Genomic DNA, 130,545 nt, shown 5'->3' with positions numbered 1-130,545 from the left:
TGGGGCACCACAGCAACAGTTCAGCAGGGACATGGAAACATCAGCCATGGGCTTGGAATGCTCATTTTAAGGATATGGTAGACTCATCCTTGGACACGAACAAGGGAAAGAGCCAGCCTGAGGGGAGGTCAGAGAAGCACATGGGGTGACCTGCATGTTCTGCTGCATCTCCCTATCCCCAACGTCCACATCCAGGGCTGCTGTCCTGCCACAGCCCAGGCCTGGCCCCTCTATTAGTCCTGTTAGTCACGATGGCTTCCAGCAGGAGATGATCTAGAGTAGCCCTGCACCCATTTAAATAAACTGAACAGGAAGTCCTGAGCACAAAATGCAGTTTTGCAAGTGGGCTGTGTGAGCTTGGGCAACTCTGTGCTCCAGTTTCCTCACCCAGCAAACAGGGAAAGCAATGACACCTGTTTCTCAGGCTTTGTGAAGATTAAATGGCATGCCCAGCACAGAGCCTGCTTCAGGACCAGCACCCCAGGAGTGGCAACTCTCTCAGCAATTGTGAGGGGCTTGCTTATTCTGGCTGAAGGTCCCTATAGGGGAAGAGTGGGGCAAGATGAAGAAGAGAAAGTTTGCTGGAGGTTTGGGGGAGTCCAAGGCATGTGTCCTTGGGGATAGCTCTGGGCTGGGTCTGCCCCCCACTGTTTCTCTAGGGACCTCCTATCCCTCAGAGCAGCACCGAGAGGGTCAGTCCTGATACAGGGAGGGGTCCCAAGACTCTGGAGTTGGTAGCTGAGGGTGGACTCCCTGCCTTCAAGTCCTGCCCCCATTCCTGTGCAGTCGCTGTGCCCAGGCCAGGTGGAGACAGCGCAGCGTGGAAGGTGACAGATGGCCACAAATGAGGGGTGAATAAAACTGCTAAATCATCCTCTGGGAAATTGAGCATCTTACCTTCCATCTGTGAGAGTCTCTTCCCTCTGGAAGGAGTGGTGTGAAGTGTGGGGGGCATTTGTTGCAGGTGCAGATGGACTCAGACATGTTATGCTAGGGCGTGTGCATACACAGGCACACACACATGTGTGCTCCCATATGCTCACACACATACACACCTCTGGGCTAACACCCCCTTGACCTACATTCTTTTCATTACATGCACACTCGCATTTGTCCATTCATCCACAGGCTCTTTCATACACTTCTTTCATAGTTTTTAACATCCAGAAACATCAACCTACACCTATCCACATCCAGGGCATTAGGCACCCCAGCAGGTAGGTTTGTGCACCTGTACTTTCTCACACGTGACACCCTGAGATGCAAAAGCTCCTTTGAATTGGCTTCTCACACACCTGAATCACAGTGGGGTGAGCTGTCTCCTTGTTCACAGGTATTTCCTGGGGTCTACTTCCCATCCTATTGAAGACAGGCCCAGTCATGTGACCAGCTCCAGCTCATGCAATAGAGGTGGGGTGGCTGTGTGTCACTTCCGAGCAGGAGCTGTAAGAGCCAGCCAGAGGCTCCTTTATGCTTTCTTGTCCCTCTGCCCTGGGGGCCATCAGTGTTCCAGGAAGGGGCTGCCGGTTTACTCAGGTTCCTGGGGTACAGTTTACAGGGAGCAGAGCCATAGGTGACCTGTAAATTAATTGGTAGATCCTGAGAAATATCTGTTGGTGTGAGTTACTGAGATCTGGTGGTCATTTGTTACTGCAGCATGGCACAGCTTTGGCTGATGAAACAACACTAGACACACACACACACACACACACACACACACACACACACACTTTCCCCTGGGCTCACATACTTTTCCCCGCCCACTCCAGGTTGGTCTGATGTGTGGAACATCAAACTTCTGATTAGGAAGGGAGCAGGGTGGGGACAGGATGATACTGGAATAGATGTGTGGCTCTGTGATGGGAGTGCATTTGAATGATCTCATTAGAAGGGGCTTTTATGCCATCAAAGGATGCAAATGGAGGCTGAGTTGGCAAGGAGTCAGGAGTTGGGAAAGTTGGCTTTGAATCTCAGGTGGCCATCCCTTCTCTGCCCTTCTCTGGGGACAGGAATTACTTTGAATCCAGCAAGGGATGATGGTCGAGTCCAAATAACATTAAACTGCCCACCAGCAGCCTTCCCCTGTTATACATGCCCAGCACTGAGCACATCCATGGTGTATGTCTACTCCTGGAGTCCTCACTTCAGCCCTCTGTGAGGGTGATTCTGAGATCTCATGTTTCCTTGGATTAAAGTCCCATTGGCAGACATCTGTGGAGACTCTCAGCCTTCAGAAGCCCGTGCTGGTGGGGGGTGTGAATGATGTCATGAGAACCCTTCCCCATGGACACATCTGACTGGAACCCCTGGCAGAAGGAAGCAAGTGTGACCTGGGGGTGGAGGCCTGGCTTAATAATCTAACTCCTATCTTTCCTGGTGGTGAAACCTTGAGTAAAGGACTTCTCTTGACCAGACCTCAGTTTTCTCATCTGTAAAGAGAATATAATCATTGCTCTAATTATAATTGAGTTGTGATTGTGAGGCTGATGTGAGAAGATGCTTAGAGAAGCCCCCGGTACTCAGGTAATGGTGGAGAACGGGTAGAATTAGTCAGATCCTAATGAAGATTGAGTAAGGTCCTTAGGAGTTGAAAACTTCTACATTGGGTTTTGGTTGTGTATGCACCCTAGAATAGTAACCCCATGAGGGCAGGGCTAATGTCTGAGTTCTCTCAGAGTCCCCGCCATGGGTAGTGGGTGAGTGGAGAAACCAGGGCACTTGGAGCTGAGTGAATCCTGGTGGCTGAACCGGAAGGAGTCTCTGGGGACCAAAGACAGGAAGAGCTGTAGCTCCTTTCCCTGGAAACCTTCCACCTCTCAAGCTCCATTACTCACCCACGCCTGGAACCCAGGCTCCAGCATCTCAGGATCCTGAACCTGCTGAGGAACAGGCATAACATGTACCTCCCATCGGACTTCTGTATGCAGGCAGGGTGAGCAGTAAAACACTTCCCCACTGTGTGTCTTTAGGCAAGTGACTTAATCTCCCTGAGCCTCATTTCCACTTCTGCAAAAAGGAAATATGATACTTCATAGGACTGATTTATTTTCCATTCCTTCTTTCTCTTCTTTCCTTCCTTTTCCTCCCCTGCGAGCTTCATCTCTTCTCTCAAAACACAATGCTTGATTCAAAGGAACTAGTAATGCTCTCTTGGGGGGATCAGGCATCTGGCAGCCACATATTTGTCTCTGAGATTACTTCATAGGCAGCTGTGGGCCTCCTCCCTCCAGAGCAGGACTGCTTTCACTGGAGTGTTATTATTTCAACACTTGTGCTATTTCTCCTGTTGGGTCGGACGAGCAGGAGTGTTGCAGCCTCCGCCTGCTGCCTGGGGTCTGCAGCCCAGGAGCTGGAGGAGGATGAGAAGGGCTGGCCTGGGGCTCATAAAAGCACACTCTGAGGGAAAACAGTTGTCACAAGGCTTGTGATGTTCTTCTCTGCATGGGGCTCACTTTCATGTCCACACCAGCTCCCTGAGGTTGTTGTGCTGGCAGGAGGAACACAGGAATGTCAGGGACAGCTGGGAACACAGCTAAGCCCATCAGCTTCCTGCCTGTGGCTGGGCCCGAATTCCAGACTCTGTGTGCAGCGTGGGATTGCACCATTTCTTATTCTCTCTTGCCTCCTGTATCTCCCTGAAGTGTTTAAGATACAGCTGTGAAAAGGTTCAGAAACACTCCTTCATTCATCCACTCATCCACTCACTCACTCACACATGATTTCACTCTCTTCTCAACCTGGTAACCAGAGGGACTTTGTTAAATGCAAACCAGAAGTGACCTCCCTCAGAGTGGAAATCAAAGTCCCTGAATTACCTGGCTCTGGATCTCCATTCCCTGGGAAGCCCACCCCCTCATTTCAGCCACTCTGGCCTCTTGGTTGTTCCTGGACTCGTGCCTTAGGGGTTTGTATGTACCATTCACTCTGCTGGAAACTCTCTTCCCTCATATGGGTCCCTCCTGCTCTTACCTACTGCAAGTCTTGGCTCAAAGAACTTTGTTATCTCAGAGGACTTTCTCTGATCATCCTGCTTCATTTTGTATTCTCAGTTCCCTGCCCTCCTTTATTTTTCTCCACAGCACTTGTTGCCACTTAAAACTCTATACATTTTACATATCTCTTTTGTTCATTGTCTGTCTTCTCTGAGAATGTGAGCTAGGTCAGGGCAGACATTTTCATTTCTTTTGTTCACCTACTAGCAGTGAGATCCTGGGAAAGTGATATGATCTCTATGCCTCAGTTTCCTTCTCTAACAAAATGCAGATGGCAGTGTCCAAAACCTCACAGTGCCATGTGAGACTGCAATAAAGATATGTAAGGGGCAAAGCTCTGCACAGATGAGGGTGATACAAACACATGGACCGCCCTAGCTGGATTGGCTCAGTGGATATAGTGTCAGCCTGCAGACCAAAGGGTCCCAGGTTTGATTTCAGTTGGGGGCATATATCTTGGTTGCAGGTTCCTCCCTGGCCAGGGCCCTAGTCAGGGCGTGTGCAGGAGGCAACCAATCAATGTGTTTCTCTCACTCACATCGATGTTTCTCTCTGTCTTTCTCTTCCACTCTCTGTAAAAGATCAATGGGAAAATATCATTGGGTGAGGATTAAAACAAACAAACAAGCCAACTCATGGACTAAGGGTAGGAGACATTACTGGGACATGGTGAGAGTGGCTATTGCTTCAGGAGAGTGCTGCCAGACAGGAGCTGAGCCTTCACAGAGGAACGTGGCCACCATGCAGTGACCCAGCAGGGAGGAACCAGGGGGAAATCACCCTCCTGGGGGATGGGTAGCATGCTCTTGGACCCGAGCATCTCACCCTCCTCCTGTCCTCCTGTATCCTGCCTGGCCCTCCTATTGGCTGAGCCCAACTGTTCCTCAGAGGAGAGGGGACCCTGAGGGGGTAGTCCTTATAGACCAGACCTCTGAGCCACAGAGCAGGGTAGAGAAGGCTGGAGAGTGTATCTGGAGGAGGAGACAGACCATGTCCAGTGGAGGGAGGTGTTGTGATTATTAATCTCACATAGGACTGGCTAAGTGATTTTCAGGGCTCAGTGCAGAATGGAAATGCTAATCCCCTTATTAAGAATTTCAAGACTGTGACAGAAGTGAATTAAGCCATGTCACATGCTTATAGGAAATAAATATGACAAAAATAAATGTCACATCCGAGATTAGAATATAAAAGACTGTGACTTCTGTTTTGATCTCTCTCTCTCTCTCTCTCTCTCTCTCTCTCTCTCTCTCTCTCTCTCTCTCTCTCTCATCACTCACTCTGGGGCAAGCCTGCCTCCATGTCATGGGCAGCCCTATGGAGAGGCCACTTCTGGATTCCTGACTCTCAGAGACTATGAAATAATAGTTATTTGCTGTTTTATACTGCTCAATTTTGGGATACTTTGTTATGGTAACAGATAACGAATACACTTTCTCACTTCACTATCCATGTTTCCTGGGTTCATCTCCAAAATAAACAATGTAAGCCTAAATCTTTGTTTCAGGTACAGCTTCTGAGGAAATTCAAACTCAGATCTTTACCCAAGAGCACCTACCTGGTTAGTGGAGGAACAAGGATTCAAACCTGGAGCACATGAAGTGACTGCTCAAGAGCCCAGTGCTGTGTGCATCAGTCCCTCTTGGCTTCAGCCTGAAAGTTCCCTTGTTATAGGGACTGGACCTTGACCTTGCTTAGTCCCCATGGTGGCCTCAGCACCAGCTCAGGGCCTTCCACATACCAGATGCTGAGTATGATTTGCTTCCCCTCTACTCCCTGCCCATCCTGTATTACGGATGTTAGACTTCATCAAGCATAACTCTCCTATATTGGAATGAGATTTAAGAGCATGAACTCTGGATTTAATCTGTCTGCATGCAAATCCTGTGTCTAGAACTCACTCGCAGGGTGACTTTGGGAAAGTTATTTAACCACGTTGTGACTCGTTTCTTCCTCTGTCAAGTGGGGATGGTAACAGTTACTACCCCAGAGCATTGTGGGAGGATTAAACACCAATCACTTGGGAAGTTATATATGAGTGTGTTTCTTTGTGTTTCTAATACCACTTCATGCACATCCCACTCTCCCTCATGGATAGTGAAATGAGAAAGTGTATACATACCCCTTGGAAGGGCATGCAGTTCAGGTAGCCATTGCTCGGCCATGATTTGAGAGATGGCTTTGAGCCATGAGAGGGATGATTGTTTTTCAATTCTCAGGGCTCCACAGGACCAATGACCAGACATGTGTAACTTAGAATGAGCCCTCACCTCTCCCTGAAACACAGAGATCAAATGTCTTTGGGAGTGGAAAGAGGTTAAGGATTTGGGGGATGAGAGATGAGGAGCACACAGGGTGAATGTCATTGTTTTTTGGGGAATGGGGTGTGTGTGTGGCAAGAACAAATTCTGGCTGCCTTCCCAACACATGCTCAGCAAATACCCATCAAAAGATGAATTGGAAAAATGCCAAGATGCACACTGCTGCCTTGAAAACAGGGTGCATTTTACATGAGTGTTACCTCCTGGGGATGCTCATACAGCAGCGCTCCGCAACACACACACATTTCTTGCTCACTTATTTTCTCCCAACTCCTGGCTGCTGTTGATATCTCTACCAGGGACCCTGAAGACACCATCATTCATATTCATCTCCCACATTGGGTTAGAAATATTGGTCCATTTATGCCCTGATTATGCTAATTAACTATTTTTTTTCAAGGAGAGACAATTACTACCTTCAGTTTGACAGTTTCTAACTCCATTAGCGATCACAGCTGCCAGAATCACGGTGCTGATTAGTTACCTTGAATTGTTCAGAGATAAACCATTATCATCAGATGCACCCCCAGCCTTTCCCGTAGTGATGGGGTCACTGGACTCCGTGATTTCCACAGTGGGTTGGAGTCTAGGGAGCCGAGGCCACAGCCCCCGAGGTGATCAGCTCTTCGCGTGGCTTAGGCAAAGGCAATGGCAGTTGGAGCTGGAAGCCACAGGGGTGGAGACCCAGAGGCCATGGCTGCTGCTTTCCAGATCAGAGGATCCCAGTGTCGCTTTCCATGGTCCTGAAACACCGCACCCTTGGTTTTTGGTTCTAGAAACTCATCCCACAGCTAGATATTTTTTTCTTTTTAAAAAGGTATCTTGATAAACATGCCTGTCGTTTTTATACTGTCGCAGAATAGTTAGGCTCGTGACTTATTAAACATTCGCGGGAGAGATTTCATATACCTTTGACAGTTTCATAATGCTTCTGACAATTACACACTTTATTTTTGTCTCTGAGAAGGGGGCTCTGAGACCTTAACTGTCTTCCCTGAGGTTCTGCTTTTGAGCAGTGAGTGCACTTGGGGAAGGGGAAGGATAAGGCCTCCAGGAATGCTGCTGGCACCCTTAGGTTGCCAAGGGCAAGGGGCTGACTAATGCCACCAAAGGGACAGGAATGCAGGAGAAGGGAATGGGCTGCCCCTTCTCTGTCATCCTAGTTGTAATCACACCTTCATTTATAACCACTCCTCTATGCCAGGTTTCCAGACTAAAAGCATTTTGCATGCATTTTCTCCCACCCCACCCCCGCCGACATCCACCAGAATCCTGAGTAGGAATAATTAGCTGCATTTTACAGATGACCACACTGATCCTTTACCAAAGCTTGTGCGTGGTGGATGCAGGATTTGAACTTAGGAGTCTATTTAAGTTCCCCTTCCACTGTCACACTCCACGACCCTATCGTTAAGTGGGCTTATAATCCTTACCTCATGACTGTTGTGAGGGTAAAAGATGATGACATCTGTGAAACCCTTGGTACCAGAACCCAATTTCCTTTCTTCTCCTCCCTCCCCCTTAATCCCTCTACATACCATGCCTGCCAGAGCACATCTGCCTCCCCATGCCCTCAGCTGTTCTCCCTGGGATTGATTGTCCAGGTCTGCAGTGCAGACAGGTGACCCGTGGGCCTCCCTCTCATGCTATGGGCACCTTGAACCCCTCTGCCTAACAGCAGTGGTGGCTAGACAGTGTGAGAACTCCTGTGCCGGAGATTGGAGAAGCATGCACACGTTTACACGCACAGTGGACCTGCACATCCTTGCCTGGACACTTCATGTGGGTTTGAACCTTGAATACACATTCACAGGTGTGAACATGCACCTGTGGCTCGGTGTATAGATAAACACCTGTCCCTGCGCTGCCTGAGCCACCACGCATCATGCTGGATGAGACAGAAAATCATGAAGAGTGAGGGGAAGAGATAGATGGAGGAGAGACTTGCAGTGAGGGGAGGAACAGTGGAGGGAGATCACACAGAATTACCTCCAGTCCTTGTGCCTGAGGATCGCCTGCAGATACCTGGAACAGAGCCTCGTGCAGAGAAAGCTCTCAGCCAGCGACAGCTGTTCTGGCCTGGGTGGTGAGTGTCTCTCAAGGCCACAGGCCACTGTCACAAAGGTCCAACCCACTCATGGAGCAAAGAAACCAAAACCTGCTCAAGGTCACATCACATGCAGATGGCTCCTCGGCCAGGTTCAGCTCCCCCTGAACTCTGAATCTGAGGCAAGGATTTGCGTGAGGTGGTTTGTGTGGAAGGAGATTCAGGGCATGGGATTTGTGGAGCAGGAGGGGTGAGCTCCAGGAGGAGGAGAAGCTAATGGAAGGGTGTGTGATGCAGGCTGGCGCTGACGCTACAGGGGCTCCAACCTGCCAGCACTTTCTGAGGGTATACAGAAACTCCCACCCCCCGAACTGCCCATCAGCTCCAGTCCTTCATTTGTCAAGGGTTTCCTGGAACAGGTGCTGACTCCCCTGCACTTCTGAGCTGCACATGCATGAAGTCCCAGTGAGTTCCATGAGCACCCTCTGCATTCAGGCAAAGGCTCCGACATGTGCTTGAGCAAAGTGCGCAGGAGCCTGCACAGACAGTCTTGCTGAAATCAGAGGTGTCAACAGCAGGTGAGTTGGAATCAGAGCTGTCAGATGCATTCTAGGCACCAAAACACATCTGCCTCGCATAGAGGCTTCCTTTAAGGAACTCCTTGATAATTCATCTCTGTGTTCCCTGCCCCTGGCAGGATTTCTCACCCTGAAAATAATACCAGGTAACACTTATTAAGCCTTTGCTATGTGCCAAGTCCTGTTCTTATCATTTTTTCATATATGAACTCATATAAACTCCTAACCACCTTGCAAGGTGTGGTTGTTTTCGTGGTACAAATGATACACAGGTAGTAAGTAGTAAAGATTGGATGAAAACCTGGGTCACACGTTTGAGTCTCTACCCCAAATCCTGACCTTTCTGGAGGAATCCTGGAACATTTCTACCTCCAAGGCACGTGTCCAGCAGCGGGCTGAGATCACTTCTTGGGAGGGCTTTTGGCAAAGTGTGTCACTAGCACTGGGATGCAGGAAAGGAAGGAGGTCCCCTGGTCCTCACAGCCTGCAGGCCTCTCTGGGATCTTTGCTGTGCCTTTGGCTGATCACCCAGCAGAGCTCCATCTCACGTCCTGGAAGTATTGACACAAGAGCCGCCAAGAAATAGCTGCCCAGATCAAGTGTCCTCTGCAGTTTGATTTCCAGCAGCTGTGGCAGGAGCGTTGCTAGATCATTGATAACTGGGAAGCTGGCCAGGCACAAGTGCCCACTGATTGCTTCTCAATGCATTGTTCCCTGCAGGCACAAGGCCCGCTCCTGGTGGGCAGGGGTCAAGGATCACCGAGGGAGGCAGATGCTATCAGGGAAGTAGCATGGCATTCTGAGGGCACCTGGCTTCCCTCCCTAACTGGGTAACCTGAGGTCCATCGCCCTCCCTCAGACCCTTCTGGAGAGCAAAGGAATTGGCTAAGCCAGGTTTTCTGACACCGGGTCATTGAGAACTAGTTTTAATCACACCAGTGAGAGGAGATACCTGCACCAGGATTGTCGATCCACTACCTCCGAGTCCCTGCTGTATCCCAGTGCTGTGCATGCAGGGACGTGTTCAGAAAACATGCAGTGAATGGCTTCACACCAGATTCCCGAGGATCAGTAGGAACAGCTGTCGCTGGCTGAGAGCTTTCTCTGCACGAGGCTCTGTTCCAGGTATCTGCAGGCGATCCTCACAGACCTGGGTGGTGAGTGTCTTTATTTTACAGATGAAGAAACAGGCTACGAGACGTTAGGCTACTCGTTCCAATCACACAACTCCGAGGGGCAGAGCCAGGTTTCCAGCCTGGGTCTGACGGATCCCTAAGCCAGGCCTCAGAGCCTCTGCCACACTAAATCACAGCTGCTGCTCACGCAGCATTCCTCTCCGCAAGCCCGAAGGAAGGATGTGTATAGGCATCCTCTCATTTTGCCTCTGCAACAATCCATTTTATGGGCGAAGAAACAGAGGCTCAGAACACATGAAGCTAATTGCACAAGACCACACAGCCCAGAAGCGGGGGAGTTGGCTTTATAACCCACATCTAGCTGCCCTAAAGCCTGCATGATTTTGACCATGATAGTGCCCCACCCAGACCCCCGGAAGAATCCACCCTCCAAATAACGTAGACACAAAGGGTGACAAACCCTCCTAGGTTTTTTTGCAAGGCCCTCCCTGCAGCCCCCGTGGTCTGTGCTCCCGTTGCTCACACCTCCCTCTGCCTCTGCTGGCAAGAGATTAAAAAATGGGGTCATCATTGCCAGCAGGAGAGGAATGAGTGTAGAATGACAGTCCCGGGGCCGGTGGTTCTGTGAGCAGGAGGGAGTGGAAATGGGTTAGAGTCCAAGGCCGTGCTGACCCACTTTGGGGCTCGTTTCCTCTCTCTCAGCCTTCCTCTGGCCCCTCCTCCCCTGCCCAGCAAGACTGGGTAAACGGCTTACCCGCTCCCATAGGGGAGCCGGGACCCTGGGACAGTCCTTCCTTCTTCACCTCTGCTGGGGAAAGCACGTGTCTGGTGCCATCAGCGCCAAGGAACCTGCCTGAGAGATTCTGGCATGCCCATCTGAACAGGAACAAGAGGACAGCTCAGCGGGCCCCGAGAAATCATTTGGGGAGCTGTTACTGAAGGCAGTTTCTATCTAAACATTCACAAAAAGGACATACCTCAAAAGCAGCTGTGAAAACTCTGCCATTGATTAAGCACCCACTATGTGTCAGGAACTTGACATTCCTTGTAAAGAATTCTTGCAGTGGAGGAAGGACCAAAGTTATATTCAGTTTTCCCATTATAGATGGGGAACGGGGAAGTTCTGAGAGGTTCAGAAACTTTCCCAGGATCACACAGGTCTACTAGGATTTTGCTTCCAGTGCCCCAGGTTTTACCTCTGTCGTATACTGGGGGTCATTAGGTCCCTATTCCAGAGCAGTGGGTCCCAGTCACAAAGAAACTTATTTAAAAATCTAGAATATCCTGGGATATACTGAACTGGCAAGCCATGAATGGGCCTAGAAACATGGATTTTTAAAGAAGGTTTTGGTGGGATTGGGAGCCCCATTTTAAGCAAGGGCCCCATCTGAATGTGGAAGGCAAGGTCTAGCTAGAGGTCTTAGTGACTTAGTGACCAGTGTTCAGCTGTCCTTTCATGGGTTAAATCCCAGATTGTGCAATCTTAAGATTCAGTCTCAGGCCCTTAACCCCTTCTGAGTACACATCATTATCATCATTTTATTTATTTGCTGATGGGTTTAGCGGTATATATACTCCACGGGGCAGGAAGCATGCATTTAGTATGTTACTTGGCTCATAGTCGGGGCTAAATAAAATTCTGTTAGTGAGGTTTTACATGATTAATGAGCAATCTCAAACCTGTGCTTCAGCTGGATATCTTTGCCCCCGGTCCTGGCTAACTGCCATTTTTGGATCCTTTGCTAATGGAAGACAAAAGGCTCTGACATATTCATAGTGAAAAGATGATTTTAACAAAATGTAAAAAGAAATCTGGGAAGGAGTGGTTCTGGTGAGAGTGCCCAAGCCCATCACAATAGACACAGTGGCTGAGACAAAGACCTTCGTCTAAATTGGAGCAATGAGAACCAGTGCAGGCAGAGAGGCTGGGCAAAGAGGGCCACTAGGCCAGGGTCAGAGGCCCCTTCTTCCCCCAGTGAGTCCTTGGGCTCCACCTTGCAGATGGGACAAACCTACCAAGCCCTAGGCTTCCGCTGAGCTGATCACTGGGGATCCCGATGCTTGATCCCCGTGGCTGCTTTCCTCCTCGCAGCCACCTGGTGTCTGCAGGACTACCAGCCTCAGCTCACTCCCGGGACCCTCATGGTTGCTGCCAACATCAGACCTTGCTATGCTCCTTGGCTCACTCAGGAATGATCATATTTGAGATGAGATGAACAAGAAGACAATGAAAACATTTCGAGGGGAGAAAGCAAGCAGCTCTGGATGGAAAATCATTCCGTGTGTGCATGTGTGCATGAGGTGTATGTGTATGAGCATGTATATATGTGGTGTGTATATGTGTTGTGTAAATAGGGGGGAAGCCTTGGAAGGTCCTCTCCCAGCAGCTATCATGAGGCAGGTGGGGGGATAGGATCTGACTCTGGGGAATGGGAGAGAAAGAAATTGAGGGAGAGAAGGTTGTTGGCTTCAAACCTCACACAGCCAGACACTCAGGTGAACCCCAGCAGTTGCCAGGCAACCATTCCCTCTCCTCAGCCTGATTGCCCCTGGGTGACCATCTTTTCCTTCCTCCTCAAGTCACACCAAGGACCCGGTGAGCTCTAATTCTGACCCCACCATCACTCCCTCACACTTAAGCCCATTTATTGAGCAATCATCTGCCCCAGGAATGGAGTGCTGGCAAAATCAGAACTGAGGAAGGTGTGTCCCAGTTTTCAGTGTGGCTAAGCCCTGACAAACCTACCAAGCCCCAAAGACAGATAAGAAAGAAAGAAGGGGGTAGAAAATTCCTCCAGTGCCACTCTGTGCTGGGCACTCTTGGAGTGCTTAAACCCACTGCCCCATTTGCCCCATTTAATTTTCACAGGGAGAGATTGCAATCATCAAACCCTTTCTACACACATGGAGTCTGAAGTTCAGAGAAGTGAAGGAGCCTGCCCACCGGGCTAAGACCTGAAGTTGTCTGACTCCCAGGCTCCATGTGCACCTCATCCTGCCTTAGTGTCTCATCTGTCCAATAAGAGGATCAAAGTAGATAAGAGATGATGACTGGGTTTATCTTGCATGCCAGCTCTGACTCATTATTAGAACTGCCTGGCCTCTGTGCTAAGAATCCTGAGGCTAAGTCTGGACTCTGTGGGAAGGAGTGTGGTCATTGATTAGCAATGTCTGCCCTGGTGCATGTGCTCTTTATGGGCTGACTTTCTAAGAGTCACGCCAGCTCTGACATTTTGGTGTTGAGATGTGTTAACCCTCATCTCCAATTGGCCTTGGGCAAGTCTCTGAGGAACAGCTTCCACCAGAATCTTTGTGAAGGACAAAACCAGCTGCTCAGCCTCCCTCTGCTCAACCTCTGCCTGCACCCTCAGCCAAGAGCAGCTGTTACCTAGCAACAGGAGGTGGGTGGGGCATGGAGGGGTCTGCAGAATCCTGGAATCTGGGAATGCATCTGCCTATCTCACATCCTAGGCATGGGCCTTGGAGACCCTGAGCCAGTCCCATGAGGGTCCCCAAAGCTAGGGCCCAGTTCCAGGTAATGGAGGGAGATTTTATGATCCTACATAGCTGAATTCAAGTCCTGGCCTTGTTTGATATTCTGTAGATTTGGAACCTCAAATCTACAGAATATCAGATACGGCCTCACTTGCCTGAGATCCGTTTCTCCATGTGTAATACTGGGGTAAATCTTCCCCACCTGGCCAAGGCCTTGGGAGGATTATGAAAATAATGAACCTGAGGAGAGTCTTAACCCTAGAGAACCTCCTCCATCTGAGGGTTCATCTAGAATACCAGAGATGGCTCAGACATTAATTCCCTACCCCCAGTATAGATGGCAAGCTTGGGACCAAGGCCAATTCCTAGCCACCTAATAAAGATACTAAGAATCCAACGTGTGTAGGACCTCAAGCTAAGCACTCTGCATAGATTATTAGCTTAGGAAATCCTCACAACAACCCTGGGAGGCAGGAACTAGCTTTAACTCCACTTCACAGAGAAGAAACTGGGGCCTAGAGAGGTCAGGTGAGTAAACCAGGGTCACATGGACAGGAAGTGGCAGAGCCAGGATTTGGATGCAGGCTGTGTGACTCCAGAGCCTGTGCTCTTAAACCTTGACCTAATAAGGCCTCCTCTAGATCTCCCTTTGTCTTAGTACAGCCCCGAGGCCACTCTACTCTACACAAGGACATCAGAGGAGGACTTCTGAGGGCTTGTGTCTCCCTCCTCTTCTCCTTCCCCAGGCTGGAGAGGAGGCAGAAACCAGGCCATTCAGGGTCTTATCGGCCATAGAGTGAAGTTTAGTGTTTACCCCTGAAACAATAGGCTGCCACTGATGGTTAAAGCTGGGGGATGTGAAGGAGGAAGAGAAGTATTAGGTCACATTTGCATTTCAAGACCCTTCAATCTGTTGTGCAGAAAATGGACCAACAAAAACAGCCATCAAGATTAAAAGACATTCTATTGAGGAGAAATATTAGCAAATGATACATCCAATAAGGGGTTAATATCCAAAATATATAAAGAACTCATATAAGTTTATATGGGAAAAAATAAACAATCCTATTTAAAAAATAGATGGAGGACCAGAATAAACATTTTTCCCCCCCAAGAGAACATGTAGATGGACAAAAGATACATGAAAATATGTTCAGTGTCACTAAACATCAGTGAAATGCAAATTAAAACCACAATGAGATACCTCTCACCTGACAGAATGGCTATCATGAATAAATCAACAAATAAGTGTTCACAAGGATGTAGAGAAAAGGAACCCTTGTACACTATTGGTGGGATTGTAAATTGGTGCAGCCATTCTGGAAAAACAGTATGGAGATTCCTGAAAAAAATTAAAAATAGAGCTGCAATTTCACTTCTGGATATTTATCCAAAGAAATAAAAAAACAAAACAAAACACCATTAATTCGAAAAGATATATGCACCCCATGTACATTGAAGCATTACTAACAATAATGGAAGCAACCTAGATGTTCATTAATAGATGAATGAAGATGTGGTACATATATACTATGGAATAATACTCAGTCACAAAAAAGAACAAAATCTTGCCATTTGTGATAATATGGATATTGTGCTAAGTGAAAGTAAGTCAGATAAAGACAAATACTGTACTATCTAACTTATGTGGAATCTAAAACACCAAAATGAATAAACAAACAAAACTATGTGATGGTATTAAGGAGGTGGAACCTTTGGGAGGGAAAAGAGAAAAAGAAGGAGAGAGAGATGAGTGGGAAAATCACACAGATAAATAATTAGTTCTGGACACACTTGATGAAATGCACTAAACTACAGGGGAAATAATAAAAAACGAAAATGGACCAAAGGGTGCCAGAGTGGCTGCAGGGAGTCCAGGGAGGAGGGTCTGCACTGGTCTGGGCACAGAATGGTTAGAGCTTGGACTGGAGGCAGGAGCTGTGAGGTGCAGAGAACTGGTGGATTGGAGCCCACTTGAAAGAACAGATAGGCATTGTGAATGGGTGGAACAGACAGGCATTGTGAATGGCTGGGGCTGCGAAGGGAGGTGGTGTGAAGGAGTTTGGGGGAAGAATTGACTGATGTCAGACAAAACCATGGACCTTGACCAGAAGAGTATCTTTAAACATGAATTCCTAGGCCCAGCCCAGGCCTGTGTACTTTAGATCTCTAAGGTTGGGGTCTAGATCTTTATTTTTAAAATGTGCTTCCAGGTTATTCCAATAATCAACCCATCCGCCATAGGCAAAGGCCTAGAGTTTCGGGCACCCTGAGTCAAACCCCAATTTTACAGAAGAAGAAACAGGCCCTGGGCGGGAACATCCTTTCTCAGGATTACACAGGACGAGCACTGTGGAAATAGCTAGCATGAGATGGCCGATGCACTGTTCCCATTCGCAGTTTCCCTTCAACGGAGTGAAGAGCCCCGAGCAGGTTGCAAGGCGGTGGGAAGCACAGGCTTTGCCATTGAGGTGACCTTGGTTCAGATCCTGACTTCACTGTTCCCAGCATTCATCATGAGGCAGAGCTGGGGGGTGGGGAGGAGTCTGGGGAAAGGGCGAGAAGGTTGCTGGCTCCAAACCTCACACAGCCAGCCAGACACTCAGATGGACCCCAGCAGTTGCCAAGCAACCACCCCTCCTCCCCTCTCAGACTGATACCTGCCTGTGGATGATTGATTACCTTCATTAGCCTCAGGGTCCTAACCTGCACATGGATACAAAACATGTGCCTCAAAAGACAGCTGTGGTGTTTGCAAATGCTATAATGTGCCCAAGGCAAATGGGAAGCTCTGATTTTAGAGTTCAATCCCACTCCACCAAGGTCAGCCTTAAATATAGGCAGAGGCAGAAGTCATTTCTGTTTGTGTGTGTTGGTGTACACGTTTGTGCGTGTGCATATGTGTGTATACACGTGTGCATGTGTGAGTTGTGTGTAGGTGTGTGATGAGATGTTTTGAGTGTTGCTTCTCCTGGCCCAGACCATGTCCTTCCCCATCATGACCTGTCACAATGTCATGTAAAGCCCACCCCTAAAGCCACATTTCGCTAGGCACGATTTTCTTGGGCGCCTTCTTGAGCACAGGATTTTGCTTTGGAGGCGTTAGAGGCTGAGGGGAGGGGAGGAGACCTGGCCAGATCCCACCGGCATCAGAGGCTGAATGAGGACCCCAGCCCCAGTGTGCTGCACACTCATGGGTCTGGTGGCCCCTGGGTGGCAGTGGGGGCTGTGGTCGGAGCGGGAACATGCACTCCCCGTGGAGGCTGGGGAGGAGGCTGGGTGATGCGCTCGCCATAATCAAGGCGCAATCAGTGCTAATCAGTGTGTTCTTGAAATAGACCCAACTGGATGGGGGAAGCGAGCAGCCGCCTGGGTTTGTATAGCGGCAATCAGAGGGAGGCAATTTTAGATCCACGGGAACAACAGCTCTTTGTCCTCACCCAGGGACTGTGGGAGCTCTGCAGAGCCCACTGCAGCTTGGAGATAAAAACACCCCACCGGGACTGCAGCTGCCCAGGCCAGGAAGGGGGACATTCAGGCCGTGGGTCCAGCTGCCAAGTGAAGTCCAAGTTCTTTAGCTCCTTGGCTGGGCACCTACTATGTGCTGGGCACCTATTACAGCCCTTCTTTTGTGAGAAGGGGCTCCATTGTGCAGGAGAGGGGATGGAGGCTTGGAGAGATGGGGGCTTTGACCTCAGCCACTGGGTTGATTAGTGGCTGAGCTCTGATGGGCGTCTAGTCTGACTGACTCTAAGGCTTGTACCTATTCCTTTTATGGGACCTTAGGAGACATTATCCTAGAGTAAGGCAGTACCCTAATAGAACACCCAGGTCTTGCGAACAGCTCAAGGCCTGAAGATTATTGGCCTCGATTTGCAGATGATGTAAATTGAAGCTTAGAGAGATGAAGGGACTTCAAGGTCGCCCAGATGGTGTAAGCATTCAAACCTACATCTGTGAGATGCCAGAGCCTCCAGTTGAAATCACTAATCTCTGAGCTTCTTCAAAGGCCCAGCCTCTGCCATTGCCTCCAGGAAGCCCTCCCTGCCAACTCCAGGGCTGCCGTCCCCTTCCCCTTTGAATGATGCTTGGCTATCATGGAGCTGGCCCTGGCAGGTGATACGCCTAAGTGACAGACTTGGTGAGTTTTTCAGAGACCCAGTGCCATTCCTTCTAATGTTGGTACCACTGACCCCCTGATTTCCTCTGGAGTGGAAGCTCTCAGGCAGAAGGAAAGCTCCTTGAGAGCCGTCAGGAGTATGGTGGGAAGTGGCTCAGGTCCACCCATCCAAGAGCACTAACAGTTGTGAAATGCTTTATTGTAAGAGGAAAGCTCATTGGAGGAGAGGGGCAGACATCCCAGGCAGAGCCACAGAAGAGGTCCAGGGGATAGTGGAAGGTCCAGGCCAGTGGCTGGGATGGAGAAAAGTGGGTGGATTGAGAGGTTCCCTGGAGGAAGAACCCAGGAGACTCACTGATGGATAGGATGTGGGAGTGAGGAGGATTTCTCACTTGATCACCTGGTTCCACACCTCAGTCATTCTTGACTCCCCCCACACCTACCTCGGATTCACCAGGAAGTCCTGTCACTCTACCTTCCAGATATGTCCAAAATCTGATCACATCTGCCCTTTTCATTCTTTCTGGTCCAGCTCCCATCATCTTTGCCTGGATTTCGGCAGCCTCCTCACTGGTCTCCCTGCTTCCACCCACAGCACCCAGACGGGTCTTATTAAAACAGAAGTTGGACAATGTCCCTCTTCTGCTCAAAAGCCTCCCAGGGCCCCTCATCTCACATTTACCAGCCCTCCCCACCCCCAGGCCCTTTGTGACCTGCCTATCACATATTTTCACTTCACTTACAGTCTCCCCTTGCTCACTTTACTTCAGCCACCTGGACTCCTGGTTGTTCTGGAATCACTGAAGATAAACTTTTACCCCAGGGCCTTTGCACACGCCATTTTCCTCTGCCTGGAATGCTTTTCTCCAGACAGCCACAGGCTCCCTCCCACGCCTTCTCAAAGAGGCTTTCCTGTTTGAAACTTCAACCCATCCCCTATTCCACGGCCCTTTCTATACCTTTGTCCCTTTATTTTTAGCCAGATCATTTATTATCTTCTATTATACTATATATTTTTACTTTTTAAAATGTTCATTGTCTTGTCCACCACCAGAATACAGGCTCCATGAGGGCCGAGTCATAGTGAGTGCTCAATCAATATTTGCTGAATGAAGAAGTGGTTGGATGAGGGTGTCATTTATTGAAATACGGAGGAACAGATTGGCGGGATTGAAAGTTAGAAGAACTGGGAAAAATTGAGTTTGAGATCCCCAACACACACACACACACACACACACACACACACACACACACACACACACAATATATCCAGAAGGCAGTGAGAGACACAAGTGCACACCTTAGTTTCTCCTCCTGTAAATGGGACTAATCATCCTAGCTCCTGGATGGGCATGTGTGAGGAGGGGGTTTTGATGAAATAAAAGGGGTGGCAGTAATCAGTAGAAACTCAGCCCTCAACCAAGTGTGCCTGCCTTGCATGTTTGCTTCCTTCTCTCTTTCTCAAACAGCTGCGACAAGCTCCCTGAGACAAGCTCGAAGTTGCTGGAAGGCCCATTATTGCTGGGAAGAATACATGGCCCAGATGAGGAGTGCTGCTCCATTTGCTTCTCCCTCATCCTGAGCTCAGTTCCTGGGCCCCAGATCCCCCAGGGAGGCTGAAGCCAGAGCCCTGCAGGGATGTTTGCCACGGCAACACCTCTTTCCCTTCTCCCTCCCGCCATTCCTTCCAACCATCTGAGAAGCATTTCTCACTCCCTGTAAGCCTTCATTTGTAACCAACCTCTCCGTGGTAAGGAGAGGATTTTAAAAATAGCTTTATTGATTTTATTTTTTGGAATATAAAAGCAATAGATGTTCTTTCGTAAAGAAAAATTAGATGGTGTAGAAAAAAGGGGAAAAATTTTTGAAATCAGCCCAAACCTTACTACTCGGAGATAATCACCATCTACATTTCAGCATTTGGCCTTCTCATCTTTGTTTTAGATTTTTGTGTCCAAATGGGTTGAGGGCAAGACTCCAAGGCAGATGGAGGAAGCTGGGGACTGGGGGGAGGCAGGCCAGGTACCAAGGAAGGGTCTGGTGGACGGGACCTGTGCCATTATTGGTACATGGTCAGAGCAAAACCCACTGCCTTTCCCACATGCCTGGTCAGACCCTGAGAGGCTGCCCTGTGCTTCTTATACCTTATCACCATTGTGCATTCACCTAACCACACCAGCTGGAGCCTTTAGTGAGAACATTTGCAATGATCACCTTTCCTGTTTATTTGGAGCTCTATAACTCAAATGCCAGATAGCCACTATCTCATTTAACCTTCAGAATAACCAAGAGAGTTCCTGTGATTAGCTCTATTTACAGGAAACAGGCTCAGGGAGGCCAAGTGATTTTGTTCAAGGCATACAGAGTTCAGGACAAAAATGCAGGTCTCCCAGCGCTGGCTGAGGCCCTGAGGCCTCTCGTCCTGAGGAGAGTGAAATGTAACAAGAACGACATTCTACGTACCAGACACTGTGGCACGGTGTTGCCTCCTTTAACCATCTCAATGTCCCTGCCGGAAAGGGCTTATTCGGTCCATCCGCACAGATGAGGAAACTGGTCAGAGAGGGGAAGTCACTTGCCTGAGGCCACACAGCCAGTAACCAACCTTTCAGTAGTGGATGGAGGATTTAAAAAGTTTACTGATTTTATTTTTTGAAATATAGAAGTGACTGTGTTTGTTCAGAACTAATGGTAGGTGTGTCTGCCTGTTGGGGTAGTGCTACAAATAGGAGCTAGGGATGGGGCTGGGTGAGAAGAGTGAAGTGTGTGTGTGTGTGTGTGTGTGTGTGTGTGAAAAGCCACCTCTTTGTCCCTCACCTGGGCACCTAGAGTGGGGCTTCTGGACCCTCTAGTTTCAACTACCCTTGTTAGCTCCAGCCCTGACCTCTCTGGTCCCAACCCCGGACCTTAGGGCAAGGGCTTAGGTTTAACAACAGTGCCACCTGGTGGCTGATTTGCTGCCACCAGAGCCTGGGGGTTCATCCTTCCCTGGTAGAGACCGGAGCTAACATGCCTGGTACAGAGGAAGAAAACCAAGGACTTTGGGTTTGACAGACCAAGCTCTGAATTCCAGCTTAGTCTGTGACAGGCAAATTCCTGCACTGTTCCCACATCTGTAAAATGAGGACAAATCACAGTTGCAGCGGTTGTTTTGAGGCTAATACTTGACCCTCTCCCAGGTGCATGGTAGATACTCAACAAACGATACTGTAGGGGACCAAGAAATGATACTTGCCTTTGCTCTACTGTTTCCTCTGATCCCTCCGTCCACCATCTGACTAGGGGCTCCCTCAGATCAGGCTCAGCCCAACTGCTGGGCTTCTCCCAAGTCACCCTTCTCTGATGGGGCTCATGTTCCTGCTTAGACCCTTTGCAGTTGGAAGTGACTGCATTTGGAAAGAGACTCAGGAGGAAGGCAGAGAAAATTCCTGGGGGAATAAGAAAAGCCAAATGTTGGCTTGGTTTGACACACACAAGTGGCGGCTCTCCAAAGGAGCCAAGCCTGCTCCATTCTCATAGGCGAAGGTCATGAAGTCATTGGCCCAGGCCCAGCTTGCCTGCTGCCTCTTATGCTTTGCAATTCTGGCTGGGCACTCCCCCTCTTCATTCACATTCACATCAGCTCCCCTGTCTGTACCCCGCCCCCCCACCTCTGAAAGCATTTCCCAGCATCCTCCTCACCTCCTCTTTCCTCAAGGCTGCATTCTGCAGGGTGCTCTTCAGTCATGCTTCCCACAAAGTGACCCCAAGGACCCCCTAGAACTCCGGATGGCTCCAGTGCCCTAATGACCAAGGGTCCTAATCCCTAATTCTTGAGAGCCCTCTGGCTCTGAAGTGCTTCCCATGACCCTTCATTTTCCCCAAAGATCCCCATAGCTCTCATCCTCATCCTCCAGTGAGCTCAACCCCTTACAACTCCCAAGGACCCCAGCACCCACTGAGGCTCCACATAATTCTACTATAATAGATCCCTAGGACCTCCCCACCTCTCAGATCTCTAGGGGTCCCAATGGTTCCTTCCACCCTCAATGCCTCTCACTGGCCCCAAACATCTCCTTATTCATCTCAGCGAACTCTTGCAACACATGTCTCGGGAACTATGAAGGCTTTCAAAGTTCATTTGTGTCAACAAAGGTGTTTTGAGGCTTTTGAAAACTTTCCCTATGGGGCCTCCGCCCCCGCCAATTGCTCTATAGCCTTGAGTGAGCCAATAACAATGCTGATGGTCATGGTGGCATGTAGTGGCTCCCAAAAGTAAGCTGTGGCAAGTGCATGGCCTTGGAGCCAGAGACCCGTGGGGCTGGTCCGCAGCTCGGCCGGTAGCCCGAGAGTATCAGACTCAGGGTATGAGACTCTGCTTCTCTGAGCCTGTTTCCTCATCGGTAGAATGTGGACACAGCGTGGCTGAGGGCATGGTACCATATGACAGGGCCCAGCATGATTTCCAAGACCCAGTCTTCAATACTTATTTCTCCCCTTTCCTGGGGCTCTCCACGCTGGGGCAAGCTGGGCACTTGTTCATTGAAGCTGCTGCTCCATGGAGCACCTCCTCTCGGCAAAGACCTGCACCAGGTGCCATCCCTGATCAGCATGGCATTACATGATTCTCGTGCTCTATTAAAAGGATTGGGAGGGGCCACCCCAGCCTCCCAGCAGGTAAAGGTGTGTTAGTAGACAGAGGATGGGACACACACACACACACACACACACACACACACACACTTTTATTTCCACCCTTTTCCTCCAAAGTCATTTTTCTGCCTCTACCTTTGCTCAGGCTACTTCCTCATCTCAAGTGTAACACCCTCCCCCACCCGCCACCCCCTTCCCCACCACACACACACTTCCCCAACTGGAGAACTAGAACTCTCCTGGTCCCTCAGGTGCAGCTCAAGTCCCACATCCTTGATTAGGTGGTTGGGTAAGCTCTATGTAGACTCAGCAAACCAGGTCCCACCCAGCTCCTCTGCCTCCAGGTATACCTGATATCTCCTTGGGCAATTTATTTAGTCCTAAACTTTAGTTTCTTTATATGAAAAATAAGATTAATAATACTTACCTCTTAGATTTGCTGTGAGGCTCCTATGAGGTAATGCACACATGATACCTGGAACATAGTAGGTATTCAATAAAGTTTAAAAATATATTTTAAAATGTTCTTATTGATTTTAGAGAGAGAGGAAGGGAGGGGGAGAGAGAAAAATATCAATGATGAGGATTACTGATTGGTTGCCTCCTGCATGCTCAGGTTATAGACTCCTTCCCAGTGGGGAAGGAGTCTCTAACCTGAGCATGTGCCCTGAACAGGAATTGAACCATGACCTCCTGGTTCATAAGGCCATGCTCAATCACTGAGACATACTGGCTGGGCCAATAAACAGTTCTTATTGTTACCCCTGGCATCCCCTGAGCTCTGGGTTCCTGCTTATAGTTTCTTATGGGGGTGGTTTGACACTTCAGCTAGCCTGGAAGTTCTGAGAGCAGTGCATGCATTACCTTTCCAAGTATGCTCCACAAAGTGGGCCTTGTTCAAGAGAGACAGAGAAGGCCAGGACTGGCAACCAAGACTGACTTTGCTCCCTTGTGGGTAATGAGGTGTCCAGGCCAAGGGCTTATTTGATTTTCAACTGCATGAGACGGAGCAGGGGGCAGAGGACTTCCAGGGGGATCCTGAACCAGCTATGTTCCCTATCTGGGTCTCATTTTCTTGCCATTCTACCTATGACTAACCCGAGGCCAGAGAAGGGGGTAAACTTGTACTGTGCCACACTATAGAGCTCAAAAACTGAGGCTGGCAAGGGCAGAGTCTAGAGCCAAATCTAGGCTGCATGCTCCAAATCCTCACCTTGTTCTCCCCCACCGTGCCTGCCTCCCACGTGTAGGTCTGCCTATGAGGACAGGTGCATAAGCTTTGTGGCAGCTATTACTGTTGCTATTGTGAAGGGGCTTTGCAGCACAAGACACAGTAAGGCATAGTGATTAAGACTGGGTTTTGAGGTCAGACAGACCTGACTTCTCTTTCTGGTCCTGCTGTTTACTAGCTGTGTGACTCTGGACAAGGCTTAACATCTCTGTGCCTCAATTACCCATATCTGTAATGTGGGAAAAATCTATATATACAAAAGCCTAAGCAACCTTTATGCCAGAGTGACCAGAAAACTGGAATGACTGGAACAATTGGAATGACCAGTAACCAGTCGCTATGATGCGCACTGACCACCAGGGGGCACTCAATGCAGGAGCTGCTCCCTGGTGGTCAGTACACTCCCACAGCCAGCCAACCTCTCCCATTTGGCAAACCTTCCACGGTCCATCCCCTGTCCAGCAGGCCCCATCCGGCAGCTGGCAGGCCCCCAGGCCCCAGCCCGCAGTCCCCAGGCCCTGGCTGGCAGCTGTCAGGTCCTGGCCAGCCCAGCCCTGATTGGAATTGGGCAAGCCAGTCCCAATAGGCCCCAATTGCTGGCCAGGCCTAGGGACCCCATCCATGCAGGAATTTCATGCACCAGCCTTCTAGTAGTAAATAAACAGAGTGGGGGAAGTGCCTCCTTATGGGGTTGTTGTAAGGATTAAACAGATAGTCTATAAAGCACTTAGCACACAGTGGAAATTCAATGCACGGCAAACACGTGGAAGGAAGTGTGATCTGAAACACCCCCGTTTCCAGTTTAGAGTCCTGAGTTGAGACTGCAACCTCCAAATATGGAACCAAGACACTTTTGCAGGAATAGCATGGAGGCAATAAACGGGAAGAAAATCCAGTGAGTATCACTTTGCTTATAGTTTGTTCATTCCTTTAATTTTTAAAAATGAGTAAGCAGACAACTGTGTGCCCTTTGAATACCCGATAAAAATGTCCATTATGCAAAACAGTACAACCTTTTTCATTTTTAATAATACTGTAAATATCTCAGAAAGGATGTATTGTTTCTAATGAATATCAAAAAAGTCTTCACAATGATGTTTCCCTCGCCCCCACATTTCCCCCCCCCCACAAAGTTACCCAAATACTAGTAGGAAATTACAAAAACAAGAACACAGGCCCTCCCTCTGCCCTGCCCGGTTAGTAGTGTTAAGTGGGTGACATGTAAGTGGTGATGTATGTACAGTGCAGTGCGTGCCAGAAGGCTGCGTCCGTGGGACCGTGGGCGGAGAACCATAGCAGCAGCAGCAGCGGGGAGACGCCCTCCCCAGGGCCTGTTGGGAGAAGAGCAGACAACAGCGGACACGACGAGCAGGGGGCCCAGCTGAGCCCTGATCTTCCTGGGTACATTTCCTGGGTCCACTAGACCAAAGAGCTCAAGGAGGGGCCAGGCAGGCCTGGCTGTGTGTGCAAAAGGGGAACCAGAACCAGGTGCCCCATTGCCTGGGCAGCACTGGACATCCCTCTCAGCAAACGTGGGCTCAAACGGGGGCAGTGCCCAGAGCAGAGAAGCTGGGAGCTTGGGGACTTTTGGATGAGTCAAATGCACAGCTTCGTTACAGGAAGCGTATGCCTCGGTGTGGACAAAGCTTGCATTTCCACCAAATGAACTTTGGAACCTAAAGGAAAAGAATAAAGAATGCACCTTCTACCCTAGTGGTTTTGCTCAGTGGTCAGAGTGTCTGCCCACGGACTGCAGGGCTGTGGGTTTGATTCCTGGTCAAGGGCACCTACCTCAGTTACAGGTTCAATCCCTGGCCCAGGTTGGGCACATGCAGGAGAAAACCAGTCAATCAATTTATCTCTCTCACAGGGATGTCTCTCTCCTCTCTCTCCTCTCTCTCTCTCTCTCTCTCTCTCTCTCTCTCTCTCTCTCTCTCTCTCTCTCTCTCTCTCTCTCTCCTTTCCTCTCTCTCTAAAGATCAATGGAAAAAATATCCTTAGGTAAGGATTTAAAAAAAAAAAAAAGAAGAATGCACTTCCCCTTTTCCCTTTTCCTCAAATAACTCAGAATCCAAGGTAGAGGCTTGATGTAAAATCCAATTAAAGAAAAAAAGAGAGCGACCATCCAGAGAGCTAGGGAAGGAGCCAGTCTGCCCCCAGAGCCCAGGCTGCCCTTAGTAAGCACTCAGGCTTCTCCGCACCCTGGAGAGGCCGGAGGAAGGCTCCCCTGAGAAGGGCGGGGAAGAAGCTTCCTCAAGGTTCCAAGGTTCTGCTGGTGACAGGAGGGAGCAGGAGGGAACTGAGGTATCAGGATGGCAGAGGAGAGAGGAGGCCTGCCTGGGACAGCCAGAGGGAGAAGCTGTGGCAGGGGCATGGGGAAGGGACTGGAGGATGAAACCAGCTCCAGGCCCCCCATAGCTCCTTCTCCTGAGAGGCTGGGGGGATGTCCGACAATGCAGGTCCTTCCTGGCTGGGACATTGGCCAGATGTGCAGCTGCAAGGAGAATGGAGGCTGCTTCCTAAGCCTGAAAACCAGCGCCCAGGCAACCCCAGCGAGCGCCTCTGAGGATGGAGGGGCAGCGCTGAGGGTGAGAGCAGGCAGAGCAGGATGAGTTCCACATGGGTCAGAACACGGCTGGTCTCCAGAACACGGACCACTCACAGATGAAATCCAACTAGAGTTTTGGGGAAAACACATACCACCACCACCACTACCACCACCACACTGTTTCCATGATAAACTTGATTTACAATAAGCAGGTGGAGGGTGAATACAAGGATGACTACCTGAGAGTCTTCAGGAGAATCCAACATGAATGGCAGATCTGCAAGCCAGCAGGCATGCAGCAAGAATCCCCAAGAAATGCTGCCAGGCCGGGAAGAACCTCGAGATCACCTGACCCAGCCCTCCCTTTCAGGAGACAGGGAGACAGGCCCAGGGAGCAGAAGGGAGTGCCCAAGTCACCTAGGAGGATCAGGGGAGATGTGCACCTGCACTCCAGGCGTCCGTCCCGAGTCTGGTGGGCCTTTTTCTCCTCTGACACAGCCTTGCTGTCTGCAAACCCAAAGAGGTTGGGGATGGGGAAGGGAGGGTTTGAAGGAAAAATCCCCCACTCCTGGAGGTGGCGAGGAGGGGGGTGGCAAAGATCAGGGACGAACATGGGGCGTGGACTGGCTGGTTAGAAGGCTGACGGAGTTGGACAGGCATCGCTCCCACCCCACCTGCCCACAGCCTGAGTATAAAAATTTGACCATATGATACATTTCTTCTTAACCCCTAGAAAACACTGGTTAAAATTGTCCTAGCACAAGATTCTGCTAGTCCCTGTACAGTATTAACTCTTTGTCACGTTACTTACATGATAATTAGGGGCGAGGAGGGGGATGTGACTTTAAAACAGTATACACACAACCACCTTAAAATTAACTTGTTAATAAGTCCTGTGCAAAACGAGCAAGCCTCTATCATTAGGTGAAGTACGTTTTCAGGTATTCTCTTATACACCCGGGGAAGGAGACGGAAGCAGAGGCATCCGAGGTGGCAGGCGGACACTCAGAAGTGCGTCTCCTTCTCTGTGATGGCTGCAATGGTCCCATCGCCCTTGAGTTTGGCGTCACAGTCATTAACCATCACCGTCCGTGGGCCTGCCCCAAGCTTGCCTCTCATTTTCAGGTCAGCACTGGGGATCACCAACTTCCGGAATTTCTAGGTGGTTGGAGTGGAGGAGAAGAGCTGTGTGAGAGTGGCTGCCAGGGTCCTGGGGCCCGCCTTGGCCTCTCCCAGCCTCAGAGTGAACCCGGGGTAGGGGCCAGGGAGGTTGGAGTCATCAGATTGAGGTCCAGGCCTCAATTCTGCCACTTAGAGCTCCTTCCTGGATGGTGAATTGAGTTCCCTGGGTCTCAGTATCCACTTCTGAAAAATGGGACAATGGAGATACCCACTCCTGGCATTTGGTGAGGAGGAAGGGGTGCTGAAGTATACTGTAGGTGACTCGGATGAGAGAGCTAAGACAGGAGTTAAGGGCGTGGGCTTGGGAACCAGGCACCTGGGTTTGAACCCCAGAAATACCATTTACCTGGGGCACAAAACAACCTCTCTGTGCTCAGTTTCCTCATATGTCTAAGGGGGATACTACCGGCCTATGCCTTCTGGGATTATCCCAAGGCTCAGATTAGTTGGTTTAGCCACACATTAGCACAGGATATCTACTAGATTCACTACAATTTTCTGAGGTAAGGACTGTTGACCCCAATCTTCCTTCCAGATCCTTCCTGCCAGTTGGCAGAGCCTTCTGGGAATGGAGGGGGTAGATGAACTGACACAAGTTCTCCCAGTAGGAAAGGGCTGAAAACCTCTGAAGATTTCTGTCTTTCACAAGCCCCATCTCTGTGCAGCAGATCCGGGAGCTTAGGGAGACAGAGGGAGCTCAGCAAGTAGTCGCTCCCTCCTCCCTCCCTCCCCTCCAAGCCAGGCCTGAGAAAATCGGGACTCTTCAGGGGACACTGGCATTTCTAAATACCCAAAGGCCTCTGGGAAGCTGGGTGGGGCCTGTGGTGGCTGAGGTGTTAGGGCTGCAGGCCCACTCTCCAATGGCCGTGTTTGGTCCCAAATCAGAATTGACCAACTGCCCTTGACCCACATTTCCTGCAGGCGCCCAGGGGCCTGACTCGCTCTGGGAGCACAAGCAGGCTTGCTCCTTTGGGCTGGATGCATAGCTTTTTCTGGAGCCCAGGCCCCTTGGTGAGCAAGCAGGCTAAGTGAAGCCGATTCTGAATATGCAATCACATTCGGGTGTTTGCACATACCTCCCCCAAACCCCTATCTCCCCTGACCTTGTCCTGGGAGACTAAGGTCAACTCCTGAGATCCCTGGCGTGATAGGGCCCACAATTAAGTGCAGCCAGCTGAACACAGGAATGAGCCCATAAAAATCAGGGGATGAGAGCCCAGACTTCCCAGCCTCTGCTTCACCACTTAGAGGCTGAGTGCCCTTGGGCTAGTTGCTTCACTTCTCTGTGCTTCAGCTTCCTCATCTGTGAAATGGGGACAATAAGAGCTTGCACCTCACAGGATTGCTATGAAGATTAAATGGCTTGGTGCTTGTAAATGGCTTAGAACAGTGTCTGGCACACTGCAGTTTGCCAACTGAGCGAGAAACTGATTCAAACCATCTGATCCGCCAGCAGGTGGGAAATGAGAGTAAACAGAGAGCGAGTGTTCAGGAAATAAGATGGTGTGGGTTATAATTCACTCTGCCACCAAGAGACCAAATTCTGCACCATTCCACTGAGAGGAAGTGTGCAGAACAGACAAATCCATGGAGACATGTGGTTGTCTGGGAGTGGGAACAGGGTTAACTGTGAATGGGCTGGTGGTATCTTATTGTAAAACTGATTTAAGGTGATAAATGCACTATGCTAAAAGTCACTAAAAAATCATTGAATGGTACACCCTAATGCATGAATTTTATCATATTTAAACATTGTTTGGCAATTTTTGGTTTCCTCTATAGAAAATAGAATGGAGTTTCCTCAAAAAATTAAAAGTAGAACTACTATATGATCCAAAAATTCCACTTCTGGGTATTTATATGAAGAAAAGAAAAATACTAGCTTGGAAAGATACATGTACTCCACGTTCATTACAGCATTACTTACAAAAGCTAAGATATGGGAGTAACCTAAGTGTACATCAATGAACAAATGGATAAAGAAAATGTCACACACACACACACACACACACACACACACGGGAATATATTCAGCCATAAAAAAGGAAATCTTGCTATTTGTGACAACATGGATGGAACTTGAGGACATTATGCTAAGTGCAATAAGTCAGAGAAAGCTAAATACCATATGATTTAATTTATATGTGGAATCTAAAAATACAAAACAAACAACTGAGTTCACAAATATAGAGAACAGATTAGCGGGTGGGCAAAATGGGTAAAGAAGGTCAGAGGATACAAACTTTCAATTATAAAATAAGTAAGTCTTGGGGATGTCATGTACATGGTGACTATAGTTAATTAATACTATGTTTGCATATGTGAAAGTTGGTAAGAAAGTAGATCTTAAAAGTTCTCATCACAAGAAGAAAACTATCGATGTGTGTGATGGATGTTAGACTTATTGTGATCATTTCACTATCTATATATTGAACCATTATGTTGTACACCTGAATCAAATATAATGTATACCAACTACATCTCAATAAAAAATTTGATTTGCTATTTTTTGGCTGTGTGACACTAATTTTTGGTTGAGTGACAATTTCTCTGAGCTTCAGTATCTCTACCTATTGAATGAGAAAATGATGCCAGCACTCTGATTTGCTCTGTGGGCTAAAGGAGAGAACCTGGCAGGGTGATGACATGGGACAGGTAGCAGTCTCCAAATATTAGATCCTCTTCCCCTGCCCTGGGAATGGGGTCCTTAAGGCATTAACGAAACAGCAAGCGCTAACCCGGACATTCTCTGTTCCAGATCCTGGTCTAAGTGCTTTCCCTATATGAACTCACTGAGTCCTCACAAAAACCTTTGTAAGTTTGGGACTACTACTGTCCCCATTTTACAGATGAGGAAACTGAGGCTGAGCTCAGAGCAGCAGGCTCAACCCCGCTTCTGCATAGTGGCCATGATGAACACCTATCAAGGAGCATCTGACTTTCCTGAGAGACAAATGGGAGGCTGTTCTCATCCCACCCATTGCCCAGATGAGGAAACTGAGACTCAGAGAGGTGCCCACGGACTTAACCCTGCTCACAGCCTCTTCAAGGCAGATCCAAGCCCTATCCTATAACCTCAGGCCTCTTGCTGACTCTTTCTTCCTCCCATCTCACCTCGAGCAGCGTCCCCTCTGTCTTCCACAGCTTGATGACGATCCAGATGGGGATACAGAGCATGGAGGACAGCGCCATGAGCCAGCCTATGCCATAGCCCCAGGCGGGGTAGGTGTAGACATTGTTATACTTGAGGGGCTTGTACTTGATCAGGAAGAAAATGAAGATGCTCTGCGGAGAGATGGGTAGAGGTCCCTGGGGCCAGTGTGCAGGAGGCCAGGAGTGGAGAGGATCTACACCATGTGACAGCCTTGGAGAGGCAAGCTCTGCCCTGGTCCACAGGGAATTTGAGGCCCATCCCACCGGCATAAGACCCCCCCCCTCCCCCCACAGAACCCAGGACCTCGCTGGGGCTGTGGAACTCTTCCACCCCCCAGGAGCCAAGGGATTTTTATTTTTCCTAGCTATTTCTTGGGACTGGTTTCAAAGTTGCCTTTCAGAACTATAACGGTTGTTGAAGATGCTTTGAGATACTTCTGGTACCAAGAACTGGGTGAAGAGCAATGGGTTGTTCCTTATTCAACATCAGGTCATGAAGGCCTCTGACTCCACGGTCTGGTCAGAGGGCAGACGGTGAGCCCCAACTCTACGCTCAGTTGTGCTGCTTTCACAGTTAACAAAGCCACAGGTCTCTCACAGAGGCAGGTCACAGCCAAGTATACACCCTGTGGCTCTGAGAAGGGGGTGACTTGCTTAGAGTCCAGCAAGCTGGTGGCAGAGCACAGACCTCAGGGAGACCCCTCCCTCGCCAAGCCCAGGTGCTCCAGCCTTTCTCAGTGCACAGAGGGTTGCCCAGGTGATGTCACCTCCTCAGTTCTAGCTCAGCCAGGTCTGGAGTGGAAAAGAGTGGGTGTGTAGACACTTACTGCACAGATCCCGGGGGTCACGACCTTCCAGCACCATTTAATGAGTGACAACGGCCGGTAGCCAATCATGTCTTCGATGTTATCATAGAAGCGGTTGCTTCCTGTCCAGAATAAAACAACCCGAGAATTTATTTATATGAGACTCAGAGGGAAGGCTGGAAGGGTTTGCTTTCCCTAGAAGGACACAGGCAAATCATGGCAGGGACCTGATTCATTACTGCTTAAAACTACCAAGACATTATACCTACGTGAGGTTTCGGGACGGACTACAGAAGGAGGGATTCTGGTCTGCTATTGGAAGGATACCCCCTGACTGTGAAGCCCAGGAAACAATGAGGAGTATATGGGAGAGAGGTGGAAAGTGGTCTCTGGAGAAGCAGGTGAGGTGCTGGCTGACTTGCATGGAAGTCAGGGCCTGCTGGGCTGCTAAGGAGCAGAGTGGCTGCAAGGGCCAAGTTCACAGTAGGAATATCCATGATCATGAAATGGCCAACTCATTCCAGGAACAGGAGGACCAGAAGGCAGGTATTTACTGAGGGCCAGGCAATGTGCTGCCTGCTTTGCCTACATTATCTCCTACTTGGAGACACAATGATGATGATGACCACGTTTTGCAGATGGAAAAACCGAGTCTCGGAGGCAAAAGGATTGGCCCAAGGTTATAGTCCCTAAACCCGAAACCCCTCTCTGTGTTGTAGGGGTATAGAAGCAGGAATGTACCCTGACAAGTGGGAAGGGCCAAGGAGTCTCTGAGGGGAAGGAGGATGAGGTTGACATTAATGGAGATGGGCAATAGAGAACATCCCTGCTGTGGGCGCCTGTGTCCTGGGCACTGATGACACTGCAGTGTGGGTGGGCGTGGCTGTGACTCACCGTACACCCAGCCGATGCAGACACACTCAAAGATGGCCACAAAGAGGAGGCACATCCCACTGGCGGCATAGGAGTCAAAGAGCTGGAAGATGTACATGCCACCCTATGGGGTGAAAGGACAGACACATAGACAGAGACATGAACAGACACATGAAGGAGCAGGATCAGCCAGCTGGCACTGGGAAGGGCTCTCTGCTCTGCCTTGTGCCTACCATCAGCCAGGGGTCACCTCCACCAGGGCAGACTGCTTCCCCCTGATCCCTAGAACATGCGCCCTTTCCACCTGGGAACCCCCAGACACCATCCTCTGGGAACTGTTGGGATCATAATGATGTTTATTGTCTTTGCTCCCCAATGCTGGGAACAACACAGGAAATCAGAGATGGAGGTTGGGCAGCCTTAGCACCTCTCCCTAATGGCGCTAACAGTCTCCCTGCCTCCTCCCCTCTCCAAACCTTCTGTGCACCAGCTTTCACAGGGACCTTTCTAATATGCAAATCCAACCAGGCCATGCCACAATTTAATTGCCTGTTGGCTTCCTTAAGCCTGCCAATCAGGACCGCCTTCTTCATCTGGCCTCACCACCCCTTACCACCAGCCACCCTCACCATGCTCCCTCCTGGACAGACGGAGGCACAGTCTCACTGCTCTGCCTTTGAACATGCTACTCCCTTTCACTTGTAAGTTCCTTCAAAGCTCAGCTCAAATGCTACCTGCTCCAAGAAGCCCTCCCCGACAGCTTCATTATTCTTTGGGCTTCCACAGCATGTTTTTATGAACTTGGAATTTAAAAAAGTATTGCCCTTTCAGTTGGTGCTGAGCTCTGGCTTGAAAGGCACATCAGTCCTCTTTATGGTCCTCATTACAGAGCCTGGCTCACAGCAGGTCCCCAGTAAGTGCAAACTGAATTGTGTGGAGTGAGAGACCATGGAGGAGGCGCTCTGACGGGCTTGTCTAAACTGTGTCCCCATTTTGGCCCAGGATTGGCACATGGAGGTGTGCAGTCAATTTTTATAGGAATGACCTAGACCAGTTCTGTAATATACAAGTCTGCGATGATTAAGTTCAGTGGGAGGCCCAGGAAGGTACACACTCAGCTGGCCTATTACAGGGCAGGCAGTGTTAATATCCCCAGTGGTCACGTGGAAAAACGGAGCCACAGAGCAGTAAGAACACTTGCTGAACATCGTCCAGCTAGCCAGTCATGGGGCTGAGGAGTGAACCCAGGTGACCATGAGCTTCACCACCCATTATACTGCTTAGGTGGAACATAAGACATTTGTGGCCTATTTTTCCCCCTAGAGCTGAGCTTTAAATGTCTATAAATGAGGGAGAAGCTCTCTTGCCAGCAATTACTGTGAAGGCCAAGGCTGACACGGCCCATTTGGCAATTTGAACTTCCCCTGTGTGATTGCACAGATATTCCTCTGTGGAGGCAAGAGATCAACATTTGAAGTCATGGTCTCGGGCAGCCAAGTGTTGGCTCTCTGAAGGGCCCTGGGGGCTGCAAGGTACCCTTGGGCAGACCGAGGCTTCAGGTGGAGGGAGGACACGAAGCCTCTGAGAGCTGGTGGGCCCAGGGCCAGAGGCCCACAAGGACCTTGCACTGCCTGCGCTAAGCCAGTGCTGCCCATGCCAATGCCTGCTTTTGCAGTCTTGTCCTCATCAGCCTCTTTAACTCATCAGGTTAACCCCCAATTTGTGTGTGACAAAAGACTCGACTCTGCATAATTAATCAGCACTTAATGAGGCCCTGCTCACAGCAGCCCTGGTTTCTCTGCCTGGAGAGAAGTGAGATGGCAAGAAGAAGTGCCACACCATTCATTTGCTCAAACACTGATTATCAGTCCCCTTAATGTGACAATGACTAGGAGCAGTAATAGTACCAGCCACCTCACAGCAAGCGCCCACTCCAGCGGGCCCTGGAGGAACAGAGCCAAAAGAGGTCTCTCTGTGGACCTCAGGGTCTGCTGGGGGCAACAGGTGAACAGATGGATCATTGTTACAGTGGGAGGGGGCTGGGCTGAGCCTGGGGAAAAGTGCTGTGGGGAAGGAAAGCAGAGGGGGCTTCTAGGAGGCAGCAGCATTTGGCTGAGGTAGAAGATGAGGAAGTTCAATGGGCTGACCTCGGTATTAAAGCAGCTACTTGGACTGATTCTGATGTTTTCTTTTTCCCCCATGTTTCTTATAAACCTCTTCTAGTCTCTAAGCAACAGGCTCTCTTTCTCTCTCTCTCTCTCTATTTTTTTTTCTTTTGAAATTTATGTTTTTAGTGTAGGGAGAAAGATACCTAATGTCATACTTGAGAAAGTATTTGTGAGGCAGGATGGCCGCAGGAGGGGGAGAGAAACATGATTTTATGGAGCCGTCTTCATTTGGGGGTAACGATGAACCCCTCCTCACCCACAGGCCCACTGGAGACAAGAAGACGGGTGCACAGGAGGGCTGAAGCCACAACATTGTGCCTGAAAGTGCCAAACACCATCACATATGTCAGCGATGCTCCAGAATAGCCTGCTTTGAACTTTAGCCCAATAACAGCGACTAACTGAAGTTACAAGTGACTGTTAGGGGTGGCCCATGCATCAATCCCAGCATTCCCTCTGTGAGCTTTATTCCTCTCTGGTCACGACAGCAGTGACCTTTAGCTGAGCATTTACACGGCAAGGCATTGTGCTGCGACTCACTGAGAACTTTCGTGCGGTTCTCACAGCACCCCACTGGAAAGATGTCACAGAGAAGGAACTAGACCTGGCTGGGCCACACAGCTCCTCCATTCCAGACTGGGATAGGACATCAGACCTGCCCGACCCAAAGCCCAAGCACGTCACCCTTGTGCGTGTCCTCCGTTAACACTCACCTCCGTTAACATCACGAGGCCCAGAAAATAGGAGATGACCGACAGGGCCAGGATGAGCAGCTCCCGCCGGTAGCCCCTCCGGAAGACCTTCGGGTACATGTCCACCACGGCGGTCACAAGGCTTTCTACACACACAAACTGGACGGGGAAGACACAATGGTGTGAAGCCCAAGGAAAGGGGATTTCAGTGGCCCTGCCCATGGCGATCTCAGCAAGCCTGACCCCGGGCTTCCTCCCCAGGGGCTTACCTTTATTCTCACTCACAGGCACGGAGAGCCCGGGAATAACAGCAACAATCCCAGCACTCAGGGCAGGACTCTGAGGCTCAGAGAGGGGAAGTAACCTACCCAAGGTCACTCAGCAAGGAAGTGGCAGAGTCAGGCCCTGAACTGCGGTTTCTCAACTCCAGTACTCCTTCTCCCCCATGCTGCCTGCCAACGGCCTAGTGCTGGGCCCTGTCCTGGGGTCAGTGACTTAAATGAGACCCAGCCCCTGTTTGGGAGGAAGACAGGAGTCCTGAAAGCTGAGTGCTCTGTGGGCAGCAGGTTCTGGTCATTCTCTCCGGGGAGGCAGCACGTGACTTACTCATTCTCCAGGACTGGGATAGTTCCCCATCCTTTGCTTCTGGGTGGAGGCAATCAAAGCTAAAGCAGCCCAAGTCCCTGTATTGCCCTGGCATGAGCCTGGGTTTGGGGATGGCGGGGGAGTGAGCAGACCATTTCTTGGTCCCAAATCCTTTATGATTCATTTTACCTCCTCAGGAAGGGTATCTGCATCCTCATTGTGCAAAGGGACTATAGCACAGAGAGGGGAAGTGATTAGCCCAGCGTTGCACAGTGGGCAAGAGGTATGGGGCAGGGACCCAATCTCAGCCCAGACTCCAAAGCCCAGGCTCTACAACAAGGCTAGCTGTGCTCATCCAGGACTGAACCTAGAGAGACATCACAGCAGGTTTGCTAACAGGATCTGGGTGCATGTGCTTGTCAGCTACTTGGCATCTCTGAACCTGTTTCTTCATCTGCAAACAAGAATCACAAAAGGAGCCCCCAGCCTGTGTGGTTATTGTGACAAAGAGCTGAGGACACAGCCCAGGCACAAAGCGAGTATAGCTGTGGGGGTGAGCAGTGAGGCCATCTGCCCTCCATGCCAAACCCCTCATCCCCTGGCAAACACAGTATCTCAGCCCAATTGCTGGCCCAGCTCAGCCCAGGGACTCACAGAGCCAAGGCCCCTCCCCCACTTCTCTGTGCCCAGGAGGGCCTGTCACTGACTCACAGAAGCTGAGAACCCCTCTGAGGCCTCCACCACAACAATGGAAGGGAAGATTAGGAACGACAATGGAGAGAAGATTATCAGCAGAAACACCCGGTGGCTTAGCAGTTTCCGAGGAACCATCCAGGGGAAGAAATTGGACTTGGATGGGTTGACAGACACATCGGCCATGGGGCTTGGTGCAGAGTGCCTTGCACAAGGTCATGGTGATGCGCAAGGCCTTGCCAATAGACCCCAGTCTGAGAGAAGAGCCAGGCGTTGGCTGGAGGACATTCTCTGGGGCACTTAGGGGAACCAGCTGCGGTGGAGCAGCAGGGCAAAGGGCAGACTTCTGGGACTGAAGAGCCACTGAAGGCTACAGGATTCTGGCTGAAAAACCAGGGAGAGGATTGGGAGGACAGGCTGGGGGAGTGTTACAGTGTGTGAGGAGGTAAGTGCATGCATTTGTGTGAGATAAATGACAAACTGCTAGTCTTAACTGTACACTTTTCACTGAGGAAGGAAGATTGCCAAGTGGAGGGCGGGTCGAGACAACCCTATAGGAACTGACAACAGAGGCACGGAGGCGAGATGTGGAGGGTGGGGAGCTGGTGGTGGCACTGAGGACCAGAAGGCTGCCTAGGTGATGTCATGGTGGCCTCAATACAGAGATGGGGGAGGAGAGGAGATGCTTTCCTATGTCCCTGGTTGGGACAGAGACAAGCTAGTCGGGTAAGGATATCTCTAACCACTGTCCACTTCCTGAGCATGTCTTCTGCTTTGCAAGGTGGTACCATTGGGAACAGGTATTTGCCAGAATGGGAGTATTTAACAGTGTTTTAAAAACTTGAACCGGGCGTTGGGAATTCCAGGTAAGGAAAAGAATGTTTGGGAGACTTGGAGGGACCTGAGTAACTATGTTTGGGGGTGACTGTGGGGACCACCTGGGGAATGGAGGGTGTTTTGGCAGGAAAGCAGGGTGGGGACAGAAGGCAGGGCCCTGATGACCAGGACCAGGACCAGGAGATGGTGACTTGGCCCAAGAGCCTCCCTGCCCTCCCGGCCTGGGCTGCCCCTTCCTCCAGCACCTTACCTGGCTGTCCAGACCAAGGAAGATGAGCATCATGAAGAACAAGGTGGCCCACAGTGGGGAGAGAGGCATCATGGTGACAGCCTTGGGGTAGGCGATAAAGGCCAGGCCAGGGCCTGGAGAGGAAGCAGAGAGAGTGGTGCTGGATGGAGTCCAGTCCCACATTCATGGTTATCCTAATCCATCAAGTACTGATGCTTCCTTTGTGCCAGATGCTGTGCTAACTCTCACTCAAGTCACTTAAATCTCCCAGCCACCCCATGGTTGGTACTCTTATGATGTCGTGTTGCAGATGAGCTAGCAGAGGCATAGAGAGGGAAGCCAGGGTTTGTGAGGGTCAGGATTCAAACCCAGGTTGGTCTAACGCACAGACCTTCCTCTGAACAGACCTGTCTCTACTATTATCATCAGGGCGAGAAGTGTTCTTATTAAAATGCAGGCTCTCAGGCCCAACCTAGATATTCTGATTTGGTACCACCACCCCAGGATTACACTCAACCAACTGAGCCACAGCAGTCAGGGCCCATCAGACATTCTTGCACGTGAAAAACCATTTTAGACTTATCTGAGATTAGAGTCTAACTCTGTCGTGTAAACACAAATGATTTTTTGTACTTTTAAATATATATTGAATTTTTCCATAATTCAAACATCACGTAAATCAAGGGAAGAATTATTCACCATTTTGCACACCTTAGTAGCAATAACCCTGCCTATAGTGTGTTGGATACAAACACACAGCAATCACTACTTAAGAATGTCATACTCATGATGAATCTGCATCTAGAAAAGGAAAGGGAGAGGGAGGCTCTTTGAGCAGTAGGAACAGCATGTGCAAAGGCTCTGGGGCAGGAGGAAGTGAGCCATGTCCCAAAGTGAAAGCAGGCTTCTGAGGTGGGGCAGAGTGAGCATGGGGGAACGAAGCAGGTGGTGAGGGTGATGAGGCCACAGGAGCTGGGCAATGCAGGAGCATGGGGCTAAGGGTTTAGCACTCTGAGGAGCCAACAAAGGCTTTATATTAGAGAAGGACAGGATCAGATTGACCCTGTGGAAAATATTACTCTGCAGGGTAGCGTGTGGAACAGAGCAGTCATAGTGGAGGCAAGGCGGCCAGTGTAAGTTCCTGCAGTCATCCAGGTGAGTGGTAATGGTGGTCTGGGCTGGTGGGGACAGTGGAGTTGGGGAAAAGTGGAGGAAGAGGAGCAGCGTTGAGGAGGCAGAATCTACACAATGAATGAGGTTGTCATAATGAATGGGGGCATGACTAGCATGAAGTAGATGAAGGCTAGAGAGGGTAAGCTCCCTGTGCTGCTCTGGACAAATGTCCCACCAGAGATTATCATTTTTTAATGTTTTTATTAATTTTAGAGAGAGAAGAAGAAAGAGGGAGAGATGCTTGGATTCTGGAGTTGAGGAGGTGTCAACGTTTCTCTCTCAGGATCCTATTTGAGGACAGATGTGGAACAACTCCCGAGACCTGACCCAAGAGAATGTGCAGAGGAGAAAGACAATATTTTCAGTGTAACCATCACCCAACACCTCACCAACCTCTGGCACTTACCTGACTCTGCCACTTCGGCAATAGGTACCCCCTGCTCATATGCCATGAAGCCCAGGACAGAGAAGATGGCAAAGCCGGCCACGAAACTGGTTCCACTGTTCAGACAACAGAGCATGATGCAGTCCCTGTGGGGAAGCAGTGAGAGGCGCTCAGGTCAGAGGGGGTGGCACAGGCTGGAACATTCTGCCTGAGCACTTGTGTGTGGGCAGGGCAGTGAGTGCACAGAGAGCACCCTCTGCCTGATGAAGCCCTGGTGGTTCAGAGGGGTTAGGTGGCTGGCCCATTGTCACACATGGGCTGCACTTCTAGATGATAAGTAGGTCACAGATCAGAACATGGAGAGGAAGTGGGCAGGTAGGCAGCAGGGAAATGGCAAATGGAAAAATGCACAACTAGTAAGAATATACTAGTAAGAATACAAACCACTGTTCCATCCCCCAAGTCCCTGGCAGGAGAGAAAACCATGGAAAGCAGGAGAGGACTGATTTTCTAGGAGCTCAAAAAAGAAGGCCAGAGAAGCCTCTGAGAAATGGCTGCTTCTCAGCCAGGGAGCACCCACAGGCTTCAGACTGCAAGCTCCCCACAGGCTTGGGAGAGGACATCCCTCCTGTCCACGCTTTCTCCCAGAGCAGCACCCACAGACCTCCCTGCTCAGCCCTTGCTCTGCTGCTGCTAGAAGGTAGCCCTTCTAGGTAGTCCCTCATAGAGAGATTTATCGGAGCAGTGACAGTCCTCTCTTCCAATGTCACAATGAACACTAGATTAAGAACCGAAGCAGCCCTAACCAGTTTGGCTCAGTGGATAGAGTGTCAGCCTGTGGACTAAAAGGTCCCAGGTTTGATTCTGGTCAAGGGCATGTGCCTTGGTGAGAGGCATATCCCAGTGGGAGGTGTGCAAGAGGCAGCTGATTGATGTTTCTCTCTCATCGATGTTTCTAACTCTCTATCCCTCTCCCTTCCTCTCTGTAAAAAAATTAAATATATATTAAAAAAAAAAAAGAACAGAAGTAAACTCTCACCTCCTCTCCTCCTGATACTATACTTTTTGTAATATAACCAAAGGGTACATAAATGTCAGTGACTGTAACACCCTGTTGTCTTGTAATGGTTCTGAGAATCAAGGGCATAGTGGAGAGAACACTAGACAGGCTCAGGGTTCCAATTCTCTCCGCAATATATTTTCTCTGGTCCTGATCTCACCAGCTATAAGACAAGGAGCTGGGGTAGATTCAATCTGTTGACTCTTGGGCCTTGTGATAGATTAAATCATTTTCCAGCAAATAGTTGTCCCCCTGTCTTCTTCCTTGAGGTGGAGAATATCTGACAGGTGACTTGCTTTGGCTAATGGATGTAATCAAATATAATACAAACAGAGGCCACAGATAGACTGGTGTGATATGATTTGTCCTTTATCCCTTCCGTGACTTGCCATGAGAACTTCCACAGGAGAACTGCTGTCCCTGCAGCCTGAACCCAAAATGTACCCATATAGACCAGACTTGAGCCTGGCCTGGATCCTGGAGACAAACCCATTCAACCCACAGCCCTAAGGAGAACTTCCCCCACTGACCAGCAAACTTAGGTGCAATAATAACAAATGCTTGTTGTGGTAAGCCAATGAGTTTGGGGGCTGTTTATTACACAGCATTATTATGGCAGTGAGTGACTGATACAGAGTTCCTTTAAAGAACTCTCTGGTAGTGTGGATGAAGGATGGGCTGGCAGACATGGGAACTTTATCTTCAAGCCTGATGTATCACCTCTGAAAAGGAAATTCAGCTCACCCCAGGGTAAGGCAGAGTTACCCCTAGGATTGGAAAAAATCTGCTCTTCGTGCTGTTTCTTGGCCCTGACTTATCCAACAGTGGGAAACAAGGTGGTACTGGTGAGGAAAATGTCTTCTCCATATCCTCTGGAATTCTGTATCATTTGGATTTGCAACATGTCCAGTCCTGTGCTAGGGTTTTTTGAACACCATATCGCAAAATCCAGAATCTCAGGGAGGAGGTTTCACAGTCATCAGGTGGTGAAGTTGAGATGTGCATGCATTTATCTCAGACACCAAAGCCCAGGCTTTTTCTAGCAATTACACAAAAAAGATGCTCCCTAAGAATTTAGACCTCCAAACACTGACTGGTGGATAACTGTTTCTGAGCATCATATGGCTGCTGAGAAACCATTGTTCCTTATCACAAAGTCCTCATCTTGCCCCGGAGGCCTCAGGAGAGGTTTCCTCACACCACAGGGAGGCTCTGAGATGACACGAGGGCCCTTTCAGTCTTGAGCCCTGCACTCCGCACCCTGGGGGAGCTTAGCTGCGCTGAGAATTTTCCCCACCTGGTTTGCTTTGTCTCCATGCCTCTAATTCCTCCCCCACAGGGAACCTTTTAGGTGAAAAGCTTATGTAACAAGTGCTGTGAAATTGGCAGCAGCTGAGCCAGCCTTGAAGACCTCCAGAAGCTATTATGCTGTCAGAAGAGAGGGTACTAATTTACTCTCTCTGAGTTGGGAAGACCTGCTAGCAAACAACTTGGAAAAGGAAATAAAACAAGCCTTCCTATTTGGCGATGTCACTTAGGGGACTGAGTTTCCTCAGCTGATGGGAGGAAGAGAAACCTGCCTGTTGGGTGGGGAAACAAAAGGGATGATGAGCGACCAGCATATTCACCCACGTGTTCAGTGGGGAAGAAAGTTGCCCCTGCCTGAGTCTAGACACAGCCTGACAACCAGGCAGTCTTGGCCAAATCTGCGCCAGCTGCTGTAGTTGGGAAAAAATTGGTCATGCCTGGTAATGAGGAATAGAAAGACCCAGTTCAAAGTCACATTCAATTACTGACAATGTGAACACAAGTGACTTACTCTCGGGCCTCAGTTTCCTCATCTGCATAATGCTGTGGCCCTTCCATGCTTCCTTACATGTCAGCCAGACCTATGCTATGCTTGCTTGAGGGATGATGACACAAAAGAAGAGCCAGCCCATGTCCCCATGAGCTGACAGCCTAGCTGGAGGTGATTGTCAGTGACCAAGTTATTTCCTCAGTGCCCAGCACAGAGGGCCAGTGCTGAATGCTGGCTGCTGGAGTGCTGATAAGTGTATGCAGATAGCATCCCTCTCCGATTCCCAAGGGGGTCACACTCAACCTGGACTTGAGGTCTGCTGTGCTGCTCTCCCTGTCCCACGGCCTTTCCCTTCCTGCCCATGGTTACCACGTTGTGTTGTGGCTCATGAGTGCTTTACCTCTCACCATCCTTCAGACCTACCTCCCTGACAACGAGGTAGAAAGGATCTTATGGACAACCTTCTACCTCTCCAGTATGCCTCTGTCCAGCCATACCTAATTGCCTGTCTACCCAAAGGCCCACAGGAACAGTACAACTTGCTGCCTAATTGTGCATTGGATTCCACAGCAGCTTTTCTTTTCTGCATGTTGGACCTTTCACTTCCTGAGATTCTCCAAGTTACAAACTATAGATGTGGGGTATGCCATTGCTGTCTGTATCTGTATCCTGGTGTCTCACACTTGATAGACACACAATACTGACTGAACAAATGGGTTAATAATGTTATCATGAAGCCAGCTTTCCGAGAGGATGCCATCCCCTGACCAGCAAGGAGGGGAGAGAGGCTAGACATTCAATTTTATCACTAATGGCCAATGATTTAATCAATCATGCCTATGTAATGAAGCCTCACACACCTGCACACAACACCAAATGGGTCGGATTTAGAGAGCTTCCAGATTGGTGAACAGACGGAGATTTGGGGAGAGTGGCACTGGGAGGGCATGGCAGCTCCATCCCCTCCCTCCCTCCCCCATGCATCTCTTCTACTTGGCTGTTCCTGAGTTAACACCCTTTTTATAAGAAACCAGTAATCTAGTGAGTACAATGTTTCCCAGAATTCTGTGAGCCATTCTAGCAAATACATTAAACCCAACTAGGGGGTCATTGCCAATCTATAGCCAGTCAGTCAGAAGCACAGATGACAACCTGGACTTGCAGTCTGAAGGAGGAAGGGCAGTCTTGTTGGACTCAGTCCTTAACTTGTGGAACTTGATGTGATCTCTGACACTGTCTACAGTGTCAGAATAGAGTTGAATTGAAGGACACCCAGCTGGTTCTAAGAATTGCTTGGTGTGTGTGTGTGTGTGTGTGTGTGTGTGTGTGTGTGTGTGTGTGAAATCATACACTGGAATTTTATTCCTAGTTTCAGAATGGTTTCCTCTTAAAAAATATTTAACTCTTTAATCAGTCTGAAACTTATTATGGTGCATATATGAGACAAAGTATGAGTATCTATCTTCATTAACCCCTCCAATACTTCTGCTTTCTCAGAATCATTTGCTGAAAAATCCTTCCTTTCTCAAATAACCTGTGATCAGAGGTGGCTTCATTGCCATTATTCCCTGAGTTTATGCCGGAATAAGGAGCTCTTGGTTTCTAAGAAAGAGATGTGCTATCCAGCCATCCCGAAATATTCACCTACTGTGACCAGCACTAAGTTCAGGAGTGCAGGGATTCAGCAAACAGACCATGGGCCTAGACTTAGAGACCAGGATGAAAATGTCTTCTCCATCATGCACTGCTGGGTGACTGTGGCAAGTCCTTGCCCCTCTGTAAGTCTCAGCAATGTGGCAGAACAGACAGCCACAGTCAGACAGCCTCTCTCACCCCCCCATAAATCCCTCTCCTTGTGCTGGATGTGGGCAGCGGCAGAAAGCCTGGGAGGGCCCTGTCTGTTCCCTACTGTCAAATGAGAAGTGGCAGGAGTAGGTTTTTGAAAAAATGGCAGAAGTACAAGACCCTTGGTGACAGAAGATCTGGGTTCAAATCCCAACTATGCCACTTACTAGCAATTTGACCTGGGACAAATCACTTATCTACCCTGGGAAAAGGGTGAGATGGAGGCCTGGGTAAGATTCCAGAGTGGATTCCTTTGCATCCTAGAATGCACTCTGATCATATTTGTTATTTTCCCAGCTCCTCCATGGCCTACTCTTTGATCCTGGTGCACGGAGAGGCTGAGAAATAGCCCATCTGTCCGGCTCTGCATGGTAGGCTCTGCAAACATGAGCTAGCTAGGCTGAGTGGAGAGCTCTCAGGGTTTGGTGGAAAGCTGACAGGGCCCGGGGAATGCTTACCTGTAGCAGTTGTTGTTGTAATTGTTATAACTTCCCAGAGCAGTCAGACAGCCCAGACAGATGGCATAAGAGAAAAAGATCTGTGTTCCAGCATCTACCCAGACCTGTAGAAAGGCACAAAGAAGTTGGCACAGAGAGAAGTCGGCTCTGTTCTCTGAAATCCCCCATCCACACCCATCCTCCGATGAGCCTAGACAAAAGGACACCCAAACTTCCTAACCTTAGGAACATATTTTTTAGAAGCTCTATTCTTGGGGACCTCTTGATTAAGTTTACATTTCTTTAATTGATCCCAGGATTTTTCAGAGATTATGGATAATAGTTCTCTAAATATTAAGAACTTGGATGTTTAGATCCCAACTCTGAAACCTTTCTGAGACATAGTCTCCTCATCTGCAAAGTAAGGAGTGAACTTCCCCTGCAGGCGTGTTGAGAGGATTCACACGGCATGGAGTGTACGCTCCTGGGACTTGGAACATGCTCATTGGCATGTTTAAAACGAGATGAGTGATTTTTTGCGTTTGTGATTAAGACTACCAGGAGAAGACTGTTCTAGAATTCTGTTTAGGGTTTCCTATTGACATAGCTGGCCCGAGCATAAAAAGTGGCAAAGGGACAGCAAGAGAAGGGGAGAGCCCCCCAAATCTTTATCACCTTTCAAACGACATGCATTTCAGGCTTCTTATGTGCAAAGCCCTGTTCTTAGATGGCACTTGATTCTAAAGCATCTAAGAACAGGGCTTTGCACCAAATACAAACACTAGCAAATGTTTATCAAACACAACGTGCCCAGCACCAGTGCTGAGTCCTATGTCATTACTGTACTTGAATATTCACGGTAACCCTACACAGACGTGTTTTTATTAGCCCCTTTTTATAGCTGAGGAAACTCCAAAACAGAGAGGTTGAGTAACTTGCTCAAGACCACACAGCTGGGAGTGGAAGACATAAGCTCATGGAGACCCACCTTAGAGAAGCATGCTTAAACCAACCCCACAATTTCAGACATCTTCAGGTGTGACCTCTCAACACAAAACTCTCTTCTGAGCACTTCTGACAGAACAGTTTCTACTTGATTACTGCCAGTGACAGGGAGTGCTCTCTCCTGATGCAGCCCAGCCCCTTTCTTCCTCAGAGCATTCTAACCATTAGAGTATTTCTTAAAACGAGAGCAAATCTCTCTTCTTGTGTTCCTAGCCCTGGAGCCACCAAGACCACATCTCTCTCTTCCATGTGGCAACACTTTCAAGATCTGAAGAAAACGCCTGTGCCTACTGGACCCCAAAACTCTCCGCTTTCCAGGCAAAATGGTTCTATTTCCTCTTCCTTGGGGATTTGATTACATAGTACAGGACACTCTTCCCTGGATTTGTTGATTTCACTAAATCATTCAACAAATAGCTATTAAAACTAAAGATCATGACATTGCCTCTCAACCTAAGAAATGAATACGTTCCCCCCTCTAACACAGGGTCATTGGGTTTAGTGTCTTAGCGCTAAACAAGGAACTTAGGGAGAGTTCTTTCATTAAGTGTGTGTATTGGAGGGATGGGGGAATGCCAGTAGCTCAGAGTGGGTTGAAATATGAGGAGGAAATGAAAGTGGGAATGTAAAAGAACTTTCTTAAGAAATCTTGCTTTAAAGGGGAGATGAGAGATGAAGTAGTAGTGAAAAGGTTGGTAAAATTTAGGGAGGATTTATTTTAAATGGTGGAAACTTAAGGATGCTTAAATGTTGACAGGAAGGGTCCAGTGCAGGAAAAGTGTTTACGAATTTAGGAGAGAAACTGATATGTTTTAAAGTCACACTGTTGTTTCCCCATTTGCCCCCTCATTGGATTCCTTTTTATCCAAATCACCTGTGTTGAGTATCAAATCCCCAAGAGAGAGAAAATACATATAATTTGCCTGGAAAAAAAGAAGAATTTCAAGGTCCAGGGGTCTGGTGCTTTCTTCAAATCTCAAAGGCCTCGGAAAAACAAAACACAGCACAGCTGCTGACTCAGGAAACAGCTCCCAGGAGAGGCCTGCAGGGATGCTCAGTGCACAAAGTCTCACACTTGTTTTTAATGCCTCCTCCCGGGCCAGTGAGAGAAGCCCCCAGCCGTGTGGGAAAGCTGGTTTCTCCATCGAAGCTGGGCCCCATACCCAGTGGTCCCCTAACCCCCCACCAACATGGTAAATAAACTCTCTGAGTTTGAAAATACCAAAGAGAGCTTTCCATCCACATGTCTCAAAGATGAGCCCCCAAACCATGATTCTTCACTTGCAGAGATTTTTCTTGTAGTTTGTTCACTGAGCATGTCAACATTAACCCATCTGTCTGTTGTTATTGCCCACACACAATCCAGCTTCCCTTTCCAGATAACAGCACCCCGATTTTCCTTTAGGAAACCACCTCTCCCCCTCTCAGTGATAGCGTCAGGAATTGTCACGTGACCCAATGCCTGACCAATCAAAGCATTTGTCTTGGCCACAATGACTTGATCAGGGATGAGCTCATGACACAGACCAAGCCAATGAAACTCAATCTGGGACTTTCAGTGAAACCAAGTGGATAGGATACATGCTTGACCACAAGAGAAGATCCTGACTGAGAAGGAAGCCAACACGGAGGAAAGCAGAGTCTAGAGCAAAGAAAAACTGATATGGGTGATGCGATTTGAGTCAAGGCCCAGGGGGCACTGGTTCTTTCTAGGTCCAGCCATATCTGAAATAAGACCTACCCTATCTCTCTCTGAAATAAGACCTACCCTAGAACATTTCAACTTCAGAGCCATTTTTCTTAAGTCAATTTGAATGGGATGGCTGTCACTTCAAATTGAAAGAATTCGGACAAATAGCAACATTAAAGCTCTTAGAAAAGCCTAGAGGCTATAAGCCCAAATCCTTCAACCAATCCTGAATTGCTGATGAACCACCATTTATTAAATGCTTTCTGTGTGCAGAATCCTGTGCCAGACTCTTAAAAAGGTACTGTGCCGTTATATATAGCACTCCATCTCTGTCTGCGGGTCAGATAAGATAACAAGGTACCTAATGCCTAGGAGGGATAGATGAGGGGGAAGATTAGCATGTTCTAATCAGAGAAGGCTTTCTGGAGGAGGCACACCTTCAAAGACTGGAGAAGCAATGAGAGGGGTCATGATGGGTCTAGAGGTTCATGTGAGAGGGGAATGTGTTCTTGAATGATTTTTTCACTCTTGCTCCCCTTCTTCTGTAGGAAATAGCCTGCCATGATTATTTTGATGGTTACCATTAAGTCAACACCTTCATATAATACCCTTAGCCTTCCCTCTTTTTGGCAATGTCTGTTGGTTTCCTACCATGAGGAATATTGAAATTAGCCAGCAGCCTCAAATTTTCCTCTTTCCCTTTCCTCTAGCATCTAATGTGGGGGAGAGGGGGGAATCAATTTTTTCCAGTTAACACTTAAAGGCAATCTATGAATTTATTCTACTTTTCATATACACACTCGATTCTCTCCTAATTTTTAACATTTGCACTGTATCTGCATCAACAGAACATACAACCATTAACTATTATCTCCCTCATAGCCATTAATTAGTGTGAGTTCTATAGGTGACTATAAATTTAATGTCCACTCCTTTATGTTTATACTTCTCTAGTCAGTTTGGTTGCCTGCATCTTGCTTTCTAGTAAATTTCTCTGGTAAGGCTCATAGGAAATAATATATCCCTGGTTCCTGCACGTTCTTAATAGTTGACTGTATATAAAAATCCTTGGTTCTCCTTTTCTTTTCCTGAGAATCTTGAACATGTTGCTTAGTTGTCTTCTGGCACAGAGTGCTGCTGTAGAAAAGTCTGAGGCAACTCTAATTTTTTCCCCCTTATAAAGCACTTACTCTTTTTGTCTGAATGACCAATAGTTTTCCACTTTCTTTAAAGTCCAATAATTTTATTAGAGCATGTCTTATGTTGACTATTCTGGGTTCATTTTCCCAGCTATGTGGTATACTTCTTCAAGATGCAAATTCAACTCTCTCATATTTTAGGGGGTGAAAGGTGTTCTTTTCCATTGCTTTTGATTTCTTCTTTAGCGACTTGTTTGTATGTTGGATCTTCTTTGCTTGTCTTCTATACTTATCACTTTTTCTGCTTACCCACACAGCGTTTAAAAAAATAATAAAGCTCTTTCTGTATTTCTGACTTTATTTTTTGCCTCTCCATTTTCTATTTTCCTTATAATATTATCCATGGTGTTCATTTACTCTTTTATTCCTTTTACTTTGTCCTCCTGAAATATTTTTTCTTTCAGAAGCCATCTTTTCAAATCTTCTTTTTGTCTAACAATTTCACTTTTGCTGTTGTTTCAAAGCATCAGTTGATTTAATTTCTTTTAGCTGTTTTTGAAATATTAAGCTTCAGGGTTCAGATGTTTTATGGGTCTGTCTTTGTAGAATGCATCAATTTCCTGTAGAAATGCTATTCTGCTCATTCCCCTCCTCCCCATTATAATAGCTTTCTATGGGATTTGATCACAGTCTTTTCTTATTGCTCATATGTAGGCAAGATGCACCTTTTTATACTCTTAGAAGGGAGTTTTGTGTAGAAGAATACTGTATCCCAGGATATAGTTTTTTAACTTCACAGTTCCAGGGCTATTATCTCTTCTGTTATTAATAAAAAGTCTTTAAAAATATGACTGTGCAGACAGTACTTCCTGAAATTGTCCTCTGTCCCCTTCCTCTACTCTTGTCCAAAATTTATTTTTGTTTCCTCTAATGTGTCTGTATTGATCAATCTGGAATCTGCTTCCAGTGGTTTCTCATCAATGTGTGGTTCTCTCTGGCCATGAAGCCTCAGCTGATGAGTCCCTAGAGTCCCAGGGCCCAGACCTCTTCCCAAACTTCCCATAGTCCTCCAACACTCACCTATGACTTGGAGCCTGCATATATCCCTCCTAGTTTTGGCTGGCATCCTCAGATAGCTCCACCAAGCTTCTACTCCCAGAGTCCTCTCCTCCTAGGGGTGAGTACACGTTAGAGATTTCGGGGTTTCCTGGATCTAATTCTTCTGAATTCCCTTTGCCTTTATCTTCATCTTCATCTCATCCCACAGAATTGATAACATGCAGATATTATTGCTGTTGGTGTTTAGCCCCCACCTCTTCACATTTTGTGGTTCATGGAGTCACCTAGTTATGCTATTCATTGGCTTTTTGTTTTACTATCATAGTTTCTCTGTTTGGATAAAGAGATTCTGGGAATTTTTTAAAATCTCCCTTTTTTTTTTTTTTTTTTTTTTTTTTTACTGTTGCCATCTTGTCTCCCTGGTTCATAAGAAATCTTTAGAGAGCAGAACAAATAAGGTTGGTTTTGAATGAGGGTGGCAAAAGACCCTAGTTGAGCAATTTGGTAGATGGGGGTAGCATACGGAAAGATGAACCAGCTTTTTAAAGTGAGGTTGAAGGTGTAATGTGGGGAAATGGCTAAGTATATAGTCTGGGCAAGGCAAGTTTGAGACAACTGAGTAAGATGTGTAGGAGATAGCCGGAAAGTCTAGGGCTAAATGTCTAGGTCTGGGATTTGGAAGTCATCAAAATTTTAGCTATAACTTACCACCTCCTTGACTCAAGATCCTAAACTTTTTCCACTAGCGTTTTCTAATTTTCACGTTTGGAAAACCCATGCTGACATCAACTTTTCTGCTGAGAGGTATGCTCATTAGGCATGCAGAGCCCAAAACTTTTCAGGATTAGATTTCCAGGAAAAAGTCTCACAAAGAAGCATGATATGTATTCACAGGGGATCTGTATCACTAGACTCCTTAAAAGACTGGCATAACCCCTGTACATCTATGTTCTTACTTATGCCTGTGGTTGAGAAAATGCAACAGGGCCCCAATTGTCAGCCTCCTCCCTCAGTCTGGGAAAGAATGAATTAACTCATGAGGAAGCGACTGCGTTTGTTAAGATCATTACTGATAGGCTATGCTGGATTACACAGTAAATCCTCAAATCTCAATGGCTTAGCATAACAGAAGTTTATTTCGAGCCCACACAAAACCATATGCAGACTGTGAAGGAGATCTCTTCTGCCCACTCACTTAGCGACCCAAGCCTTCCTACCTTATGATATTTCCATGTCAACACAGCCTCTGAGGCAGAGGAACAGGAGCGGAGGTTTGCTTTTGAAATTTTTAAGAGCCAGATTTGGGAGGTACTTTTATCACTCTGTCCACATACTATTGATCAGAACTAAGTCACATCCCAACTTAAATGCAAGAAAGTTTGGGATATGTAGTCTTCCCAATAAGTGGTTGGTGAACACATAGAAATATCTCTCCTATAGGCATTATCCTAAGTCTATTTCATATAAGGCTACTTTTTTTTCTTAAACTAGGAACTCCGTAAACACCCAGAAATCAAACAAAGTCATGGTAGCCATTGGAATGATTTGACAACAGTAGAAAACTGTTGAGAAAACAGGGTGAGAAAACATTTATGAACCTTTCTATCAATTTGATGATGCCTTGGGTCTAGAAACTTGAGATAACATTTATTAAAAACCTACTGTGTACTCATGTACACAATCTCACAACTTACAGAACCATGTCAGTAAGGTATTAGCATCTCCATTTTTATACAAGAGAAAATGGACCCATAAAAGGTCAAACAGCTAATAAGGGAGAGAGTGAGGTTTGAACCCAAGGCATCTGGCTCCAGGTTTTACAGTGAAGCGCTGAGGCCTCCTGGTATGCCGAGCAGGCCAGAGTCTCAGCTGCGATTTAAACAGCTCTGTGGCTGTCAAGTCAAATAGGACAAAGGCAACCCCACCGCAATGAAAGGAAGACCAGGCCACTGAGCCCCATTGACCAGCATGTCCCAGGATGCTACAAAGGGGGACAGCTCCATGGAGAAAGGGCTTCCTATTTCTCAACACAATTTGAAGGGAAAATAGTCTCCACAAAACAAACCCTAAGGAAGCTGGGTCAGTAGCTGAGGAACGGATCACTCCCTATGTTCTTCAGCAATGAATGGGGGGCGTTCTGGCAGCACAGCCACATTCAGAGGTTTGGAGGACAGATTTGCATGGTAACAGGGGAGTGGAGCCCCTTTAGAAGAGAGGTGGTCCCGCCCTCCAGCTCTGAGGCAACTTCACCTCTTTTGGGCAACTGGTTCCAACAAGCCCTGGTGCACAGTAGGAGCAGAAAGCAATGAATTGGGATATAACTCAGCTTTTTAACTAGATCCTCAGGGCCCAGCACAGAGAGTAGGTCCTCAATGATACTAGGAAGGATGGATAAACAAGATCAATTCTTCTCTTCTCACACTCAGAAGCATTTGTCATGACAGATGCTCAGTATATGGTGCCCCAGTCCACATGGATAGCACTTTACAGTTTATAAGGCACCTTCTTATGTCCTGTGACCCAGAGGCTGCCCAGAGGTGGATGTTGTTATGCTCAGGTTAGAGACTTCTGTGTGTACTGGTGGAAACACTCTCCTCTTCTCCCAACCTTCCAACCTTGGCCACTAAGTGGAATGTCTAATGTCTTAGAAGTTTGGGGAGAAAACTTCATGTCTTTTTCTCACTGTGAGATAAGTGACTTATTCGACTAGGGAATTAGGGGGAGGTCATCTATACTAATAAAAGGATAATATGCTAATTAGACCAGACATCCTTCCAGACAAAGCCACGGTGGCAGGGGCCGAGGCAGAGGTGGTTAGGGGTGATCAGGCCGGCAAGGGAGGGCAGATAGGGGTGATAAGACCAGCAGGGGAGGAGTTAGGGGCAATAAGACCAGCAGGCTGTGGGATCAGGCCCAAACCAACATTGAGACATTTCCCTAGGGATCCCAGATTGGAGAGGGTGCAGAACTCCATCCACAAATTTTATGCACCGGGCCTCTAGTTGTACATATGTGGTTAGCAACTCCCTCTCTCTCACCCACAAAAGGTTAAATAAGATGATGTGTGAGAAACAAAGATTTGGCCTAGGACCTGACTCTTGGAGAGCATTGAAGAAGTGCTCAGAAACCCAGCCATGAACTCTAATAAACAGTAAGTGCTCAGTCAACACAGATTCCTCCCCAGGATACACTGGTCTTAAAACATCTACAAAAAAGAAAAGCCTCTTCCCTTTTCCACACAATAAACGTGGACTGAGCATCCACCTGTGCCAGGCACAGTTCCAGAAACTCCTGTTCTCAAGGGGAGCTGCCATTCTAGCAGGATAGACAGACCATATATGAGACAGATAAGCTATAGCACATCTGGTGGAGAGGAATGAGTGAGGGGGCTGTAAGAGATGGGAGTGCAGGCAGCAGGAGCCAGAGCCCGCCAGATCCATGAAGGTGCAGCTGCTGCTCGGGGCACTGATAGGGAATTAGGTGTGTAAGGCAGCATGGGCTACAGAAAAAAGGCTCCCTAGATACTGCTTTCAGATCTACAAACAGAGTCACCCGTCAGAGTAGAAGAGCAGGGCCTCTAATCATCATCACAGCTGTTGCCAGCAGGAAGGCCAGGTATTTCCATCTCTGCACCCTAGTGTTGGTGGTGTTTGCTGCACTGACACTCCGAGGTCTCTGACATGTGCAGTGTGAACCCATCCTGCTACGAAAGCACCACCAAAGGAGGTGTGTGGTGAGGGTGTTGCTGAAAATCATGATGACACCAGCTCACCTCTGTCAGCACCTATGACATACCAACGCTGTTCTAAGGACTTTACAGGGTTAAATTCAGAGGGTGTATTGTTATTGCCTTTTCATAGATGAAAAAACTAAGCCCCAGAGAAATGAAGTCACTTGTCCATTTAACTTTGGAGAGATGTACACACTGGCCACTGTGTGAGGAGTCCCCTTGGCCTAAGGTAGGGGTGTCGAACTCAATCAGAGAAGGGGCCAAAATCTAAAATCCAGCCTAAATCGCGGGCCGAATGGTTTACTGAACAGTCATAAACTGTCATTGTGATGGAAACGCAGAGGAGTGCAGTGATGACAGCGCGGTGCGGGCCACATTGCAAGGCCTGGCGGGACGGATTTGGCCCGCGGGCCTTGTGTTTGACACATGTGGCCCTAAGGGATAGATGAACCTCTGGAACTGGCCTCGGGGGAGGCACAGAAAGTACCATGCAGAGGGGACTAAATGAAACGAGATGGCTTTTGTCAGGTGCCTGGTTCCCAGCCTTGCTGGGGTTTCATGAAAAGGGCCAGGCAGACCTGGTTTGGAGCCCTGCCTTTCCATTTACCTGCTGTGTAACCTTAGGCGAGTCATTTTACCTCCCTGAGCCTCAATGCCTTGGCAGTGAAGGTAAGAAACAGTGGCTGTAAGGTATGCAGTACCTGGTACTGGTACAATTCCCTTAATCTGATTTCTTTGGCTGTCTAACATTTCTCCACTCCACTATGAAAACAAGCTCCTATATATTTTCTGCAATCTCATCCCCCTCTCCAGCAGGTGAACTTGTCATTTTTCTGAGCAGCACTGAACACGGCAGTGCCACCCTTTGGTTAGCGAGCCTGGGCACAGCAGTGAGGGACAGAAGGAGCCAACATCTTGCTGCTCCCAGGCTCCTTGCTGTCCCAGTGCCCGGGCAAGAAGATGCGTGAAAACCTCCAGACCCAACAGTGCATGCGGCTGGATCCAAGTAGCCAGGACAGGGCTTGGTGGCCCTCCTGGGGCTCAGACCCCACAGCCTTTTCCTTTAACATTTTATTTTTAGACAGCCACACACAGACACACAAAAACACATACAACACAACCTTTGTAAGCAGAGCCTTTGATTGAGTCAGAAACGTAACTTATATGGCCTGGCAGAAAATGGCTGAACTAAGCTCTTTCTTTTAGCCTTTTTTATTGGTAAAGATTCTCAAAAGATTAAAAGTAGGTTAGGAGAATAATACAACAGCTGTGTTTCCAGTGTGTACCTGACAACGTCTTTTGTAGAAGTGAATAATTACATGAAAATCACTTCCTTCCCACCTCTTTCTCAGCTCCCTCCGGGTTGCTAGGCACCCTCTCTCCTTCTTTTGGCTAATGCCACATACAGAAGCCGATGAATACAGTATGGCCATTATGAGGGAAGGGAGTCACAGGAGGAGGATTCAAATGCACCCTCCCTGGTAGACTCAATGTGGGGAGCAGGCTTGAGGGGAGAGGACTCTGATATATTTAAATGCTAATGCACTGGGCAGGCGGCAGGGTGAGCAGGAACAGTGGTGGGAAGGGGCAGAAGCTCTTGGCCTGAAAGCCCCACTGGAAATATGTTCTGCAGCCTCTGGCTCCAGTGCCAAGCACTTCCCTGGGCAGCCAGTCCTGGGGGCTGACACGGGCCCTGCCAGTAAAGTGTCACTGGGCTGAAGGGTTGCACCGCAGGCAGTGAGGAGCTGTTCAGTTCTATGAGGGGAGCCTGGGCGTGCAGGCTGACCCCGGTGGCCCCTTTGTGTGGAGCAGGGAGTGGGGTCACTGTGGCTGGGCCTTTGCCTAGAGGCCAGTCAGCTGTGTCCCCGTCACAGAGCACAGAGGGAGCGGTTAAACCATCGCTGGCACTGGGCCAATGGTAATGATCTCCATGCCTATATCAGTGGTGGGCAAACTCATTAGTCAACAGAGCCAAATATCAACAGTACAACGATTGAAATTTCTTTTGAGAGCCAAATTTTTTAAACTTAAACTTATTCTAATGCCATTTCTTCAAAATAGACTCACCAAGGCTGTGGAATTTTGTGGAAGGAGCCATACTCAAGGGGCTGAAGAGCCGCATGTGGCTCACGAGCTGCCGTTTGCCGACTATGGCATTATGTGCTAGAATCCTGGGGGCTGTGCATACCTGTCTGTCCCTTAATCCGTTGCATGAGAAAATCAAGACCTATTTTACCAAAGATCTAATAGACAAGGTTTAGAGCAGTGGAAACCCTGGGCAAGGTCTGAAGACAGCACACTCTCAGTGCTGAGCTTTTATCAGAACTGTCTACGCAGCCTCAGGGGCTACAAGGTCTTCCTCTTGACAATGTTAGTCTAGAGAGACATTATTGGCAATTTGAACAGGAAAATTCATTGGGCAGGAATGTCCTATTCGTTGCAGGAGTTTTAGCATCCCAGGCTCCCACTCTCTAAATGCTAGAGGATTCTAGTCATTGTGCAAACCAGAATGACACCCCACATGTTTCTAAGTGACCCCTGGGCAGTGGCCCTACCTAGCCCTCGTTGAGAACCAACGAGGCAGAGAGAGACTGAGCGGATAGCAGTGGTGAAGCTGCAGAACCCAAATCCCATCACCAGGGAGCACAAGGCCAGGGTCTTCTCTGCCAAACCAGACATGAGCTCCTAACCAAACCCCAAGATGGCAGTTCTCCTGTGTCAGCGGAGCTAGCAGCCAGGATGAAGCCTCATCATCTCCCGCCAAAACCACTTCTCTTCTCTAGTAACCAGGGAGCTGGCTCGAGGCAGAAAGTTATGGAAAGAAAGGCAGGTCAGGATGCTCCACAAACCACCATGTATACTCCAGGCTCAGGAAGGACTCTTTAGGAGGAAAACGAAAAAGAAAACAGCCATGATTGCTGAAGGCAGCCGCCTCTGCATCTGCCAGAGACGGGGAAGTAAATATACTTAATCACATTATTATATTCATTGTTTATAGTTTAGCTCCTCCAACTAGAACAGAAAGATGCTCCATGAGAACAGGAAGTTTCATCTGTTTTTTTTCACTGATGCATCCCTGATAGTTCCTTGTTCATGGAACTGCCTGGCACATAGTAAACACTCAAAAAATATTTGTTGCAGGCCCACAGATGCTTAGAATCTCCAGGACATAGGAAGGGAGCATTCAAGGCTTATGCAGAGTCCTAGCTACCAGGCCAAGTAGATAACGTCCTGGGCAGAGAGGGTTTGGACACCGGGTTCCAATTCTAGGTTTCCCAGGAAGTTTCTGTGTGTTCTCCCTAAAGTTCTTTCTTTTCTCCTCACCTCTCCTCTGTTCATCTGAGCAGAGAGGTGACAGCTTTAAATGACACTGGATCCTTAGGAGTCTGACTAATAAAGCAGCAAGTCCAGAGTGCCCAGGGCAGAGGGCAGAGCAGGTCTGAGGCACTGGGTATGACCGAGTATAGCAGCATGGCAGGACTCCCCCCTTCAAGCTTTGAAGCTGACTTCCTGACCACAGAAAGGTCTTGGAAGGGACGGAAACAGAAGGGATGGCTAACCTCCCAGTTGGACTAATGGGACATGTGACAGGCTGTCACAACACTTCCTCTCAAATGATGCTCCAGGACTGTGGCATCGGCTCTGGGCAAAGCTGCCAGGACAAAGGGGCTGTCCTCATTCCTCACACCTCACTCAGTGACTTCCCTGGGCATGGGCTTGAGCAACAAAACTAAGAATGATAATTTAAAAAATAAATCAAGGCATCAATGTTGAAGTATTTAGGGGCTGAAATGTCCTGATGTCTGCAACGTACTTTGAAATGTATCAAGAAAATAAAATGTATGGATGGGTAGAAGCCTTGAAAAGGTCTGTGATGAAGCAGACTCAGAAAAATGTCCATGGCAAAATCTAGGTGGTGGCTGTGGGGTGACCCCTGTGCAGACAGAACCAATGAGACAACAGAGAGGAAGCTCCCATCCCAGCACTGAGGAGATGAGCCACATCTTCAGAAAGCTGAGGGCAATGCTTCCTGGGACACATCCATGGCAAAATGCATGCTTTGTGATCACATCAGTGGGGATAATCTAAGGAAGGCCCTGCCCAAGTGACAGCAACCAAAGCAACCATAAAACCTAGGAGTTTTCTGGGATTCAGTTGTCTCCTCCTTGACATCACCTCAAAGATTAAAAACAGGCCTGAATTCCATAAACCATCATCTGCCATTGATGGATGTGTCTGAGCAGCCTTTCAGCCTCATTTTCAGCCATAATTTCCTTCTGGATGAAGCAGAACAACCTTCCAGGGTTCAAGGTAGAAGGAGGAGATATGTGCAAGGATGTACAAGTACTCTTCCCCCAGTCACACTTTGCAAAATTTTATGGATTCATTTTATATCCCATCTCTGAGGCACTCACTAAAGGAGCCCATGTCTGTTATTTTCCTCACTGTTTTTTCTTGGAGAGCCCTTTCTTTGTTTCACTTTTTATGTCTTCTCTGTCACGTATTCTGAGGTATAAACAATTTCCATGGCATCCACTGTCCTAGCCAAGAGCACAGAGCTGAGATGACCACATTCTACAACAAGCATTTAGTAAGCACTTACTGTGTGCTGGGCAATGCAAGTTACCCCAGGAGAGGCATGGTTGAAAAGATGTTGTCCATGTCTTGGGTGATGCTCAAGTGTAGTTTGGATTGTCTTCCTAAGGATTTTAACCATATACTTGCTTAGAGTGACATTCATCTGACTCTTTCCTCCAGTTACTCTCATGGCCTTGAGAAACCTTAATACACTGTCATCTGTATTGGAAATATGTGAGTGACTTTCCCCTTTCAGATTATTTTTAACATAAAAACATTCACATGACCACAGATAAATCATCTCATCTCTTTCTGGGCCTTATTTTCACAGAGGGCATTTTAAAGAATTAATTCCTGGCTTCTGCCCCTTTTTATTAACTAGACACATACAACTGCTAAAAGGAACTTTCTGTCAGCATGAAATAGCTCATGGGCATGAAACAAAAGTGGGAAAAGAAAAGGAAAATATTGAAAATTGGTGAACTTACTTGATGCCCTAATTTTATGGCTGAAGAAACTGGCACAAGGAGGCACAACGTCTGTTCAAGCTGGGTCCTCTGATTCTGAACCTGAGAGTTTACCACTATGCAGCACTGTCTCCTGGGGGCAAGGGAGGGTGTGGAGTGCAAGGACCAAGGTGTTTATTCATTGGAGGTTGAGCTGTGTCCATTTGCCTCCAACATTTGGAACATCTCCAAGGTTCTAATCAAAGAGACAGAGCTATGTCTGACCTCTTTGTGAACATTCTGCAGGACTCAGCATTTGCCCTGCAGGGCTTTCCAGCACATGGCCTGCATATGAGAAGTGAGGGAAGTGGAACACGAGGTTCACACACCAGTGAGTTTTCACAGAGAACATCAAATGTCACAATCCCTGCAAACTATGATGTATCAAAACCCCAGCATCTTGCTGCTCACATACATAAGAAATCCTTGCTCTCCTTGCTCCTATCTGTGCCAGTTTAGAAATCATAACAACCCCAATCGATTTAATAAAGTGGAAAAAAAGAAATCATCAGAACACATTGCAATTGCAAAGCACACTTCTTTCTAAGAGGAGTTGAAGGAGGCAGTCACAGCATCATAATTATCAGAACTGCAAGAACCTCTCTGCAGCCCTTGTGTTTCTTACAGCTCTGTTGGATGTGTAAGCCTGTTTGATACTCTTGACAGTCATCTGAAGTAGAAAGGATAGGGCTTATTAAGATGGAAGCCCAGAGAGGTTAAGTGCTGTGCCCAAGGTCACATGGTAGTGAATCAGGACCTGACTCCATATCTAATCTAAACTCTTGATTTCACAGATGAGAAAACTGGCTCAAAGGGGTGGAAAGATAACATGTGTCAACTGGAAGTTCAGCATTCCAGTCCTCCACCAGCTGTGACCATGGATAAGTCATCTCCTCTCTCTGGAACTCAGCTACTCATTCACAAAAGAAAAAAGTGAGCCTTAACTCTCAAACTTTTTAAAAACAGCAAGTACAAATGGATTCTAAAAAGCTTTTTGTCAAATGCCTTGATACATATGATTTTACTCCAGGTATTAGAAGCAAATTTACTGTTAAGAAATATATTCGTAGGTAGTATGAAATAAGAAATAATCACCACAAACATGACTTGATGAAAAAAATTAAGCATGAATGCTTAAATTAAGCATGAATAAGGGCTATTTCCCTTAATATCCTGTTTCCCCGAAAATAAGACAGTGTCTTATATTAATTTTTTCTCCCAAAGTTGCGCTAGGTCTTATTTTCAGGGGATGTCTTATCTTTCCATGCGCTAGGTCTTATTTTCAGAGGATGTTTTTTTTTTTTTTAGGGAAATACGGTATTAATGTACTGCTTGAACATCCAGTATGTCATATTCAAGACTAGCACATAAAGAGAAGCAAATATTGAGGGTTAACATTTTCACAAAAAGTTTAACATGAAATATAATAATAATTTTAAATTCATAACCTGCTTTGAAAGAAAAAGCAGAAAAGTTCTCTCAAATACCAGAAATGAGAGAAGTCAAAGTTGAAAGGCGAGGAGGAGGAGGAATAGTCCCAGTAACATATGGGGATAGCCAAGCAGACAGAAGCCTGAGAGGTTTGAATTTAAATCCCTTCCAGAGGATAAAGTGAAGATTCTAGCCCCTGGGCATGACCAAAACCTGAGTGGGCTTAGAGTCAAGGGCAAGGAGCCAGAAAAGCATTATCCCATAGTGAATGAGATATTAGAAAACTGCCCCTCCACCCAAACCTCAACAAGGAAGTGCCAGGTATGACTGTGACCACATACAGCTCCTGCAATGTGGGCACCCAAGTTTAAACTATAACTTAAAAATTACCACCCTATCATTCCACACCCAGCTAAACTATCATTCGAGAGTGATCGTGAAATAAAAATCTTTCAGACATATACAGACGAAGGGACCTTAGTTTCCACAGGCCTTGCTGAAAGAACTACTAAAGGATTTACTTCAACAGGAAGGAAATTTAATCCAGTAGAAAGAAATGAAAATAATAGGGAGCAAAGAAATTGGCAAACACATTATAAAATCCAAGTAAGTATCAACTCTAAAAAGCATAAGGCAGCATGAAAAAGTGGCAAACAGAAAGAACGATGGAGAAATGTAGAATTTGGAAGGAAATTTGTGTCTTATGGTATTTTCTCCTTCAGAAAGACACAGCTAGTTAACAGCCAGTCTAACTCAGCACCCACATCTTCTGTCTTTCCACTGTCCTTGAGGGGATAGAGACCCTTTCTTCCCAGCCTGAGGCCACTGCATGTGCAGCTACCACACCCTTCTCAGCACTTCACAGGGGGACCTCCCAATGCAGCCCTTTCTGTCCAAGACACATGTGGCCACAGTTCTGGTCCTGATTCCTCAAGGGACATTTTTAAAACTCTTCTGGAAATAACCAAGCCCCTAAGGGTCTGAAAACCCAAAATAGTATGATTTCAGAGAGCCATGGGTCACTGCTACATTTCCAAGTAGCAGGTACAATTTGAGTTTCAGCTTCCACATGCTCCCCTGGACCTTTCTCCCTCTATAGCACTACTGTCAGATAAAATTTCCTGCAATTAGGGAAATGTTCTATATCATTTCTGTCCAATATAGTAGCCCCTAGTCACAAGTAACGGTTGAGCACCCAAAATTTTACTAGTGAAACAGGAACTGAACTTTAACTTTTGTTTCAATTACTGTAAATTTAAATAGATATGGCTTATGGCCTCTGTACTGGACAGTGTAGGTCTATGGGTGGCAAGCCCTAAAGGGATCAATCCCATTCCTAAATGATCCCATGAGTGATGAGTCCCCCTTTGCAGAAATCCTTGGAGTAAGCTCTCCCTCTCTCTGTCCTGGAATGTGAGCATGGGCAGGTGGGTGGCCCCAACACCCAGCAAATCCTTCTTTTTCTTTTTAAGAGGGAGGGAGGGAGGAAGGAAAGGAGAGAGGGGAGAGAGGAGAGAGGGAGAGAGGGAGAGAGGGAGAGAGTGAGAGAGGGAAAGAGGGAAAGAGGGAGAGAAGGAGAGAGGGAAAGAGGGAGAGAGGGAGAGAGGGAGAGAGGAGAGAGAATCATCCATCAGTTGCCTCCTACACATGCCCCAATCAGGGGTCAAATCTGCAACCTAGTGCTCTGACCAGGAATCAAACCGGCAAACTTTTGGTGTATGGAGCAATGCTCCAACCAATTGAGCCACCTGGCCAGGGCCCAGCAAATCCTTCTTGGTCACATTACTCAGTCCAGCATCTCTGCCTCCTCTGACCACAACCCTCATTGGTGTAGTGTGTCTAACAGGTCTTATCTGGCCCTGGATGCTCTCAGACCAGTGCTCCTCAAACATTCATGTTATATAAACCAATGGGAGATGCTGTCAAATGCAGTGTCTGAAGAGCCTGCATTTCTAACAAGCTCCTAAATAAAGGTGATGCTGATGCAGGTCCGGGGACCACACTTGGAGTCATAAAGATTTAGAAATGTCAGTTAGCTCTGCCTATATGCATAGTGACAACTAGCATAACAATACTTTACATTGAAATCTGTACCTGCTCTTTCGGCCCTATCTGTTCTCAATAGGCTTTCTGTGAGAACAGGATGGGTTAAATCAGTTCATGCTATGCAGTGCCACAAAAATGCCCGAAGTTTTGGTCAAGAAAATAAAATAAAAGGCACATTCATCTCTGGGGGAAAAGAAAAAAACAGCTCACATTTGTTGAGCATTTCCTTTGCACTAGACACAAAGCTATGCACACCAGTAAGAAGCGTTATTCATTTAATATTCACAACAACCTTTTTTACAGATGGGGCCATCGAAGCACAGAAAGGCTAAGTAATTTGCTTGAGATTTCATAGTTAGGAAGCAAATGAGACATGACTCTAATCCAAGCAGTCCATGGTAATCTCCACACTATATCTACAGCTCTGGTTGAAGCTCAATAGGGATTTCGATGGTTGGTGGATGATCTCTTTTTAAGAAAAATATGCTAATAAAATAGCTGCACACAGATGTTTATAGCAGTTTTATTTACAATTGCCAAGTGTAGAAGTACCAAAGATGTCTATCAATAGGTGAATGGATAAACAATGTGTGGTGCACGCACAAAATGCAATATCAGTCAGTGATAAAACAAACAAACAAACATGCAGGAACATTAAATGAAGCCAATTTGAAAAGGCTACAAAAAGCTCAGTGGTTTGGGGAAGAAGGAGGAAGGGTAAACAGGGTTTTTAGAGGACTAGGGTTTTTAAAGCAGTGAAACTATTCTACATGATATTGTAATGATGGGTACTGGATATTATGCTCCTTATGCACTGGACGGAGACTAAACCCACCCAATTCTGAGGTTCTTGGATTTTTCCAAAGCATTTATTTAGGATCCTCAAAAACTCCACAGCCAGGATTGCCAGCCCAGAGCTGGGAAGAGCCAGGGTAAACCAAGAAAAATCAGATACGACAGAGTTTCAGCACTGCATCCTTTGCATGGCCAAGTTAGACTCATGTGGTCAAGTGCTACCTGTGCAAGCACTAGGCAAGTGCTTTAACCTCTTGAAACTTCAGTCCCCTTATCTGTAAGACCTTTAGGACATAGATTTTAAATTTTTCAGCATCAAGGAGATAGGACTTTATCGACTTACCTTATTGGTCATGGGAATAATTATATGGCACTTAGCTGCTGGGTCTAGAACAGTAATTTTCAGCTGAAAATTACTTGCTGGTTGAGTAAATCAGATAAATTAAACAATGAGCTGATTAAGCATAGGACCTGACATAGAGTCAGTCATCAAGAAATGATAACTAGTATCACAACTCTATTCAAGCAGCTCTTCAACCACTGAGGCTGCAGATTAAGAAGGTGCTGCTGAAACTGCTGAGAATAAAAATCATAAAACTTCACCTTGCGTAAACCTGTGGCTGAAGAATTTAATGAGGTGCCCCAGTGGAGCACATAATCTCAGTGGTGTATACAGGAATTCTGATTTCACTGATAGGCAACTCTTAAGAGATTTCAAGCAATCAAGAAGAGCAGCACGGAAGGTTAGATTAGCAATGCATCTCTAATTCATGAGGAGTTTACCCAATGACTCAAAGGAGTACACCTATATCAGATGAACTTCAACCCTAACACCACCCTTCACCACCGTTATCACTGAGTTATGTTATGTCTTTCCTAAGAGACTGTAATATCCTTGAAGAGGAGAACTATATGTGATGGGATGCTGCACCCCCAGTGCCTGGTACTGAGTGGAGCAGTGACCCTAACCCAGAATCAAATATGCTTAAAAGGAAACCCTGGGGATTTTAAGTCCCAGGGGATGGCCTATGTAAGCAAGGCTTGTAATATTTTCAAAAACATATCCAATGTCTCTAAGTCAATGTCAATTTTGTATATTTTAATTTGAAAGTCCAATAGCCAAGAGGCCCCTTTTTCCTTGGGTCCTTGCTTGGAATCAGAGTATACTGCCACCAGGTGGCAGCAATTCCACAGTCACATCCAGGAGGCTCATCAGGTAGGGCTTTAAACCAGGGTCTTGTTTTTCCTGATTTGTCCTTCTGTGGGGTGGGGAAGTGAGGGAGATTTGGGGCTCTGAGGTATTGTCTGGTTATCATTTTACCCCATCCCCAGGATTTGGACTTTTTAGCTGCAGGCTCCAGGTCCCTCCATGGAGGAGGCCAATTTGGGGAACGTGTGCATTCCCTGGGAAAGCAGACCCCACATTTTGGATCCCTGACAGGCCTTTCTGTTCTTGCCCTGAAAACACACACTCAAAACACAATGATGAGTGAGAGTGGCAGGAATCTGGGGCAGGGAAAATGTGAGTTCCTGAAAGAGCCACTCCGTTCCCCAAAGACTAAAAAGACAGAAAATAAAAATTTGAGGGGGGAAAAATTGAGTGGAAGCACTTCACACTTCAGAGAGAACACAGGGCTGACAATGAAGACAAATAGATGTTTAGAAAGTTATAACAGACCACGGAATGCAAATTGCCAGTGGACAAAGGAGGCGAGCTGCTGTGTCGCTTCAAGTTCTTGACGAGAAACTTAATTTACTGGATCCACAATAAAGGCACTTGCTTCTGAGTTCAATGCCTACCCTTGGTGTGTGGGGCCCTGATTTGTCCTGCCCAACACAAGTGACTTGGAGGCAAAATGAGGACCACCACCAGTGTTCCTGGAGCCCTACTGTGTGCCAGGCCTTGGGCTGGGCACCAAAAGTAAGGACTAGAAGAGCTTTCGCATTCACGTGTACACTTGCTTCATAGCTACCCTGTGTGGTACATATTCAATTCCAATGATCATGTGAGAGCCCTGAGTCTAGAGAGATAAAGGGACAGCTAGAGGCCACCCACACTGTCAATGGCCTTCCCTCAATACCCGACTCCACAGCACCAAAAACCCTTCTTCCTGGATTGCAAGCTGACAACTGCAGTATATGCTACATCTCTGTAAAGTCACAGGTTCTGCCAGAAACTGTTCTTTCACTCATTCAAAAAATATCTACTGAGCACCTACTATTGGCAGGCACCATTCCAGGGGCTGAAGACCTAACCGTGAAGATAGCAGGTCAATTCTCTGCCCGCATGAAGTTCACAGTCCAGCCAGTCAAGGGACTGATACAAAATGGACAGTGTCTGAGATGTGGGTAAGTGTCACTGAGAAAACCAAAGCTGAGAAGTAGACAGGGTACGTGGGTGGGATTAAGGGGTGTGACTTTAAACAAGGTGGTTGGGAAGCCATCACTATACAGCCCTTGAGATCTTAACACACTAGGAGTAAGGGGTTCTCCTCACTCCCAGGAGCCCCACAGCTGAGCTCTCTACATGCTTTCTGTAGTTCTCTGGCCTCACTCGGTGGGGAGCAAGAAGGGGGTCACTAGGAATTCACTCACTCTCCAGCTCAACACCTAGCCTTCATGTAGATCCCTGACCCACAAACCCAGAGGGTTTTTTTTGGGGGGGGGGGGAAGGGGGAGGCTCAAAGAGAATGTTTCCTTGTCTGTCTGAGGCCTCAGGAGCTTTGCACAGCACCCTGTGTCCCTTAAGAAATATAAAGGAAGAGCAGACAGGCCGGTCTGAGCTCCTGAAAGCAGAAGGGAAGGGGAGCTGGGGCCAAGACTGGAATGAAGATCTTGGATCAGGGAGAGCCACAGAGCTGCCTTGAACTCTATCACTCTGGTTGGGATTTGAGAAGAGCATCATATGGGGCAGGAAGGCACCCTGGGGACTGTCTTCCTCCTGTGAGTCATTGTCTCCACCTGCACAGGCACCAGCCTTCATAAAACTCCAACATGTGTGTAGAGAAGCAAAGCCCTGATGGTAACATGAAACCTGCATGACTATTACTGGAGACAGGGCTGGCTCTTCAGGCCGCAGGAGAGACAAGGGAGTGCTGTCTAATGCCTGCAACATCGGCTCTCTGCCCTCAAAAGTCCAAAAGGAAGGATGAGAAGCTCTGAACTTAACTTTAGACTCCTAGGGAAGAAGGGTTCTTACTCATTCTACTCACTGTGTGCTCATTTCACCACCTGAGACCACCTCCCAACACCCAGGGCTTGGACAAACAGCCCAGGGGACCGAGGGGCTCAGGGGAGGAAATGTACACGTGTCCTGAAGTCACACACTGACCAGCCCTCTGACCTCTCTGGGGCTCTCCTTCCCCAAATATCTCCTCCCCATCTCTCCACCCACAGTGGCTCCAGAATCAACCTGTTGGTCTCTCTTAGCCACAAAGGCCTGAACACTGCAATTTCTAGATTATTCCCAGGAAACTAGGGTGTTCATATGCCAGACAAGCAAACAGGCAGGCCTAGTGACACTTTCTGGGAACTTTCCTTTCCAGGTGCAATCTGAAGTGCAAAGGGAAACTAAGTCAAGGTGATTAATAAAATAAAATAAAAATTCTGAAGTTGGTAAAACTTCAAAGTTGGTGAACACTACCAAGATATCCAAAACCAAGCCTTTTACTGACTTCCTGATAAAATATTTCCAGCTGACAGCTCTCCTGACCTACTGTCTCTAACTTTGAGAATTGTGCCTCAGTTGTCTCAGGGGGGACCATGTGACTCCATGAAGTCTAACACTATCCCAGGACCTTTTACCAGCCCTGGCTGCATCCTAAACAATAACTATAATGTCATGGTTTTGATGTTATATTTTTCCTAAAGCACATTAAAATATATAACAATAATTTTTTTTTAGAAGTTTCTCTATCAACTGGGTCCTCATACTTGAACTTCATAACCATCTGATGGGGCAGCAGGTATAACCTGTGATCCCTATTCCAATAAAGCGGGACTTGGCCCCAGAGAGGTGAGGTGCCTTGCTTGAGGCCACATCACCAGCAATGGGAGAGCAGGAATTGAAACCTGTGCTCTGCTGCTTCCTGTGGTCTGGGCATACACAAATGGGAACTACTGGAACTGGGTAATGTGGATCTGTTGTTTTCCTAAGATCTCACCTCCCTTCAATTAGGAGTTCTCTCACCCAGAACACAGGAATCCTAAGTTATGATGGGGTTGCTAAATTGCTGTGTGACCTCAAGCAAGTGGGTCAGCATCTGCTTGTCAAGTAGACATGCTAGCTTGGACACTGCGGTTCTACTGCTCCGTTCACAGACTGCCTCCCCTCAGCACACAGACAAATCTCGCATGACGCACCAGCTTCTAGAGTTCGAGGAGCCGTCAAAGGAGCTCCTCACAGACTCAATGTGACTGTACACTCCACCACCAGCCTTTCAGCCTCGGGAGCAGTTAGAGAGCAGGCTCAGAGCTGCTCACACCTTCCTTTCCAGCCATGCTGGGCACTTCCTGCAACACCGAAGCTTCCAAAAAAGCACCAACTATATAAAATCTTATTTTCCTTTTTCTTTGGGTCACTATCCTTATCTCTGCTCCAGACAATCAGCTATTACTGTTACTTTTGGGGAAACACACACACACACACACACACACACACACACGATTTCTTGGCCATCACCAATAGAGAATCAAAAAGTAGTTCAGCTCACAGAGTTGGAGGTTTTTAAACATTTTGCTAAAGCAATAGTACCTTTCTTAAAAATTAAAATAGCTCTGGTTCTTATATCTATTCAGCAAACGTTTACTGAACACTATGTACCATGCACTGAGCTAGCCAGGGACTGGGGACACAGTGATGGGCAGATACAGACCCTGTGTCCAAGCTGCCTTCTCAGCGAGGCCTTCCTGGCTGTCCTGCTGGAAATGGCAGTCCTCACCCCCTGCACTCTCTCTTTGCTGCTATGTGTTGTCTCCATGGTTCCGGTTACCATTTCATAGACTGCATGCTTTATTCTTTAATGTTTTTTACTTCCTTCCCCAACTAGTATATAAACCCCAGGAGACAGGGATCACTCTTTTGTCTACTGTCTACTGCTATATGCCCAATAACTAGACAAAGCTTTAATACTGAGTAGGTACTCAGGAAATAGCTGAGGAGCAAGTCATACATATAACAACTAGATATATAAAAATTATATAAATATTTCATTGCAAACATGGTAAGTGTTTTGGAAAATAAGTACAGAATACTAGGGGTGCATGGTTGGCAAGTGGAGAGATGTACTTGACAAAATGGTGTTTTACACATTGAGTCTTACAGGATAAGTGGATGTTAGTTAGTCAGATAGGGTGGGAAGGGAAGGCCTGAGGAAGAAAGAAGGAGTGTTCCCAGCAAAGAAACAGCATGTGCAAGGCAGGAAGGAGGTCGTTATCTGGAATGAACTGAAAGCTGGGGATAGTAGCAGGAGAAATAACAAGAAGGCAGCACATGAGGGACCTAGGATGCCCCCTATTTTGATCTTATTCCAAAGACCACAGGGAACCCCAGAAAGGATTTAAGCAAAGAGGTACTCATCTGACTAATATTTTTAAAAAACCACTCTGCTGCTTATTGGGGAGTGGCCTAGACTCTTGTAGTTGTCAAGTGGGGGATGATGGTGGCCTGGACCAGGCTGGTGGCAGTAGAGGCAGAGAGCAACCACAATGCATTAGGGGTTCGGGTGGGAGTCAGAGCCCATCAATTATACCCTCCCAAACTTTTATGATCCCTAGACTCCCCTCTGAAGTTTCTTAATAATAGTGATGCCCAGGTGCCCTCTCAGATCCCAAAAAAATGAATCTCCTGGGTGGGGCCTAGGATCTGCATTTTAACATTTCCTGGTGTTCCAATAATGAGCCACATAGGGAAACTGGGTAATCCGCAGGACCGTGACTGACCCTTAGGGCCAGGATAAGGAAGCCTGTGTGCAGAGAAAAGAATGGGAAATCTGTCCTGGATTAAGGCAGAATTTGTAGAGCTAACAAGCACACAGACCCATGATTTTGGAAATCTGTTTTCCAAAACGTCTTCTCCAATTGAGCCTGTGCAATCAGCGGATGGTGCTGCACTGAGCCTAGGGCCCCTCACAGCAGCACAGCAACTGAGAGAGAAGTGAGCCCACATTGCTATTCCACCATGCACCTAATGCACTGTGATGAGGTACATCTGAGTTGCACTAACTAGCACCCCTATCCCAGGCACCCCTGTAGCACTAATTAACACCCCTTGAACATTTTCACCCAAGTTCTACCAGGCAGTGGCTTGAAGGAACAGCCTGCAGACTTGAAATTTCTTGCAAGTCTCATGTTCTAAATGCAGTTTCCACATTCTACTGCATAATTTATGTTTGTTTCAATAGAAAAATGGGTGCCTGCTCACTCACTCAATTATCTCTGAGCATGTTATTCACCTACTGACATTACCTGGGGACCTCTGAAAGATACTGATACCCAAGGCACAGACCAGAGACGTTAATTTAATTGGTCTGGGTTGTGCTCTGAAATCTGAGATTTTCAAAAGCTTCCCAGGAGCTTCTAACAAGTAGCAGAGATTGGGCTGTAAGATGCTCTGTTTTCATCTCTTATCTAACATACCTCAGGCATAGCACCAGTACCCACTTACAGAAGCTTAGGCATAGGCATTTACTACCCACTTTTCAGAATAGCCAATTCCTTACCAAAGACACTAAAAAGCCAGCCAGTTCTATTATTTCTTTCTGAGAGCTACCCCAACACACACAAAAAAAATCAATCACCAACAAAGACCCAGTCTCCCTCACTGGGATGAATGGCTATTGAGATCAGTGATCTTGGGTGGTGGGAAAAGTATGTTTTTATTTTTGGTAACCTCTAACTGAAATTTAACATTGACTGCAGGCAACAAAACATAGTACTGTTAGCAGCAGAAACTCAAGATGTTTTCCTATAATGGCATAGACACCTCCAAATATCATTTGTTCTCATTGCTGCTTTGAAATCATGAAAATTATCGAACCTCTTGCTGGATCATGCTATTTAATGTACTGATAGATAAGCACATAGTATATCATTACCAGGTCCAAATTTGTCTTTTTAAATGCTCTGGTGGTTGCATTTCACTATATTTGATTTTCTATATATTTTGGTAATCTAAGCATGGAAATTTATTAATTCTGAGAAGAGATCTGCAGGCTTCCCACCAGCTGTTGAACCTCTGTGGCTGGCATCAGGGGCCTGCAGAAAGCTTCCCAGGGGTGGTGGGCAGCTGTGCATCTAGCAAATGACACTTACCTGTGGGTCAGACAGCCGGGTAAGGTCAGGGTAAAGGTAGAACTTGATGCCTTCGGAGGCCCCAGGCAGCGTGACCCCTCGGATCAGGAGGATCAGAAGCATAACGTAGGGGAATGTCGCGGTGACATATACAACCTGCCCAAGAAACAAGAGACAAGAATCAAGGAAGGGTGACTGGTGTGGATTGAGGCAGGCCCCTAACATCTCACAAGAGCAAAGGGCTCCCCTGGACAGCAGTAAGAAGTGAACCCTAACACAGCTTCGTCTCCTGCCTCCTCTCCCACCACAGTCTCCTCAAGGGCTGGGCTTTCAGTGAGTATCTGTTGAGTGATGCTTGATATCACTGCTTTTCAAACATTTTTTTTTTTTTTTTTTTTTTTTTACCACAGCCCACAGAAAGAAACGTACAGATCACAACCCTGTACACATTGAACTGAAACAGGAAGTGTCACAAAACTATACTCATTCGTGTATATGATACATTCACATGTATGCCTGCATTTTCTACTCTATTCTTCCCCCCCGCCCAAAAAAAAGCTGGTCATGGCCCTCAAAATTCACATCATAATTAACCCAAGGGGCCTAGATCCACATTTAAAAACAAACAAACAAAAAAGCAACAACACTGTTTTAATGAAATTCAAGTTTTAATAGCCAAGGATGGAATGGGATAGAGTAGGAAAAAGGAGGGGGAGAGAGGAGCTGTTTGGACCTGGAAAGACCCAGTGTTTTCTGGAAGCATTTCAGTCAGGTCTGCTTGGAGGTAGGTAACTGAAGCCAATGAACCTGAGAGGCTCCCTCAGCCCAGGGATTCTGTGTAAGAATCAAGACAGTGAAAGAAACAAAATCTTTCCTGAGCTTCCTCACGCAGAGGTGCTTAGGACAGGTCAATACCTTCACAGACTATCGGAGTTCCTGTCCTGGGGGCCATGCGCCCCACCCGAAGTCCCTGCAAGACTCAGTGTTCCCTCCAGTCCTGATTTTTTTCTCTTTTGTCACATTCTCTCCTCTATTCACTTGATTCCTTCCTCTCAGTGAGACCTACCTATTGTGTCTGTTTAGATAAGCGATTTGTCAGTGTTTGGGAGCTATAGACACGCCTGACCCTCTGATTTCAACTATGGACACTCTTCCCCCTTCACCCAAATGTGCACGTACACAGATATGTGTATAAGCTTTAGGATGGTGCAAAGACTCTGACTCCCCAGATAAAAGACTTGCGCTTTAAGACCTTTGATCTTAATTCCTCCAGTGCTAGTATAGCCTCTCAGCCCTTTCCAAGTGAGGCTTTCTTTTACCAGTGTTTCAGCCCTTTGTGTCATTCATTTGTTTGTTCATTCGCTCACTCACTCGTCCTCCTACTCACTGCACACCAATAATACTCATAGGTACCAAAGACTAAGTTAGACTCTGGAATGTACAAGTAAGAATGAGTCACAGGATTGAACTTTCTGCTTCAAGAGGCTTCCCCATTGGTAGAAAGATAGACATTCAGGTAAGTAGACAATGCATTATGTAATCAGGGGGCTTGCAAAGGATGGTAGAGCATGGAGAATGAGTAGCTAACCATAGGGGCATTCAGGGAGAGCATCTCCAAGGAGGTGATCCGGGTATTGGCCTATAAAGGATGAGTAGGAGTTAGGACTTGAGAAGGAGGAAGAGAATAAAATTCTATTACATCCCAGGTGCAGAAATAGCTACATTTACATAGACTTTCCTCTTGGATTTTTTATTATTCATTTCATTTTCATATAAATTAGCATCCTAGAAAAACTGAAACAGAAACATTAAGTACAGTATTGTACACAACATCGGAGGGATTGAAAGGACAGAAAGACTATAAAGCAATCCACTTCTACTTCACATTTAAACAACAAACTAAAACAGGATACTATACTTAAAATTTTTTTTAATCCTCACCCGAGGATAATGTTATTGATTTTAGAGAAAAAGGAGGGAGGAGTAGGGAGAGAAAAACATCGATGTGAGAAACATAGATCAGTTGTCCCCCTTATGCACCTTAACCAGGAATCAAGCCTACAACCTTTTTGGTGTACAGAATGACAAGCCAACCAACTGAGCCACCTGACTGGGCAGAATATTATACTTTATATTAATACAAACATAAGTCATTTGGTTGCTAAGTGACAAAACAGTGACTTAAAGCCAGTCCTCAAAGGAAATAAGAGCCAGCAGGGGGTAGTATTAGTGGGTCCTGCTGATAGAGGCTGTAGGCTAGATTATATCATGCAGACACCAAACCTAACCTACAATACGGCACCATTCTCAGTCCACTCAGAGCTCAGCTCCACCAATTTCAGTACCCGTTTCCGTATCAACCATCAGATCAGTCGACACATCATGTAATCAGTACAAACAACCTCTTGTTGTCATATACAAAATAATCCAGAAAAGGTGAATGTAAGTCCAATATATAATACTAAGAGACCAACAGTTAATGATAATGATAATAATAATAATAATAATAATAATAATTAGAGACCAGCAGTCAAGATGAGTGATGGTTTCTGTCCAGAGAGTGAACATGCTATAAAATCTCCATTTCTCTTAGGTTCGTAGGCACTTTATAGATCTCCAGCATTTGGTGTAAATCCTTAATTCTCTTCTTCAAAATGACGCTCCCTCCCAAGTTAACCAGCTTCCATCTATGAAAAGTCAGCTAAAGATCTATTGCTTTCATTGAATAATTTCCACTTACATGACTGTTGTATGGCAAAAGACCAATTATCCAGACCATCCAGGTCCTGATTAATGATATCTCTGGAGGTTAGCTATCTTACCTCCCAATGTGAATAAATCTAAGGAAAAGAACTTTACCATGCAGAATGTAAGAACAAATGAAAATTATAGAAATTTGTCTTCCATCTATGGGACACCTTGATGTGACTAAACTAATCCATTATTATTTGACCTGTCAGTTTTGAGCGGACTGGGCCACTGGGGTGTCATGAAAGGGTCACCTTTAACCTGACCAAATGGATCCTCTCCATGCCCTGGCAATGTATATAGCGGAGGCATGATTTATTAAATCACTGCTGCTGATTTTGAAGCAGTTCTATTGTTCTAAATGGATGCTCAGCTTCTACATTACACTTGATAGCATGCCTTAATTTTTATACTCCTTTTATAAAACCCCAAGGGAAATAAAATATGCAGATTAATTGCCCAAAGACCACAGTGCAGACAATGGAACCACTGGCTGGCAGGCGTTAGCTAGAAAAATTCCTTTCTAAGCTGAGGCCTGAGAGCCTTGAGTCATGGTACAAAAGGTGGTTTAGGGGCATATTATGTAATGCACAGAAATGGAGTCAGCTCTAAAAATTGAAAATGCAACACCAAGGACAGCCGGTATCTGCTGCTGGTGCTACCTCTCCTAAAAGCCCCTCTAACCTGTTTTTACTCTCAGCCATACTAGACACTTGGGCATCATCTTGGATTTTTCCTGAGAACAGCTGTAGACTGTCCAAACGATACAGTTTTTGTCATCCGGAGACTGCACATAGATCACATGTATGCTGCCACATCCCTCCTGTGTTCATCGCAGGCATCGTTAACTGAACACAACACTCTGCAGCTCAGCCTGGCTGAAGCCCCAGACCCTCTACACTGGTCTCTAGTTGGGAAGAAACCCACTCTCGGCTACCCTTGATCTCGTACATTTTTCATGTGTGCTTACGTCTCCTGCAGGTCCTTTGTCCCTGTCCTCAGAATGGTAAGATCCAGGTGCTGAACTCAACACTGCTGGGTGTGTGATGCATGACACCCACAGAAGCAGCGTGAAGGCGGAAAAGGAGACTAGAGAGACAGGCTGGAAGGGTCTATATTGATGGGTTTCAGCCTTCTGACTGACAGCGGTTGGAGCTGGGTCTCCAAGGATACGTAGGAACAGGAGAGGCCATGCCAGGCAGGGGAGATGTGGAACTAGCCAAAAAAGTGGGAAAGGGCACAGAATGTTGTCTCCTGGGATGGCTAGGAACCTCCAGGTTGTTCTCCAAGTGCTAAAGCTGGAGACAGCCTCACCTCTTTCCTCAGGTTCTGCCACATTCAACCAGTGGTATCAAGTGCTGCCAACTTGATCCCCAACTATATTCTAAAATGACACCTGCTCTTCTCCCCCTTTACCGGGACCCTTCATCGCCTTCCTTCTCCGTCACATGACAGCCCCACACTGTCCATATGTAGCACCAGTTTCAAAAGCATATGCTTTCCTGGTCCTCTGGTTCTTTCCCCACACTCTTAGCCCCACATTCAAGGCTGAGGGATACAGTGCAAAGGGTTGGGCTTTGAGTCAGAAGACCCTTGGCTCTGCTATGACTTGCTGTGTGGCTTTACCAGTCGCCATCCTTCCCTACCCACTCAGTTCTCCCCTGTGCCAGTTAGAGAGCATGCCAGGTTCCATCAGGCCTCCCTGCCTTTTCATGCCTCCCTTTGTCCATAATTCCAGCCCCAGTGCCCGGGCCACCCACGGTGTTAGTCCTGGGTATGTCTAAATCCTCACAGCCAGAACTCCGTAAAGTCAGAGACCATGCCGTCCAGTTGTCATATCATTGACCTAACTACTTTATATGTCAGGCAGCTGAGGCCCAGAGTAATTTTCAGTGTTTCAGTCTCATCCTCTTAAGCTATAAACCATGCCATCTATCCAAATGTTGTTGAGTGACTGAAACCGTGCCACAGCCTCTCTGATCCATATCCCACATTCTTCCCCCAGTCACTGCAGCAGCCTCGTGGCTCTATGGCGATTATCCATCAGCTGTTTTATTGCCTCATAAGATTAAATATTTCTAACATATTAATTCCACCAGGAAAGGGAGTTTTGTCTTTTACTTTGCCTGCTATATCCAGAACAGCAAGTGGTATATAAAATGTGCTCAATAAGTTTTTGTTGGAAGGAAAAACAAAAAAGCAGGCTGAGACCTGGAACCCTGCGGTTAGAATGCAGGTCTGCAGACACCACTCTGTGCTCCATCCATATAAAATGCTGGATCTACATACAACAAGATTTGGAATATTGAATCTGATTTTAAGAGGGGGTGTTTATAAGGAAATCACGAGACATGTGAATTTAAATGAAAGACCAGTTCAGATACGGAGGGCAAAGAAGTATAGCTGCAAGGTGTTTCCCAACAAAGCTCAGTGTCCCTTTCAAGATACTGTATCTGAGTTCCTAGGCCTTGTCTGGGAGAGCCAAGCAGGGGAAGGCATTATGCTAAGTTATGCAGTGTTTGGCACAATAAGGTCACTGACAAGGTACCCTGAAGCCTGGCTGTTCCTGGCCGCTGCCAGTGGTGGCTCGCACCCAGGTGGGCGTGGGGGAAGGAGGATTTAATCTGTCAGACCTCTCAGGACACAGAAATGAGGCTCCAGCCCTAAGCACACCCTTTGGTTTGGAGAGTTTTTTACTATTGTTTAATTTCCTTTCAGCAGGTCAAGTCCCTCTGAATATAAAGGTTAGCACAATTGGTGGTAATTATACTGTATCCTGTTTTAATTGACTCTAATTGCTCATTTGCATTCCAATGCTGGAATTGTGGGGTGTTTCCCTCCTACTTCCAGGACACAGATGTTTATTTCATAGCAGGGAGATCATTAGACCCTAAGTTTTCCAGATAATGGGGTCAACTGGAAAACTGAGAGCTATTCAAAAGACATGGGGAAAGCAGGGTGGTGTAGGGGCAAGAACTCAGGACCACAATGTGCAGCAGCTCAGGCTAATTTCATAACTTCCATATCCTCTCTGGCTGGCACTTATCATTTACAAAGGGGAGGTGGGGTGGGGATGGGAGGGAGATGACTTTTGTATTATTTACTTAATATTTTTAATAAATAAATATGCTTTTTTGCTTTTGTTGTTAATCTTCACCTAAGGATATTTTTTCCCATTGATTTTTAGAGAAGCTGAGTGGGGGTGGGGAGAGAGAAACATAGATGCGAGAGAGATTGGTAGCTTCCTGCAAGTGACCCAATAGGGGCCAGGATTCAAACCTGCAACCCAGGTACCTGGCCTTAACCAGGAATTGAACCTTCGACCTTTTGGAGCGCTGGCTGATGCTCTAACCATCTAGCAACACTGGCCAGGGCAATATACACTTTTACATTAAATAAGTATATGTAATAAGAAAACTGTGAACACCATAAACAGAAAACCATAATCTCTTAGTATAAATAAAAGGTAAACGCAAAAAGAAATGCAATAAAAATAAAATGTGATTAAATTTTAGCCAAAGGCTCTGAGTCTGTGCTGTTTTTTCTTTTTTCTTTTTTAATATATTTTATTGATTTTTTACAGAGAGAAGGAGAGGGATAGAGAGCTAGAAACATCAATGAGAGAGAAACATCGACCAGCTGCCTCCTGCACACCTCCCACAGGGGATGTGCCTGCAACCAATGTACATGCCCTTGACGGGAATCGAACCCGGGACCTTTCAGTCCGCAGACTGACACTCTACCACTGAGCCAAACCGGTTTTGGCTGTGCTATTTTTTCTTTATTCAATAGCAGGAGTAGTAAACCAGCTCTGTACTGTAGCTTTTGCTTTAAGAGACATTAAAAAGGGAATATTGTCTAATTATGTGATTCAATGTTTTTAAGCCTGGCTACACTAAAATCATTGTGTGAACCCTCTTTAGAAAGGACATTTCCCATATTTGTGGGAAAGACTAGATGGATCCTTGAGGTCCTTCCCAGCAACCACGGTGTTTTCTAGGACAGCCCTCTGTCACCCACAAAGCTTTTCAAAGACCAGGCCTTCTTAATCCCCTTCACTTTTTTCACTCATCCTCTTCCATCTGGCAATCATCAGTTTGTTCTCTGTTTCTGTTTTATTTGTTTGTTTGTTTGTTTGTTTTGCTTTTTAGATTTCACACGTAAGTGAAATCATACACTATTTGTCTTTCTCTATTTGACTTATTTCACTGAACATAATACCCTCTGGGGCCCCCCATGTTGTTGTTAAAGCCAAGTTTTCATTCTTTTAATATGGCTGAGTAACATATTCTAGTGTGTGTATGTGTATGTGTGTATCTCACATCTTCTTTACCCATTCATCTGTCAGTAGACACTTAGGTTGCTTCCATAGCTGATGGCCAGTTACAAATAAGTCATGAGGATGTAAAGTATATCACAGAGAATATCTATGTATATAAAAGCCTAAGTAACTAGCTGACTGGCCAACTGACTGGTAGCTATGACACACACTAACCACCAGTAGGCAGATGCTCAATGCAGGAGTGGAAACCACAGGCATGGAAATATGGAACAGACTGATGAATCTCAGAGGAAAGTAGGGAGAGGCGAGGGCAGGACAAGATTAATCGAATATCTTATATGCATACTAGAGGCCTGGTACATGGATTCATGCACCAGTAGGGTCTCTCAGCCTTGCCTGCAGGGATCAGGCCGAAACCTACTCTCTGACATCCCCCTAAAGGTATCAGATTGTGAGAGGTCACAGGCCAGGCCCAAGGCCCCACCAGTGCACGAATACATGCACTGGGCCTCTAGTAGTCAATAATATCATAAAAACCATGTATGGTGTCAGATGGGTACTAGACTTATAGTGGTGATCTTTGTAAGGCATGTAAATGTCTAATCACTATGTTGTATACCTGAAACTAACATAATATTGTATGTCCACTATAATTTAAAAATAAAAATTTTAAAATTTATTATGTTATGTGCCCTCTTAACAAATTTTATCCTCACCAACTATTCTTAAAAAATAGTTGGTGGGGTTAACATGAGGAAACTTTTGAGGGTAATGAATGTTTATTGCCTTGATTGTGATGATTATTTCAGGGGTATATGCATATTTTCAAACCCATCAAATTACACACATTAAATATGTACAGTGTTTTCTGTATGTCAATTATACCTCAGTAAAGCTGTTTAAAAAAGTGAAACCAGTACTCCTTGGCGCTATCCAGGGTCCTGACACTGATTTGGGCAAAGCCTTCAGTAAGCCAGTCACCCAAAGTCTTGGAAGACGCTGCTGTTAACTGATTACCTAAGTTTCTGTAACTGATCTTTGTACCACTTGAATAAGTCTATTCCCATTTTTCAGACAAAGAAAAGAGACTGAGATTTAGAGATTGGAGTGGCTTGCTCCAGGTCACAGAGCTATAAGTGGTCCAAAGCCTGCTCTCTCTACCACATGTGCTATGCTCTGGCGAAACAATGCCTTCTTGTTTTCCACTTCCATTTTCTTCCTCTCTCTGTTCTTAACCTCAGTGGTTCATCTTGACTGACTTTCAGCAGTAACTCATCATTGTCCACTAACCCTAACTTCAAATATACAGGGTTAGCCCAGTTCTCCCCCACTTCCCTTCTAACAAGGCTTGCCTCCATCTGGACATCTGCTTATCCTATATGGCTGGAAAGCATGGTACTGAACATCTAATCCTTGGAAAATCATTCTTTTAAATACCAACAGATTTTCCATTCTTTGGCTTTTGCGAGAACACTACCTAAATTCCCATGTAAGAGCATTACAGCAGGCAACAAATGTCTGGCATAACCTTCACTAAGATTTTGTTGACCTTGGGAACAATATGCTAGGGAAATCTGAATCTGAAGAAGGAAGAGCCCCATGGATACATTTACCTCTTCACCACTTCTATCATCTTTAGATAATTCTAAAAGAAATATAAATAATAAAAAAATTCTGTTTTAAATAACCAAATTCCAATAGGTGACGAGAGTCATGTTTTAGGGGAGATATTAATTATCCAAGGAGGTAACAGTATTTTAGTAATTCAGCAATAATTCCCTGGGCAGTTAAAGTGATTAATTCTTGTGTAATGACAAGTATGTCATCAGCTATGAGAGTTAGCCCATGTGTGGAGCTTAAAAGAATATACTAAAACACCTGCCCACCTTGGGATGTATGTCTCATGGAATCATCTCTGAGCTGGGTTGAGAAGGAAGAGAGGGAAGATAATGAGGGGCAGTATTACAGGTGGGAGGCATCAAAGCCAGGTGGCATGATCAGGTGCTGGTCCTCACTCTATCAAAGCAACAGAAACCATGAGTCCTCCCCCATGATCTGCTCTCTTCCCTTCATAGTAATAAAACCTCTAATCTTCAACTAGACCCACGGCCTCCTAGAATAAAGGCAATATTCCTCAGCCTCCCTTACAGGTAGGTGTGGCCATGTGACTATGTTCTGCCCAGTCAGATACAAATGAAAGTGCCATGTACAACTTCCAGATACTGTCCTTAAAGGAAAGGGCTGTGTTCTATGCTTCTCTTCTCACCCTTCCCACAGGCTGGAATGAAGACTGAGTAGTGAGTTGCCTTAGATCATGAAAACAAGGGTGACACCCAAGGTAAAGCAGGCAGGTTATACCTGGACTCTTATGGGAGAGAGAAATAAACTATCTGGTTTCTACTACTGCTCATTTAGGTCTCCATTCTAGTCAGTCAAACATGTAATTTAACTATATAACCACCAACTGCCTCCATGATCTTGTGTAGGTACTATTTCCACTCAAAGTCTGTACTATTTTTCTTTAAATAAAAGCATTAGCCCAGATGATTCATACTATTCTTTTTTACTCAGACATGAAAAGAAATTTTTGAAAATTCTGAAGATGGGCTCTTGAGAGCCACCATCCTCTAAACCTGGAGTCAACCAGGAATGGCAACAGGGTCAGGAAGTCTCCAGAAAGCCCTAATCAGTAAAATTAAAAGAACAAAGCAGCAAAAGAGATAATCATTTCTTGGTAAGCATTAACCTTCTCTGTCATAGTGTAGAATGAGCCTGACAGGGTGGTAGCCAATTTGGTGTGGACCCCATCATCAAGTGCACGAGTTAGAAGGTCTCTGAGACCTTCCAGAGCCTCCACATTCCCCTCCCCCTGTGAAATGAGGATAATGCCTATTTCAAAGGTTGATGTGAGTGTTAGAGATCATTGTGCAAAGCACCGGACACAGACACTGTTCAATAATTGGAAGGATTAGATGGCCTTTGTTGCCCATCACTGAGTCAGTAAGTAGTGACCCTTCAGCCCAGCATGTGAGTTGGCCAGCAGAGAACAACATATCTGGATGTTCAAAAATGCAAACAGAGAGGCTGGAGTAAGCCCAGCTTCAGCTGTGATGGTGGGCAGAGAACTGGTGCCTGAAACTCCTTATGGAATTCTCTCCCTAATAATGGGAGTGGCTGGTAATGTGGCGGCAGGGGAAGGCTGGTAGAAAGAGGCAGTAATTCATTAGTTGGGAAAATCTGGGTGAGTAGGACCCAGAAATAAGAAAAAACATTCAGTACAGAAGGGACATATTAGTATACACAGTCATCCTGAGGAGCTTCAGCAGGCAGGCTCTAGAATGAAGGCCAGAGAGCAATAGAAGTAAGCTCCAATTATGAACAAGAATCCTCTGGAATCCCAACTCCATCCAACAGTTGTGGCAGTGGAAGGGCTAGGGTACAGACAGTATTTAGATGAATTGGAAAAAAAATTATATAAGCATGAAACCAGGAAAGACCAAATTCCAATTTTAAAAGATAGAAGGGACTTTTCAAAAGTTGAGTTGAAGGGAAGGGTGGACCCTAGCTGTTTTATCACAGATCAATACATGACAAGGAAAAAGTCTGCCCTATAAGGGGGAAGGCTAGACTTTCAGGAAAAGCCAAGGGTAGTGAGCATCACCAACCTTTGTGAGGCACCAGGAACCTAGCAACAAAGGAGCTTGCAGGGTAAGCAGTTAATGGGGGCTCAAGTGTAGCTTATGAAGAGAAAATTGCTGAGAATTCTCTGATACCTATCCCAGAATTCTACTCCCAGCACTAATGGGTTCCAAGGGAAGGAATGGATCAATGGGACATCTCCAGGAGCTGGGCATTGTGGGCAAGAAACAAAACATCTTAAGAGCCCAGGGAATGGTGTTTCTCTTTCTTCTTGCTAATGATTGGACCATAAAATCCTCTATACCCATGGCCTGTTCCACCCCTGAGAATCCATGACTTTATTGGTTAGTAATCATGAATATCCTGTTTGAAAGTGAGGGCAAAGAAGGAAAAGTGTTCAGTTTAGGATAAATGAAATATCAGACACAAAAAATGGGATTAAGATTTATAGTTGGGTCTACATGCTTTATTTTTATGTTATCCAGCTCTATGAGTTAGAAACTATTATCATTTCCATTTTACAGAACTGAAACAGAGGCACCCAGAAGTTGAATACTTGGCCCATGGTTGCACAAATAAAAATAAAAAGGCAGGATCCAAGGTCAGATCCATCTGACTCCAAAACCTGCACTCAACCACTATACAGCCCCATGGGGAATTCAAGTGTCCCCATAATCCAACCAGCTTCATTTCACACTGCACTTCTTCTGTTCCCTAAACAAACCCTGTACTTTCCTACATGCAAGCCTTTGTTTTTATCATTCCCTTCACCGGGAAGGTGCTTTGCACCTTTTCTACTTTTCAAAATCAAGACCAGTTCAAATACCATGTCTTCCAGCACTTCAGCACTAGGTCATCCAGTCTAGATGAAATGCTCCTTCTACAGCCTACAACTCACTGAGAAATATGGCATTAAGATATGGAGAGTGGCCTTGACATAAGAAAAACCAAGTTCAAATCCAACCCCTGACACTTTCTGTTTATGTGACTGATTTTTGACAAGTTATTGCCTTTCTAGGTTATAATATTTTCTTCTATACAATGGAAATAGTAATATAGCAAATTAATTCAATCACTTTGAGCCTTGGGTTCTTTTTAAAAGTGTGCACTATGGGTAACAGTTCTCACCTTTCATGGTAAGTGTGAGAATTAAATGAGCCAATGTCTACACAGCACCAGGCCCTGCAACTTGACACATCAGCCCTTAATAACCAGCTTCCTTTCCTTCCTTTTACATGACCCTCATTATATTCCAACTTCTCATACACCTGTCTTTCCCTCTAGGTTTGGCTCTATTGGAGGATAAGGGGTTTACTCATCTATGTAGGCTCTGAAAGCATCTCATAAAGGCTGGCACAGACTGTAAATAGTTGATGAGCATATTCAGACCCAACGACCATGAATAGAACAAAACAGGATATAATCCAATGTGTCTGCAATGGGCCTTCAGTGCAAATCCCTGCTCTCACTTGAGCCTCACCATCTAAGTTGAACTTTATGCTTAACTCAATTCACCAGCTATTTAACTGAATTCACTATGGTCCAGGCCATGAGCTGGTTTTGGAGAGCTTGCTAATGAATGAGCCAGGCCCCTGACAGCAAGACACAGACAGCTTAGTGATGGACCACACAGTGGACAGCCGCAGGAAGCTCAGGGACACAGAGAGATGAGGTATGGCTAGAGAGGTCCTCCTGGAGCTGAGCTTTGAAGGGACCCAAGCTGCCTGTCTTGCTCCAAAGAGTTCTGATCTAGAATGTACTGTGTGAGTAAATCCCTTCAAGCAGGAAGTGTCAGGCATGGTGCACACAGGGCTCCTCAGCCTGGAGCATCACCTCCAGGGAAAGAAATAAGCTCTTCATGGTGGCAAGAAAGCTAGTCCTGAAGTGACAAGATACTGAAATAGCAACCACACTAATTAAGATGGCTGAGCCCAATTCAAATCTATGTCCACAGGATATCTTAAAACCAGTGGATGGGGCAATCTACTATTTAAGCCTATTTCATGGTGAATTAAGATTAGCTAGAATTAATGCTATTGATTTTTACATAGCTCCACCACAAACACCACAAAAATGAACACAAATCCTCAAACAAGCCCAAGCAAACATAAATATTCTGTTCAGTGCCCAGTCAAGCTTACACTGGCTTTAGGAACTATTATTTACTGCCTGGAAAACATGCTCTGTACCTTGGTTAATCATGATTTAAACCTCATCCATCTCTCTTGGACTAAAAGGCTGGTGTCACTATGGTGACCAAGGGTACCATTAAATCCTGGACAGGGATGTACCAGTGCAGGGAGGCTGGCAGGCGAGAAACACCACTCCACGTCCTCTTACTCTAGCCCTCAACCCACTTGTGATGGATGTTTGGAGAGGAGAGTCAGCTAATGCTCAGGGACTGTGTCTGCAGCCAGAACAAGGAAGGAGCTGCTTGGATCCTGCAAGCATCGCTTGATCTCTATGACATACTACCTCCTGTCTGTCAGGCATCCTGAGAAACATGGATCCCTCCAAGGCACCCAGGCTGGTTGCAACACGCTCTTTCCCAAACAGCTTCATTTCTTTAAAGAAGAATCCGTACTTGCCTCCTGCTCTTGCCTCAGTTTACAGTGATCCATCTTCTGGCTCCCACCTCTCCTCTCAGCAGTCATCCCAGAGGATGCCAGGCCCCCTAATTAAGTCAAACCTAATAGCTTCTTAGCGCTTGCCCTTCTCCCAGTTTCTAGCTTTAAGACTTTCCCCTATTAGATGCTTCTGGTTTTCTGTTTCCTTTTCTCATTAATTTTTTAGTATCTTTCACAGGTTCATTTCCTCACTCTTCCTTTCCATCAACAAATCAATCAACCAGCCAACTTTGATTAGCATCTGTTATGTGCCAGATGCCGTGATAGGCACAGAGGACACACAAAGCAGAAGCCAGCCCTGCCCCCTGGCTCTCACAGGGGTAGCTTGCTTTCTGCAGATTTCTAGCTGTTTCCCAGAAGTCTGGCCTCGTTCCACTCCAGTTCTCTCTCTGTCCATTCTCCGGCTTTTCTTATGTACTCCTGTGGTTTTAAGAGCCACCAATCTGCTGATGCTTTTCAATCTCTCCCACCAGCCCAGCAGTGTCTCTTGAGTTTAAGACCCATATTTTCAACTCCCTTATGTGTATGTCCACTTGGATTTCCTACCAAGACCACACACTCAAAATCAAAGCTATAACATCCAAGTTATAACTCCACTATGTTATCTTTTATTTCAGCTTCTCTCTCTTACCTCTCTTCATGAATAAAGCCTTCAAAAGAAAGAAGTACAAAATTGGGCTTCACTGCCCTATAGATATTTTGCTGAACCCAGGCATGGCCAGTGCCAGTGGAGTTTTCCTCTCCTCCTTGCCTCCAGGCCCTACCATCATGGCTTTTCCTTCCCAGAAAACCCAGCTTCTTTTTCAGGTTCCTCCTCCTCTGGGCTCCCCAAGTCCCATCTTTACCCCTCTGCCCTCCTCTTGCCTTCTCTCCCTGGGTGTCCCACCTGTTCTCAGAGCTTCAATTCCATCAACTTTACAATGCATGTTTTTAGAACTGTGCATCTTATTATCTCTGAAATCAGAATGCTCCCCAGGCGGCAGTCACAATGCAGTTACTGCTCCCTGAGTGTAAGGGACCAGAATTACAGGATGTTCTTAAAATCATCACTTCAGTTGAGTTACAAGCTTTGTTGCTTCAAATATTTTAAATTATGTTAATGTAAAGCAATTGCTGTTTAATGTTTAGAATGTCCCTTTAAAAGATTACACTATGGTTCTGCAGAAAGACACAGAAACGGGCAAAGGTGACAGTTGACACTAAAGCAAATACACACCATTGCAAAGAAACAACCATGTACTTCATGGATTTCAGAAAGGAAGATACCCACAAGTGGATGAAGCTGTTTATGCTGTTACTGCAGTACATGCAAACTGACTGCTATTATAATTTACATGATATACCAACAGACAGGAGAATCTGCCAATGCCTTGGAAAAAGAAAAAGAAATTTAAAAGCAACAAAAATCTGGTGTAATTCCTTCTAGTGTCACAAGGAATAACGTTAAGGCCATGGAGAGCAGAGTAGCTAGAAGTATTTTTGTTTCTGATAAACATCCCTTTTAATTAGAAGAATTATGTACCTCCTGGTAAATAACATAATGAAATAGGGCATACCAGAGGATTCTCATCTTTTGGGGAACACAGATGATAGATATGGACACTCACCATAGAAAAGAGTACATATCCACATGATCCCCTAACTCTGTGGTTGGCAAACTGCGGCTTGAAGGCCACATGTGGCTCTTTAGCCCCTTGAGTGTGGCTCTTACACAAAATACCACAGCCTGGGCGAGTCTATTTTGAAGAAGTAGCATTAGAAGAAGTTTAAGTTTAACAATTTTGGCTCTCAAAAGAAATTTCAATCGTTGTACTGTTGATATTTGGCTCTGTTGTCTAATAAGTTTGCTGACCACTGCCCTAACTTATAAGGGTGTCAGAGACCTCTTGAAGCATCTGTGAGCCCCAGGTAAAGAAATCCTAACATAAAGACTCAAAAGACTCCACTCCATATCCCTCTCTCCTGAGCTCTAGACATCCCTGTCTGTCATTTCCTCACTCTTTCTTTCCATTAACAAATCAATCAATCAGCCAGCCAACTTTGATTAGCATCTGTTGTTATGTGCCAGATGCCTTGGTGATAGGCACAGAGGACACACAGAGCAGAAGCCAGCCCTGCCCCTTGGCTCTCACAGGGGTAGCTTGCTTTCTGCAGATTTCTAGCTGTTTTCTAGAAGTCTGGCCTCCAGGCATCGCAAATGTAATGGTTCCCCAGAGAGAGCATAACTCCATCAACTCCAGACAAACCTTCCTTTCCCACCTCATGGCCCTGCCACCAAGCACTCCACCAGGACCTGGGTTTCACTTAGCACTTGGCTCTTTCACCCTCTTTATTCAGTCATGGGGGCAGATTCACACTTGCTTATTTCCCAAGCCCACCCTCTTTTCCCCCACCTCAAAGCTGTCTGCTGAACAACCGCTACATGGAGTCCGGCCTTGGCTCCCAGAGGCCCAATCCCCATGCCACAATCGTAGTGACCTTTCTCTAAGAAGAGCCTGCTCCTATCACCCCTCTGTTTTAAATCCTTTGGTGGCCCTCCATTGCTCTCAACTTATAACTAGGCTCATTTACAAGCCCTTTGTAGATGACCCCATCACCACCCAGCCTGCCTCTCTGTTCCTTCTCCAGGACAGCCTGCTCTGGTCACACTGCCTATGCCTTTTCTGACCCCCACATGCAGTCTCTCTAGCTCTCTCAACCTCTCCATCTCTCTCTCTCTGGACTACCCCATATGTTACATATTGGACCACATCTTGGATATGTGCCTCTGTGTCTCCAGGACTTATCAGGGTGCCTAGAACCCAGGAGATGTTTAATAAATGAATGGTGAATTAATCTTAAGGCACATGGCCCCATAAAACACTAATGCAGTATTAAATGCTCTAGACCCAGCTCTGTGACCTTGGGCAGATACGGCACCTCTCTAAGCCTCATGTGCACAGGCATAAGATAATAATGAAAATATCTATTTCGGAGGGTTGTTATCAAAGTTAGATAGAATGTGGATTAGTGGATTCCACAAAAGCAGTCCTATCTTCTACTGGGCAACTGGAGATATGGTGGGGAGGGAGGCATTTCAGATTATTACAAAGACAGATATGGCATTAATGACCAAGAACTAGGAAAGCTGGTAACCCTGCAATGAATGTGTTGGACAATTCCCACACAATAAAAACTGCACTGTTGCCGGGCCCAGTTTAGCTCAGTTCATTATTCCACAAAACCATGTCATTAACAGCAACAGAATCTGAGTGGAATCTGAGAGGTCAATACAACACCCTTCTATCAGTCCACATTTGCAGCCTTTGTATTTGTGGTGATTCTATACTAATATATGTAGTTAGCTCTATTGCAAGCTAGAAATCATAAAGAAAAGATACTAACACTATTCAATGGAATCTTGGCTTTTTTTGTCTTGCATCCAAATGATTCCTTCCAGGTGGGGGCCAGCACCTGACTCCCATGACGTTTGGGGTGTGTCTGAGCATTTACATAGTGAAACATATTTTGTTTTATTGTAAGTTGCTTCCTTTTTTGCTTTTCCTTAAAATATAGTTGAGTATTATATAGATTTTTTCCAAACTTACCTGTGCAGGTAGATTATTTATGAATTGCATTTCAGAGTGGTAAATGTGGTGTTCAAATCCTCATCATAAACAAGGGCTGTTGGGTCGGTGAGGGGCTTAAGCAGCCCTCAGAGCCTGTGAAAGACTCAGTGCCAGGGCTGGTGTGGGATGAGCACTTGGTTCCTGGTGTTGATGGTATTATGATCAGCATACTGGGTCAATCTCAATTGTGACTCAACATACTTGGAATTTAGGATAAAGATTGTGTCTGGCTTCTGCAGAATGAATTATCATCTGCTCCAATGTTCGCACCGGGGGTTCTAGTTCATTACACACGGGGAGTTGTCAAATGAAGGAAAACAGCTGCTGCCACAGCATAGAGCACAGTGTCAGGCATGTCTGTGCTCCTTCTACTTTCCAAAAATACATCCCTGCTCAATTATCCTCAATGGCTTCCCACTGCCCACAAGACCTCATTCTGGCACATGTGCTCCCCCTAACTTAAAATCTGGCCCAGTCCATTGCTTCCCAACCTCCACAGCCACCTGTGACTTCCCTTTCCTACCTCTCCGCCACTAGGAGGCTCAGCTCAGCCCCTTCACCTGGCTTTCCTTCAAAGTGAAGCTCACATCCTACATCCTCCAGGAGGCCTTCCCAGACCACCCGGGGACACAATAATCTCCTTATCCAAACTTCAGACCAGTACTGACTCTGCTATTATTTGACAGTTAATCTATCTTTCCAAATCGTATTATCTTCAGGCAAGTAAATCCAATCTCCTGCCCCACTAGACTGAGAAATCTTTAAAGTGGAAGAAAGGATTTATAAAAATGATGAGCAATAAAATAAAAGCAACGGTGATTAGCGTGACTACTGTATGTCAAGCATCGTGCATCACCTCACTTAACCCTTCTAGCAGTCCAATGAGATGGGTGCTCGTATTGTCCCTGAGGAAACCGCTCAGAGGCACAGAAAGGCCCAAGCCCAAGGTCAATCCAGAGGCAGAGCTGCGACTCAAGCCCACGACCGTCCACCTCTGCCCGTGTACTTCCCTGCTGCCTACCAATGGTGCTGGGCACATGGCGAGTACTTAGACTACTGGGTGAGTGAATGTTCACCCAGGCAAGAAAGGGAACTAGCACTTATTGACAGCTCTGCATGGCCTGGTGGGAAAAGCACTGGTTTGGGGATCCACCTTGGCAGACCTGAGTTCAAATCCTGACTCTTCCATTAGCTGTGTGGCCCTGTATCACTTACCTCTCTGGGCCTCTGTATCTTCATTTATAAAGTGGGCTTGCTAACACTCACCACACAGTCTGCTATGAAGGTTAAATTAAATAATGAATGTAGAGTACCCTGCCCAAGGTTGGGCACACATAGACACTCTGCACATGATGTTTCCTTAGCTCAGTGGTCGGCAAACTCATTAGTCAAACAGAGCCAAATATCAACAGTACAATGATTGCAATTTCTCTTGAGAGCCAAATTTTTTAAATTTAAACTTCTTCTAATACCACTTCCTCAAAATAGACTCGCCCAGGCCGTGATATTTTCTGTAAGAGCCACACTCAAGGGGCCAAAGAGCCGCATGTGGCTTGCAAGTCGCAGTTTGCTGACCACAGCCTTAGCTCATGGGGAAGGACCTGAGCTTTGAACCTGGGTCAATCTGACTCCATCACTTTGTTGATCCCTCCTTCCATCCCCCTGCACCTCCATGGACCTGCCATCACCCTCCATTTGCTTCTCTTCCTCACGAAAGGGTCATGTGCCTAAAACAAACTGCACATGGGATCACAGACAATGCCCACTGACCTTGCCTCATGTTTCGCTCCTTTCCCGTAGGACAGGTTTTTCCTCTGCTGTTTCCTTGGCCATGGGCAGCGGGGAGGGCTTGGTTGTATGACTCCCAGGAGGTACTTTGAACTTTTGCTCCAATCAATCAAGCAGGTTTAGCAGGTAACAGGTACCACACACTTGTGGGTTGACTGAATTAACCAACAAAGGCCCCATCCCAGCACCAAGTGGCTCACCCTAAGGACAAAGAAACAGCCCTTGATATGCAATGGGTGCTCACTCAACACATATAAGGAGGAGGAAAGAGGAAAGGAAAAAGAAAGAGTCGCGGGAGGAAAAAGGAATAATTCTAGTTTTGGGCCACTGTACATGATTCCTTTCTTTTGGAATCCCATTTCTTTTTTATCCTTGGGTAATTAATAACCATCCCTATCTCACAACCAGCTTGGATGTTACCGCTTCTCTGGGCCAAGTTTTTCCCAGGCACAGGAATGTTTTGTAACTGCCTGTTTACTTATCTGCCTACACTCTAGCTTCTAAACTTGTTTAGAGTAGATATCTGCAGTCCCAGGCACTGGACACGGTACACAGGACACGCTTAATAAATATTTGCCTCTCAGGGTAAGAAATCTCCCGAAGGCCCACAAGCATAGCCATCACAAAACAAGGAGAAGCAAACCCAGGTCAGCTGGATGTTGCTGCCAGCAAGAGAAGACCAAGGAGAAGGTGGGTGGGAAGGGCCAGCAAAGGCTTCCTAGAGGAGCAAGATAGCAGGGTGGGGCAAAAAAAAAAAAAAAAAAAAATAGTGGATGAGGAAGCAAGAGCTGGAATAAGGCTATGTGCTGCCAGTCATTGCAAGCGAACACAGGGAGGGAGAGAGAGACCGAGAGGCAAGTCTGAGAGAACCATTTTATGGGGTGAGGGAGGGAGACTTAAATCTCCTCCATCCATCCCTAACATTTCCCAAATGCCAAGACAGGATGTGAGCTTGGCCTGCAACCATGAGCAGAACATCAGAAAGAGAGGGGAAAGGCAGGTAGCAGCAGAGGTAGGTAGTGGACCAAGATTTTTCTGGGCAGATAAACAGGAGATTCTGGCACAGGTTTCACCCTTTGTAATCTTCCTAACAAAACGATCTCCCATAGGAAAAGAAACCCCTCTACTTAAATATCCTTTTCAATGACCTGGAAAAATTAATTATCCTAAGAAGTCATTGGTGTTTATGATGTTACGGAATATTTACTCAATGGAATTTAAAGATCATCATTTTGGCAAAATGGGTGGAAACTCTGTGATGGAATATTTGCTAAAAAAGGCAAAATATTAAATTCTATAACATGTTATGATCAAATGAGATATAAACTATGATTATATGTAATCAAAGGGCAATATGTGAACAATTTGGGTAGACTATTCTTTTGCTTTGAAATAGCTGTTGTTCTAATATTGTCTGTGCAATTTTTAAATTTGTTGTAGGCAATGGGGAGCTTCTGGAGAGTTCTGAGGGGAAGTCATGCAATGAAAGCCATAGTGAGGAAGCTGAGTCTGGCAGTGGTTGACAAGCAGCCTGGGTCTGGCAAGGCACATGGCAGAATGAACAACTGTGTCATCATCCAGGTTGAAGTGAGGCACACTTGGGTGAAGGTAATGGGAGGCTCTGTAATGTGGAAGGTAGCTAGGCCACAGTCTCCGGTCATTCAAACACAAATCTGGGTATTGCCATGAAAGTGTTTGGTAGATGTGATAAAGTCCATAATCAGTTTGCTTAAAGTGAGGATGATTATCCTAGATGAACTCAGTGGGCCTGACTCAATCAGTGAAAGGCCTTGCGAGCAGAACCGAGGTTTCCCAAATGAAGAACTTATGTCTCTGGGCAGCTCTGTCGGCTTCTTCCAGAAAGTTCCATCCTGTCCTATGGATTTCAGACTTGTCCAGCCAAACCCCACAATCACCAGTTCCTTATGCTGAATCTCTTAATACAGATTTCCTGCTGGTTCTGCTGCTCTGCTTGAATGCTGACTGGCACAGGTAGCAACAGGGGTGAGGAGGGAGGGGGAATCTAGCAGGCACTCTGGAGGAAGACAGCGGACGTTGTCAATTCCTACTGCACTGGTGTGAGCTGGCAACCTGCCTCCAGGCCAGCAGCAAGCAGGTGCCTCCCTAACATGCCAGCCCCTGCTTGGCCATCTGGATTACATTCTGCCCAGGCCCCTGTCACTCTCACTACTCCCCCAAATGGGCCTTTTCTCCTCACAGTTCCCACACATCTGTCAGAGCTGGCTCACATACATCAACCCCTTCCCAGAGCATTCTAGATATGCTGACCCCATGCCCTCCTCCCTTTGCAGTGGGCTCTGGCTGCTAGCTCCAACCCCAGCTCAATCATTCTCTTACTAGTGACACCAGCATACCTTCCATCCCAATCACTGAACTTGTCACCTTTACTTGACAGAAGGGGAAACAAAGGGCCAGAGAGATGAAGTGACGTGAAGGGCCGGAGAAGGTGAGGGTGGCCTGCACTCAATCACAGAGCCAGCAAGTGGTGGGGCTAGACTCAATGTCTAATGTTGGCTCCTGCCATTGGCTATCTGTGTTAATCTTGCTGGCACAATTCTTGAAGGCAAGATACACAGTTGACAAGTCTTCTATCCCTCTCCTCTACTGCTCAGCATCGTGCTCGTTCCTGGCTTAGCTTTCCAACAGCACTGCACTGGGTCTGGCCTTGAGCCCACAGCCACTTTGGCTCTTCTGTGCCTGCCCCACAGGAGGGTGGGTTCCACATCCCAGGAGACCCAGGCGTGTGTGTGGGCTCTGCAGTGCCAGGAGCCCAGGTGTGCCCTAAGAGTTAACTGCCTCCCTGCACCAGGGCCCCTCTCAGAGCCTCACAGGCTTTCTCAGGAGGCGGCCAGCCCTACAGAACCCCTCCCGCCCAGCAACTACTCGGACATTGGGGGGCCTTTGTGCTTTAATAAAGACAGTATTACTGAGTCACAAAGCTTCCCTCCTTTCCAACCTTCCTTGCTGCCAGGGTTCCCGCTAAAGGTGAAATGCTGTCATTCAAGGCCAAAGAAAGGGCTGAATCAAGACGCTAAACTCTTTTGACTTAATGTGACAATCTGCGGTTCTCCCCGAACCGCAGTTGTGTGAGAAGCGCGCCCAACTCTGCACAAAGGCCCCTGGGCAGCTGCTGCAGTTTTGGGTGTCCTTGGGTTCTGGGGACCTCGCTGCAGCCGCCTGGGCTCTCTGCATGCATCTCATGAACGCTCTAGTTTCCTCTCTGAATGCAGACATTAGCCAGCCCAGAGAGCCCCGCCACCAACGCCGTTCCCTGCCTGCTTCAGGCTGCAACAAAGACCACTTGAGGGCTGAGAGACAGCACTGCCCAGTTCCTTTCCTGAGCCTGTTCTCTTCCTTTTCACACATCTTTCCCTTTTATTCCCCCTGCCCCCTTCACTCCTGCTTTATGCCTCATTGAATCCATTAGCCACTTTATAGGGTGCTCCTGAAGAATAAATTTTCTTGCTGGCAGTTCCAACCAACCTTGGTGGTGGTTGGGGGAGGGAGGAAAAGGCACACTCTGAAGGGAGGAGCCTCCATGGCCCCTCCAAGGCTTCATCTACATCTGGCAGCTGTAGGGCAGGCAGACTGAGTAGGCAGCCTCCCTTGCCAAGGGGCCCCAACCTTGACCCTCCCTGACCCCAAGGGGCTCTGATGCCTCATAATCTTAGGGCAAGCAGTTTAAGCCCTGTAAACCTTTGTTTTCTCATCTGCGAAATGGGATAATAATAATACTCTTCTCATAGGGTTTTGTGAAGACTCAATGGATTAATGGAGTAAGGACTTTAGAACAGGACCTGGGGCAAACTAAGTGCCACTCATCATGCAGACAACATGGCGATTTAAGAGTCCTGCTCCACCTTCAATTCCTCTACTTATTGGTGACTGAAGGAAGGGAAAGGAAAAAAAAAAAAGCAGTTCAAAGCTATTTGCAGCTGGTTCTGTATGGGTGTGTATGCGCGCACGCGCGCGTGTGTTTTCTTTTTTCCTGCCTTGGTGTCCTAGAGCTCTGAAAGGAATAAAAACAGAGCCATAAAGCAGTGAAAAGGCAGAATTCTTCTTAAAATCCCAGCTAATCCTGCAGCTTCCTTTAAAGTGGCAATAGGAGGAGGCGGGAAAGGGACCAGAATTGTTTTTTTCAGCACCCTCCCCTCCAACCATTGCTCCTGGAGACCAGGAAACTAGGGGGAAGAATCCATAAATCAACCACCAAGAGAACAGAGGAAGAAACCAGGCAGGGAGAGAGCAAAGCATAGGAGCCAACTGGGGGCAGCCTGAAGGGGCACTTTGACTATCTTGTGGGCAAGGATGGCTGCCTTCAGAGGGCACAGCATCCAGGCCAGAGGCTGGATGAGCCATCCCCCTTCAAAAGTCAAAGGACAGCAGCAGGTCCTGCAGAACAATGATGCCACACCAAAAGGTGTCTCTGATCCGGCCACTTCTCTCCATTTCACTGCTACCTCCTCCTCAGTCACCCACTCACAGGGCTCCCACAGCCTCTCCTTCCCTCACCCATCCATTCACAACAAGCCACCAGAGCCAGCTTTTAAGGCTAAAAATCAGGTCACACTACCCCTGCTTAAAAACTTTCAGTGTCTCTCCACTGCACTTAGAATAAAATCCATGGCACGTGCGGTCTGAGCCCTGTTGATTTTCCTGCCTACTGCATGCCCCCATCAGGTCCACATGGGCGCCAACATGCTTCACCTCTCAAATTTACCAAGTCCTCCCACCTGAGAACTTCATATGTGCTCCTTATCTGGCTAATCCCTTTCCATCACAGATGAAGACTCCTCCTCAAGACAGCATTCTCTGACCCCTCTAAGGAGTTCCCTGTCTTCATCCTTCTTTCTCACAGCCTCCCTTCTCCTGTCCACAGCATGTCTGTGACTTGTCTGTTCCCCATCTCCTCCACCAGGCCATAGCTCCATAGTCTGCTTCACTCATCAGTGAAAAGAGCCCCATTCTGGTGCCTAGCACATAGTAGGTACACAAGAAGCACTTACTGGATAAGTGAAAGAATGAATGAGTGAATAAGCAACACCCATAGCAAATGAGCTTTTGGGTATAAAAACTGGAGGCTGAAAAGGCTAACTAAGTGAACTTTCAAAGATCCTTCAGAAAAGCTTTCCATTGCAAACCACCAGTGGTTTTTTTTGTTTGTTTGTTTGTTTTGTTTTGTTTTGTTTTTTCAGTGTTTGAAACAGTCGATGCTTTTTTTTGGGAGGGGGGCGCGGGGAGGGACGGACACAACAGTTTATATGTCAGTTTCTTGTTAAATGGCAAACAGCCTACAGGAATTAGTAATAGACTAATGAAAGATAAGACAGTGCATATTTTAGGTTTGGTGGGTCTCACATCTCTGTCCCAACTATTCAAGTCTGCTGCTGTAGTAGCAAAAAAAGTAGTCATAGGCAACATGTAAAGGAATGGTTGTGGCTCTGTTCCAATAAAACTTTATTTATAAAACTAGACCATAGGCTGGATTTGGCCCTTTGGGCCACAGTTTGCTTATCCATGGATTAGATGAAGGCCTAGCAAAGTTACAAGAGGACATAGCAATGATCAGTTTTTTAGTCTTCAACAGATATGCATAGCAGATTCTAGGGATTTCACAAAATTGTAACATTGCTTTACATGCTTTTATATGCTAAAACAGAATAAATAGAAGGACACCTTAAATTTACTTGTAATGATTGTTAGGATACAAAGCATTTCATTTGTATCTTTCTGCATATCAGGAATGTATTTGTACAAATGGGGAATTGTAAGAGCAATTTTCACTCCAGAGGTACTGGACTCGGTATTTGTTAAACACATGGCTGTGTGAGTGGATAGTTGAACAACAAAAATGGAGAGGACAATCCATTTTTTTTATTAGGATGATTGGTCAATAATTGGATGAAATATAAAGGAAGAAATTATTGGTTTCAGGCTTATGAGCTCAGAGAGAAGCTGGGGGCAGAGATGGGCAAGATGATTCTGATGAATAAAAAAAATAAAAAAACAAGGACAGAGAGAGACAGTCTTTTCAGCAAATGACTATCCACATACAAAAAAATTAATCTAAACACAGACCTTCATCTTTCATAAAATTAACTCAAAATAGATCGTAGACTTAAATGTAAAAACACAAATGTTTACAAATAGATTTACTCATGACTGTCAAAACTTGGAAGTAACCAAGATGTCCATCAAGGTAAATCCTATCCTATATAATAAAAGGCTACTATGAAAATCAACTGAACAGTGGAACAAAAGGTCTCTATGACATGCACTGACCATCAGGGGTTAAATGCTCAATGCAGGAGCTGCCACCTGGTAGTCAGAAATCAGGCTCACAGCTGGTGAGCATAGTGGCTGTGGCGGGCTAAGCACTGCATGGCAGTGCTAAGCCTTCAATCAGACATCCTCTGAGGGCTCCCAGAGTGCGAAAGGACGCAGGCCAGGCTGAGGGAACCCCTCCCTGACCCCTACCCTATGCCTCTGTGCATGAATTTCATGCACGGGGTCTCTAGTGGATAAACTGTGGTACACCCAGACAATGGAATAGTATTCAGTGATAAAAACAAAAGCAAAAACTATCAAGCCATGAAAATTCATGGAGGAACCTTAAATGCATATTACTAAGTAAAGGAAACTAATCTGAAAAGGTTACATACCATATGATTCTAACTACATGATGTTCTAGAAAAGGCAAAACTACAGGGCAGTAAAAAAGATGAATAGTTGCAAGGGGACAGGGGTAGGGAGAGAAGAACAGGCAGAACACAGCAGGTTTTAGGGCAGTGAAACTGCTCTGTATGGGACTATAATGGTAGATACATGTCCTTGTACCTTTGTCTAAACCCACAGAATGTACCACACTAAGAGTGAATCCTAATGTAAACTATGGACTCTGGGTGCTTATGATGTGTCAGTATGGGTCTATCAGTTCTAACGAATGTACCACTCTGGTGAGAGATATTGATAATTCGGGAGGCTAAGCATGTGTGGGGCCAGGGGCCATATGAAAAGTATCTAATGGTATACCTTCTGTTCAGTTTTGTTGTAACCCTAAATATGCCCTCAAATGTCTTTAAACACAAACAGCCCAAGGACACAGGAAAATCACAAGGATGTCTTCATATTCTCTTTCATCACTTGATTTCAATTATTTGTTTTCCAATTAAGAATGAAACTGTCATCCAGAAGATGACAAGTTACAAACCACCTGAAAGTTTCCTCCTAAAGAAAGCAAGTATTTTAGAACCCTCAACTGTCCTCTCCAGTGTACCCCAGCACTTGCAGGGAGCCCCAGACACAGGTGGAATTTATTCCACAAAGGTTTATTAAGCAGCAGCCAAGGGGCATCTCACTACATACTGAAGCTGGCCCCTCGTTAGCATCTTGCCAACCCGGAGGCAGATTTTTCTTAGGTAGCAGTTGCTCGCTCTGACTCAGGGGATCCTGAATGCCAACCTCTGTGACATCAGAAGATTGTAAAGTACTTGCGGAGAGCACAGGAGAGGATGAAGCTAAAGGACACCTGCAGAGGGTGTCCCTGGAGGAGGTGCTAATGCCAGTGCCAGTGCGTCCTCTGGGCCCTGGAGAGCACTACCAGGCCTTCACCTGTGGCCTTGTCACAGCCTCAGCAGTGATCTACTTATTTGTGACCTGAACCCAAATCACCACTTAGACAACTAACTGCTCAAAGGCTGAGCCTAAAACATATGCCCCCAGGAGCCGGGGTCATGCTCACTGAATTGAATTGAAGTTATTATCTTGGAGAAAGAGGGAGCTTGGAACTATTTCTCGAATTTAAAATTTCAGAAATTTTTGCTGAGGTCTGGATATAGGAAGTGGCTGGAACTTAGTGAAGAGATAGGGTTCTCCTTCCTTGAACAGTTTCATGAAAGCAGCTCTGGCCAGGGTCCAGCAGGTGAGAAGCAGGGTGACCTCTGCCCACTCGGGAAGACTCAGATGATTTGATGTTTATTTTTAGATGTTTTGTACAGAACCCCCCCAAAACCTTTGGATATTGGGCTCAGGTCCAAGGTGAGGTGAAAACAATCAGTAACGAAAGCATCAAACCCTCTCTTGCAGAGCCCCTGTTCCTACCCAGGGATCCCTAGTCTCTCAAAAAATGTCATATTTGACCCAAAGAACCTTGTTATTTATAAACAGCTGGAAAGCTGGGCCACCAGCTCGCCTCTCTGACACAACACTTGACACTCACTCTCTGTGTGGCCTCAGACAAGCCCCTTCCCCTCTCCGAGCCTGTTTCCTCATCCATCCAATAGGGTAGGTGTGGAACACACAGACTCAGAGGAATCTCACAGCAAACCCCAGCTCATCCTGGGTGCTCACACTAGTCCTGGGCATGGAGCATGGGAAAAGCCCTTGAAACACAATCTTTAGGAAAATAGCTCATCTGACGTTGGTATTTCCCTTAAAGGCATATTTAGATCCAGCTGCAACAAACATCCATGGAGTACCTACTATGTAGTAAACTATTGCATTAATTGTCTCTTCAGAACCAGCCCAAAAGAAAATTGTCTTTGTCCCCAGATGGCAGGCCTGAGGGTACACTCATCCACAGCATAGGCTATGTGATCACCAAAGCCTGGGTTAATCCTGGCCTCCCGCTTCCTTCCTAAGGGTCCTTGAGCAAATTACTTAAACCCTCCAGGCTTTAGGTTCTCATCTGTAAAATGGAGATAATGCTAGCCCCTACTATCTTCTGGGCTTGTTTCCAGGTTTGAATGCAATGGGCATGTTAAGTACTCGATAACTAGGACCTATTACTACTCAGAAATATTATTATTACTGCTATCATTACCATTTCTACTAAAGATGAGAAAAAATAGACTCAGAGAGGACATGTGAAAGGACATCACTCAAACACCACATGTCCTAAATTTTAATTGAGTCCACGGACAGGCAAGGTGGGTCAGTGCTGAGACACAAACTTGCCATGCAACTCTGGCCAGGCTACTCAACCTCTCAGCCTTTGGATCTCCACCTACCAACAAAACGGAGGCAATATCTCCCCAGTTCATGTGATTCATGTGCTAATGTAGATGAAAAGCCCCGACAGAGTGTGGAGTGAGCAGAAGGCCATGAAGGAATGTTCCCTCCCTTCCCATATGCCGCTTCTGAAATCCCCAAGAATGTGGCCTGCCAGTCCTTACTTGAAACTTTTCCTGTATCAGAATTCTCAGACAAAAATAAAAAATAAAAATAAAAATTCTCTAACACACAGGCTCAATGGCCCAGCCAATGTGGCCCCACGGTGGAACTGAGCTTTCTCCTAAGATCTAAGTGGATCCAAATTTTGCACAGCCCTGTCCTGGGAAGTTCAAGTCTACATGTGCACATGAACAACACACTCACATGCATATACAAAACCTTGTCCAAGCCCTCCCTGTAACCAGGCACAATGCGCCCCCCCCCCCCCCCCCCCGGCCTCGGCATCGACTCCTGAGGATGTGTAATCATAGAAGAAGCAGTAATAATACCAGCCATTACATATCCTCCTTTCTCCTATGGTTCACAGTGCACTTTCCCTGTTAGCTGAGGAGGCAGAGGCTGTATTTTATTCATCTTTAAATACCCACTGAATAATGCTAGGTACAGAGTAGATATTCAGAAACTATTTCTTGAATAAATTTTATTTTTGTAACAAGATTTTTTAAAAACTCACCCTGCTAAGCTCTGGGCATGCATTCTTGCATTTCCTTCTGATAACCACCCCATAAGGCAAGCTCAATTATTAATCCCTGTTTTGCAGAAGAGGATACTGAGGATCAGGAAGTGATGTGCCCTAGGTCACAGCCAGTGAGCAACAGACCTGAGATGTGAATCCTGTATCCAGACCCTGGCTCTGAAGCCCTCCAGTCATTTGCCTCCTCTTTAGCCAGAAGAGGCAGCAAAGAGAGGGACAGGAGTGATGTGTACGTAATCTAAAGAAGTAGATCAAGAAAGCAATGCTTTTTATATTTGAAAAACCAGAAAAATCCTGTACTCCTTAGGCCTCAGCTTCCTGGATTACAGCACAGGGCTTGTTCATATCTCTTCTGTGTCCTCCTAACTTCCCTCTTGTAGGTCCACTCATCTCCAACATTCTAGCACTTTCCTCTTGATCCCACCTACCATTGGGGGAATGAGGGGAACATCTTTTGTAAAAGGGGGAAGAGTTGACAACTTCTTGTTTTGTTTCCAGCTCCTGACCCCAGACAGCTTATAATCAAGTTTATGAGCAACTGTCTACCCAGAAGCAGGCAGGCAAGGAGTGATGTGGTTGGTCAGGGTGACTTAGGTATAAGAAAACTTCATTTTCCTCTTTTCTACAAGAAAAAATGAGTGGCACAAAGGAGGAAAATAATGGCATTGATGCTCAGTCACAGGATCAGGGGCAATAGGGAATGGTAGGAACTATAGCCAACCATGTATCCTTAGGAGGTGGCTGCTGCTATTATAGCTTAGCCACGTTCTGCCATGTAGGCATGCAAGTTCAGTATTGCCAAATCTTTCAACATTCCATGGGATGCCAGAATCCTCTTTCTCCACCCCCCCCCCCACATGAATTTTCCCAGTTTCTAAATGTTAGAAATTATTTCTCTTTAAAAAACAAAAAGTGCCCTGGACTTCACTATGAGCTACACGTTCATAATCTCCATCGATCCTTGCAGCATAGACAGATATGCTCACCAGACGTCCGTGTGTTCCCCTACATTTCCCAGCCTCCTGCCATCAGGTTATAGCCAGCAGCCATGACTGCAGGAGCCACACCCGGGCCAGTTAAGAGCCACTGTCTTCTCCCATTTCTCTTTATTGAGGAGCTGCAACCCTGGGGGCCATATGGTGTAAATGGCACAGCAAAGTAACAAAATGGAAGTGTCTGCCCTTCCCTCCACAGACCCCAGGTAGGTGAGATCTTGGGTGGGTTGGTGGAGGCAGCAGGTATTACCTGCACTAGCACACATCAGGAGCACATGTCTAAATTACAAAAAAACTGCCAAAACCGGTTTGGCTCAGTGGGTTGAGCATCAGCCTGCAGACTGAAAGGTCCCAGGACCGATTCCAGTCAAGGGCATCTACCTTGGTTGCAGGCACATCCCCAGTAAAAGGCGTGCTGGAGGCAGCTGCTTGATGTTTCTCTCTCATCGATGTTTCTAACTCTCTCTCCCTCTCATTTCCTCTCTGTAAAATATCAATAAAATATATTAAAAAATAAAATAAATTACAAAAAACAACCTGGTAATAGTTTAGCACTTCCTGGTTTTCAAAGCACTTTAATGCCCCTTTTCCATGTGCCCCTTTACTGACTCTCAACTCAGTAAGAAGATAGGATAAGGCTTTTTTATTTCACAGATTAGTCAAATGAGGTTCATAAGGTAGAAATGAATAGCCCTGAGCTGTGAGACAAATAAGTGGTGGACTGGGATTCTAGCTCTAGGCTCCTCCTGAGTGGACTCCCTTTCCAGGGTTCCTCCTATCTCCCAACTTAAGAACTAGTCTTTGCAACATGAAATCTCTGGCACTCTCTGGGTAACCTGTGAGCTGTCTGCACTAGCTGCTTGAAGATGCGCCTCTTACCTTTCCTGTGGACTTGGTCCCCTTCCAGATACAGAAGTAGCAGATGGTCCAGGCTGCCAGGAGACACAAGGCCAGCTCCCAGCGGAGATTCCCAATATGCTCAATCCCATCTGAGATGGCCAGGACCCGGCGCCTGCAGAAGAAAAGGCCATGGGTCACAGGGGCTGGAGAAGGCCCGCCCCAACCAAACCTTGAGCAAAGCTAGTACCACAAAGGGGCAGGGATAGCCCACTCATTCCTTCCCCCATCATCCACCATTCACCCAGCATCCTCTGAGCCAAACCCAGAGCTGGAGATGGGGGCCTCAGAGAGGATCAAGACCCAGTCCCCTGCCTTCATAGAGTCACTCTATAGGGGGAAAGAGGGCCCCATTAGCAGATGGTTCACATTGCAACATAGTAAGGATATGATGGGGAAGTGCAAGGCCTTTGGTTAGACCAGTGGTCGGCCAACTCATTAGTCAACAGAGCCAAATATCAACAGTACAACGATTGAAATTTCTTTTGAGAGCAGAAAACTGACTTCTGAGTATGGGCCGCAAAGTTTCAATCACACTGTAGTGTTGAAACAAAAGCCCATGGTATTTTGTGGAAGAGCCACACCCAAGGGGCCAAAGAGCCACATGTGGCTTGTGAGCTGCGGTTTGCCAACCACTGGGTTAGACCAAGACTCCCCTAGCACACCTCAGGGTCCTGGGAGACCACAGGAGTGTCCATAAACTCTCAGGTCCCTCCCTCAGGGGAGATCACACACCCTCGCCTGCTGAACTCACTTTGGCCAATGACATCTGTGTCACTTCAGACAGAAGCTTTCAGAGCCAGGTGGTGTAGTTCACCATGTCCCCTTTCCTCTGCTGTTGATCACGACAGAAGCAAGTGTCAAGATGGAGCCTCTAGAAACCCAAGCTCTTGAGTGATAAATGAACTCCGGTGCTTTAAGTTACTGAGATCTTTGGGATGTTTGTTACTGCAGCATAAATCAACCTATCCTGACTGTTAGAGGGGGCCAGGAAAAGCTTCCTGGAAGAAATGATATTTGAGGCCACTGTAAAAGATGGAATTTAAGGGTAAAGATTGTTTTAGGTTGAGGGAATAGCATGCACAAAGGCCAAAAAATGAATCTGGGATACTTGGGGATTGCTGAAGCACAGCAATCAGAGGGGAAAGCAGGAAAGGTAAACAGAAGCATCATCAAGAGCCTTGAGTAACATGCCAAGGGGAAGGGGTATCCTAAAGGGCCCAGGCTACAGGAGAGAAAGGACCCCTGAGTGCACTGAGCCAATGCCTCCAGCCACACAGTCCCTCAGAACCCATCAATTCTTCAGAGTTGACACAGGTCTGGCTCCCAGAGCCCACGCCTGGGGTTTGTGTTTCCTTAAAGTCAAACTTGCCACGCTCCATATTGTGCTGAACCATGGCACCAACACAAACCCCCTCCAAACTTGCTCCACGAACCCCATCCCGGCTGCCAAACCACCCCCACCCGACCACGCCAGTCGCCTCTGTGCTCTGGGCTTGTCCTTTGAGAAAGCAGCTCCCATCCCACTAAGCATGAAAGCCTTCCTCAGTGTCTGTCTCCCTGGGAATCCGCTCCGGGCCTGATTCTGCATTAATTACTCAATGACACCAATTAGCACTGGTCTGCAGGCTCCTTCCAGCCCCAACCCCCACAGGAGAAATCAGGCAGTCCCCCAAATAAAATCAGGCTGTGTACAGCCATGGACTTGACTCAAAAGAAAGCCAGCTCTCAACCTATAGCCAGAAGTGGGAACATCCACATAAATACGAATTTATTGAGCAACTACTTGTGCCAGGCATTATATGAATAATAAGGTATTGAGGGTAAAATGGTATACATGGCATGGCTCTTGCCCTTGACTATGAAAAGTTAGACACAAAAGAAGTCCAAGTTACTTGAGAAAGAACGGCGACGGCCACATAGTTTTAGCAGACATTACTTTATTTGCATCTTATGTCTTAGCAGTCTCTGGCTTTAATTCATTTTAAAACTACAAGCCTTATTAAACGAAAGCGTACAGAGTATTATTTTAGGAGAGCAGCGAGCCCCAGAGCATAATTCTTGCGGGGTACTTGCCAAAAGACAAAAATTCCTACACTCCATCCCAGATCCACTGAAGTCCGAATATTTGTGGAATGGTCCCTGGGAAACCGCATTTTGCCACATTTCCCCAAGGATTACTGGCAAGGAAAGAAGGACCTACCAACTCCACCTGAATAATTTTCAATCTTTATTTATTTATTTATTTGTTTGTTTTTTGGAAAGGAGGGCTTTGGGGAGGTAGTTAGGGATCCTGTGAGAAGCTTCTTTTGCCCCAAAAATGCCCTGATGTAGCAGCCCCCACTCCCAACATTCTTCAGGAACTTCGGGGGGCTCACTGACCCCCTTGTCTCCAGATTAAGAGCCTTGTAGACAACATATACCCACCATCTTACAAACTGCCCCCCAATATGCCCCGATAGCTCACCAGCTGGTGAATGAGAAGGGAAAACCCAGAGCGGGACAGAAAGTGTGTCACTGCCCAAGGAAAGGACCTGGGTGTGCTCCGTCCCACTCCACTCCAGCCTCTGAATTTCTCATTAAAAAAAAGAAAAAAAGAAAAAAAGAAAAAAAAAGCATGTACACAAGGTCCTCAGCTAGCAGAGATGCATGCACACTCATGCCTTCTTGTTGAGGTAGTTGTTTTCTGAACCAGAAAACTGAAAGCTGGAAACGACAGAGAGAGAGGGAGCAAGAAGGAGCAGACCAGCCAGGAGTGGGCTGGCGCAGGTCCCCTCTCTTCCACATTTTGGATGCTGTGAACTCCGAGTCCTGCAGCCTGCTTTGGCGTCCTCTCGCTTAATTGAACAATCTCATTCCCAGAATGGGAAGCAGATTACTAAAAGCTATGCGGGATGAATTGCTCTCTTGTTTCACCAGACACTATTTGAAAACATCCTCAAACTATTTTCTTTAGGAGTTACCAGCGCTGACTCTAACCAGCCATGGACCTTGGGTTTCTAAAGAAAGCGGGCTCGGGGGCCAGGTTCTCAGCCCGCAGGGCTGTGGGGTTGTTTTGAAACCCACAAGGGCAGCCTTTGAGAGCATGGGGGCTGGGCACTCAGCTCCGGGGACTTGGAGAAGGCACAGCTCTTCCTGGGAAAGAGCTTTCTTAATGACCCGCCCCCACGAAGCACTGGGACAGAAGAAAGGTCTGAATAAGGAAGAGTTTGCTGCCAACACCCTGGCAAAAAAAAAGGACCCAGGACCAGACCTCCCCATACTGGCCAGGGAGAGGGAAATGTTGAACTAGATGGGGCCCTCTGGAGGGATCCGTTTACTCGAACAAGTAATATCGTGCACCTACTCTGAGCCAGGCACACAGATTCTTCAAGAAGCACCTTTTTCAGGCCATAGGAGTAAAATATTTCTGGAGATTTTCACCCAGAGACTGGAATCTCAGTACAATGTCCACGCTTCTCCAGCCACTGGCACATACAGAGATGGGCTCAAATTCCAGCTCTGCTCCTTCCCAGCTGTGTGACTTTGTGTAGGGGACATCACCTCTCTGAGTTTCAGCTTCCTCTGTAAAATGGGAGCGATGATATCTCCCCCTTTTCCAGGTTTTCAAGCATGAATTTTTATAACCCTCTCAACAATCCTTGAGGTAGGTACAACTATTTTCACCATTTCAAAGATGGAAAAACTGAGGTACAGAGAGATTAATAACTTGCTCCAAGTCATACCACAAGCAAGTGTAAGAGCTATAAACTGAACCCAGGGATCCTGACTCCAGAGGCTACACTTTAAACTACAGTGTTACCCCATAGATTCTTCTATAACAGTGGCCAGCAAACTGCGGCTCGTGAGCCACATGCAGCTCTTTGGCTCCTTGAGTGTGGCTCTTCCACAAAATACCACGTGTGGGCGCGCACGTGCAGTGCAATTGAAGGAGCACCCTAATTAAGTTAATAACAATGTATCGGGTCAGTAATAATTAATGTCGTTTTTCAACATTCGTTTAAAATCTTGCTTGGCGTTAACTTGTATTGACATAACCTTCAAACACGTGGTATCTACAGAACGTGTGAAGTGCAATTAACAAGTTTTGCTTGAAAAAGTTTGTGTTTGGTTTGGTTTTTGTTGCAAAACTAGGGCTAAGAAGATGGCGGATGAAGAGCATATTCGGCACTGAATGCTTTACGAGTTCCAATTAGGAAGAAAAGCAAGCGAGGCTGCAAAAAACATCTGTAGTGCTCTTGGTCAAGATGCAGTTAGCGCCAGAAAATGCCAGCGTTGGTTTGAGAAATTTCGCGAGGGAAATTTTTCGTTAGATGACAAGAGTGGTCGAGGCCGTGTGTCCAATTTTGATCAAGAAGCTCTTCAAGCTCTTTTGGTGCAAAATCCTCAAATTACCCAACAAGAGCTTGCGACAACTTTAAATTGTTCACAAAAAACAATTTCCAATCAATTGCGTGCACTTGGCAAAGTCCAAAAGTTTGGAAAATGGGTTCCTCGTGAGTTGACCGACAACAACCGTAATCAAAGAGTCACAATTTGCAGTTCGCTCCTCTCTCTTCAAAACCGTTTGCTGTTTTTAGAGCAAATTGTTACCGGAGATGAAGAATGGGTGCTGTATGTTAATTTGAAAAGGCGGCCTCAATGGTTGGACAAAAATGAGGCTCCGCAGCCCACGCCAAAACCTGACTTGCATGCGAAAAAAGTGATGTTGTGTGTTTGGTGGAATTTTAAAGGAATTCTTCATTATGAACTTTTACCATCTACCCAAACCATTACAAGTGCAGTGTATAGTGCCCAATTGGAAAGGTTAGCCCAAGCTTTAAGAGAAAAAGAACCCGCGCTGATTAATCGAAAGGGCGTAATTCTTCACCACGATAAAGCACGACCGCATACTGCAAGAATCAGTGCTGAAAAACTGCGCCAGTTGGAATGGGAAGTTCTCCCTCAACCTGCATATTCTCTTGATATTGCCCCTTCCGATTACCATTTGTTTCGTTCTTTGCAAAACTTTCTTCTTGGAAAAAAATTTAATAATGAAGAATGCCTCAAAAATGCATTGACCAAATTTTTTTGCATCAAAATCACAAGAATTTTACAACAGAGGGATTAAAATGCTTCCTGAGCATTGGGCACAAGTAGTAGAAAACAACGGCAACTATATTGTTGATTAAATTTTGTTGTATTGTTTAAATAAATTCGATTTTAAAAAGTATTAGAAAACGACATTAATTATTACTAGACCTAATACCTACCTATATAGTTTAAGTTTAAAAAATGTGTCTTTCAAAAGAAATTTCAATCGTTGTACTGTTGATATTTGGCTCTGTTAACTAATGAGTTTGCCGACCACTGTCCTATAACACTAAGCCACCGCCTTCCTCACTTCTTTATAAATTATAGCTACCTTACTGCATGCCCCAAGGCTACCTAATGTGTCTTTGTGTGTTTGGTAATAGTAGTATACAGTATGTGTCCTTTACCCATTTATTAATCTATACAAGGAATACTTATTAAAGTGTCTTCCATATGCCAGCTACTGTGCTATGCCCTGGAGTCCCTAAAGAACTAGTGGTCTAACAAGGAAGGCAGATGAGTAAACAGAGCAAGACGTGGAGAGTTATGACAGAGAAAAACAGGGGACCCTCACCAGGGATCTGGCCAAAATCAGGATGTCAAGGTGGTGTTAGGTCTGCCTGAAGATGGCTCCTGCCTGAAGAATAGTTAGCCAAGGCTGGTTTGCAATGGAGTGTTGGCAAAGAAGAAAGAGGACATTTGAGGGCAGAAAGGCCACCTACAGCAAAAGGCTCGGTGAAGCCAGGGCAGGACACAGCATGCAGGGTCAGTGCAACAGAAGGCAGCGTCAATGATGGGAGTGGAGGACATGGCTGGAGTGGCGAGCAAGGGTTGGACAATGAGCCTTCCTGAGGGGGATGGAAGCATGGAAGAATCAGGGGTGAGACCTCATCAGATTCATGTTTCTGAAAACTCTTTGGCTGCAGTGGGAAGAATGAAGGTAAGGGTGAAATGGAACAGGGTGTCTAGTGCAGAGAACTTGGCCTGAATTTGGACAATAAATAGGGAGGGTTTGGACTAAGGTAGGGGGATGGCCCTGGAGGAGAACTGGTGAGTTTGAGCAGCAGAGGTACAGGGGGAAGGTAGCAGGGAAGAGGGAGATCTAGGCTGACACCCAGGTTTGTCTTTCAGTGGATGGCAGGTCATTAGTTGAGCAGGAGTGAACTGACCAGTGAGGTAGAGGAGAAGGTGAAGAATCAATCTTTTAGACAAGAGGATTTTGAGATGCTTGTGGGACACCCAGAGAGCTGAAATGCCCCATGGCAGCTGGGTCTCTGGATGCAAAGCTCAGAAAAGAGATGCAGGGAGGAGATCGGGGTATCTATCTGGGAAAGTCTGAGGCTGTCTGGGGAGTGTTGAGAAGGGGAGGGGAGGGTAAAAGTCTATAGCAGAGCCCTGGAACCTTGACATCTAGAGAGCGGAGAGTGGCAGGGAGGAACCCTTGAGGGAGGTAGAGAAGGGTCAGCAGAAGGGCAGGGAGCAACCAGAGAAGGTGGCATACCCTAACACAGAGGGAGGGGAAGGGCATTCCAGCAGGGGAAACGGTCCATTTGCCAAATGCTTCAGAGCAACCTGGTGAGAGGGAGAGTGAGACCAGGCCAGGAGGGTGAGGCAAGGAGAGCTTCTCATCTGGTGGGCTGGACCTCAGATGGCAGGATAAGAAGGAGATGGGAGGTGAGGACCTGGTAAGGTGGCTCTTTTGAGAAGTTAGGCTCTGATAGGTCAGAGAAGTTGGTATTTCAAGGGGCCACAGTGCACAAGAGCTGCCTTTTTTAAAAATATATATTTTTATTGATTTTTTACAGAGAGGAAGGGAGAGAGAATATATTTTTATTGATTTTTTACAGAGAGGAAGGGAGATAGAGAGCTAGAAACGCCGATGAGAGAGAAACACCAACCAGCTGCCTCTTGCACACCCCCTACCAGGGATGTGCCCGCAACCAATGTACATGCCCTCGACCGGAATCGAACCCGGGACCTTTCAGTTCGCAGACCGATGCTCTACCACTGAGCCAAACCGGTTTCGGCACAAGAGCTGTCTTACTGACACCTGTTTTGTTTCCAGGTTGGTGAGACTGAGAGAGTTAATAGGAAAGAGCCAAGAGGAGGGGCAGAAGTTTCAATTGCAGGAGGGAGTTCTGGATAAGAGAGGAGAGAAGGGGGTAGACGTCCCAGAGAGGAGGCAGGGAAATAATTCGCAGGTGCAGATGTTATTTCTAAAGAAACTGTAGGGAAAAGAGCTGGGGAAACAAAGAGGCGAGTTTCAAAGCAAACTCTATCTACATTAAGAGACCCTCAGAGGAAGGAACAAGGAGCAGGCAGTGGAGGGGACAGTGGCCGGTGCCACCCGAGAGCCTTCACCTCTCACAGCATTCAGTTCTCAATGTGAAAGCATTACTGTCCTCATTTTACAGGTGGGGAACTGAAGCCCAGGTAGGTGAAGCAACCTGCCCAAATTGGGGCTTGAACCCAGGTTCTTCTGATGCCCACACACCAGCTGCCTCCCAGAAGCTGGCCCCCTAGACGTCTCTTATTCCTTGGTATTACCCTCACTTCCCTCTCTATCTCTCTCCCACACACAGAGAAGCTGAGTGTGGGGGGAAGGAGACAGCCTCACACCTGGAGTTCCCTTCCAGACACGCCAGCTTCCAGAGCCAGGGGTGGTCTGACGGGAGGAAGCAGAGATGGAGCAGTCCTTCCTCCCAAGGCCACCGCAGAGAGCCTGGGAGAGGCCCTGTGGGAACGGCTCCCAGCACAGCCCGGGGAGGCCTCATCTTCATGTCCTGCACGGAGCCGGCAAACACATCACCTTTCTTAAACCTGCCACAGAGGGAAGTGCTGCCAGGGACGCAGAGACCGCCCCAAAAGTTGGCACCGAGGAGCTGGGCTATAAATAGCCTTGCTCGGTTGTCCTTTCTGGTCTCCCGAAGCAACAAACAAACAAAAAAAGGCCCATCACCAAAACAAATGTGCCTTCCCTGCCCCTCCAGAATCCCTCCGCCTTTGGGGTTCTACTCACTTCCCTGGGAAGAAAGAAGTGCAGGCCCCAGTTCACCCATAAGGGGCCAGCTCCAGCAAAACCCACAGCGGAGGCCCGAAACCCAGCTGGACCCTGGAGGGAAGAAATGGAAGCTTCTGCATCATGCATTCCTCAACAGATAGTTGCAGGGTGTGAACTCCATGCTGAATATCCTAAGGACTAGAGTTACAGCAATGAGGGAAGCAGCCTTGTTCTGTCTTCAGGGAGTTTGCCACCCAGGAGTATAGAGAGAACAGCAGCATGGACAGTGACAGCTGACATTTCCTTCAGGCTGACTCCTCATGTGAGTGTGCTATTATTCCATTTCACAGACGGGAAAAGTCTGGCTTAGGGAAGTAATATTCCCAGGAAGGCAGAGGCAGAACCTTAAGTCACCTCTGTTCAGCTTCAGAGGCCGAGCTTGGGCCCACTGTCTCATTTCCGGGAAGATGAAACAGAAACGTGTGTAGACAAAAAGGGGCCACATGCTAACCTGACTACCTCAGGGAAGGCCTGCGTGGCAGCCTTACAAACTCAGAGACCTACAGTAACCACAAGATGGTCTGGAATTAAAATTTTTAAAATTAAAAATCAGTCTATAGTGGGTAGTCATATCCTAGGCTGGTATCCTCCCTGACAAAGATCAACTTTAATCTTAATCGAGCCTATTGTCTTTTTCATCTATGGAATATCAGGGTAATTTGTAACTTCCCTTTTTTCTAGACTCCTCAGGGCACAACCAATGCATCAGGGCGCCAGGGCAGAGACCACAAATTCCCTCATTGGTATTGTCATGGTGTTAATTGCTGACTGTTAACTATCCTGTACTTACCCATGTAAAAGAAGCACAGTGCCTATCATTTTACTTTTTACCCAATTCCAGAGGTTTCCCCTGCTTTGTTTTCTGCCACCTCCCTAATCTATCACCAATGGTTTTCAAGTAACCCACTTACATCTCCTCCTTTGATGGTAATTTATAAAAATAGGTGAAAAACTGTCATTCTCTGGAGCATTATCTCAATACTGATTGAGATTCTGCTTCCTGGCAATTGTTGACAGTCTGGCTCAAATAAACTCACAAAAATTCTTTACAGGTTTGAATGTTTCTTAAACTATCCCTCAGGGGACACAATTAGGGGCCTTCGTTGGCCTGACGGTCCAGAGCTAAGGCTCCAATTGCTCCCATCACCGTAGAAATCCTCCTCCCAGGCCACACAGAAGCCCCCACAGAAGCACCAGCTCAAATAATACAAAGCCTCACTAAGGTTGCCTGGGCCCCACCTGGTACCCTTAGGACTAGTCCCTTCTCCCATCTAAAGGTTAAGTGAGCATCCACCATGTACCAGGCACTAACTAGGTCAAGGGCCAGCAAATTTCTCCTGTAAAGGGCCAGGGAGTAAATACTGTAGGCTTTGCAAGGCCTATGGTCTCTGTCCCAGCTATCCACTTTATCCTTGCATTGTGAAAGCCTCCATAGACAATTTGTAAATGAATGAATGTGGCGGTCTTCCAATAAATCTTTATTTACGGAAAGAGGCAGCAGATGGGATTTGGCTGGTTGACTCCTGACCCCTGCCTTAGTCTAATGCTTCCCAAAAAACACTAATCCTTCAAGACACCCTGAGTTCCCAGGTCACACTGGGACCTCATTCAAGAAAATGCTGTACACTGTAGCCCTCCTTAGAGAGTCTCAATACTCACTGAAATATTAAAGTCTCTGAGGAGTCCTGGATTAAAGATGTAATGTCAGTAAACTCCCATGGGCCCCTTTGAGATGTTCTGTGTGAAGGCTGGCAAAGAGCCACTGTCTGCCACAGAGGGATAGTGAGCAAGAAAGGCACACGTGCCATCAGGAAAAGTCCAGGGAGAGGATGTCTGGGGGAAGCAGGGGTCTGCTACCTGCTCCCATGGACCCCACCAGGAGACCTCTGTTCTTTGAATGTCACCTTGTCCACATCAGCTGTGGTGTGGGGAGGGTGAACTGGCTGAGAATGAGTGAGATGCAGGAGTGGGAGGAGCTGATGTTGACAGTTATTTCCCCCCTACCATCATCACTTCATACTGACGGGACCTTGAAGGGTAGGAGAGGTACACCCATTTCACCCGCAAGGATGCAGAGGCTCAGAATCACATGTCAGATCCCTCAGGTCTAGGGCTTCTTCCCCATCCTGGATGTCTTCCAGGGACACCGAGAAGCAGAGGTGCATGAAAAAGAGAAAATCTGGGGAGTTTTACATACTTTCTCATGGTTTTGTTAAAAATAATCTAGAATCAAAATAAGGCACTAAAATTTGAAAACTGCTCAATTATCCAGGAACAGCCCCTTCTGAGTTATTCTAAGCCCAAGCCTGAATTAAAGTCGTTCATTAACACCTGGTGCCAGCACCCGCAGGGCCAGCAGCTGTACACTGGAGAGGCCAGCTTCAATTTACATCTGTCATCCCAGCAGGTCAGAGTCTGCAGGTCTTTCACTCAATACCTGGCTCAGCTGGAAACCACAGCATTCTGTTAGAAGCAAGTCTGAAGGAACCATTGGAATCCAGAGATCACAAAACCCAACCAGTATTTTATTTATTTATTTATTTTTTTGCAGGGCACTGGAGCCCTGTCTTCAGTCGTTTTTCATTAGCTTTTCCTGTCCAACCTCTCTCCGTCAATTATACCTCCCCATCTGCTGAAAGCCTCTTCCTTCCAGAGCCTCGGTCCATGAGACTGCAGAGAGGAGGATATGCATACCAGTCAGCTTCTGCCCAAGATAAAACAGTTAGCTGATGGCATTTCAGAGACAGGCAGATGGAGTGTAAAAAGGCAGAGGGAGGCAGGCGGGGATCAGAAGGTCTGCTTTCAGCCCAGGTCTGGCTCGCACTCACTAAGAGAGACACTATGAACAAGTCCCTTAACCTCTCCTGCCTTAGAATCCTCTTGCTTCCACTAATTAGCCTTGGGCTTGATACTTAAATCTCTCTGAGACTCACTTTCTTTGTCTGTAAGATGGGAAAAGTAGGAGTAGTAGTAATTGGGCTTAGTAAGTACTGAAAAGCTATGATCTCTTATTATCCACTAGAGGCCGGTGCATGAAATTCGTGCATGGGGGGGGGGGGGGAGTCCCTCAGCCCAGCCTGTACCCTCTCCAATCTGGGACCCCTCGAGGGATGTTCAACTGCCCATTTAGACCTAATCCTAGTGGGATAGGGCCTAAACGGGCAGTCGGACATTCCTCTCACAATCCAGAACTGCTGGCTCCCAACCACTTGCCTGCCTGCCTGATTGCCCCTAACTGCTTCTGCCTGCCAACCTCATCACCCCCTAACCACTCCTCTGGCAGCCTGATTGATGCCTAACTGCTCCCTTGCCAGCCTAATTGCCCCTAACTGCCCTCCCCTGCCAGCCTGGTCATCACCAACTGCCCTCCCCTGCAGGCCTGGTCACCCTGAACTGTCCTCCCCTTCAGGCCTGGTCTTCCCCAACTGCCCTCCTCTGCAGGCTGGTCTTCTCCCCCCTGGCCCCCAACTGCCCTCCTCTGCCAGCCCAGTCACCCCTAACTTCCCTCCCCTGCTGACTTGATCACCCCCAACTGCCCTCCCTTACAGGCCTGGTCCCTCCCAACTGCCCTCCCCTGCTGGCCTGATTGCCCACAATTGCCCTCCCCAGCTGGCCATCTTGTGGTGGCCATCTTGTGGCAGCTATCTTGTGTCCACATGGGGGCAACCATCTTTGACCACATGGGAGCGGCCATCTTGAGTGTTGGGATGATGGTCAATTTACATATTACTCTTTTATTAGATAGGATTCTTGATCATTATAGATGTTTGTGTGTAAAATCACTACCGACAAATACTGGATGTCTTACACTATTCAGTGAGAAGCAGAGATTTACTGACCCAGAAGAGTTTTGTCTGAGGTTTCTTTTATGTCCTGGTGGGTGCAGTAATGAAAGTTACTTAACTGCAGATAAGAGGTGACTACTGTATAATCGGATATGCAAACGTATCACATTTATATATCTGCTGTGCTTTAACTGCTTACAACACATTCACAATTTTTGCAATCAGTTAAATATTAAACAATTAAAATAAAAAGGACAGAACATCCTGCTCAGGCAACGTAATGCGATTGGGATTTGCTTTGGTGCATCTGCCGAGAGCTGTCAGGGGCCGGCAGGCTCCCTCTCTCACAATTAGTCTGATGTGGCAGAACCATCTACATCCTCAACTGGACCTTCTCTGTTCTTAAATCAGGACCCAATGCTTCTCTGGTGGAAGGATTAAGCAAGAAAAAAATCTCTGAGAGGCAAGCTCCTCTGTCCATCAGGGCAGAACATGAAAGGACAGGTAGCCCCTTCTGGAGAAATTGTGGCTGCCTGGAGGACAGTGGGAGCCAATGAGGCTGGCTCTGAGTATATGAGGAAAGCAATCCCTCACTTCTCCAAAATTATGTTTGGATAATGGGAAAATGGAGATTTTTTTTTTCTCCTGTCCCTCTCCAAAGGCTGACTTAAAAACAAAATAAAATGTTAACAAAAATGATTTGTAAAAATAAATAATGATTAGTAATGTGAAACTAGAGCTGTAAATGGGATTCCTCATTCAAACAGAAGGATCATTACAATTAATGACAACTTATTTAAAGACCCCAGGGCTTCTACTTTTTTACTAGTATCAAATAATCATGTTCTTGTTTTTTATTATTATTATTTTTTTAATTTTTTTTATTTCAGATAGTATAAAAAAGTATACCGTAAAGCAAGAAGTAAAATTCTCTCTTTCTATCCCCTTGCTTATCCCCATCAGGTGATCACCACAGTTAATAGTTTCTTATGAATCCTTCCAGAAATGTTCCATGGGAATAAAGCATATGCATATATATTTTTAAAATATATATTTATTGATTTCAGAGAGGAAGAGAGAGGAAGAGAGGGATAGAAACATCAATGATGAGAGAAGATCATTGACTGGCTACCTCCTCCATACCCCCCGCTGGGGATCAAGCCTGCCACCTGGGCACGGGCCCTGACCTTAACCTCCTGGTTCATAGGTCAACATTCAACCATTGAGCCATACCAGCGGGGCCATACATATATATTGAAATATTTTTTTTTCATACATATATTTATATATACATATTATTAAATGCAAGATTCTACACCTTGCCTTTTTTACTTAACTTTATCTTAGATATTTTCCATATTGATACATTTTCTGCCTCATTCCTTTTTAGTGGTTGTGCAGGAATATATCATAAGTCATCTAATCAGTATCATACTTAATGATAATTAAGAACATATTATACATTTTTTTCTTCTTACCTATCACATACAATACTACCATCAACAAGGTGTACATAAATAATGTGGTCATGTCTACAGAACAGAATGCCAGAAGTGGAATTTGGGTACAAAGCATATGAGCAGCCCAAGTAATGGGGGTTATTGCTAAGTTGATTTCTGCTGCTACTTAAAAGTCGTGATAATTTAGGCACATTTGAATGGAGCTTCCTATCCTCCCTTGTCAGGAAAAGCCCACCCAGGAAGTGCAGAGATATCTTAGTTCAAGTGGGAGGTTGAGGAGGCATTAAGAGATCAGAGAGGTGGTTGTTTAATCACCTTGGTACGTAGCATGGCCAGGCAGAATTACCATCATCCTCCCATCTTTTCCTACAGGTGAGGGCACCAATTCCCACCCCGCCTCCTCTCTCTCCAAGCAGAGGTCTCAGCTTCAGGCACCTGGACCAAACCAAATGTACCCCTACCCCTGACCCTCCAGATGTCTATCTTCCTCTCTCAGACATAACTGTATTACTCCATAGATGCTACTAGAGGCCTGGTGCATGAAATTTGTGCACAGGGAAGGGGGATCCTTCAGCCTGGCCTGCACCCTCTCACAATCTGGGACTGCTGGCTCCTAACCACTTGCCTGCCTGCTTACCTGATTGCCCCTAACCACTTTATCTGCCTGTCTTGATCATCCCTAACCACTTGGCTGCCTGCCTGATCACCTCTAAACTCATCTGCCTGCCTCATCACCCCCTAACTGCTTGCCTGCCTGCCTGATTGCCCCTAACCACTCGCTTGCCTGTCTGATTGCCCCTAACCATCTCTGCCTTGGCCCCACCAACATAGCTTCGTCTGGAAGGTCGTCCATAAGGTCATTTGGCTGTCCAGTCTAATTAGCATATTAAACTTTTATTATTATAGATAGCTTTTGAAGGCATCCCACAGAATAATTTCAAACCCTATAGAAAAGTGCAAGGTCCTTCAGGCCTGGCTCCAGCCTCACTGGCTGCCTGTTCTTCTCCAAATACCCTCTCACTTCAGGGTCATGCTTCCTTCATTCTCCCTCAGCCTCAGAGCTCGATCCTTTACTTCTCTCAGGTCCCTGCTCAAATACCACCTCCTCAGAGAAGCCCTCCTGAGCCCATGCCACTTTCTACTCCCAGCTTGCTTTTTCTTCAGGAGATAATCCCAACTTAATATAATGCTTTCTGCGTATTTAGTTAGTCTGTGCTGTCAGCACCAGGGTGAGTCTCTGTTTCATTCAGGTTGTTTTCCAGAACCTTCAATGATACTTGACATACAATAGGTGCTCAATAAAGACTTATCTCTGAACAATACCTCAGCCCTTGCCTAACTCCTCAGCAAAGTCCCCCACCATTCCCCAGGCTCCAGATGCAGTCATATTGAAGATAAAGTCTGCAAGCCTCAACAAACAACTTCAGGTGTTCTGGGCCCTGGCCTATGCTACTTTCTCTACCTGGTGTATCATTCATTCACTCCAAAATTAATCACATGAACATCTTTTCATCCTTCAAAACCCAGCTAAACATTGATAATTCCAGGAAGCCTTCATCAAAGCCCAGATATCTGGGCTTCCTCATCTTGGCTCCATGGAAGCACCCTAAAGATAATGTTGCCTTATATTTTAAAAATTATAATAATAATAATAATAATTATTATTATTATTATTATTATTATTTTACTTTCCAGATTTCCCTACTAGGCTATGTGCTTCTTCAGGGACAGAAAGCCTCCCCCTCTCCCCCGACATCTTACTGGCTATTGACAAGGTGCCCAGAATACAATGCATAGCTGCTCAAAAACGTTGAAAGAACATTCAAGGGGAAATACACTAAGCGAGTTCTCCAGGTCTACTGTGAGGAGAAAACAGACCTGGCTAAGCCTTCCCTAAGAATGCCGAAAGGTACCCATGTAGACATTCAAAGATCGTAATAAAGTGTTCCTCGTAAATTTAGCTACCATCTATTAAACATGTCCCATGTTCAAAGCATATAGGCCTCGTCTGATGTTCTCAGCAACCCTGACAGGTAGGTCTTATGACATCCTATTTCTGGAGGGCTAGACGGAAGTTCAGAGTGGTTATCTAAGCTGCCCATGTCATGCACTGGACAAGTGGTGGAAGCATAACTGTGAATGAAGTTATATACTCAGAGTGGAGCAATCCAAACGAACAGAAGCAGACAGTGCCAGGGAGTGCTGGATTTTGACTTAGATACACAGTTCAACTCTGGATAAGGCTAAGTCATGAATCTATACCAGCAGAGGCAAGTGCCGAGCAGGACACCTAGCCTCAGTACCAGGAACTAACTTGGGCACCTCACTTACAAGCCATCAAAGTTCTTAGTACTCATTTTCTCCTTTTATCCTCACAGCAATCGGAGAGGTTGGCAACGCAGGGAACAGGGCTAATCCCCATCACCAAAAGAGGAGAGTCAATCACGAACATTCTCTTTCTGCATTCAAACCTTCCCAAAGGACTTAAACTGTGCTGGGCTTGGTACTGGTGAGGAGTTCTTTAATCCTCATCTCAGCCTTGCAGGTGGGCGTTATCATCATTACCAGTTTATAGACAGAAAATAAACTCCAAGGGGTTAAGAAAAGCCATTATTCATTCATTTACTCTTCCACTCATCCATTTCAACTAATATTTATTGAGCACCTAGAAAGTGCTGGCAAGATAACAGGAAATAAAGCAGAATTGCCCTTGCTGGTATGAGGATTATACTTGGATGGAGGGAGAGAGAAAATAGACGAGCAAACAAAGGCATGAGGATTTCAGCTAAGTACTATGTAGACAAAACAGAGTGATGTGGGTTGAGAGGGGCAGAGTGCTGATTTAGCTGAGGTGGCAGGGAGGACTTTCCAATGACATTTGAGTTAAGACTCAATGATAAGAAGGAGCCAGATACACAGGGACATGGTGAGGAATCTTCTGAGACTGAGGGTGGGACAAGCTCAGTATGAACAAAGGACAGAAAGAAGGCCAGTGCAGAGGAAGGAGATGGGCAGGGAGGAAGAGGAGTTTGAGAGAAAGAGGTAGAGAAAGGGCCTGGGCCCACAGAGAAAATCAGGGTTTTACTCCTGCTCTTCTGCCTCCCCAGTTTTATATCCAAGGAAAAGCAATTCCAGTGGTCATGTGATTCTGAAATAAACAAAATGTTTTGTTTTTGTTTTATCCTCACCGAGGATTTTTACTACTGATTTTTTTAGAGAGAGTGGAAGGGAACGGGAAAAACAGAGGGAGAGAAACATCAATGAGAGAGACACATTGGTTGCCTTTCCCACATGCCCAGATCAAGTCTGCAACTGGGTATGTGCCCTTGACCCGAATCGAACCCAGGACTCTTCGGTCAGCAGGCCAACACTCTAGCAACTGAGCCAAACTGTCCAGAACTCAAACAAATTTTGAAAAACTCTTCATGTACACAAACCAGAAAAACAAGACCTCATCCTTTTGAACAAAGATATAGACCTTAGAGTTTAATATGGGCCAAGCATGCAATATGTGCTCAAAAGAATTTGTTGAATGGACACCATGCAAAAGTGATTTCAACTGTATATATAGTAAGCATGAACTTGCTCAAAAAACCCTAGACTAAAGGAACCCAAGAGACTGAGAAAAGAAAATGAAAACAAAGTCCATCTGTTGCCACAATGCTGGTTACACACATAATAGGACTCAATCCCACTAGAGGACACAAGCTCAAAATTTAGAACTGCAAACATATTTAAATAAATGCAAGGATACCAGATGCACAATGAGTTACTAAAGGATACCAGGATTGGCCAAATTTTGAAATCTGCAATCAGGAAGAAAAGCCACTTCAACCCCTGCTAGAGCTAGAATCCAGGACTAGAGACTGAGCTATTTTCACTGGCTGAGCTAGTAATTTTAATTATACCCTGAAAAAGGAAATGGATCCTCAAGGTAGGGTTGAGGGCAGGTGCCCAAGATCAAGGTAAAGCCATCTCTGGCCATGGGCAGAGAAGTGGCACCTTATGAAGAATTTTATGGTAATCTGTGCAGGCCTGTCTCACCTCTATTTCTAGAGAGTTACAACTGCATCTTACACTTCTGCCTCCTCCCGAAATGCAGTGTTCTTCTTAGGTGCCCCAGGACCTAAGACACTTGCCAAATGAATGAATATGCCAATGCAGGCTACTCTGACTAATAATGTGGCCCTGAGTGAGGTTCCAGAGTTAGAGGCATTGAAAAAGGACAAAAGGGGCCCACTGAAGATATGAACAAAGGTGAGGTACCCATGAGCCACTGCAAAAGAAGTAGAGAAGAAATGTTTTTGAGGAAACCTGATCCAATACCTGAAGGGCTGCCATACAGAAAAGGAATAAGGCCTGTTGTTTCCAAAGCTTCATAAGTCAACTGTTGGCTCAACTTAAGGAAGAACTTCCTCCTAGAAAAGTATTTGTCAGATGTTTAGTGTAATGCCAGCATTCAGGGGTGAGGGTGGGGGTGGAGGGAGGAAAAAGATTTTCAATGATGTCATTGGAAAACACATTTGGAAATTTGGGCTAATCAAAGATAACAGATATTCTTTATCTGTTAGGTAGCTTTCAGCCCTTCTCAAATTTATGTGGCCCAAAATAATTTTTCATAGGATGCTACGCACATCTCCCAGAGTGTCTACACTCCAAGCTCTACTCTAGAAAAAAAATGAATTAGAGCTGTATTATAAAAGCACATTCTGAAGGGGTGAATGTCACACCAGCATTTGAGGACTTTTAGGATGCAGAATTCAGCACTATATAGATGAAACAGAGGGAATATGAATACAAAACTAGAACCTTGGGTTCATTCCCCCATGGACTTTCACCTTGAATTACCCAGTCACAGGCAAAAAGGTCCAGGGACACCTGAAGACACAGATTAACTGTCCCCTTCTGAATTTCCGTGTCCAAACGGGTAGGTTATATAGATTTTAAAGGGACCCTGGAAGTAATCAGGGCTGTTGCTGGGGAGTTGAGTGATAAGATGAATTCTTGCCAGAGCCTACTTGGACACTTCTTTTGTAGTATTTTCTAGAAAATACTGTCTCCCTGCCTGTGTCTCATGCATCTATCCTGTAATCCCTCACTGGGGGCCTTCCACAGACCAGCAGTAGTGAGTAAAACCAGAAAAGGTGCTGCTTCATGACTGCCTTTGGAAAATTCAGACAATAAACAAGCATGTTGCATAAATAATTATTCAATTGAGGTTTTCTATATATGTTACAAAGGAAATGAATGGTGCAAACAACAGTAATTACATAGACACCTTGCCATGGGTGGGATTTTAGGATGGGTTCTCTAAGGGGGTACAGAGACCATGTTTTACAGATCCTCAAATGTGCAGGTCCAAAAGAAGTTTCTGTGACAGTCCTCTAAGAAGACATCACCTGATGGGGTTGGAAAAGGCCAAAGAGATCCACCACAGCAACCACCTCTCTAGTGCTATATTATATAGATCCTCTACTTGAGACTATGACTTATTTGGTCTGGGAAGAGCTGGAGAATTTGCATTTCTAACCAAGTGATTCTAATGTTGCTCCTCTGCAGACCACATTTAAATAGCACTGCTCCAGGGGGCATTTTAAAAGACTTAAATAAAGGCAGGGCCATCCCATGTTCATGGAGAGAGAGGCTCAAGCATAAAGATGTCAATTTTGCCCTAGCTGTTTTGGCTCATTGGCCTGTGGACTGATGGGTCCTGGATTTGATTCCAGTCAAGGGCACATGCCCGTGTTGTGTGCTCCATCCCCAGTAGGGAGTGTGCAGAAGGCAGCCAATCAATGATTCTCTCTTATCATTGATGTTTCTGTCTCTCTCTCCCTCTCTGAAATATATATATATATATATATATATATATATATATATATATATATATATTGTGTGTGTGTGTGTGTGTGTATATATATATATATATATATATATATATATATATATATATATATTAAATGTCAGTTTTCCTTAGATTAATCTGTAAGTTCAATATACTCCCAACCAAAATTCCCACAGAGTTGTTTGTTCTGACTCTAAAATTCTTCTGGAAGACTAAAACAATTTTGGAAAAGAACAAAGTGAGGAACTTGCCTTACCAGTTCAAGACTTACAATAAAACTACAGCTGCAGTATCACACAATTAGCAAAAGAGATGAATGAAACAGAACAGCATAACCCAAAAGAGATCTGTGCTTTGAAGAACACAATATATGGAAGATAGTCCTACAGATCAGTATGGAAAGATGAACAGTTCAGTAAATATTGCTGGAGAAATTAGTTATTTATTTTTAAAACACTGGATTCCTACCTCATCATATGCAAAAGCAAAATTCAAGGTAGAATATATTCATAAATGTAGAAAAAAGAAAACTTTAAAACTCTTAGAAGAAAATATTTTACAACTCTGGGTTAAGGAAATATATCTTAAGTAAGACACCAACTATGCAAATGAAAAAGATTGACAACTTTTACTTCAATAAAATTGAAACTCCTATATGCCATAAATAAATAAAAAAGAAAAGCCAGACACTATGAAAAGCTATTTGCAGATAGCTTTTATTAATATATTCTATTAATATTTAGAATATATCAAGATTTTCTACCTATGAGAAAAGACAAACTATCCACAGAGAAAAGGTTACGAGCAGGCAGTTCACAGACAAGGAAACCCAAATAGAGAATAAAAAACATGAATAGATGTTTGACCTCAAAAGTAAATAGAGAATGCATATATAAAATAGAGAGATACCATTTCATACCCATTACACTGGCAAAACTTAAAAACTCTGACCATTTCAAGTACTGTCTAGTATGCAGAGCAATAGAAATTCTCACACACTTTTACTTGGAAAAAAATTAGAATAGTCCTTTTGGAAAGCAATTTGACATTACCTGATAAAACTGAGAATGTATGCACCCTCCTGCCCAGCAATTCCACTCTTAGTTATATGGCCTAAAGACCTACACTTATGCATACACAGAAGCACAGCAAAGAAGCACTCAGTGTGCTTAATAATAGTGGGAAAGTGGAGATAGTCTAATTGCCTCCAAAGGAGCTGGCTAAATACAATGTAGTCTATTCATACATTGAAATACTATGTAACAGGAAAAACAGAATGAACCAAAACTACAAGTATCACAGAGACACATCTCTAAATCAATATTGAGCAAAGAAACAACATTGTAAAAATGTAAGTAAGGGGTACCGTTAATGTAAAATTTTAAAACATACAAGACAGATCTGGGTACTATTTGGGACTCATATATACATATAGCATTATGACTTCTAAAGAGAGAAGGAGAGGAATTGTACCTGGGAAAGAAATAAAAATCACTCAATAATCACTGCTCCTCTATGCTACTACCCTGTTTCCCCGAAAATAAGACAGTGTCTTATATTAATTTTTTCTCCCAAAGTTGCACTAGGTCTTATTTTCAGGGGATGTCTTATCTTTCCATGCGCTAGGTCTTATTTTCGGAGGATGTCTTATTTTCGGGGAAACACGGTAGTAATGAGCATTAAGATAGGGGAGGTTCTTCAATGAAACAGATTTTTTTTCAGATGAAAAAGAAAGCATTCAGACAGCCTTTGACTCATAAAGGAAACCTCTTGAATACCGTGGGAAAGGGATCTTTTACTGCAGATGCTCCTACATCAGGGTCACCGTGTGCAGTTACGCAGGTGGACACTGCACAATTCTGGAGCACACATCCACAATGTTAATGCTCTGCTAGGGTTCTGCAGCAAACAACTAATACAACCCCATGTGGCAGCCCTGTAACTCCCAGGTCATAACCCCTTTGGAACACGGATGAAAAATTCCCATCTCCTGGGAAATGTCCACCCACCCACACAATTACTGCAGTTAACGTCTGTGGACTCAGACACCTCCCCAGCAACACTCGGCAGCAGCCTTACACTGGTCAAACACTTCCGGGGATGAGTGCTCACAACTTTCAGAAGTACTTACAGACAATACTGCGAGACTAAGCTCTTCCTTAAGCACTTTTGAAACCTGCCTTTCGATAACCTCTATCCATTAAAGTTCATCTACTTCAGCTATTGAAAGAAAGCTCACCTGTTCCCCCTGGAGATGTCTGCTTTCCAGGCTAAATAAACTCTCAACTGAAGATTTTTGCAAACACCTTCTCTTTTATTAAAAATAAAATTTTAAACTGGGTATCATTTTACCAATCACTTCTTGCCCTAATAGCCAACTAGGCATGCTGACATGTCATCAAAGAACAAGAAAGCATTTCTCTCAGCTGTCCCTTTGGGGAACCTCTAGAGAGCTCCACTCTGGCTCCCAGCGCCATTAAATGCCCACAGAAGCCAGAAAGGGCAAGACTGGAGGAAGGGTCAGGCTTTTTCCACGGGTGAGGTCAATAATAACTGAGCAGAACAAGGATGGTGCCCCCACAGAACAAGGGAGATGGGTCAGATTCCACTTACTCCCAAAACTCCATGACGGGAGAGGTGGCATTCTGCAGGGACACATGGCTGTGGTTGGTCATGTTCAGTTTCTGGAACTCCACACATTTCTCTACAGTGGAAACAAGACAAGAAATACAAGATTAACCTCCACAAGGGCTGGATCTTGGAAAACATTCAGAGCCGATGGAGCAACTGTTCCAAGTAAACATGCCTCAAAGAACAGTGGGGGTAAAATCAATAACTTACAAACAGTTTGAGAGGCGTGGTCTGATTGATTCAAACAGGAGGAAAAGTTGGGGGATGGGGCAGGGAGCCTTTTCTGTCTTATTTTCACTCAATGTGCCCTATCAAACTTGCTTCCTGCCTTGTTCCTAAATCTTCTTTCCCTTTTTCCACTTCCCTGTCAAAGGCTTGTCCTATTCTCTAAAGTTGTGTTTCATGCACAAATAAATAATGAGTTATAAAGTTTTGTAATTATAGTATTTATACAACTATAAAACTAGAATTCAATTTACCCATAAATACTAACTAAACTACAGACCCAATACAATTCAAATTGATAGCATAAAGCAGGTGTGTAAAATAATGCCATTTTGTAATATTAAATGGATTTCAACAGAAATAAACTGACAGGCCGGAGTCAGGGTCTATATTGAGCTTGGCTTGCCTATTTTTCCATGCCCTATTTGAGACTCAACTCTATCACCATCTTTCTCTGTTCGTGCTTTTGAAAAACCTTTATTCCTATAACTTGAATTCCTATAACCTTTATTCTCAACTGGAACTTTATTTAGTACTAATGCACCATTTATGAATTAAATCTCTCTGCTCTTTTCCCCTGGACTGCCATCATCCTATTTACCAAGAATACATCTTTAATTGTAAACATGAACCAAGTCAGGAACTGAAATATCCTGACTGTCCTGTTATAAGGTGTTGCGCAGATGATCCAGAACCTTTGCATATTTTTAGAGTAGCCTCAAAATAAATACACACAATTAAATTATCATGGAAGGCTCACAGGCTTCTAAGAATATGTCCTTGAATTTCAACCTGACAAACATCTCTAAAAGATCCCTGGCCAAAGAAAGGTTTAGGGCCCTAAAGAAACTGTGAAAAGTCCACAAAATGTAACAGGAGAGGGAGCAGGGCAAAGCTGTGTAGTGTTAGAAGCTAGTCAATAGCACTTTCTAGGCCTAATACCTATTGTTCCTTCTGCTGGTGACCAACATTCTACCCAATCTCACCATAGCTCAGCCATTAGGATACAGGCCACTTCCGGGTCAACCTAACTACAGGAATGGTGAATAGCTTAAAGCATGTATGACAGTTTCACTCAAAAGGCAGTAGCTGTCTAGAATACTGCTGAGAAGGGTTCTGAGGTCAACACTCAACTCAAAAGGAAATAGTTCTACAATTGATTAATGATGTCTGCTCTAAGCACAGGTACCACAGGTATGAGTTTGTATGAATTTGCCTTCTCTGGGTTATGACTCGCTCCTGAAAGGATGACAATTTGAAAAACAAATAGCAAATTAGAATCTAAAGTAATCTCAAAAGTTATTTACTCAAACGGTAGGGTGGGATTCTGAGTTCAAATATCTACCTGTGTTGGACAGGTAAAGTAAATGAGCAAAGGGGACTGGGTGAGGATTGTGGTCTCATCCAAAGGTAACAGCTGCCCCTCTGCTGCAACCATTGCTGCAAAGCAAGAATGTGGGAATGTGGGTCTGGTGTTGCCAGATCTTTTCAAATTTTTCCAGAGAAAATGGAAATCTGGATTTTCATGTGAAGTCTTCCGATATTTCAAGTTGAGCTGTCAAATAAATTTTTTATTTTTGCTGGTCACTGGCCTAAAGCTTAATTGGCTTACTGGTCCTGTTTGCAACCCCTAAACTAACCCCTTCATTTTATAAAGGAAAATCCAATGCCTAGAGAAGCAGGGCTGAAATTGGAGACTGAATCCCTTATTTCCCGACTCTGCCCCCAAAGGGCTCAGTCTCTATATTTGGCAAAGCGAAGAAAAAGCATCATCATCTTCTACCCATGCCAATTCCTGGACCAGGGCTCAGCTTAGGTTTCAGCACTGCAACCCACAGAACGGACCCAGACCCATTGCACAATGACCTTCAGTTTCAGTGGAATCTGGACTCACACAGAGAGGCCAGAGGTCAGGATTGATCTCCAGGACAAAGACACACACCCAACAGCAGGTCCCCCACCAGGACCAGAAGAGAGACCCTCCCTGAGGGCATACCTGTGTTCCATTCATGCCCACAGGTGGCCCAGGGGAGCTCGGTGGTGAAGCAGTTGCACAGGTAGAAAATGGCCCATGCCAAGATGATAATGTAATATACATTTAGATGGGCCTCAATCACCTGTGTTGCATAACCAATGCCTGAAAGAACAAGGAAAGGGAATGATTTTAACCTCACATATGTACTTAAGCTACTCTTGATAACCTGTCATCACTCAGTCATAATTTTATTTTCTGATTAACTCAATCTTTACCTTCAAATAAAGGGCAAATTTTTCTCCAACATGTAATGCCACCTTCACTCGTGAACTGTCCCAGAGCCGTTTCCAGAAAAAACACGGGAATTCCACAACAAATAAAAAACACCACATAGGGAATCAGGAATGCTCCTGCAAGAATGCAAAATATGGGAATGATGTTAAAATTGCTCGCACCATTTTTATGTTCAGCACAAGAAATCTTTAATAAGCACCTACTACAGGCAAGACAAAATATTCTCTGAGCTTGAATGAGGACCAGCGTCAGAAAATGCGGGCCTAAGCTTGTGCCCTCTGCTACCTGTTACCCTGAGTGATCTATCTCACACCTCCCCGCCTCAACTTCTTCCTCTGTAATATGGGGCTTTAATACCTAATATTTGCATCACTTATCTCACAGAATTATTGTGTTGATAAGATGATAATGTAAAGGAAAGTGTTTCATTGCTTGATTCTTTTGTTTTTATGTTTCACCCTCCAGCATAGGTAAAATTCATTCTCTCTGAATGTTGCATACCTTCCTTTTTATTCTAAAGTAACTTCCAAAGGCTAGGTGAAGGGGACCCTCTTCTTCTATTTACTTTGGAAATGACCTGAAAAATAGCTTCTTCATAAAGAAAAGTAATCTTAAGCAGATATGCAATATCAGGTGCCTATAGCTGAGGCCCAGGTATGAAGTTGAGTTATAAAGAGTTTGCAGCAAGAATCTGTCCAGAAAGGCTGGCTTTGGATCAGTCTGAGAAAAGACCACCATAAGCCTTAGAGCTCCAATTTTGAAACACAATACCCATTGCCTCTGCCTTTCTGTAAAACAAATTAAATAACTGAGGTGAACATGAGCTGTTATAACCAGAAAGGGATTTTTCCAAATCCCTCATTCTCTCTCTTTCTCTAATAACAAAGCATGAAAAACACATGCCATTCCCCACCATCTGATCTCACAAATGAAGGCTTTAACTGAAATTGCTTTTTGCTAAATGAAGTCTCTCTAACTGCAGGATCAATAGCAACAATTTTGATTAATCCTGATAATAGAACCATATCCACCAGGTTTTGAAAGGTTCTTAGCTTTTCTGTGCAAGACATTATTTTTAAAGTTCCACATTAGAAAAGAAATATTTCAAACTACCATTAAAATCTATGAGTGGATATTTTTTAAAAAGGTAAACTGTTGATAAGCAGGTACCCCAACAATATTAGAAGGCCACACACATTTGAAAGGGGATGAGAGGGTGTTTGCTGCATTTAAACTTGTGATTAAAAATATTAAATATTAAAAATATAGCAGCTTTCCTAATATGCTATAATTTACCTGTGAATCCTCTAGAACCTAACAAATGACACTATTTTAAAAGCCTTTTGGCCCATATATCCACAAAGCTAGTAATCCTTAAGGTGACTGTCTTAATTAAATAAGGATATCTGTGTACCCAATGGAAAATCTTGGAAAGTTAGAGGATTTTTGGTTGTTTTTTTTTTTTTTTTTTTTTTTCTTAAAGACTAATTTTTAAACTTTACTCACCACAACCTTTTAAATCTGTGGCAGAATTTGTTAATTAATCCAACTTATCCTGTTTTCTGCTTTTAGTTTTGGCATAAAAATTTCTGGCATGAAACTATTATGCTTAAACAATTTTTGTCTGGGGCTATTCTGAAGGGTTTCCACATGTTTCTAAGCAGACATGTAGCTTATGATGGCTGAATCTGCAAAGAGAGGTGGGATCCTCGGTAAGGGTGCAGGGCACATTCAGGGTCCTGGAGTCCACTGCTTCTCCGCCCCCTTGCCAAGCCACTATACCAGCAGCCACGTCATTACCAGTTTGGAGCAGGCGTGGGCCTTCAGGATGAATGTCTCCAAAGAAAGGGTTCAGGCTGAGCAGTACCTTTCCTGCTTTCCCTACAGCTGCTCACACATCAAATCCTGCTCCACACAGCCTAACAGTATGGTCCCTGCCAGCCAACTCTAAGCTACTTTCATTGAGGTCGAGGGATCTGCGGGAGAGGCAGGGAAACAGCAAAGGCAGAGGAATACACAGAAACAGGCCTTTGTCTTGGAGAAACTATGCCACCCAATGAAGTTTTACAAGGTCCTTTGCCTCAGACCTGCTGGCTGTTCTGGTAATAATGACAGGTGGAGGTTCCTGAAGTCTGGAGCCCATTTCTTAAACGGAGAGATGTCAGGATTCACCGCTGCATCTCCACCAAACTTATTTGGAAATGTTACTACAAAGGATTATCTCATCGCCGTCCTTTCCCGGGCCCCAACCCCCCAATCTCTAAGCATCTCCTAAACAATAAATCAATGTTGCAGCTATTTGTCGTGGGTGATTGTGAGGCCAGTACAAGAGACTGCTTGGTGCCAACTCTTCCACCAGAGAGGCCCAAAAGGAGGCCACAGAAAGGGCCTTAAGAGCAAATGAAAGACTGGGCAGGAAGTCAAACGGCAGTGCCTCACCAAAAAGTACTCCCTGTTATCCGTCTCGTCCCACTTTAAAAACAAAGCCTTTGGTATCAGAACGCCATTTTTATCACTTACGGAGTGAGTGACTTCTCAGACTACGCTTCCTTTTCCTCACCTGCAAAATGGGTGCGCCGAGTCTAAAGACTAAACGGGATGCTCGGCATGGAGCCTGGCATTTCACTAAGCGCTCAGAAGCGAGCTCCTTTTCCTCAGGGAGCTTCCCAGTGAGGAAAGCCGAGGCTCAGAGGGGTCGTCTCCTGCCCCCAAAGGCAGAAACAGGTCGCAAATGCAAAGGCGCAAAGGCCCCTGGGTCTGGGCGGCAGACGAGCCGTCACGTGCCAGGCCGGCAGGCGGCTCGCTGAGGTGCGAAGAGCACGCGCGCATGCGCGCTGGGCAGGGGCGCCTGGCTGGGGGGTGCGCTCCCTCCCGCGCCAGGTGGCCGAGAGCGGGCACTCCCCTCAGGGTCCCGCTGCACGCAGGCGCGGGGGGGGGGGGGTCTCGCGCTCCCTCCTCGCTCCCCCCGCCCGCACCCACCGGGCTCGTGCCTCCTCCCTGCACCCTGTCCAGGGCCGCGCGCGCCAGCCGCCTCACCTCCTCCGTTCTTGTAGCACAGGTAAGGGAAGCGCCACACGTTGCCGAGCCCGATGATCTCCCCGGCCACGCTCAGCACGAACTCCACCTTGTTGTTCCAGTGGCCGCGCTCGTGGACCGCCTTGTCGCGCGGGACCCGCACGGCCGCCGCGGCGCCCCCGCCGCCGCCCCCCGGCGCCTCAGGCTCCCGCGACTCCTCTGCAGCCTTCCCGTTCCCCAGAGGCAGCGCCTTCTCCGCCGTCATGGCCGCGCTGGCTGCCTGGTGCGCCGGGCCGGCTCTGCGCCGCCGCCCGGGGCTGGTAGGCTTTTCAGGAGGCGCGAGCGGGCGGGAGGGGGAGGCAGGGGGTGGAGCTGAGGGGCCGGGCTGACCCGGCCCGGCGCGGGGAAGGGGGCGCGGCGCGGCGGCCGGGCCCTCAGGGCGCCCACGCCGCCTCCGCTGGGCTCGGCCCCCCCCCGGGAGCCTGCAAGCACCTCAGGCGCACGGACAGCGCTCCGGGAGCCCAGCGCCATGGAGCACCGTGCATGCTCGGAGCACCGTGCACGCTCTGAGCACCTCGCGTTCCTTCCCGTTTTTGTCCCACCCGCTGGCTGCCTAGGACAAGAGTGGAACCATTCAGGCCTAGGTTGGGTTCCTAAACCAAGCCTTGAGGTTCCACCATCTCTGACCTCCAAAGGCTTGAGCCACGGTGGTGTCTCATCTCTAATCAGAGCGGTGGACTCTAGACCACGCTTCTCCACCTTGGAAGTGCGCACCAAGCACCTGCGGGTCTTGTTCCACTGCAGTCAGTCCCCTGGTCCAGAGGGTTTGGGCCGAGCTGGAGCTTCCACTTTGCTGACAAGCGCTCAGGCGCTGCTGATGCTGTCAGTCCAGGGTCCACACTTGGGGGGAAAGGGGAGTAACGAACGCTTGGTTTCTTCCTCATGTTCAGGGACTGTGAGCTCTCCGAGGGTGGGGGACACCAACAGATCTTGTTCATCCTGGTGCCCACTGCTCTAAACACAGCGAGCGAGTCAGGGCAGTTAAGTGCTCCTGCCAGAAGGCAGGCAAATCTAAGTTGATCTCATGCTCCACTTACCTTGGTTGTGTGAAGTCATCTGACCACTCTGTGCCTCTGTTTTCTCATCTGCCTTTCTTATGGGGTGAGAAATGCTTATAAGAACTTATTACTCTGGAAGTGCTCAGCGACTATCATACAATGTGGTCAAACACATACACTGTTTGTGCACATTCTTGTTTAATGCTGGTCTCCCCACTCAATTGTGAGGATGCTATACAGGGTGGGACAAAAGTAGGTTTTCCAGTTGTGAGTACTAGTACACGAAACACAGAGTTTATTCTTGTATTCTTATTTATTGTGCACTGGGGGGTGGAGGTGGAGGAGGAGGGTCACTCAGCCCAGCCTGCACCCTGAAATCCTTAGCACTGCCACGGAGGTGGAAGAGGCTCCCACCACCATGGCACTCGCCAGCCCTGACCCTGGCTTCTAGCTGAGCGGCACTCCCTATGGGAGTGCACTGACCACCAGGGATCAGCTCCTGCATTGAGGAGCTGACTGGTTGTTCTGCCATTTGGTCTGTTTGCATATTAGACTTTTATTATATAGAATTGTATTGTTTTCCACACAAACAACTGTAAACCTACTTTTGCCTCACCCTGTACATTGTTTTGTTTATCATAATAGCCACAGAGCCTAGTACAAGATCTAGCATATTTACTGAGTAGGTGTTCAGTAAATATTTGTGGAATAGCAAAAGAGGAAGGAGGGGAGGAAGAAAGAAAGAAGAAAGAGGAAAGAATGTCAGATCTCCAAGGGGCTACAAAGATAATCAGATCCACCTCCGTCATTTCCCAGCCCTGGAGAAGTCCAGCCAAGTGAGCTCTCACTAGGCCACCCACTGTGCTCTCCATTCGTCTGGGGCTGTGTCAGAGAGAGCCTTTCCTATCCTTCTGGCTTACAACTGCTCAAGTCTCTTCCCATCTCTATCCCCTAGAGAACCCTTCCTGCCATCATCTTCCCCTTTCAGGTCTGCTCCCTCCCCTGCCCCTCACTATCATGTTTCTTGAAAGAGTAAGTTTACACGCTGCCAGCCCTGTCTTCACTTCCCACTCGTTTCTCAGCCCACGGCAATCTGGCACCCACCCCCACCACTCCTCTGAAAATGCTGTCTGTGAATCCCGGAAGCCCTTTTAGTTTGGCAAAGCCTATAGTTCCTTGTCCATCCCCATCTTGCCTGACCTCTAGGTAGCGTTCTGCACTGTTATTCCCTTCTTTCCTTCTTAAAATTCACACTTGCATGATTTCCTTAACACTGCCTGCTTCAGCTGCAGTTTCTTTCCCTGCTTCTCTGGTCTTCCTATCTCTCCTTTTAAATTTGGTCTTCCTCACACCTTTAACCACCCAGCTAAATGCTGTGGCTCCCTAACCTATATCCCCATGTGTTGTCCTGGATGTGTTCAAAAGCAAAGCTGCTGCAGAGTGTTAGGGTGAGAGTAAACAGAATTTAGGTGGATGTGGGTTCAGATTCAGGCTCTGCCCCTTATGTGTTATCTCGTGTCTTAGGCCCCTTCTTTGCTAAGTAGGGTTAATATTAGTTCTTACCTCAGGGGTGGGTATGAGGGCTAAAAGCAGCAGTAGGTGTTCTGTAGCTATTATTTTTATTGTGATGAGGATGATGATGATGTCGATCCTTTACTAAAAAGTCTTCATTAGCCATTCTTCTCCTATAGGGTAAAATCAAGTTGACAACCCTAACTTTCAGAATTACCTCACAGCCTGACTGTCCTTGCCTTTCCTTGTATATTAGTGCCATTTTTCTCCCATGCAAAATTCCACACCAGTGTTTTTATTTCCTTTGGGGTGATTCTCAATGCTGCATACAGAATGGGCAATAAAGGAAGGAATTCATCTTTGACCTTGACAGTCCCTGCACACTGTAGGTATTTAGCACCTAGGAGATCCTTTGTTAAAATGAACAGCCACATCAAAAGTTAGAAACACATTCCCAACTCTTATTATTGCAATATTAGGCTATCACCACGGATATGCAAACCTCCTTTGAATCTAATTACATTTCACCTTGTACTGCTGCTCAGCACAATTAGCTCCAGGAATTGACTTCCTCTTAACAGTTGTGATTCTGTGAGACCTGCTTATGAGGTAACATTGAACCAGCATGAGAAAGTGGAGGCTGACCATACTCTGGTGGGGATCTGGGCTCATTATGCCAATGGGTAGTTCTGTGGCCTAGATATATCTCTTAACTTCTAAGCTTTTGTGCCCTTGGTTCATTAAAAATGGTCCTGACTATCTTCATCTTTTAGGATAGTCTTAGAGGTGAAGTGAGACTACATTTAGAGGACATAGTGCATTTACTAATGTCCCAAACTCACCTCTCAAGTTTTAATATTTCTCTTTATGAAAGTTGACCAGGTCAAGTTCCTCCTATTAGAATTTAGTAAGTATATAAAGCCCACTTCTTGAAAAACCTTAATCTGTTTACTCTGTCCTCATCCAGAAGAGCCCACATTTACCATCATGTTGGCACATTTCTGGACCCTTCCCATTC

The 130,545-nt window shown here is 46.3% G+C and overlaps 1 protein-coding gene across 1 annotated transcript; it reads right to left on the bottom strand.

The window, feature by feature from the left end:
* Window positions 1-24,463: 24,463 nt before the first annotated feature.
* SLC6A11 (solute carrier family 6 member 11) lies at window positions 24,464-127,283 on the bottom strand. Its single transcript, XM_036431097.2, has 14 exons — window positions 126,979-127,283; window positions 123,924-124,058; window positions 123,670-123,810; window positions 121,431-121,521; window positions 99,579-99,711; window positions 69,307-69,441; window positions 44,038-44,141; window positions 38,898-39,022; window positions 37,340-37,452; window positions 34,996-35,133; window positions 32,136-32,238; window positions 31,263-31,363; window positions 30,397-30,567; window positions 24,464-27,258 (listed from the first exon to the last, which is right to left on the bottom strand). Exons 1-14 carry the CDS (start codon window positions 127,220-127,222, stop codon window positions 27,106-27,108), a joined length of 1,887 nt encoding a protein of 628 aa, XP_036286990.1. The 5' UTR covers window positions 127,223-127,283; the 3' UTR covers window positions 24,464-27,105.
* Between the last annotated feature and the right edge of the window lie 3,262 nt (window positions 127,284-130,545).

The sequence above is a fragment of the Pipistrellus kuhlii genome, unplaced genomic scaffold, assembly GCF_014108245.1.
Source record: "Pipistrellus kuhlii isolate mPipKuh1 unplaced genomic scaffold, mPipKuh1.p scaffold_m20_p_11, whole genome shotgun sequence".
Classification (NCBI taxonomy): domain Eukaryota; kingdom Metazoa; phylum Chordata; class Mammalia; order Chiroptera; family Vespertilionidae; genus Pipistrellus; species Pipistrellus kuhlii.
Note: the sequence above shows the minus strand (reverse complement) of the source record. Positions and strands in the feature narration are given on the sequence as shown.

Excerpts from the sequence above, each read along its gene's own strand:
- SLC6A11 (XM_036431097.2), bottom strand. The coding sequence starts at position 127,222 with ATGACGGCGGAGAAGGCGCTGCCTCTGGGGAACGGGAAGGCTGCAGAG. Across the intron at positions 44,142-69,306 it reads CCCGGCTGTCTGACCCACAG|GTCTGGGTAGATGCTGGAAC; the intron begins GTAAGTGTCATT and ends GCCTTTCTACAG. Across the intron at positions 32,239-34,995 it reads GCCTCGTGATGTTAACGGAG|GGTGGCATGTACATCTTCCA; the intron begins GTGAGTGTTAAC and ends TTCACCCCATAG.